The 101,146-nt window shown below is 48.8% G+C and overlaps 2 protein-coding genes across 9 annotated transcripts; one reads left to right on the top strand and one right to left on the bottom strand.

The window, feature by feature from the left end:
• Positions 1 to 4,970: 4,970 nt before the first annotated feature.
• On the top strand, positions 4,971 to 86,107 carry LOC140846470 (small G protein signaling modulator 1-like). 8 transcript variants are annotated; one of them, XR_012125594.1, is made up of 27 exons: positions 4,971 to 5,072; positions 5,167 to 5,210; positions 30,973 to 31,048; positions 34,853 to 35,015; positions 37,162 to 37,314; positions 40,670 to 40,737; positions 41,021 to 41,166; positions 41,304 to 41,435; positions 44,072 to 44,196; positions 49,018 to 49,085; positions 50,207 to 50,370; positions 50,555 to 50,687; positions 56,182 to 56,289; positions 56,614 to 56,752; positions 59,099 to 59,163; positions 61,024 to 61,169; positions 64,011 to 64,139; positions 68,227 to 68,409; positions 69,652 to 69,720; positions 71,326 to 71,916; positions 73,352 to 73,476; positions 75,462 to 75,544; positions 78,933 to 79,042; positions 80,243 to 80,339; positions 81,408 to 81,575; positions 83,682 to 83,855; positions 84,008 to 86,107. XR_012125594.1 is itself a non-coding variant. In XM_073222859.1 (27 exons), the coding sequence occupies exons 4-27, from the start codon at positions 30,985 to 30,987 to the stop codon at positions 84,094 to 84,096; spliced, it is 3,318 nt and encodes a 1,105-aa protein (XP_073078960.1). In that variant the 5' UTR covers positions 4,979 to 5,072; positions 5,167 to 5,210; positions 6,291 to 6,493; positions 30,973 to 30,984; the 3' UTR covers positions 84,097 to 86,107. The 8 variants fall into 8 exon arrangements, 5 of the variants coding, with proteins under 5 accessions (XP_073078959.1, XP_073078963.1, XP_073078960.1 ...); XR_012125593.1 differs by having other exon boundaries at positions 83,682 to 83,903; XM_073222859.1 differs by lacking the exon at positions 83,682 to 83,855 and adding an exon at positions 6,291 to 6,493 and having other exon boundaries at positions 4,979 to 5,072.
• A 5,201-nt stretch (positions 86,108 to 91,308) lies between these two features.
• Positions 91,309 to 100,706, bottom strand: LOC140846472 (2'-5'-oligoadenylate synthase 1-like). Its single transcript, XM_073222866.1, has 6 exons — positions 100,416 to 100,706; positions 98,900 to 99,188; positions 97,018 to 97,202; positions 93,836 to 94,068; positions 92,886 to 93,039; positions 91,309 to 91,767 (listed from the first exon to the last, which is right to left on the bottom strand). The coding sequence occupies exons 1-6, from the start codon at positions 100,596 to 100,598 to the stop codon at positions 91,738 to 91,740; spliced, it is 1,074 nt and encodes a 357-aa protein (XP_073078967.1). The 5' UTR covers positions 100,599 to 100,706; the 3' UTR covers positions 91,309 to 91,737.
• Positions 100,707 to 101,146: the final 440 nt, after the last annotated feature.

Genomic DNA, 101,146 nt, shown 5'->3' with positions numbered 1-101,146 from the left:
AGGGCTAGTTGTATTAACTATATTTTCACACTATATGTGGTTTTGGGAGGAATTCTTTGTCTCACCTCTCATGCTGCCTTCTTGAATCCTCCCAACAATCTCACTTTGAGGAACTTTGTTCCACACAGATGTGTCATTTCATGTGTGTGCAATGTAGGTATAATTTACAAGGCTCTTTATTACAGCATCATGTAGACAGAACTTTTAAAAACAACCAGTGTTCCATCTAAAAGAGATTTTTTTTAATCCTACCATTTGCGCATGGATGAAGCTAGAGGGTATTGTGCTCAGTGAAATAAACCAGGCAGAGAAAGACAAGTATCAAATGATTTCACACATCTGTGCAGTATAAGAACAACGAAAAAACTGAAGGAACAAAACAGCAGCAGACTCACAGAACCCAAGAATGGACTAATAGTTGACAAAGGGAAAGGGACTGGGGAGGATTGCTTGGGAGGGATAAGGAGGAAAAAGGGGCATCATGATTAACACACATAATGTTGGGGGGGGCACGGGGAAGGCAGTATAACACAGAGAAAACAAGTAGTGATTCTATAGTATCTTAGTACACTGATAGACAGTGACTGTAATGGGGTATGTGGTGGGGACCTGATAAGGGGGGGAAGTCTAGTAACTATAATTTTGGTCATGTAATTGTACGTTAATGATACCAAAATAAAAAAAAAGAATACATAGACACAAATTATTGAAGTTAATGTTATTTATATCTAGCATAGTTGCAGGATACAAGATGAGCACACAGAAATAGGTTTTTCTATATAACAACAGTAAACAATTTGAAAAAGAAATTAAGCAAACAATTCCATTTACAATAGCTTCAACAACAACAATTAGGAATAAATTTAACCGAGGAGATGTAAGACTCATACACTGAACACTACAAAATGTTGCTGAAAGAAGTTAAAGAAGATGCAAATCAATGGAAAGAGATCCTGTGTTCATAGATTGGAAGACAACATTAAGATGACAATATTCCTAAAACTATCTACAGATTTAATGCAATCCCCATAAAAAATCCAAAGGTATTTTTATAGAAATGGAAAAACTGATCCTAAAATTCATATGGAATATTTAAATTCCCCAATGAGTCATGAAAAAGATTAAAAAATTGGAAGATTTATGCTTCCCTACAGTAACTGTGGTACTGGAATATGGATAGCTATAGAGATCAACTGAATAAAGTTGAGTCTGTCCAGAAATAAACCCATGTATCTCTGACCAACTGTTCTTCAAGAGGCTGCCATGGCCATTCAGTGGGAAAACAGCAATCTCTCATATTGTTGAATCTCTCCACAACTGTCTCAACAAATGGTTCTGGGACAACTGGATATCCACACACAAAGAAAGCTGGACCCTTACCTTATATCATATACACAAATTAATTCAAAATGGATTAGAAACCTAAATATAAAAGCTGTAACTATAAAACCCTTAGAAGAAAATATAGGGGCAAATAGTCATGACCTTGTGTTTGCATGTGGTTTCTTAGATATGACATCAAAAGCACAAGCAATAAAAGAAAAAGTAGATAAATTGGACTTCATAGAATGCGAAAACTTTTATGCACTATCCCAATAGGTCCCTATCGAGAAAGAGAAAAGACAACCCACAGAATAGGAGAAAATAATTGCAAATCATATATGTAATAATAGTCTAGTATCCAGAATACATAAATAATTCAAATAATTCACCAAAAAAAGACAATCCAATTTAAAAATGAGCAAAGGACTTGAACAGATCTTCTCCAAAGAAGTTATACAAATGGCACACAAACATATGAAATAATGTTTAACATTTTTAGTCATTAAGGAAATGCAAATCAAAACCACAATGAGATACCTCTTCACACCCACTAGGATGACTAAAATGAAAAAAAAAGGAAAATAAGTTTTGGCAGGAATGTAGAGAAGTTGAAATCTTCATACATCGCTGAAAGGAAGGCAAAATGGTGCAGTCACTACAGAAAATAATTTGGAGGTTCCTCAAAACATTAAACAGAATTAACATATGACCCATGTCTTAGTCTGTTCAGGCTGCTATAACAAAGTACCATGGACTGGATGGCTTATAAACAATGGAAATTTATTCCTCACAGTTCTAGAGGCTGGGAAGTCCTCTTTCTGATCACAACAACTATCCTCTTTCTGTGTCCTCCTGGTGGAAGAGGCGAGAGAGCTGCCTGGGCCTCTTTTATAAGGACACTGATCCTATTCATGGGAGCTCCATCCTCCTGACCTAATCACCTCCTCCAAATACCATCACTCCCTCCCCCAAGTACCATTACATTGGGGATTAGATGTCAACATAGGAAATTTGGGGGGACATAAGCAGTCAATCTATATAGCACCAAGCAATTACATTCCTAGGCATATACCTAAGTTAAATAAAAATGTATGTCCATACAAAACTTGTGTGCAGTGTTCATATGTTGATAGCAGCACTGTTTGCAGCAGCCAAAAGATGGAAATAATCCAAATGTCCATCAACGGATGAACAGAAAAACAAAATGTGGTGTATCCATACAATGGGATATTATTCGGCCATGAAAAGAAGTGAAGTACTGATACACGCCACATGGATGACTCTCAGAAATATTATCCTATTTGAAAGAAGCCAGACACAAAAGCTACATATTGTGTAATTCCATTTCCATGAAATGTCCAGAAGAGGCAAATCCACAGAGACAGAAAACAGGTTAGTGGTTGCCAGGGGCTGGGGGATGGAGGAATGTGGGGTGAGAATTTAATGGGTACAGGGTTTCCTTTTGATGAAAGAAATGTTCTAGAACTAAATAGTGGTGATGGTTTCACAACACTGTGAATGCACCAAATGCCACTGAATTGTCCACTTTAAAGTGTTCAAAATGGCAAATGTTGTGTGAATGTTACGACAATAAACAAAAAAGACCTGCTGATAGATAGAACGGGGGATGAGAGTGTAAGAGGGAAATCAAGACTTAGTTTTTTAGGGAGTTTTGGACTGGAGGGGCCTTAACCACTCACTATGTTTCAGTTTCCACTGCATCCTTTCTCTTCCTTGAGTAGGCATACTCATTCCTACCCCAGGGGCTTTGCACCTGCTCTTTCATGTGCCTGAAATGATCTCCCAACTCCCAAACTCCTACTGTTTGTCCTATTCAGCAGGCACATTCTCACCTGAGGGCCTTTGCACTTGCCATTCCCCTTGCGTGGAATGCTCTTCCTCCAGAAATCCCCACAGCCTACACTTTTCCCTCTTTGCTCAAATATCACTTCCTCAGTGGGGCCTCCCTCAACCCCATCCTACTTCAAAACACAAACCCCACCTGTCTAGGCCTTCCCTTTCTCCTTGGCCAACTTAATTTTTCTCCACAAACTTCTACCATACTATGTCGCCTGATTATTTATTTTGTTGTCTACTTCCTAGGCCCCGTGGGCAGGCTTTTTGTCTGTCTTGTGCACTTCAGTCTTCCCAGCACAGTAACCTGGCACTTGGTAGGTGCTCAATAAATATTTGTAAACATGAGGTACATTTTGGGTGTGTTACAGAAAATAGTGGAAAACCTGGACTGGATGACTGACCGAAGAACCAAGTGGCACTCATAGGTCTTGGAGTGTTGAGGTTTTCTTTTACACTGGTGGGCTCAAAGGAGCCTAGAGAAGGAGGGGAGAGAGCTGGGGTGGGGGTGCTCTGCTGACTTTGCCAACTGGAGGAAAAAAGGGGTTTACTGACCTTGACGGCTGTGTTGAATATTTTCCTTATCAGGTGGACGCAGCCAGGAACCTGGTGGAATAAGCGTTGGTCCCCAAGAGCCCATTTGCTGCTGAGTCCTGGAGATTCTGGCTGACAGGTGCCCTTTTTGTGGGCACTTCCAGTGACCTGCATGGTGGGTAGGGAGCCCCTGAAGGCCTGGCTGCTCCTGGATGGACAGCCAGAATATCTTGGAAGACTCTGGGTAGTAATGACGATGATGATGAAGATGGCAATAGCAGCTGCAGCAACGAGTCTTTGTTTAGTCCTTTACATTCAATATCCACTTAAGTTGATGTCATTTCAATGAAATAATGCTATCACACCCATTTTAAAGATGAGAAAACTGAGGTTCTGAGAGGGTCAGTGATGCCAGGGTTCTTGTTCACTGAGTCAAAGAATGAACTTCGTAAACACTCGAGGAAGGAAAGCAAGGCAGAGGCTCTTATTGAGAGAGAAAGTGAAAAGACAGAGCTCCTGGCTTAAGCCAGGAGGGGACAAGAGAGCCCGGGGTGGTTCGTTGTCTAGGGGTTTTATAGGCAGTTGAGAGACGAAGGGCTACGGATGTACACCCGCTAAGTGGTTCCAAATACCTCAGTGTTTCTTATTAGTCTTCCTGGTTATTTGCAAGAATTTTACTGCTCTGATTTCCTCCCATAGCAGCTTCCTGGTCTGGGAGCATATCACTCAAGACTGCCTGCTTTGCTCCCACGGTGGGCTGAGTTATTGTCTGTTAAGAAACTTCTTTTAACTAATTAGGTTTTAAGATGGAATCCCTCCCGTTTTTACTATGTTGTTTGGGGCTTGCTTGCTACATTGCCTAAGTTGCAACAAACCATTCGTTTAGGGCTAGAGGAAGAAAAGCAGCACTTGGGTAAAGTTAGAAAAATAAGCTGGGCCCCCCAGCAGGCCAAAGCAAATCCCCCAAGGGGTGATCTTGCTTTGATTTTTCCAGAGGCCCTCACCCTGCTCTGTCTGGCCCACGGTCCCTGTCTCATCAGCAGGAGCCCCTCCCGCCTGCCGCTTCCCGAGCCCGGCATCCAGCAGACACCGAATGCCTGGGGCTGTCCTTCCCTGCGCAGCCAAAGGGGGTGGTACGTGCAGGGTGCGGGGCGGCCGGAGGCGGCGGAGCGTCCCGCGGCCCAGGAGGCCTCCTGGAGGAGGGGCGGGGCGGCGCGCGCGGGTCTGACGTCGGCGCCCGCGGCCGTCCTCGCTCTCGGCCCCGCCCCGCCGCGGCTGCAGCCGCCGAGCCGCGCCGCCAGGCACCGCCGCCGCTCGGGACTCGGCCCGCAGCCGCCCGGCCATGGCTTCGGGCCCCGCGGGTAAGCGGGCGCGGGCGCGGGGCGGCGGGAGAGCAGCCCCGGGCCCCCGCCCCAGCCCTCGGCTGACCGGCCGCCCTGGCATCTTGTCCCACAGAGGCGGAGACGCGACAGAGGCTGCTACGCACCGTCAAGAAGGAGGTGGGTGCCGGGGCAGGGGCGCGACCCCCAGGGGAGGCGGTGGCCGCAGCCACCCGGGCCAAGAGTCCCTAAGGGGGGCGTGGCCACTGGCGGCGCGGCCACCTCGGGTGCGGGGCTCACCTGGGTGGGTATTTCCCTCCCGCAGGGCTGGAGGAGGGTGAGTTTGGGAGGGGAAGCCTCAGGTATGGCGGGTGGGGCACACTTGGATGAGTCTCGGTAGGTACCCCTTTTGTGGGAGAGCCAGTGGTTGGGTGTCACTGAGGTGAGAAGCCCCTGAGGGGCTGACACAGCGTCCCGGGGCTGGGGTGGGGCTGGAGGGGGTGCAGAAGAAGGACCAGACTTCAGGAAAGGGGTAAGATTCACCTGGGAGGAAAAAAGCCCCTACCCCGACTCTGCCCCCACATTCTTGGTGCTCCGAGACACCCCCTAAAGCCAGGGGACTCCTTCCCTGAGAGGCCTGGGTCAGCGAGTTATCTTATTTGTGGGTATGTGCCTGCACTCTCCTGGGAGGCAAGGTCCTCTCACCCTACACCCCACCCCACACACGCAGGAGGGTGACTGTCAGACCCTCACCCTACACCCCACCCCCACTCACGCAGGAGGGTGACTGTCGGACAGGTTCAGCTGCCCCTCTCGCCCTTCCTTCACTCTCCCAGGGGCCAGCTGGGAGCCCAGTGTCGCCTTTAGAGATAATAGCCCGTGACTTACCGCAGAGGGGGACAATCTATAGTGATGGGTGTCTGGGAACACGAGATGTCTGAAATCCCTGTGTACGTGTGTGCACGCACCTCTGTGGGTGAGAACATGCGGCTGTGTGTGCATCTTCGAATATCTGTGCATTTGTCTGGAGAATCTCAGTGTATATGTGTTGTATGTGCATGGTTCTGTGTGTCAGTGTGTTTATCTGTTATTGTGAATATGATGTGTGTTTGTGTGATGCTGGAATCTGTGCAAATGAGTCTGTGTGTGTGCATGTCTGTGTATGTGTGTTTATGGCCCTTTTCATGTCACCCCACATCCATCAACCTGGGACCCCATTACTGCTGAGCCTGCATCACCTCTGTACTTCCTGTTCCTTAGCCCGAGACTGCAGTGGCCACAGGCCTTTGGGGCTGGCCCGATTCCTGTGCCTCTCTGTGTGTTGATGGTGTCAGCATCTGGTGTCAGCATCTGGCGTCAGAGCTGAGCACCAAGAAGCCCTTCCGCTCACGGTGGCAGAAAGCCACCGAGGGCAGCCTTGATGCCAGGACCTGTTGCTGCCCCTCCCTCCTTGGGGAGCAGTGGTATGTGTCCGTGTGTGCGGCATGTCCCATGTTGGTTAAACAGTCAGCTCCAGGGCTGGGTGCATGTTCTGGCATTTCTGAATAAGGAGACATGCAGGATACATGGAATCCCTCAGAAAGGCCCAGGACTTGTCAGCTCTGTCCTAGTAGAGACCCCTGTGGGGACCTGAAGGTAGCTCTGTGTAGACCCTCTTTCTAAGAAAACCTACAGACCCACAACATTCTGATGACTATTTTGACTGAGGGTGGATATAGACGCCCATCCCTAAAGCCTTCAGGTTAAGAGTCTTTTTGCTCTTGTTTAACCAAACCTAGATGGAATATGTGCTCTCCAGATGCTTTCACCTGGAATGGCTGTGTTTTTAAGGACATGGTTGGTTGGTTCAGCTGGAGGGGGACTTTAGGCAGAAGAGCATCTGAGCAACATCTGGGGAGGGCAGTGCTTCCTGCCTCTGGGCAGGGCTCCCGCTGGAACCCTGGTCCCAGCTCTGCCACCAGCTCCCTCAGTGTCCTGGACAAGTCCCTTCCCCTCTCAAGGACTCAGTTTCTACATCTAGAGAAGAAAGCATGGGTCCAGCGTCCTTGGAGGTTCCATTCATGTCAGCCAGGCTGTGGGGGAAACCTTGCCCCCAGTGGTCAACGGTCTGGGTGGTCTTGGCTGGGAGCAGCTGAGTTTGGGGCTTGGGATGAACCTTCTGCCTGGCTCGAGACTGAGGCCATCTCCAGATCAGAGGGACCTCTTGACATCCTGTATGGTGCCTGATTTGGAGGGAAGCCCTAGAACCTTGCAGGTGTGGGCAGAGAGCCTCAAGTGCTCACTGACCCCAGGTCTGCAATCAGAAGGCAGGTCTTACAGTCACAAGTTGGCAGCTGTTTCTAAATTCTGCATTTCTTGGGGCACATTATTTTAGTCATCAGAGCCTCCATTTACTGGGAGCTTCTCTGTGCCAGGTGTGCCCTGTATGCACAGTACCTTTATGAAGTGAGTAAGGTGGTCCCCATGTTATAGACAAGGAAACTGAGGCTAGGAGAGGAGGACCGAGTTGCTCAAGAGCACACAAGCAAGAAGGGGCAGAGCCAGGGACTTGCCCCAGGTCTGCCTGACATCAGGGCCAGGCTCATACCCCTTGGTAACATTCCCATCCCCGTCTTCTCAGCGCCGTAATCTCGGCATGTGTGGGTGGTAAAATTTCCATTGTACAAATGAGAAAACTGGCCCAGAGAGAGTAAGTGATGTCTCAGAGGCACAGAAGCATGGAAGGGAAAGAGGTTCAGCTCTTCTGTGAGGCTCCTGTTCAGCATGGGTGCCCCTAAGGGCCTCACAACAAGCTGTGCCCCTGTAGCACACCTTTCTTTCTTCTGCTCACCTCTTTGGGGAGCATCTCCTCCCCATATCAGAGAGCCAGACTCCAGTGGAATGGTGAAAGGAAGCTCTTTGCCTAGAAATCTGGGATTCGGGGCAGATCTTCCTTCTCTGCACCCTCTGTGTTCCAGGAACCAGGGCCCTACCTGTCACAGCCACACCCAGAGGCTCCTCCCATCTGTCTTTCTGGAAGGGGTGGCTTAACAATCTGTTTCTGTAGATAAGCCAGGCATGCGAGCAGGCTTTACCTGAGCCACTGCGCCCACAAAGGCCAGCAGAGGCTGTGGAGCGGGAAGCTCTGTCCAGTGCAACTCGGGAGCCAGTGTGACCAGCACTGTGGAGCAGGTCAGGGGGGAGCTCTGGGCTGGGTTCAGTCCCCGTGCATGTACTTACTGAAGGGCATCTGTGTGCCAGACACTGGGCTGGGCTCTGTGGCTATAGCCGTGAACAGGGTAGGCCCTACCTTCTTGGCGCTGACGTTCCACTATGGTAGATGGACCCTGACAGACATCTGAGTGTAATTAAAAGGGATAATTACAGGCTGTGCACTGAGGTCTGAAGGAGAGCCACCTGGCACCACAAGAACACATAACAGGGAAAAGTAAATGCATTTAGGTGGCCCAAGAAGGTTTCCTGGAGGAGGTGATGGTTAAGAAGATGAGTAAAGGATGAGTAGGTCATTTAGGTCAAAGTATATGGTAGAAGGAGACATGAACACCATTCCTGGCAGAGAAAATGCAAAGACTTGGTGACTAGATGGGGCACGTGAACTTGAGGAATGGGAGGACTCAAAAGTGCTTGGAGTACAGAGAGAAGGAGAGGGGTGCCCTGTGCAGGGGGCAGAGCATGTCGTCCTCTCCTAACAGCAGAGGGGAACAGAGTAGGGAGGACAGAGGAATATGGGAAAAAGAGGGTGGGGCTGGAATTGATTGCTTGTAGATTGTACAATTTTGGACAAGCATCTTCTTTACCTTGGGTCTCAGTTTATTCATAATGGGGATGAAAATTGCTCACCTGTCAGAAAAAAGCACATGAAAACACCCACCATGTTAGCTGAGCTTCCTCAGGGCAAGCAGCTTATTTTTTCTCTCTCCCCAGTCCCACCAAGGGAAAGCTGGAGACCGTGTCCTCATCATGACTTGCTCCGGTTTAACCCAACCAGCTTTACCCTGGCTTCTTCCTGGCTTGGCTCACCCTCCACCCCCGCAAGCCCTCCTTTTCCCTCCCTGCCTCCACCTCTTAGTTTTGTTTTGCTTCCTGAGCTAGCAGGGACGGGCTTCCTGTTCCCATGACAACTGCCATGAAATGAACTGCCATGTGACACGAGTGACTAGCCGCCTTGTTTTGCTGCCTCTGGCTAAGCCTGGGAGGCCTATTAATTGGAGGGGAGAAGGCGGGGGCTTCTGGGTGGGAGGAGAGACCCCAGGAAGGAGGCAGGGGGAGGAGGACGGTGCTGGAGAGGCGTCTGCGTTGGCTCTGCAAATGGAGCTGGTGTGAGGGCCCTGATGGAGAGAGCTGTCCTCACAGTGACTGTGGGCGTGCTTGGGGAGCTGAGCCTCCCAGGCCCTGGGTGGGAGGCAGTGGGACGGGAAAGGAGGGCAGGACTTGCTAGGAAGCTTATAAGCGGTGAAAGAAACAAGTGATGGCACCCCTGGGACCCCATGATGCTTCCACTCCAAACCCAGAGGTTTTTAACGAGGGAGAAGTTTTGCCCCCCAGGTAGGGTTGCCAGATAGCATACAGGTGGCACAAATTCAAGTTTCAGATAAACAGTGAATAGTATAGGCATGTTTTGCCAAATCAGGCTGCCCTACCCCAGGGGACATTTGGCAATGTCTGGAGACATTTTTAAGGTTGTCACAACTGGGGGGATGCTACTGACCTCTGGTGGGGAGAGGCCTGGGATGCTGCACAACCTGCAATGCACAGGACCTCCTCCCCTGCCTCCGGCAACCAAAAGAAGCATCCAGCCCGGAATGGCACTCCTGCTGAGGTGGAGAAACCTCTGTGCCAGGCACTGTACCAGTGTTCCCCAAGCACTACCTCCTCCATGGTTCATGGCCCTACTGCGGAGAGTAATTATCTTCACTTAAGAAGTGAACTGGAGGCACAGAAAATGTTAAGCAGCTCTCTTGAAGGTCACACAGCCAGTTCATGGAGGAGCCAGAATTCAAGTCCCGCTTTGCCAGGACCTGAAGGGTGGCCTCGTGAGCCTGATTCACAGAGTGGGTAGGGAGCCTTGAGCTTCAACTGTGTGTCTGGAAGCATGACTTGAGGGCAGGCGTGCACAGGGGAAGAGGATGACGCAGGCAAGGCCCCCTAGTTCCAGCTTGTGCAGGGCTGTGAATGCCATGTGGTGACATGTGCTCCATTAGATAGTGGGGAGCTGTAGATTTATGAGCAAGGGAGTTCTTGTTGTAGTTAGTTATCCTACAGGAAGTCTCAGCCAATAGCAGAGGCAGGATAGACCCTTTCTGCCAGTTCTTAGAAGAAAACGGCCTGCCTTCCTCCCTCCCCTTTTCCCCTCCCTCCCTCTCTGCCTCCCGCTATTTCTTCTTTCTTTCCTTCCACAAATGTTTATTGAGCATCTAACATGTGCCAGGCTCAGGGTTCTGTGCCCAGTTCCACTTTGGGTGTAGGGTTTCCCACACCAACAAGCAATGCTCCCACACCAGCTGGGTGTCCCACGAGTCAGCTGAATTCTGACACTGTCTACCTGGAGGTAGCATCAGATTCCACAGGTTAAGGGCTCAGTCCCACAGACTGCTTCTGTCCCCCCACCCCTTCCCCACGTCTCACGCACTTCCATCAGGCTCGATTAATTTTCTAGCGCAGCTCTCAGAAGTCTGAGAAACATTTTGCTTAGTAGTTCACTGGTTTATTATGAAAGCATACAACTCAGGAACAGCCGGATGGGAGAGATGTATAGAGCAAGGTATGGGGGAAGGGTGTGGAGATTCCACGCCCATTCTAAGCACAACTGTCCTTTTGAGTTTCTATGGAGGCTTCCTTACATAGCCATGACTGATGAAATCATTGGCCATCCATGATGATTAATTCAACCTCCAGGCTCTGTGACCTCCCAGGAGGTCAGCGTGTGGGAATGGAAGTTAACAACCCCCCCATCCAAGGTTAGTTCTCTTGGCAACCAGCCCTTATTCTTGGGTGGGATCCAAAAGTCATCTCCTTAACATAACAAAAGACACTTTAGGAAATCTCTCACCTTTTAGGAGATTCCAAGGGTTTTAGAAACTGTGTTACACGCAAGATGAAGACCAGATACATATTTGTCATGACTCACAATATCACACCGGCACTATACTAGGAGCTGAAGATTGAGAAGTAAGCAGAGCAATGTCCCTGCTCACATGCTCCCATGAACCGTGACGTCTGCTTGGGAGACGGACAGTAGATAATAAACATGTATTAGAGGTGACAAGTGCCCGAGGAGAATAAAACGGGAAAGAGTTGGGGGGAACGGTGGGAAGCGCGCTCCAGAGAAGGCCGTCTATGACGGCCTCTTTGCTGGGGGAACGTTTGAGCAGAAGCCCGAAGGAACGGAGGGAGCCGTGGAGACACCGCAAGAAGGGTGTTTCTGGCAGAGGGAACAGCACTCCGGAGACCTTGTGTCGGAACTGATGAAGCTGGAATAGAGACCAGGAACGGAGTCAGAGATGAGGTCAGAGAGGGAGCAGGAAAGCCGTCCTGCAGGGGAAGCTTTCGCTCCTACTCTGAGTGAGACGGGAGCTGTGGGAGGATTCTGAACAAGGTGGGGACGTGAACTTGCCTGTGCTCCGGATTGCTCAGGCTGCAGGGGGAGGAGTAAGTGCAGAGGACAAATGGTGGGGGGGTGGGGGGCCCAAAGTCATTAGGTAAGAGAGGAAACTTCTGTTTTTTCTTTTTGGTGCTTACCATTCTTGGGCAGGAAATCACAGCCCCTCACTCCCCGACTGGGCCAAGTGAGGGTTCTAAAAATGCTTGCCCAGTGGAGGAGTACTGGGTGGGATATTTTTGGGCTCTCTGATGCTTGCAGGGCTGACTCAAATCAGTCCGTGTGTGTGTGTGTGTGTTGTATTTTCGGGCTTAAGACAGCAGACATTCTCACGAGTAATGCAGCCATCTCCGCACAGCGCGGTCCTGATGCCGTCTTCAGGGCTCTGGCGAGGCGGCTTCCTGAAGCTCCTGATAGTGGGCTTGGGCCTCAGGGCCCTGGCTTGCTGTGACGAGGGTGGCAGCAGGGCCCTGGCTTTGCTGCTTCGTGACGTCTCCCATGCGGCCTGGCTGCGGCTCCCCTGCAGTAACCTCCTGAGGGGCGCGGGAGATGGTTGTAGCATTTGTTGCTGGCTGGCAGGTCGGAATTGGCTTTTTTGTCACCCAGTGGGCCTGCAGTTGCTGGCCGCAGACCCCAGAATGGGAATGATGACACCTGAGTCCTTGTCCTAACTGTTCCCCTAACTGTGGCCTCCTGCCAAGTCCCTTCTCCCTGCCTCATTCTGCTTTCTAAGTGGCCAGGATGACTCTAGTCTCCAGGATTCTAAGAACCTCAAGCCATCATCAAATTTGGCCAGCATCACTTTCCGAGCGCGGGGTCTCCTGTGTTTTCTCTGCCCTGAATTTGCCAAGCCTCTGTTTAAGACCTATTAAAGCTCAGGGGCTGATAAGACTGTTTTGGAGCCTTCATTCCACTTGAGGAAAACAAAGGCTCAACCAAAGGCGTTCTAATGGGGTAAAAAAAATTTTTTTAAAGAACATTTACTGAGCATTTTGTATGGGTGACCTCATTTAATTATCCCAATGCCCTGTGAAGTGGATAAAACATTCTCTTATAGATAAGGAAACTGAGGCACAGAGATGACAAGGAACTTGCCTAAGGTCAAAGAGATTGTCAGCGGTACGGTTGTCGCAGGTGTGGAGCTGGGGGAAGAGCCAAGCCTTGAGTTCCGGTTGTGCCCCTGCCATTTCGTAGCTGCAGGAACTCGCTGGCTTCAGGATCCTTGGGTGCCAAACAGCAAGGGCATCGCCTACCATGCGGTGCTGTGTGCTCTCACCGCCAGGCGGCCGACAGTGCTTATGGAGGGACCAGGCACAGTGCTTGGCTCTCCCAGTGAAGAGTGGGGTAGAACTCAGTCACAGGGCAGTTTGCTGCCCTGTGTGGTCACACCCGAGCTGGTAGCGCCCTCAGCTCAGGATCTCGCTCTCCCTGGGCAAGCCCTCTGCTGGGGAGGCCAGAGACAGTGCGGTGGACTGGAAAGGTGCGTTGCCTGGGGTCCAGAGGGATGAGCTCTTGAGTGGGAGTCGGGGAGGCTGGGTCGTGGCCGGCTGTTCCACCGTCCAGAGGTGAGCAGCCGGGTCTTGCCTCTGGGTCCAGTTGCCCACTGGCCCCATGGAGGTAAGGTCTTAGCCTGAGGAGGGCAGACACCCTCCCACTTGGCGGCTCTTGAGCCCTGGGCTGAGGTGGCAAAGCGCGCCGAACTCCATGGGAGGCGGTGGATTTTTCTTTAAGTAGTACCAGAAGGTGGGAGATAAATAGATTCTTGTGCTTTTTCTTTTCAAAATCTTGAAGCAACTCAGATCCCTAGTGTTTATAAAGGTAACTGGCCCTTTGGCAGTATATCAGAAGACAGAAGCCCTGTGAGTTTAAGAGACCAGGTGATACTTGGGACATTGAATGAATTCACCTTTAGTTAGTATTATTTAGTGAATTATGTTTAGTTAGTGAGTTAAAATTATAGCAATTACCATTTATTTATTTTTCTTTTTTCCTATTTTAAAACAAAAAGTAAAAGACGTCTCTACAGCTACCATTTGTTTATTAAATACTGCTCCAAATTGCTTTATCTCATTAAATCCACAAAGCAGTCTCCCTATACAGTAGGTACAGATAGCACCCCTTACTGATGAGGAAACTGAAGCTCTGAGAGGTTAAGAGACTGGACCAAGTTCGCACAGCTGAGAAGCAGCCTCGCAGGGTATGTGGACCGGCTCCATCCATTTCAAGTTGTATAATAACTTGCTAACAGAACTAGTTAGGACAATAAATAAATATGTAAATAGAGATTGAAAAGGGAAAGAGCGGCTAATAAACAGATTTCTTGGTCTAAGCGTTTGGGAAGTTTGGGTTGAGTACAGCTTCAGGTACAGCTATAGCCTGGGGTTCGGGGTTCTGGTGCCGTCAGATCCCGTCTCTCTCCATCCCTCTGTGCTGCTTTTCTGTGTTGACTTGATGCTCTGCCTCTTCTGTGGGGAGGTGGAGTGTTGCCCAGCCACTCTCCGGGCACACAATCTGCCACCTTGGCATCAACAGACAAAGAACTTCCCTGTGGTTCTAGCAGAAGTCTTAGGTTTAGGCCTCACAGGACCGGCCTGGGTCACATGCTCCTTTTGGGCCAATCCCTGTGGGATGGACGTTCCGATTGGTGAAGCCTTGGGGGTAAGGTAGGGAGTCAGCCTTGTGAGAGTAAGGCAGGGTTCCCAGAGGAGAGTCAAGGTGAAATGACCGGACAGGGAGATGGAAAGCAGGCAGACAAGCCACAGACGTCCACTCAGCACAGTGAGGGAGCTCAGCCCCTAGCAGTCGAAGTGTCCACTCTTTTGCTGCATGCCTGGCTGTGATCCCAAATGCTGCCTGGGAGCAGGTGTCTGCCGGATTAGGGATTTCTGCTCTGGAGGTGGGCAAGACCCTGATACTGTACAAATACTTTGTACTTGCTGTGTAAAGTATCCTCATCTATCCATGGTACCTCTTAGGGGTCCACAAGCCTAATACCCAAACATTTTCAGAACCACCCTGCAAGACTCTGGGATACAAAGTTGAAGATAGTCGGTGTCCCATCCTTGGTGTGCTCAGAATTGAAATGGGGCATCCTAATTTCTAACCCAGTGAACTCACTATTAATAATAATAATCACTAATAATAATCGTAATTGACATTTATTGGTCACCTACCACAACTTTGCCATTCAATGTGAGCCACTAGTCAGATGAGCTTATTATACATTTAAATTAAGTAAAATTAACTTAAATGAAAAATACTGCTCCTCAAGCACACTAGCCACATTTCAAGTGCTGAAATGTGGCTAGTGATACCACATTGGACAACACAGGGGTAGAGCATTTCCAGAAAGTTCTATTGTGTTCTAGACATTGTGCAACATGCTTTACATCCATTAACATATTTAATCTTAAGAAAACGACCCTCAGAGGGGTAGGTGCTATTTAATATCCCATTTTACAGGTGAGTAAATTGAATCACAGGGGAGGTGAAATGACTTGTGCAGGGTCACACAGCTGGTAAGGGGTAGAGCCAGGATTCTAACCCAGCCCTTAGGCACCATATTCAGCTGCTTTTCCTTCTAAGGTTGGCCAGAGATGGTTCGTCCATTTCCCTGGTTCACCCTTGTGTGTGTCTTTTTTAGCAACTGCCTGGGGATTCCTGTTTCCTGCAGCTGCCCATGCCCCCAAAGTTTGGGCAGCCTTCCAGAGGATCTAAGCATGCCCTAGAATCTGCATGTGCCTCCGTCATCCATGAGGCCTGGGATCTGTGGATACGGGGCATGTTGCCAGGGGAGCTGCCGCGTGCACTGGTCAAAGCGCCTGGGGGAAAGCTGGCCTGTCTCTAGGCTGCAGGCTGGGAATGTGAAACATGGAGACCCTGTGCTCTGGGAATGGAGGGCAACCCAGGGATCATCGTCACGGCTCCGTCGTCTCCAGCAGCAGCTGTGCATGGGAGTGTTGGCTGGAAGCACCTCTTTGCCAAGGTGCCCCCAGGTAGATGCTCAAGAATCTGGCACTGGGGGAACTTCCTTGCCAGGGGGTGTCAAAGGCACCTGTGCAGGACAGCTATGGGAAGCCTGTTTGTGGGGAACCTATCCTCAGCCCTGGAACACCCTTCCCCCCGGGTCATGACAGGTTGGACGGTCCTCAGACTGTTAGGGTGCAATGCCTGGCACCTATTTATAGCACGCCAGTAAACGATTAACTGGGGCCAGGCTAACAGCAGCTGAATTAGAGGCATTCGCTTCTCTCCTGCAAGCCCAACAGGCATGCTTTAAGGCAGGTTAGAAGGGAGGAGGCGGTGGGGTGGGTTTTTCGAAACACTGGGCAGGTCCACGTGCCGCTGCCTTACCGTCTAGGTCCCACCCCCCTTCCTGCTCGCTCCTGTCACATAGATGGGGCTGCAGGAGGACACTCCTGTGGCTTGGCTCCCTTGCTTTATCTGCATGGGTGTGGGGGCCAGGATGCAAGTGTGTGGGTGGGAGGGTGGGGCCAGTCTGTTCGGCAAACTGCGTGGGAGTCCAGAAGAGGAAGCCTTCATCCATTTACCAGTGGTGGCTGAGCTCCTACCGTGTCTGATACCTTCGGCCCTTCTCTGCGAAGTTCCCAAAGCCCTTTGCAGGCCACGACAGGCTGAGGGTGTGGAGGAACCCACCTGGAAGGAGGCCCTCAGGCTGTTTGCTGAAAGGTTGGGATCCCTGCAGACATCCTACGTTATCAGCAGCGTGAGGAAAGGATATTTCTCCTTTTCTTTTCTAATGGACCATTTTTTAGAACAATTTTTGTTTCATGGTAAAAAATGAGCAGAAAGTACAGATTTCCCATATGCCCCCGGCCCCCACACATGTATAGGGTCCCCCACTATGGATACCCCCCACCAGAGTGGGACATTTGTTGGGATTGATGAACCTACATTGGCCTGTCATTATCACCCAACGCCCATGGTTTACATTAGGGTTCACCCTTGCTGGTTTATGTCCAGTGGGTTTTGACAAACACATAATGTCACGTCCCCACTATCACAGTGTCGTGCAGAACACTTTCTCTGCCCTAAAAACCCCCTGTGCTCTGACTGTTCATTCCTCCCTCCTGGCCAGCCCCTGGCAGCCACTGATCTTTTCACCATCTCCATAATTTGGCCTTTTCTGGAACGTCATACAGTTGGAATCCTGCAGCATGTAGCCTTTTCAGGTTGGCCTCTTTGACTTTGTAATAAGCACTTCGGGTGGGCTGTTTCCTTTCGTTACCACGAATCTCCTTCAGTAACCAATGTGTGGCAGAGAGAGGACACTGTGAAGAGCTGGGCATGCTGGGAGAGGTGAAGAGGACCGATGATTGGCTGGGGCAGAGGTAGAGCTGGGAGGTGCTGCTGGACCCTGGCTCTGGGAGCAGGGGATGGCTGTGGCCCCCAGCTGCCCTGGGCTGAGGGACCGGGTGTGTTGGTCACATCGCTGATGGGGTCCCTACAGCCACCTGGCACTCCAGAGCAGGAGACCTTGCTTCAAATCCTGACCTCCTCACAGGCCAGATGATCTTCATCCTTTGTCCACTCCAGGTCAGGTGCCTCACTTGGGAAAATGGGAATTAGAGCAATGACACCTGTAATTACACGGTTGTTGTGAATCTTTAGGTTCATGTACATGAAGTGTCTCTGAGGCTTGTGGGAAGCACCTGTAGGTGTCTGTTGAATGCATGAATGAGCTACTGTGTGCCAGGCTTGGTTCAGGGCATGGCAGTCAAGGGTTTGAGCCCCCACTCTGCCATTCGAAAGCCATGTGCTCCTGGGCAAGTCATTCAACCTCACTGAGACTCAGTTTCCTTGCCTGTAAGATGGGGAAAGCAGTCTCACTTGAGCCTGAACATTAATGCCCTATGCAAGGGCCAAGCACACAGTAAATAAAAAATAGGTGCTGGTTGTTACTATGTAAAACAAATGTATAGGATACTTACTATGTGGCTGCTATTGTGTTAAATGCTTTGGATGTGTTAACTTACTCCTGTGAAGCCAATACTAATATCATCCACCCGTTTTACTGATGGGAATGCTGAGGCCGAGAGAAGGGATTGTGTGTGTAAGAGCTGAACTCTGGAAGTTTGATTCCAGAGCCCAGTGCTCATAGCTGTGCAGTGGGAATTTTTCTAGGAGCTTGGAGGAAGGGGGCCACGTCATCTCTGGGGGGGTTTCAGGTGGGGAGTGAGGAGAAAGGCATGTTAATGAGTCCCAGAGGATTGGGTGGTTGTTCCAGAGCTGGAGATGGAGGTAGGAATGGGTGGGAATTTTGGGTGCAGGGGACTCCACAAGCAAAGGCCCGGCCGTGGGAATCACGCGGACCCTCAGAAGGAATGGCGTGCGTGCTCAGAGCTTGGGGTGTGGGAAGGGGAAGGGACAGGATTTGGCAGGAAAGGAAGGTAGGGCCACAGCATGGAGACAGTCCCAGCTTGCAGGGTGGCACCCCCCACCATCTGTTTGTGTCTGTGCTCTGAAACTTGCACTAATTCCCCCCCCCCCCCCCAGGCCTGTTCCAGCCGCTCCGAGCTCTCACCTCACCGATAACAAAATAAAAAATAAAAAGCTGCTAGCTATTTCCATGTAGTGCTTTTCCCTGCCACGTTCTCCTACATCTGTTCCTTCCTTTGAACTCAAAGGCGGCTCAGTGGGGGCAGTTGCAGGGGGGAGTTTTTTTCCTCTGCTTTAGAGTTGGAGAAACTAAAGACTAGAGAGTTCATTTTCACTTGCACTTCAGATCTTGAGCATCAGCTTCTCCAGGAAGCCCTCCCTGACCTTCTCACGTACACCATCAGGTCCTATTTCTTTGTTATTTGTTCTTATAGAACCAAGTTCTTTTGCTGTGAAGACCTGACCCCACTTTGCCCTTACTTACCCATTTGTGAGATTTTAGTTAATGTCTTTCCAACTTGCTGGACTGTAACCTCCATGAGGACAGGACTCTGTTTACCACATGGTACCAGATACATGGAGGTGCTCAATTAATAAGTGACAGTTATAGTTTCCTTGATAAGTGCTGGAAAGGCAGGTGTCAGTGGGACATGGAAGAGGCCTCCTGCTTGGGGGATGGAGAGTCCAGGGAGGTTTCCAGGAGGAGGCAGCAGTTGGGCTGAAGCCTTAAGCCTGAGCGTGTGTCCAGCTGGAGCATGCTGGGAAGGCACCTGGCAGAAGGCACACGGGAGCAAACGCAGGAGGTGAGCCCATGGCACCGCCGCTGGGGACCTGCATCCAAGAGTGAGTGGTCCCAGGTGGGACTGGAGATGCTGGCCTGCCAGGGCATCCGCATCTTGTCCTCCACGTCTGGGGAGCCTGCAGAGGGGGCAGCATGGCACAGCCCATCCTCCCCTCACCTCCTCACCCCCGTGGCTGGCGAGAGGCCTTTGTGCTACCCCAAAGGCCCTCCGGGCATCCTAATTTAACCGTCCTCTCCACTGTGAGTTACTTGCTGACGTAAGAGTCAGGGTGCCTGGGCCTCATCTCATAAGGTGATGCTGGCTCAGCCTTACCCACCCACCTGCACTGCCAGGGGCCAAGCTCCTAAGACCCCAGGTGTGTGTGTGGGCGCTCTGAGTCAGTACTGCGACAGGCAGGTGGCAGCTTGGATGATTTTTATTTAGGCCTAATATTGCCCCTCAAGCACTATGCTGGGTGCTTTAAAACCAGGGGGTCCCTATGGGCCAATTCCAGCCTGTTTGTGTATGGTCCTTGGGCCAAGAATGGTTTTTACATTCTACAAGGATTGTAAAAGCAAAAGGGACTACATGATGGAGACTTTATGTGACCTGAAAATAGGTTTGACAGATTTAGCATATAAAATTCAGATTGCCCAGGTGAATTCGAATTTCAGGAAAACAAGAAATAATCTTTTAGGATAAGTACACTCCATGCAATATTTGGTACACACTTATCCTGAAAAAGATTCCATATTTATCTGAAATTTAGATTTCACCAGGGGTCCTATATTTTATTTGACAGTGCTACCCTGCCTCCCAAACGTGAATTATTTGCTGTCTGACTCCTTACAGAAAAGTTTGCCCACCCCAGCTGTAAACACATAGCAAGTGAGACCAGGTGTCAGAGGGACTTAAAGACAGTGCCTGGAACCAAGCTTCCGAGCGTTAGCTTCTCGTATGAGCATTATGTCTATCATCAGGGTGATCAGCAAACATAGATCGTACGCCTACTGCTTCTTGTCCAGGTTTTGTCTCAGGCATCAAGGTCTGTGTGGGAGAGAGACACCCTAAACAGATAAACCCACAGACGCATAAAGAAAGTCAGGCCGTGGTAAGTTCTAGGCATACGCATACAGCAGGGCAAAGGAGTAGAGAGTGACAGGCATGATGCTCTATTTTAGACAGGGTGTACTGAGCAGGGGCCCCATCCTGAATGCTGTGCATGGGTTGCTGATGGAATCCTCATATAGCAGCCCTGAGAGGTGGTGTATCACCCCCATTTCATGGATGAGGAAACTGAGGCCTGGGTCACCCAGCTGCTGGCAGGGTTGGAGTTTGACCTGGGCCTAGTGGCTCCCAAACTACTGTTTTGCTCACTTCACTAGAGTGCCTTCCTTTATATGGTACCAGCCGTGTGCCAGGTCCTCTGAGGCCCTCTGAGGCCCTCTGCCTGTATTTTCCATAATCCTTATGACAGCCTTGCACACTGGGCCGTGTGATTCCTATCCTGGGCCAAGAGGGGGTGAACACTCCATGGTGTGGAGAGGCACGGGGGAGTAGTGAGGTGATTTGGAACGTGGCAGGGTTCAAGGTGGACAGCAAGAGGGTACCAGGTTGTGGGGGGGGGGCAGGGGTCAGGTGAATAGAGCTGAAGGGACCTTAGCAATTGTCCATTCATCTAATGCTCTTTAACATCCACCGTGGGCCAGCAGTGAACTGGACAGTCACTGTCATCTCGAGAGTTGGTGCCACTTGTAGAATCCCAATTATGTGCCAGATACTGTCTCCATTGTCTCATTCAAGCCTCCCATGAATCCCCAGTGTGGCAGGGGTGCTGTTACCATCTACCCCATTTCACAGATGGGAAAACTTGTCCAGCATCATGCAGACAGTGAGAGGCCAAGGATTCGACTGCAAGTTACATTCCAGGCTCTTAGCTTCTCTCAACGACCACCTGACATCCTGTCCTTAGAGCTGATAAGCTGGGTGAAAAGAGTAAGCCTCCTGTCATTAGAGGAATATGAGAAGATGCTGGAGGATGCCTTAGAATGGATGCTGGAGAGGGATAAAAGCCTCCTGACCAGACTGACCTGCGTGGTCTCTACACCCCTGAAAGGCCCCTGTAGGATGTGTTTGGCAGAGTCACCTCCGGGCAGCCCAGGTCCCCTGACTCCTAGCTTGGGGCTGCTTTTGATCCTTAAGTGGGTGACACTGAGGAATCCCTTAGAGGTTTCTCAGCCCCTCGGGATTTCAGGAGGGCTGGGGCTGGAGGCAGAGCTGTAGGTTAGACTGTCAGACACCTGGTTCAAGTCCTGGATGACCTTTGGGCAGATAGGAGAAACTCTCTGAGCCTCAGTTTCACCATCTTTAAAATGGGGCTAATAATGCTCTTGCAAGGATTAAATAAGGTATTTTATTTACCAAGTGTACCAAGCATCTGGCACACAGTAGGTGCTGAGTAAGCATTCTCCCTTGCTCTAAACTGAGCAATAACAGAAGCATTTTGTTCCAAGTGACCTCCAGCTTATGCTGTAAGACAAAGTATTTGTTAGGACAAAGGCCCCAGGTCTGAATGCTGTGACCTCTGCATGACCTTGGTGGGTTATCTAATCTCTGTGTGCCTCAGTTTTCCCATCTGTACAATGGGAATAATTTGGTGACCTACCTCCTTAGAGTTGTCGTGCTTACAAACAGTACCTAGAGCACAGCGAGGGCTCAGAAAAATGAGCAGTGACTTCAGCATCCTAAAACTCTGCACTAGCCCAACCCACCTTTTCACAGATGACAGCACCTTTAATCGTCACCACAGGGTGTGAGGGGCTGCGATGGGACAGGAATAACAGGTCTGCGTGGCCCCAAAACTGCACCAGCCACTCTCTTGTGCTCCCTAAGTTGGGCATGATTCCTGGGCTGGAGCCTAGAAAATCACACAAACCGCAAGGAGCCAGGATGCCACACTGCCACGGTCCCCAGACCACCGCGAGGTCCCTCAAATCTGTTGGCGTCCAAAGTGGACCAAATCAAAGCCTGTGTCTGGGAACCAGAGAGGGGGTAAGGTGGCTGAGCTGAACTTCAGAGGCCTTCTGGGGCTGCCTGGCTGTCTGTCCCTGCCCACAGGCCTGGTCAGACCCTGGGAAGGGCCCCGCTCACGGGAGTGGGCAACAGCCTCTTTCAGGCCGTGCCCTCTTCTGCAAGGCTCTCGGTGACCTTTGGGGGAAGCTCCCACCCTGTAGGCTTTTTAATTTAAGCTTCTGGCCTTGGGCTGTCAGCTTGCTATTAAATTCTGGGAAAGTGGTCTAGTCCCCAGCTGGGAGCCAGTGGGGAGCACTCGCCCTGAGAGCTGGCCCAGACTAGAGAGCTGGCCCAGACTGAGATTAGTCTGGGCCGTGACTCCCCATGAGGGAGTCTGCCAGGCAGACCCGCCTGGTGGCGCCAGCCCTGCCAGAGCAGGCTTGGTGAGTTAGAAAACCACTCCTGTGTGTTTCTCCCTCTCTCACACTCTCACTGCATGATACTTCTGACACCAGAGGTGTGGGTTTTCTACACACCAAGCCATTCTGTGACACCAGCTGGGTATCCTACAATTTAACTCAGTTCTGACACTGTCTACCTGGAGGTAGCATCAGATCCCACAGGTTAAGGGCCTAGTCCCACAAGACTGCCCTCCACTTCAGATGCCAATTGCAATCCCAGGTTGTCACCTACACTTCTGATGACAGGTTATATATAGGTTTCCTGCAACCCCCTTCTTGGGTTCGATAATATGCTAGAATGGCTCACAGAATGCAGGGAGACACTTAGGTTTATCAGTTCATTATAAAAGGATATGGTAAAGCATACAGGTGAACATGCAGATGGAAGAGATGGGAAGGACAAGGGGCGTGGTGCTCCCGCGCCCTCTCCAGGTGTGACCCCTCCCAGCACCTCCATGGTCAGTGACATGGAACTCTCCAAACTCCATCCTTTTGGGGTTTTTATGGAGGCTTCATCATGTAGGCGTGCTGCATCGTCAGTTCAATCTCCAGCTCCTCTCCTCTTCCTTGACGTCATGGAAGGGGGTCGGCCTGACTGTTCCTAGCTTCTTAGTCATGGCTTGGTGTTTCTGGAGACCAGCCCCTATCCTTAAAATGCTATCTAGGAGCCCACCGTGAGTTTCCTCATGAGAACAAAAGATACTCCTATCACCCAGGAACTTACAAGGAAATTAGGAGCTCTGTCAAGGAACCCAGTTCAGAAACCAATATATGTGTTTTCTATTATTTCTCAGTTAAGTGAACTACTGCCCAAGGGCCAAATCTGACCCTCCATTTGTTTTTGTAAATAAAGCTTTATTGTAATACCCACACCCTTAGATATTGCACATGGCTGCTCTTGTGCATTACAAGGGTGGAGTGGAAGAGTTGAGACAGAGACTAAACGGCCAGTAAAGCCAACAATACTCTCTAGACCTTTACAGAAAAATTTTGCAGACCCCTGCCCTTGTACCTCAGGGTCTGAAGTCCTGCATGCCAGGTCTGCCCCTGAAACTTCCTCTGTTCTGACTTGGAGAAATGTCTTAGTCCATTGGGGGGCTGTAACAAAACTGTCATAGACTGAGTGGCTTAAACAAACATGTATTTCTCACAGTTCTGGAGGCTGGGAGGTCCAACATCAAGATGTTGGCAGGTTCAGTGTCTGCTAGGAACCTACTTCCTGGTTCATAGATGGCCGTCCTCTCCCTGTGTCCTGTGCGGCAGAAGGGAAAGGGACTCTCTGGTCTCCTTAATAAGGACATTAATCCCATTGATGATGGCTTCACCCTCATGACCTAATTTTCTCCCAAAGGCTCCACCTCCTCATACGCTGACATTGGATGTTAGGATTTCAACATCTGAATTTGTGGGGGAACATAAATATTCAGTCCATTGCAAGGGTTGTCCCCCTGAGTCTCAGTTTCCTCCTCTGTAAATGGGGAGAGTTGATCTCTGTGTATGGTGTAAAGTGCAGGTCCAACTTCATTCATTTGCGTGTGAACATCCAGTTTTCCCAGCACCATTTGTGAAGGGATGCCTTTCCATTTATTTCTGTTGTTTTAAATTTCTCTCAGCAATGTATTGAGTTTTCAGTATACAAGTCTTTCACTTCATTGGTAATGTTTATGACTAAGTGTTTTCAATATACAAGTCTTTCACCTCCTTGGTCAAGTTTATTCTGAAGTGTTTTATTCTTTTTGATGCTATTGCAAATGAATTTTTTTTTAAATTTCCTTTTTGGATTATTCATTTTTAGTGTTTATAAATACAACTGATTTTTCTGTGTTGATTTTGTGTTTTGCCATTTTGCTGAGTTTGTTTATTAGTACTGAGTTTTTTTTATGGAACCGTTAGGGTTTTCCATAGATGAGATCATGTCATCTTGAACAGAGATACTTTTACTTATTCCTTTCTGATTTGTTTTTCTTTTTATTTCCTTTTCTTGCCTAATTTATCTAATCCTTTATCTAACTAGAACTTGCTATGTTTATCTAACTAGAAGTGCTATGTTAAATAAAAGAGTGGGCATCTTTGTTTTGTTCCTGATCTGAGAAGAAAAGCTTTCAGTCTTTCACAGTTGAATAAGATGGTAACTTGGGGTTTTTCATATAATGGTCTTTATTATGGAGGTAATTTCCTTCTGTTCTTAATTTGGTGAGTGTTTTTATGATGAAAAGATGTTGAATTTTGTCATTAGTTTTCTGCCTCAACTAAGATGATTATGTGGTGTTACTTTCTTCATTATGTTTATGTGGTATATTACATGAGTTGACTTTTATCTGTTGAGCATCCTTGCATGTTAGCAATAAATCCCACTTGGTCATGGTTACAGTCTTTTGCTCTGCTGCTGAATTCTGCTTGCTGGTGTTCTGTTGAGATTTTTGCATCGGTATTCCTTCTGTATAGTTTTTGTGTAGTGTTTTGTCTGGCTTTGGTTTCACGGTGATGTTGGCCTCATAAAATGAGTTTGAAAGTATTCCCTTCTGTTCAATTTTTTTTTTTAAGAGTTTGAGAAGGGTTGGTTAATTCTTAGGTGTTTGACAGAGTTCTCCAGTGAAGCCATCTGTCTGGTCTTGAGCTTTTCTTTTTGGGGACATTTTAGATTACTGATTCAGTCCCCTTGTTACCTATAAGTCTGTTCAGATTTTGGTAGACTGCATGTTTTAGGAATTTATTTTATTCAGGATATCCAATTTATTGGCATGCAGCTGTTTATAGTATTCTCTTAAGAGCCTTTTTATTTCTATAGCATATGTTGGATTGTCTCCTGCAGTTCTGATTTTAGTTATTTGAGTCTTTAATTCTTAGTCAGTCTAGTTAAAAGTTTGTCAATTTTTCTGATCTTTTTTTTGGAGAACAACTCTTGGTTTTGTTGATTTTTTTCTATTGTATTTGTTTTGTTTATCTCTGCTCTGATGTTTCCTTCTTTGTGCTAGCTTTGGTTTGTTTTTAGTTCAAAAAGTTCCTTAAGGTTATAAAGTCAGATTATTGATTTGAGGTCTTTCTTCTTTTAACATAAGCATTTCCAGCTGCATGTTTCCCTCTTAGCACTGCTTTTGTTACATCCCATTGTTTTTACTACGTTGTGTTTTCATTTTCCTCAAGATATTTGCTAATTTTTCTTCTTATTTCTTCTTTGACCCATAGGTTGTTCAGAGAGTGTGTTAATTTCCACTATGCTGTTGATTTCTAGTTTTACTCCATTGTGATCAGAAAAGAAACTTTGTATGAATTTGGTCTTTTAAAATGTTATTAAGACTTGTTTTGTTTCCTAACATATGCTCTATCCTGAAGAATGTTCTGTGTGCACTTGAGAGAAATGTGTATTCCCCTGGTGTTGGGTGGAGGATTCTATGCAGTGTCTTGGGCCCAGGAGGTCTGTAATGCTGTAGTCCTCTGTTTCCTTGTTGAACTTCTGTCTGGTTGTTCTGTTGACTTAGCCTTTAACAAGATCCTTCTGGCCACGTTAAGATGAGCCTCTAGGAGACAAATGCAGGGAGACAAGTGAGAGGTTACAGTGTCAATCCAAAACAGATGTGGCTCAGACCAGGGTCACTTGGACCAGAGAGGTACTGTTGGGGGGATGTCCGTTCGTTCGGAGACGCAGGGAAGTCAGAGTGCAAGGTGAGAAAGGAATGCATTAAAGTGAGAGTGTTAGGGAATGACAGCATAGAATAGTAAAGGAAGGTCATGAACAGCTGCTCAGCATAGGGCTCCACCCCTGCTAACTCCTCAAGCCAGTGTTACCCGGCATCCAGTGTCTGCTTGGATCTGCATGGTGTGAGAACTGAGTCCCTACCACCTCAGAGTTTTGGGAGCTGCAGAGCACTGGATGGAGTGAGATCATGTTCTGCAAACTTCCTAGTGGTAAAGAAAGAAGACTTTCAGGCAGGCTACTGAAGAGCATGACTGTAAGCTGCAGTTCCCGGCCACCTAGGCGAAGGTAATTTGCAAGCCCAGATCTGAGCTCTCAGTAGCGCCTCCCTAGTTGGGATGGGGAGAGTGAAGGTTTGAGCTGAAATCTAAAATGAAAAAGCAAAGTAACAAAGACACCTTCACTGGAAAAGTGCAGAGACAAAACGTTGAAGTTGAACAGTGAGAAGTTTATTTAAAGCAAAAAGGAGGTCACCCGGATAAGGGGTGTATGTGGGCTGCTCCAGAGAAGAGGCACTCATGAAAGATTGGTAAAAAGTTAAAGGTACGCACTTAGACAGTGCAGGCGACCTCAGAGAGAGGAACGCCCTGTAAGGTTGAGGGTTCCCTCTTTTAAGGATTTTTCAGGAATGTGACAAAGGGCTGGGGTTGCAGACTTGTTAAGTGGTCCCAGAATGTTAAAGTGAACTTAACACAAGAAATTTACTGCTCTGATTTCTCCCTGAAATATGGAAGTCTTGGTCTGGGAGCTTTCAAACAGGACTGCCTGCCCTGCCCCTGAGGTGGGCTGAGTTATTGTCTGTTAGCTAAAGAGTATGTTAAGAATCTTACTTCTTAACTTCCTGGGTTTTAAAAGGCAATCTTATCTTTAAGATGGAATCTTTTTTGCTTTTACTGTTGTTTATGGCTGGGCTTGCTTGCCATGTATTGCCCAGGTTGTAAATTACATGATTAGGGGCTGGAGGAGAAAAAAACAGCATATAGGTTAAGTTAAAGAAGAAGCTGGGCTTTTTTTTTTTTTTTTTTTTGAGAGGGCATCTCTCATATTTATTGATCAAATGGTTGTTAACAACAATAAAATTCTGTATAGGGGGCTCAATGCTCAGTGCACAATCATTATCCATCTCAAGCCTAATTCTCGTCAGTCTCCAATCTTCTGAAGCACAACGAACAAGTTCTTACATGGTGAACGAATTCTTACATAGTGAATAAGTTCTTACATAGTGAATAAGTTCTTACATGGTGAACAGTGCAAGGGCAGTCATCACAGAAACTTTTGGTTTTGATCACGCATTATGAACTATAAACAATCAGGTCAAATACGAATATTCGTTTGATTTTTATACTTGATTTATATGTGGATCCCACATTTCTCCCTTTATTATTATTGTTATTTTTATTTTTAATAAAATGCTGAAGTGGTAGGTAGATGCAAGATAAAGGTAGAAAACATAGTTTAGTGCTGTAAGAGAGCAATTGTAGATGATCACGTGTGTGCCTGTAGACTATGTGTTAATCCAGGCTAGACAAGGGCATTAAAACATCCACGGATGCAGAAGATTTCTCTCAAAACAGGGGGGTGTGAGGTTCTGAGCCTCACCACTGTTGATCCCCAATTTCTCACCTGATGGCCCCCCTGCGACTGTGCCTGTCTTAGGTTGTTCCTCCCTTGAGGAATCTTACCCGTCTCTGGCTAACCAGTCATAGAAGCTGGGCTTTTTAGGAGGCTAAAGTGAATCTTAAAATGTCATGATCGAAGTGACACAGTAAAGACACGGACTATGCCTAGGTACCCTCCTTTATCTGGGGAATATTCAGACATTCCAGGCCTAGGTACTCCTGGCTTTTTGAGCTTTAACTGATTAATTCATTAACTCTGTGAGTCTTCCCTGCTTTTTTTTAACTGGTTAACTTTTTGAGTGTCTTTTAGTGGGCTTTCCTGGCCTTATTCTCTTTCCATCCTGCTCATATCTATTTTCCTGCCCAGCAGTATTGGTGAAGGGGATGAGAAATGGACTTAGGATATTTTGACGGCAGACCCAGTGTACTTGGCTCACTCTTTACAAGTTGGTATTTACTAGGTAAAGGAATTTTTCCAAGGTCCTACAGCTTGTAAGTGGCTGAGCTAGGATTTGAACCAAGGCCTGTCTGGCCACAAATTCTTAGCTCTTAGTTAACCACTGTGCTGCTCTGAAAACACTCCTGACCAGGGTGTTTGGAAACCCATGCCCCCACCCTGCCACTGCCTTCCCGATAGTTCACTATCACCCACTCCTTAGCCTGAACTCATGCCCCACTGCCCCTCTTTTCCCCAGCGACATCCAGGTCTGGGTGTCCTCCTCCTGTCAGGTTCTCTGACACTGGATTATAAACTAGCATCACTGTGTCCTGCCTCAGGGGAGCAAAGAGGAGGGAGGCAGGTGTCTAGGAAGGGGGAGGGGTGGACAAACACTCTGAGACCGTGTGGTCTTAATGATATGTCACAGAGGAGCTCAGCCCCTGGAGTTCGACAGAACTGAGTCTAAGCTTTGACTCTGCTGCCTACCAGCTGTGTGACTCTGGACAGGTTATACCACCTCTCTGTGCCTCTGTCTGCTCCCTTCACAAATAGGGGTGGTAATGCTGCTGCTCTGTTTGCCCATTGTTATGGTGGCAAAACATTTTTCAGCTAGAATATTCTACCAAAGCAGAAGTTGATTCTGATCCTTCAAGCCATTCATTCCTCAAGCAGAACGTTATTGAGCACCTCTGATGTGCCCGAACCATCGCTGCAAAGCAAGGAGACACAGTGCTTATTACCCTCATGTGGTCCACAGCCCAGCAGGGAGGACAGTGTGTGTGATGGATTCAGTATAAATCTGATGGGTGTTATAAAAGCTGCTGCTGTGTAAACCCAAGCAAGGGAATTTAACCTCCAGAGCAGGTGATGGTTCAGCCAGGACCAGAATACTGAGGTTTTAGGCATATTGATGCATGCATGCAGCTGACACTTATTGCAGGCACATTGTGTGCCAGGCTCTGTGCTCAGTACATGGTGTGTGTTAACTTGTTTGGTTCACCTTGAGGCAGGTGCTGTTCCTATACACCCTTTATTCAATGAGAGAGCTAAGGTTCAGAGAGGTGATGTAACTTGCCTGAGAAAACACAGCTAGTAGCTAGAAGGGCCACCGTATGGCAGCTGGAGCCAGGCTGGAAAAAACCGTATGGGGGTAAAATTATAATATTCCAGAATCTCTTGCCTGGCTTTAGTGCATCTCCATATCAACATGGGTTCCTCAGGGGTGGAGAAGAGTAGTTCATCTCCATATCAAGGGGTAATCACCTGGGCAGGAAGGCTTATTTGAAGGTTGGAGGGATGTCTCCCTTGCTTTTGCCAGAGCAGGAAAGAGACAGCCCCAGGCTGCAGTTTGTAAGCAATAAATGGGTTTTAAACTTTACTTCTCCATTTGACTGATTTTGGTTTTAGAGGTATTTTGCCCCAGGATTTCCTCTCCCTGGAGTTACACTGTAATAGCTGGAAGTCCAGCTCTGCTTATTCCCAGTGGTATGGCCTTGGGTGGGCCAGGTTGCCTTCCTGAGCCTCAGTTTCCAATTCCATAAATGGGGCCAATTCCATGGACTTGACTAGGTAGTTTTCAGACTTAGAAATGTTGTCAAAGTCCAGGTTGGAGATCTCTGAGCTCAGAGGTCAGCTGCTGTTCACAGGAAGGGTGCTGACTTGGGTGTGCGGGACATGGGTGGTGTGCCAGCTCCGGGGTGGGCAGTGCCATGTGGTTTTCCAGAGAATGTGGCCAGGGATGCTCTGAGTTGAGTCTTCCTCTCCAGGAGGCAACCAGAAGGAAGGGGAAGAGGGACATCAAGAGCCTGAGACCGTCCTCGGGTGGGGGCATTGATATGCTGGCCTGGCTGAATCCGCAGGGGCCGCACGGCGCCCAGGAAGGGAGCAGAGGCCCACTGAGAGGGGTGGGCTCAGGACTGTGCCCCATCGTCCCATCACAGGCCTGGTGTTGTAGACCTGGGACCTGCCTCTGAGTTGATCTCTTCTGGCCTCCTCAACTTCAAGGTGGGGAAACTGAGGCCCTAGAGAGGAGAAACTCTTTGTGAAAAGCTGTACAGTGACTCTGGGTGGAGTGAGGCCCAGAATCTAGCAAAGCAGCAGGGTGTTCAGGGCCCCAGAGGTTCAGCCATGAGCAGAGGCATGGCTGCCCTTTCAGCGTTGTGTCCCTGTGCCTGGCACATCAGAGGTGCTCAAGAAAGCAGAAGTGCACGCCCAGCCTGGGGACCCACACTCAGGCTGGGACTTTGTCTGCTCTGGGCCAGCTCTACTTCGTGGGGGAAGTTGCTTCACTCACTGAGCCTCTGTTTGCCAAAATAAGATCACAAGCCCAGCTGGTAGGTGTCTGAGCAGAGATGTGGACTCAGATCCACCAGATTCCAGTGCTGACTTATCTCTCTACATCCTCCTGATTCTTTTATATGTCTGTTTCATGCATTCATTCATTCAGAAAATATTAATTGAGCCCCTACTGTGCACCAGGCACCATTCTAGTTCCCATGGATAAAGCAGTGGACAAGGAAAACAAGGTCCTGCCCCCTGAGAACTTATGTTCTAGAAGAGGGAAACAGACAGGAGCAGATAAACAGATGGGGTGGGACTAATGTAAATACACTCAAGGAACTATAATAGGGTGGACGGAGCAGAGGGAGAGGGCTGCCTTAGGTGTAATGTGTCAGGGCAAGAGCTGACATTTCATGTGACACCTGAGAAGACACCTGCCATGCGAAAAGCCTGAAAAGTGAATCCTTTAAAATGTGAAGCGTGGTACCGTCACAGGCCTCGGGCTTCCAGAAGACGCTGCGAGGAGGGTGTGGAAGGAGAGCAGTTACCCAAATCTCGCCAGCAGCCCGAGAAGGCTGTGAAGGGGGACGCAGGTCTTTGGGACGTCTGCACCCTGGTCGTGTTTCCCTGTCCCTCTCCCGCTGTCTTTGCCGTCCAGGTGAAGCAGATCATGGAGGAGGCTGTCACGCGGAAGTTTGTCCACGAAGACAGCAGCCACATCATCTCCTTCTGTGGTGAGTCTGTGGCCCGTGGCTGTGAAAAGTGGCTTCTCTCTCTGTGGGCTGCCCTGGGGAAGTGGCATCTTTTTTTTTTAATTAAGGTATCATTGATAGACAATGTTATGAAGGTTTCACTTGAGCAGCATTGTGGTTTCAACATTCGCCCGTATTATCAGGTCCTCCTCCCCACCCCACTGCAGTCCCTGTCCACCAGCGTAGTAAGATGCTATAGAGTCACTACGTGTGGGAAGTGGCATTTTGAACAAGGGTGCTTATGTCAGTTTTTTGCTTTGTAACTCCAAAGTTATTTTCAGATTCCAAAGGGACTCCCTTAGGGAATTTGGAAATACAGAAAAGTCGAGAGAAGTAATTAGGAACGACGTCTGCCCCCATGAAGAGGTAACCATGCTTAACTCTGGAGGGACTGCCTTCCCTTCCCGTGGCCTCAGTTCACACTGACCACATCCAAGAGGCAAGTGGTCTTGCATCCAAGAAATGGGCTCCATGTCCTCTCTTTGCTCTACCTGTGGCTGCCCAGGTAAAGGGAGAGGATGGATAGGGATCCTCCTCTTAAAAAATGTATGGGATTAAGAGCCACTGACACATCCCGAGGGATCATGTCCAGCTCGCTCAGCGAAGGAGGCAGGCCTGGGCTCCGAGTGTGACTCGGGCTTCTCTTCTTGCACTAGCTATGCTCACGAGGTTCCAGAAATGACCATGCTGCCCGGTTCATACTGTACTTTGACAAGGGCTAGAGATGTGTTTTGTGTGTCCCCGAAGTCAGGATCCAGCATCTAAGTTTCTTTCTCCTTGAAATACTTTATTTCATCACTGGAGTGTCTGATCATGGAGGCCATGCTGTAATTCCCCCCTCGTGTCTTGACCCCACGGAGAGGCCAGAGCGAGGAGACCTGGCAGGGCAGTGAGCTTCCGTCCAGATGGCTGGGGGCACCATCCATGGTCCTGCAACATGCTGAGCACACGTTGTGACCTGGGAGCCCCCTGACATCAGTTCAGCCTCTTTGCAGCCAGGCAGACTGGGGTCAAATCCCAGCTCTGCCACTTTTTTATTGAGTGACCTTGGCAAGATTTTATTTTTTTAAGTGAGATATATGATACATGTATTTAAAAAAACTTTTTATATATACTTAAACATTTAAAAGATTTAAAATATTTTATATGTTTATAAATATGTATATTTAAATAAACACATATGCACATATACACACACAGGCAGACCTCATTTTATTGAGACATGCTTTACTGCACTTCACAGATTCTGTGTTTTTAAAAAATTGTTTCGTGGCAATGCTGCGTTGAGCAAGTCTGTCAGCACCATTTTTCCGACAGCATCTGTGCACTTCGTGTCTCTGTGTCACATTTCAGTAATTCTCACAATATGTCAGCCCTTTTCATTGTTATACTTGTTATGATGATCTGTGATCAGTGATTCAGATGACTCACTGAAAGCGCAGATGATGGTTAGCATTTTTTAGCAACAAAGTATTTTTAAATTAAGGTGTGTATACTGCTTTTTAAGATATAATGTTATTATACACTTAAAAGACTGCAGTATAACCCAAACATAACTTTTACATGCCCTGGGACACCAAAACCTTCACTGGACTCGCCTTATTGCAATATTCACTTTACTGTGGTGGTCTGGAACTGAACTTGCAGTATCTCCAAGGTCTGCCTATATATATACATTTGCACACACATATGTAGACACTTCAATGTGAGTATGAGAATATATGCCCAATTTTTTTCAACTGGACATTTTTATTTGCAAATAAAATGATATGCATGTCTCCTCCAGGACTTGCTAACATACCTCCTGATTAAAGATTTAAAGGACTAGGAAGTGATAAAAATCATAATAATTCTCTAACTCCGATCAAAGTCTTTCAGCAAGAGAAATTTGATGGCACTAAATGAGGCCTGAAGGCTCTCCCTGAGGTTTCTCTAATCCCTTGTTCCTTCTTAGCCATTGTCAGAAACAACTGGGTGATGTCTACAAAGCCTGGAGAGATAATTACTACAGTATGAACAGATGAAAAGTACTGTATGTGTAAGCAAGAACGAGGATCTTTGAGAGATCTGCACCCAGAATAATTTAAATCCACAGGCAGGTTAGGCAGCATGTGAACATTCATTCAAAGCCAAGTAGTTGCTAACAAAAGCAGTACCCCAAAACCTCTCAATATTCCTCTTTACACATTTCGTGACCTTGGCCAGGCTCTTAACCCTTGAAGTGCTGCTGTGCTCTTTTATGGAATGACGATAACTAATATACTCAATTCTGGGGTTTTGTCCTAGGTTTTTAGGTAAGGTAAACCTTAACACTAGTCTGACACCCAGCAGGTTTCCAATGAGTAATAGTTCTTTTTACATACAGTTAACTCTTGAACAACATGGATTTGAACTGCATGGGTCCACATACATATACCTCGATATTTTTTCAATAAATATATTGGAAACATTTTTGGAGATTTGCAGCAAGTTGAGAAAACATTTTCTTCTCTGTAGCTTACTTTATCATAAGAATACATTATATAATACATATACAAAATATGTGTTCATCAGTTGTTAACGTTACAAGTAAGGCTTCCAGTCAACAGGAGGCTATTAGTAGTAAAGGTTTCTGGGGAATCATAAATTATACATGGATTTTTGACTACAGGGGGCGGGGGCAGTGCTCCTAATGCCCACATTCTTCAAGGGGGGTCAGCTGTACTCACTTTTCCCATAAACATTGATTATGCTCCTTTTACATACCAGAGTGAGCTCCCAGTCTGGTGTATAAGCCAGATAAGATACAGATAAGAAGATTCTTAACAGAGGGCTGCCCAGAGTACCAGAAATAAGATAGGGGCTATCGGAGTTTCCCACATAGAGTCTTTTTCCCAGAGGGGAACAATGAGGGCCAGAGAGGGAAAGTGTTTTGCCTGTGGTCACACAGCAAGTTAGTCGTAGAGCCTAGGCTACAACCTTGGCATCCTGATTGGAGGATGGCTAGGCAGGGCCTCCAGGGAAAACACAGAAATGGGACGATTATTACTGAGTTCTCTCTTCAAATGTCCTTTGTGGAAGCACAGTGTTGTTAGCACACCTTGGGCTCAGAGACCTGGATTTGGAGCCCGGCTTCACCACTTACTTGCCAGGCAGCCCTGGACGATTCAGTTCACCTCTTAGAGCCTCAGTTTCCACATCTGAAAAAGGGGCATGGCTTTCCTTTCTTCCCTGGCTGTGGCAGAGATTGAATGAGACCCATAGTGCTAGCTGGCACTGGAATTACAATAGTAATGACAACGACGTGGTTCCTTAACCCGGGCAAAGCTCAACAGAGCTGGTATCCAGTCGCCTCTCCCTGGTGGACGGGAGGAATAGCTGACGTTGGCAAAGCACTCACTGTGTGGCAGGCTCTGTGCAAAGTGCTTTCCATGCTTTTTTCCTACCTCATCCTAACAGAAACCTTGTGAGATTAATGTTCTTACCACCCCTATTTTACAGTCAGGAAACTGAGGCACAGGGAGGGGCAGAAGTTGCCCATAGTTGCACAGCTGGTTAGCGGCTGGCAGAGGATGTGCACAGAGATGTTCTGGCCTCGGGCGGTGAGCTGGGTTAACCACTAAGCTCTCTTGCTGCCTTTTGAGGGGGTGGAAGGTAGAGAGGCATACATGCTCTTCCCTAGGATGCTGTCACCCGTTTTGCGATTGTGGGGCCCCCAGATCCCCAAGGCAGCCCTGTGTGACTGAGCTGGGCTGGTTGCTGGGAGCATCAGCAGAGCAGAGCCTGCTGACCACTGTGTCTGTGCAGCGGCTGTGGAGGCCTGTGTCCTGCATGGGCTGCGGCGGCGGGCGGCGGGTTTCCTGCGCAGCAACAAGGTCGCAGCTCTCTTCATGAAAGTGGGCAAGAGCTTCCCACCTGCTGAGGAGTTGAGCCACAAAGTCCAGGACCTGGAGCAGCTGATCGAGAGCATGTGAGTGTGGAGTTCAGGGTGTGGGCGGGGGCACTCCCGACCCCAGAGGACAGCCCATGCCTTCCCTGAGCTTGCAGAAGCCTGTGCCTCCTCATGCGCCACCACCCTCCGTCCTTTCTGCTCCTCAAAACTGCCGGACTCTTTCCTACCCCAGGGCCTTTGCACATGCTGTACCCACCACCAGGTTCACACCCTTCATCTTCCATGGCTGGTTCCTTGGTATCATTCAGGCCTTCCCCTAGCTAAGGGTAAATTCTAACCCTCACCCCATTTTTCTTCCATATTGATCTGTTTATTTTCTCCCCAGTTGTTAGCACCATCTGTAATTCATATTTTTGTTTAGTGTTTGTTTATGTAATTATGCATATCTTTGTTTACTGTTTATTTGATTGTTATCTGTTCTCCCCCCACCACCACCACTCTAAATGCTATGAGGACACGCAGCTACGTCTGTGTTACTCCCCATTATGTCCCCTGCATCTGGGACAGTGCCCAGCATGTGATAAATGGCCAGGAAACAACTGTTGAATGAGTAAGTGCCTACTGGGAGCCAAGCCCTGTTCTAAATGCAGGACAAATCAAAGTTTAATGAAATCAATATGGTTTCCGATTGCATGGAGCAGTAGCTCACATTGAGGCAACCACTGGAGGGGAGACGTAGCTTCACTCACTTTTCTTTGTGGCTGATTTTATGTATCGGGAGGCAGCTCCTGACCTGAGTGTGTGTGTACAGGAGTGTTTCCACCAGAGCCACCCCTGGAGTCCCAACTGCACGGCCAAAGGATGGCAGATAGGTTCCAATTCCAGTTGATTCTAGTGGCTGCCCAGGGGATTGTGTCATGAAAGATTCTAGAGCTTATTGGGCTTCAAATGGTTGGGATTCATGGGAAAGAGTGCATGGGTTGATTAGCTATGTCTGTTATGGGCAGGAGAATGGAGAGACAGGCATGCATGCCATGTGTTTGCTGTCTCTGCCGTGGGAGATCACTCCACTTCACAGCATGAGAAATGGCCCTTTCCTTGCGCTGCAGGCCCTGCCGGCCTAGGGCTGCTGGCCAGAACTGCACGATGGGCTGGCCTCTGGGTTTGGCATTGCAAACTCCCATTTGGAATCTGACCCCTCAGCCATCTGGTCTTCTGGTACCTTCCAATCCATCTGCTAAATTCCCAGGTGTTTGCTGATAGCTTCTTAAAGGGCTGGAATTCCATGGCCCTTCCATAATATTGGGAGTTCCTACTGCACGAACTAGAGGTGCCCATGCCAAGTGGTAAAAGAGAGCCACTCATTCATTCATGTAATCAGTCATTCAGGAACTACTTATGAGCCCCTCCTATATGCCAGACACTGTGGAGATACAGACATGAAAAAGGCCAATGCTTGCCACATGGTAGATTCTGAAGTATTTTATTTAAAAAGGTAGTGAATTGCTTAGTCCGTGCCCTCAAGGTCACATTGGGGAGGGGAAGACAGAAAAGGGATGAGGAAGTTACAGAGGAGGCTGAGGGAGCACAGGGGGGGCCCCTCCCCAGCTCTGAGTGGCCCAGGAGGGCTTCCTGAAGGGAGGGACGCCCTCACAGATCTGAAGAGTGAGGAGGGGCCAGCCTGGGAGTGGGCCGGGGAGGGAAACAGGGAAGAAGCAGCTCCTGGCAAGTGCTCAGGTGGGCGCCTGGCAGCCTCGGGGACCTGCAGATGTCTCTGGCTGCATCGCGGAGGGTCCGGGGAGGAGAGGAAGGGACAGCCGCAGAGGAGAACCGCGGCAAGGTCATGGCGCACTCTGCTTGTCATGTGGAAAAGCTTGCTCCTCCAGGGCAGTGGGGAGCCCCTGAAGGAGATGATGCAAGACTCTTCTTGGCCAGCACTCCTTTCCGGCAGAGAGAGAGAGAGAGAAATATGGAGAGCAATATCAGTATGAGAATCTGGGTTGCCCGTCAACAGTGTATGGAAGTGTCTTTAGCCACATCTTCACATCCACTGGGTATTACTATTTTCTCAACTCTTTACACAGAGCAATGTGGGCTCTCAATGTTGTCTCAGTTGCCATTCCTTCATTTTCTAGAGAAATTGAACATTTTTCCATTTGCATAGTGGTCCTGTGGGATCTCCTCTATAGTGAGTATCTATTCTCCTCCTTGACTGGCCTTGAAGGCGAAACCAGATCCAGGGCCTCCAGGAGAACGTGCGGAAGCTGCCGAAGCTGCCCAGTCTGTCCCCACTTGCCATCAAGCACCTTTGGATCCGTACTGCCCTGTTTGAGAAGGTCCTGGACAAAATTGTGCGTTACCTTGTGGAGAACAGCAGGTGAGTGGGACAGGCCAGACACCTATCTGGGCGTGCTCTACCTCCACCTGCTGACCCTCACGGGAATTACACCCTCTCACACAAAGCCACTTGATTTTGAAGTGATGAAATACAGGCCTTCTGGATGTTTGACTCTGACCTAGCTTAGCGTAGATTCTTGGGAAGATTCGGGTGCTTAATAGCAACACAAGGTCTTCATATTTGCATTGGGATATTCAGGATCTTGTAATCTTAGGGACTTTCCTTCTCCTGTGAATTAAACCCACAGTCTATTCACCAACTATGGCCCTAAAGGAATCACTTAGTTTCTCTATGCCTCTGTATTTTTTGGTAAATGGGATAGGGATTACTGCCACTTGGGAGAAGAGTCAAGAAGGGGCATTAGTGAGAACAACATTACAGAAATGAATAGTGATTTTTACATTTTCTTCCCTAGCTCAGATTAACCTGGTGTAAAGGTTTTATAGTATGAGTCTTCTTGGCAACCATTCATCCGTGCATGTATAAATTAATCCAATAAATACTTAATGAGCATCTACTATGTGATAGGCAGTAACTTAGATGTTGGGGATACATTGGTCTTACCTGTCAGGTTAAAGAACTTGCATATTATGCCAAGAGCAGTGGGGAGCCACTGACAAATCCACTATCTGAGACTCCTCATGGCTAGCCCTCCTTTCCAGCCTGAGAGAGAGAGAAATATCAGAATCTCCCTATCTTTTGGTATATGAAAGTACCTATTTAACCACATCTTCACACACAGTGGGTTTTATTGTTATGTTTTATTCTTTGCCCATTTGCTGGGAAAATATGTATGAAAGTACAGAACAGAGAAATTGGAGGTTCACCATTGGTATAATATAGTTAAGTAAATGACAGGCTTTATTTGGATTTCACCAATTTATATATATAATTTTATTCTATATGGTTCTATGAAAATTTTAATACATGTATTATTTCATAGGACCAACACCACATTCAGGATTTAGAACTGTTCCAAAGGAACCCATCACCCTGAAAAAACTCCCTGGCACTACCCTTTAGAGTCACATCTCACTCCCAACCCTTCCTGCTATTTTCAAAGGCAGCCTTTCTGAAGTTTGTGATCATGTTGCTGCTGATGTTAGGAATGGATGCTGAATGGCAGAGTGGAAAGAGCCTTGAAGTAGTATCTTCAGATCTGATCACAGATTGTGGAGACTTGATGTTAAGCATGTCTAGGTCATGTCAGTTCTGCTTCAGCCAATATTCTGGTTGATAGAAGATGGCTTTGGGGTAAAATGGCAATGATGTGGCCACTACTTGTAATAACTGCCTTGTGTCAGAGTCTGTGCTGTTGCTCTACACGCAGGTCAGCATTTAATTCTCCCAACAATCTGGTCAGGTGAGTTCTCGCATTCTCCTCATTTTACAACTGAGGACACCAAAGCTCAGACAGGGTAATCACCCAGCAACACACAGCGAGGGAAGGGGTTGCAGAACTGGGCTCCCACTCAGTCCCTCTGACTCTAGATCCCGTGTTCGTCACTCCCTGTTGTAGGATGGGAAGAGCCAAGCTGGCTGGGTATAGCTTGCATCCACCTGCTGTGTGGTCTGCAGCAGTCTCTGACCCTCTGTGGGCCTGAGATCCCTTAGCATCAGAACTAAGTAATTTCCAACTCCAAAATTCTGTTAGTATCTAGACTGGACAAGTTTTCAAAGAATTAGAAACTACACAACTCAAACAAACCAAAACCAAAATCACCCAGCACAAGCATTGTATTCATGGGATCACATGTGTGAAGAGTCAGAAGCTGGGGGCATTTCTGAGCATGTCAGGCCAGTGTCATCCACATTAGGTATCGGGACAGGAAGGCCTGTTAATGCAGCCTTTGGGGAGATACCACAGGCTAAAAATTAGCATTTTATTGGCTTCAGTAACTTTAGAAGAGCAGACATCATCTTGAGACAGGGACTGTGGGCTTAGAGTAGGGTGAGGGCGTCTGGGGGCGGCAGGAGGGAGAAAGCAGGTTAATCACAGTTAACAATGTAACAATGTGCAAAGAAACTCCCAGCAAAACTCTGTTAAACATTAAGGGAAGTCAGAGTCACATTAGTTCTCTAGGGTAAAAATATCAAACTAGGAATTCTTCAGTGAAATTAGTTAAAACTAAAAAGCCAGGAGTAACTTGGCCTGGAATGTTTGAATACCCCCCGGGGTAAGAAAATACCTCTGCATAGCCCATGTCTTCATTGTATCAATTCAATCATGCCTCTGTGGGATTTGCTTTGGCGGCTGAGGGGCCCAGCTTAGTATTTTTTTTTACTCTACCCAGGTGTTGCTTTTCCTCCTCCAACCCTGATCAAGTGAGTAGCAATCAGGGCAATTGATTTAGCAAGCAAGCTCAGTCATAAACAAGGTAGTAAAAACAGGAAGGATTCCATTTTAAGAATAAGATTGCATTTTTAAAGCCCAATTGGTTATGTGGGGGGAACTTGGTGATGGTTGGAATCTAATAATCACAATGTTCCTCATGTAATTATAGATTAATGATACCAAAATAAAAAAAAGTAAAAATAAAAAACCCAATTGGTTAAAAAGTAAATTTCTTAACACACTCTTTAACAAGCAGACAATAACTCAGCCCACCTTGGGAGCAGGGCAGGCAGTCTTGACTGATACGCTCCCAGACCAGGAAGCTGCTATCCTGGGAGGAAATCAGAGCAGTAAATTTCTTGTAAATAACCGGAGGACTAATAAGAAACTGAATGTCTCTTCAAAGATAAACCTTGTGGTTCCACTTAGCAGGTCTGCATCCCTAGCCCTTTGTTCTCAACCGGCGTAAATCTCCTAGACAACCCCCCCCCCCCTCTCTCGTCCCCTCCAGGCACCAGGAGCTCTGTCCTCTCACTTTATTTCTACATAAAAGCCTCTGCCTTGCTCTCCCACCTTGAGTGTTTGCAAAGTTCATTCTTTGAATCCACAAACAAGAACCCCGGCATCAATCTGAGCCTCTAAGTGACTTCCTGTCTGAAATGGAAGGTGCGGTAGAAGCAGATGGTTAGCCGGGCCTCAGCAGCCTTCTAATTGTTATTTCTGGTGCCCTCACCAAGGCTTGATCATAGGCCTGTATGAAGCTCGTGCCAAGCGCTGTGCTGTGCACCTTACATCTGCTCTCCCTCCCAATCCTTCCCATAGGCCTATGGGATAAATGTTTGTTATCCCTATTTACAGGTGGGGCCGCTGAGACTCCCAGAAGTAACTGGGAGGCAGGCAGGGGATTGAGCCCTCTCTGTTCTTAACCGCCACGCCGCTGTCTATTGTGCGCCCTCTGTGGGTCGCGTCCAAACCTACGTGTCCTTTCCTCTCTTGCAGTAAATACTATGAGAAGGAAGCGCTCCTGATGGACCCTGTGGATGGCCCCATCCTTGCGTCTTTGCTGGGTAAATGGTTTGGTGCTCTGAGCTTCACCTGGATCTCTGTTCTTGGCTCTGGGGGTGGGGGCACCTCCTAAGGGCCATTCTCACCTCCGTCTAGCCTCCTGCATCACACCTCACTGGTTCCCTGGCTCTTGCTCCCAGGATCTATGCTCGCCTCTCCTTAGTGGGATCCTGGAGCACCTTAGCTGGCAGGGGGCAGGGTTAGTGAAATAGGTGCCCCCTCTGGAGGTAGACGGGAGGCGGAATTGCTGTGGCCCTGGATTCCCAGCCCCCGTGTGCTCCGCAGTGGGGCCCTGCGCCCTGGAGTACACCAAGATGAAGACTGCGGATCACTTCTGGACCGACCCCTCGGCCGACGAGCTTGTCCAGAGGCACCGCATTCACAGCTCGCACCTGCGGCAGGACTCGCCCACCAAGCGTCCGGCCCTCTGTGTGAGTGCGGTGAACGGCGGGCTGACAGGGCGGGGGGTGCGGGTGACTAAGTTCCAGACTTAGTGTGGAGGTGAGAAAGGGTGGGGGCCTTGAAGGTCGCTCCGGGCCTCACCCTCCACCTCCCTTCACATGGCCAGATCCAGAAGAGGCATTCGAGTGGCAGCATGGATGACCGGCCATCCCTCTCTGCCCGTGACTATGTCGAGTCCCTGCACCAGAACTCCAGGGCCACCCTGCTCTATGGCAAGAACAACGTGCTGGTCCAGCCGGTGAGAGTTCTTCCTGGGCCCACCTTCCCCCGGGGGTCTGGCTCCAGGTTATGGAGGAGGGATTCCCTCTGGCTCCAGGTTGTCCATCCATCCATCCACCCACTCACCCATCTATTATTCATTCATCTACTGACATCTCCATCTCTCCATCCACCATATGACAGTATTTCCTTCTACCCATCCATCCATCCACATTTCCAGCCAATCAACCAGCAATTCTCTTCCAGTCTCTACACCCAACCACCCCTCCATCTATGCATCCACCCATCATTCCTTTATCCATCTGCCTATATTTATATCCATCCATCCATCCATCCATTTGTCCATTTATTTTCCAGTCCCATCTTTACCTGTCCACCCAGCCATCTGTCCATTCATTCTTTCTTGCTATCACTTACTCATCTAGCATACATTTATTCTGAACCCTCTAGATGCTAGATGCTTATAATATTAAGATAAAAATCTCCACAGCTGATATTTATGGAGAGCTGCCTATGCATCCAGCACCATGCTAAGTGCTTCTAACTGTGTTAACTCATTGAAACCTCACAATAAACATTTGTAGCAAATAGTAATATAGATGGTAACACTGAGGCTCATACAGGGGCCGTAAGGGGCAGAGTTATGATTTGAATCCGGGGTGGCCAGAGTCTGTGCCATTCACCAGTCACCCTCTATTCCCCAGCACTGAGCCAGGCCCCGGGCGGGCGTGGTGAGTGGGGCACATGAAATCCCTCTCCTCATGGGATGCCTCCTTTGCGGTCTCCTCCCTGAGACCATTTGGATCAGGGTGGGGTTTGGGGTCAGCGGGGAGGAAGCAGAGGGCGGACTGTCGGCCACCCCAGCTCTGCAGTCACAGCTGTGATCGCTGGGTGACCCTGAGCAAGTCGCTTTTCCCGCTGAGCCTTAGGACCCACATCACAGTGGGCACCAGACTGTGTCCTTAGACCTGAGACGCTGTAAATTAAGATGCTCCATTTTTAAACATAGCATCAGGAAATTAAACATTATATGCAATGTTTTCTCAATGCCTGGATATTTTATTTTACACTTTTGAAGGGGCTTTTTGAGACCATTTGGATATATATTTTTAAATTATACATTACTCTTATATGCACACACCAAGGAATATATATTTGAAATACATTAGTGAAGATAGTCCTAAAACGTCACATGTCAGGGTCCAATTTTCTGTATCACTTTTTGACTGAGAGTCATTGCTCTCCTTATTTTTCCACCAAATATCATTTTCCATTCCATCAGAAGAAAGGGTCAAGAAATTACAGCCTGTGAGCCAAATGTGGCCCTCTACCTGTTTTTCTAAGCAGTTTTATTGGAACACACCTCTGCCTGTTTGTTCACGCATCATGTATGGCTGCTTCCGTGCTGTGATGGCAGAGCTGAGTGGCAGCCAGTGAGCCTGTGTGGCGCACGAAACCAAAAGTGCTCCCTGTCTCTGACCCTTCACGGAAGAAGTTTGCTGACCTCCGATCAGGAGCATAGGAGGTGCAGCATTTCCTCCAAGCGTGTGCTCTTCGTTGTTGCTTTGCAGGAAAATCTGGAGTAGTGGCCCCCCTGCAGTGGTGACTGATGGGTCAGACATCACCGTGCACTCCGTTGCTCTATTCCCAGTCTCGCTCCCTACACAACAACTTTTCGATTCAAAGCTGAAGCACAGTCTCATTTTTTGAAGACATTTAAAATGGCACCTGTCCTCCACATGTGATGTAACAACGATGTATAAAACTTAAAGTAACAACAACCTGAACAGCTCTGACAGAGTTTGCATGAGGTCAGGCAATGACATACATCACAATTGTGAGATGCCACTGAGCATAAGATGCATCTCTGATTCAGGTACATTAAATTGTGGAAAGCAAACATGCCTCTTGGAATCGCTGAGATGTTGCCACACATCTGTTTACACATCATGTATGGCTGAGATACTGCACCTGCCTCATGGGGCTGCAGGCACGTGTGGCTCAACTGGGGCATGGGTGTGAAGCTGAGCCAAGCCTGGTACACACGAGCAGCTCAGTGTTAGTTGCTGTGTCTACACGTTGAGGTGAATTTGGTGGAGGGGCTGCCTCCTCTGTGTGTGAGGCTTGGACACAACCCCCTCCGGCCTGCCCCACTTGGGATAAAACAGTGGTGATAAGCTCTGCAGGCACAGTTGGGAGGTCAAAGGGTCAGGCTGCAGGGTGGGGGGTGAGGCATAGGCATTTGGGGAGGGGGCTACTGGGTAATGTCTTTGGATGAGCTCAGCTGCCATTTCTTTCTCCCTTACGACAAGCCAAAATGATGCCAGTTAAATGCTTTCTGTTAAGGAAAGGATTGTAAAGAACCGTCCAACTCTGCCCGTGCAGCAGGGCATCTGGAGGTGCAGGTGTGAAAGCATTGGGGGTGGGCAGCATTCACAGCTGGACCTATAGAACCCAACCTGGGTGGTTGGCTGCAAATGGCTTTGCCTAGCATGGCCCCCTGGAAGGCCTTGGGTTGTCCAAATGCACACGGCCTTGGAAGGAAAGCCCCAGCCTTCTGGCTCCAGGTGTGCATCCACGAGTCAGCTAGATGAGGGTCCATGCCCGTGGTGACTCCAGCACTATGACCAGGCCTGGGTCCTCCTCTCTCTGCAGAGGGATGACATGGAGGCTGTGCCAGGATACCTGTCCCTGCACCAGACGGCTGACGTCATGACCTTGAAGTGGACGCCCAACCAGCTGATGAATGGGTCTGTGGGGGACCTGGACTATGAGAAGAGGTAGGTCACCATGTCCCTCCTCTCCCCTTGGCACAAGGAAGTGTGTACCACCCACCTGGCCCAGCCTCCCTGCGTCTGTGTCCTCATGAGTAACTCAGTGCCCCAGGAGCCTCCGGGAACTAACCAGAAGAATCTTGAGGTATGCGAATTAGACAGAGCCCTGGTCAAAACACCACCCAGGGAAAGAAGTCTTAACCAAAATCTTGAAAGCCTGCAAATGGCAAGTATTCTCCCATCTGCTGCCACCTTTCCCGTCATTTAGTAAAAAGGGAGGCAGGAGGGACTGGTTGGTGGGCGTCTTGTTCAGGGCTTGTGTCCTGTGATATCCTGGGATTTGTAAGAAGCAGTAAAGGCTTTGGAGGCATGCTTCAGGGAAACACGGGGGTCGGGGATTCCCTGCTGCCCTCGCTGTGTTCTAGCACAATCAGAGAAGGCCTCAGGAAGAGCAGAGGGAAGCCACCGCGCGGAGGTGTGGCCAGCTTGGTCATTTCAGCTGGAGGAGTCATGGCAGCTCGTGGGGGGCAGAGGCAATGGTTTTGCTGCTCTCAGTCCACAGCTAAACCAATTTTTCTACATTTTCTTGATTTCTTAAAAAGTTTTGATTGTGTAGAACTTGTAACATACAAACATTCAGAACTTTGGTACCCGTCTCCCATCCCTAACAGCCATCCACCTACCCTTTCTCCCCTAGCTAATTATTCTGCAGCAGCACGGGGACATGATAGGATTTCATTTGTGAATATAGATGTGTGGACGTACATGTATGTACATCAAATAAGGGCCCTTTCCAAGGAGCATGACCAGAGCACCGTATTGTGTTCTGTTTAATGGTGCACTTCAGTGTGGGTAACACCGGGCCGTCATGTGGGTACTGCCACTCTCTAAGCTGGTCATTTTCTGTGCAGAGCTTGTCGTCTGTCCTCAGACGGGATCAGTGCGGGGCTCATAATTCGGCCCCAGCCAGACTTCAGAGTTTCTGATCAAGAAACCCTCACGGCGGAGCAGTGAGGTGCCCAGGAGATGCTCTTGGCCAGGAAGCTTATCTCAGCTTATTCATCCTAAACCTTGGCGTTGGGCCCCCCCTGGCCTCCTAGCGGAGTCTGGGTCAGACAGAGCCCTGAGTCTCCTTCGGAGCGTTTGTGAAACTGCAGTCTCACGATAAACCTGTACTTACTTGTGTACCTAGTGCCTTGCTCTCCACGCCTCAGTTCCGTACAGGCGAGGAGACTGTCTTGCCCATGTCTTCTCTTCAGCACCTGCCCCAGATCATAGCACATAGTAGGAGCTCAGACAGTCTTTGTGAAATAAAGCAGGGTAATCAGGGGACCTGGATTCATTCATTTATTACCCGAGTAGCTACGGTGTGCTAGGCGCTGTGCTAGTGACAAGAGCAGTAGCAGAGGCATGAAAGGAGAGACAGTCGTTACCTCCTTAGAGCTCACACTGTATTCACACTCACTGGAAGACACAGGAGAGGAGCAGACGGATAAACGGGTGTGTGGGGCCAGGTCCTTGCTCGGACCTCACTCACTCCCTGGGGGACCTGGGTGGGGTACGCCACTCTCCCTCTCCGGGCCTCAATTTCCCCTTCTGTCAAGTGAGGGGGATAGACAAGATGATCTCCTTAGAACTCAAGGGCTCCCAAAGGGTTTGTGGGGGCTCCCTAAACACTGATGAGCCTTCCACTACGCACCAAAGCCTGAGGACCTGTTTGTTGGTTGGACTTAAGCCCCGGGTTGTGTGTGCGGGAAACTTCTTGTGCTAATGTTTCGGGAGATGCATTGGGCAAAATGATTGCCAAGCACCCCACCGCCAGCCCAAATCACTAGGGACTCTGTGCTTGGGCGTCATCTTTTCTGCTAAGGGGAACAGAGGTGACCAACAGCTTCAGAGGCCACCCCAGTCAGTCCACCACCACACTTGTGCCAAGGCCAGGCTCCCCTTGGGCTACTTTTTGAGAACTGTAGCTCAGCCACTTCCCTACTGTTTGGACTATTTGTGAAAAGGGACATCACAGGCACTTCAATATTTACTTCCAGCTGAATCTGAATTTCCGGTCACTGCCGATGGGGCTGGAGACTTGCCCAGCCCTTGGCTCTGAACCCCCTTGCAGCCTTGTTACCCTCACCTGGAACCCAGGGCTCAGTGGAAGGGGAACAACCAGGGGTGAGAAATATGGGCGTTAGCATGTGGGAAAGGGGTGCAGCATCTCTCTAGGGACCAAAGGACAGTGAAGATAAGGGGTGTGGTTCTTGTCTGAGGAGGTTCCGGACCTCGTCTTTCCCAGCATGCCCTCCTCCTTGTACCACCAGGGCCATAGATCCTAACTCTGGAGAGGGAGTATCACCGGGGTGGCTGTTTGGGCTCTGCGGTCAGGCTGGACTTGGCTCAGATCCCGGGCTTGCCACGTGAAGCAGCTGGGCCCCTCATGCACTGCTGATGGCACAGCCACTTTATGAACCAGTTTGGAAGTTTCTTATAACAAACCCTTACCGTGCGACCCAGCAATTCCATTCCAGGCAGGAAGCTGCCAGACGTGTAAAATGAAAACAAAAGCAGCTCTTTCTCCTTCCCAGTTGAGTGACCTTGGACATTCAACTTCACTTCCCTGAGCCTCAGTTTGTTCAGCTGTGAAATGGAGATGGGGTCACAGAACCCCCAAAGAGGCGTGTGGGGAAGAGTCATGGGGAAAATGCGTGTGAGTCCTGAGCAGGGCGTCTGGCCCTGGAAAGACCACTCAGCCACGGGCTCTGCCGGTGTTAGTTTTTACGGGCCCAGAAGGACAATGGCCACGGTGCCTCTGCCCAGTGTCCAGGGGCAGCTCTCCCCGCTCCCAGTTTACTGCGTTGCCCGGCGTTCGCCATTCATTCTGCATATTCTTGAGCATCTAGCAGAAGTGAACAAAAAACATCTCCAGGAGTTCATCACCCCCTGGGGACACAGAGGAGAAAGCAGGCAGTCGCAGCTCTGTGTGATGGCAACGACGTGCGAGCTCAGGGAAGGACCTCCTGGCTGAGACTTGGCGTGTGAGGGGAGCAGCAGAAGCCGTACCTCGGAACATGCTTGTGTACTTGACTGTCCTCCAAGGACATTCACTCCATGCACCCTGGCGAGACTGAAGCAGGAAGGTCCCTTAGTGAGCATCTGGTCCAGCCTCCTCGTTTCACAGCTGGGGAAACTGAGGCCCAGAGACAGGCAGGGACTGACGCAGTGTAGGTGGTAGAAGAGGGATTTGAACCCTTCTGATCTTGAAGCCTGGGTTAGTGTGGATCCTCCAAGCAGCAGGCACCGAGACTGGCCTAGATGTGCAAGAGAGATCTAATGGGGGAGGCACCCGTGGAGGGTGGACGCGAGGAGGCAGGCAGAGCCTTCAGGTCCCAGAGCCAGGCTGCCCCTGGGAGCGGGAGGGGAAGGGAGGAAGTGGGTGGGAGGAGCCCCCAGGCTAAAGCTGACCGCCAGAGGGGTCCCCACGGGAATGGGTCCACACTGGCATCCATGTACCCCCGTATGCTCAGTCTCAGCTGCAAGTGGCCCAAGGGAAGCATGGCCTTGGCACAAATGTGGTGGCGGGTCCACAGGGTGGCCCCTGAAGCCACGGGTCAGCTCTGTGCCCTGGAGTGGGGAGAGCTGAGCAGTGCGGTCTCATGGCCACAAAGCCTGACCTCCGGTGAGCCTCACCTCCCACTGGCTTTGAGTGGAAAAGCAATGTTTTTATTTTATTTATTTATTTATTTTTAAAGTATTACTGATGCACAATCTTAGAATGTTTCACATGAACAATTGTGGTTCCAACATGCACCTATGTTATCGAGTCCTCACCCTTCCCTTGCAGCTGTCTTATCAGTGTAGTAAGATGCGGAAAGCAGTGTTTTTCAAGACAGCAGTAGGTTTTGAGCTGGAAATGGCAAACCTCAAGTAAATAATCACAAGGCCCATTACCAAGTAGTTTTTTTTTGTTATCTGTGCTGTGTTGAGCCCTTCAAAATATGTGATTTAATTCCCACAGCAACACTGTGTGGTGGGTATTATCATCCCCATTTTATGGAGGAGGAAACTGAGGCTCCCATCAGAGACTCTTTCAAGTCACTGTGCTGGGACCTGTGAAGTCAAGGCTGTTGAGAGGCTGTTTTGACCACATGGACACGTGGTGGCCTGGAATTAGAGTCTCAGTCAAGACTCTCAGAAACCCATGACGGGAAACGAGCTCAAGCCGACTTAAGCATTGGCTCACATGAACTGAAGAATCCTGGGGCGGTGGCTTCAGGCATGGCTGGATCCAGGGACTCAAATGTGAAGATCTGAACTCTTTCCATCTCTTGGCTGCCTTCCTGACTGTTGACTCCAGTCTCAGGAAGACTTTTATTTTTTTTGGCCCTGGCCCCCTAGATCTGCAGACTGATTTCATCCTTACCAGTACTCTCCTAGCAAACAGAGCATTTCTTTCTCAGTGATATAAATTCAGTAATTGAATCTCATTGGCTCTGCTTGGCTCATGGAGCCATCCCTCAACCAAACACTATGGCTGAAACAATAAAATATGCTGATTGGCCAGACCTGGGCCAGGTGACCACTCCTGGAGTCTTGGGGTGGAGGATGGGTGAGGTCAGCTCCAGCCAGGTGGACTAGGGGTAAGAGAGGGGAATCCTCAGAAAACTGGGGTGCTGAGACCAAAAGAAAGGGAGATAGAGCCTTGGAAGACTGGGCTACTAATGTTGGGAACAGGTGGGTCCCAGTGGGAAGGGTGGGCTTCCGTCCTCTGGGCCCTTCCCCGCAGTGAGGTGGGCAGGTACCCTGCAGGTCTGACCCTCCCGCCCCTTTCAGTGTCTACTGGGACTATGCCATGACCATCCACCTGGAGGAGATTGTCTACCTGCACTGCCACCAGCAAGGTAGGGACCGGCGGGGGCGTGGGGCTGAGGTGTTCCTCCTGGATCCCCTGCCTGCCCCCACCCCCTTACTGCGTGCACAGTCTCAAACTAATGACGTCACCTCTGTGAGCCCCATTTTCCCCATCTGTAAAGTGGGGATCCAGCAGTACCTGCTCGCGGGCTTGTGGGGCTCACATGATGTATGTTGAGGCCTCAGCCTGAAGCCCGTGGTGGACTTAGCTGCTGGTATTTAGTGAGTGCTTATCATGTGCCAGGCGTGGTTCCATATAGTTACATGCCCATTATTTAATCATCACAACAGCCCACAGGTAGAGGCGCCGTCGTTCCTGTTTTAGAGGTGAGGAAGCAGCTTAGCACAGGCACACAGCCTGTAAACCTTAGAGCCTGGATTCAAAGTCAGGTCTTTGTCACTCTAGAGTCAGCACCCTGAAGATCTGGGATTAATAACTCGGGTTCCCCTTTAAAGCTCAAAGAAGGTGTATTCAGAGCAAGCTGATGGCCATCCTGCTTTAGAAAGTAAGGGATCTGTGCCCTGCCAAGGCACAAAACATTAAGCTGACTGAATGTGACAGACCTGGGTTCACATCCAGGCCCTCCCACTTACCAGCTGTGTGACGTTGGCACGTTACACAACCTCTCTAGGCCTCAGTTTCATATTGATCAATAGGCAATACTAGATATGCCTCATAGGGTATTTCAAGTATTATAACAAGGCACCGCCACTAATGTGCTGTGCTTACATAAACTGAGTGCTCAATACATACTATCTAGAGTAGTAGGTCTAAAAGCCTCCATCCTAAAATAGGTCTGGTAGATTTGTAGAGGGTGCTTGAGGACTCCAGGGTGTTTGGAGGCATTATTTTCTTTGGTGGGTGACTTCAGGGAGGCCGACTACACTCTTCCTGACCATGTCCTACAGTCCCCAGTCAACGATGATAGGTGGGATGAAAGGGGCTCGGAAGTGGAAACTGCCCCTGACCCTCTGCCCAGGCCTTTCCCAGAGCCTCGGGCAGGTGTGTGGTCTGCCTCAGCATGCCTGGGGGGCTGTTTTTGGGAGGGCCCATCCATACACCTCCTAGTGACTTCCTGCTGGGTCTTCTCTGGCTGGCTCCCGGTGGCAGTGGACAGCGGCGGGACAGTGGTGTTGGTCAGCCAGGATGGGATCCAGAGGCCGCCCTTCCGCTTCCCCAAGGGAGGGCACCTCCTGCAGTTCCTCTCATGCCTGGAGAATGGGCTGCTCCCCCACGGGCAGCTGGACCCACCACTCTGGTCTCAGCGCGGGAAGGTGAGTGAGTGTGGGGTGGAATGGGGAGCCCGGGGTGAGGGGGGGTCTGCCGTGGGGCACGGTCGCCCCTGCCTGTGGGTCCTCATATGGCTGCTGGGCTCATGCATGCCTGCCAGGACCCTCAGGCTGTATAGGCTGGAAGGCAGGTGTGCCCAGGGGCCATGCGCCAGATGTGTTCTTTCAGGGCAAAGTATTTCCCAAACTGCGTAAGCGAAGCCCTCAGGGTTCCGCCGAGTCCACATCTTCAGACAAGGAAGATGACGAGGCCACGGATTACGTGTTCAGGATCATCTACCCTGGCATGCAGTCTGAATTCGGTAAGCTGCCCTGTTCCTGGGCCCTGTTCCTGGCAGCCTTAGTTTCCCTGCAAATGAGAAAACCACTGACTATTTAGCTAATAAAGATGCTGCTGGGTGGGAGGTGGTATAGAGTAGTGGCAGTGACATGGGCTCTGGAATCCTGGCTTCACCCCCTCTGTGCCTCAGTTTCCTTATCTGTAAAATGGGGATGTTCATAGAAAAATGAGATAAGGCACTTGGCATAGAACACTGAAATATTAGTTGCTATTATATTGTTGTTGTTATGACTTTTTTACTTCAATATATTGTTGTTAGGATTCATGAGATAATGAAGTGATCAATGTAAAGCCCATAGAAGAAGGCCTTGCACACAGTAGGTCCTCAATAAGTGATATTTAACAAGCAGAGGAGAAGCAAAGCACTAGACACTAGCCTGCAAGATGCTAACGTATGTCCAACAACAGGCATAGTCACTGCCATGAAATAGATGCTTAGTTAATTGAAACCATTGTTATTTAAGATTATCATCCCCATGGGATTATTAGAATTAAATGAGTCAATATTTGAAAAGTTCTCAGAAGGAGGCCTGGCATTGATGAAGTGCTGTATGGATTTCTGTTAAACAAATCAATAGCCAGTTATAGATTCTTTCTGTAAACTCCATTGTATTTAACCCTTGGTGGGTTCCATTTGATGGATAATGCCTCTGAGCCTCCCTTTGTGTAAGTGAGGTGGCCGGGCAGTGAGAGGCTCTTTTGCAAGCGGACCTGCTCCCTGGCAATTGGACTGATTGTGCCAGGTCGCTTAATACTCTGTTTCTCACTCATTGCTGAGTGGGATCTGAGGTGTGAGGCAGGCTTGGCTGTAAGGCCTTAGGTTCTGGGCTTAGCCTGTATTTCCACCCATATGTTCCTTCCTGGCCAGTTAGGAGCAAAGCCTTGTGTCCCTGTGTCACTGAGAGCCATAGAGTGTCCTGGAGTCCTCATTCCCACATCCACCCCACCTGGGATCAGGGCCTGGGGCCATTCCTGCCTATCCAGGGCCCCACGGCTCCCACAGGCCTGCCAGAGCTGGTTCATCAGAGGGCCACGTGCCCTGTGGCTGCCTTCCCAGGAAACTCTGTCCACAGGCCGTGTGTAGGCTGCTATAGGGGGTAGGCTGGGTGCTGGATGTCTTACTCATTTGAGGCCTCTCTACGTTCGCCTGTCGCAGCGCTGCATTTGCCAGTGGAACAGGCATGAGCTGTGCCCACACACACCCCTCTGCATGCCGCTCCACTGCCAGCTCCTAGCCTGAGTATCCCTTTGCCTAATGGTCCCTTCTGTCCCTGGGTGAGGTGGTTAGAGGTGTCAGGGAATCAGTGCCTCCCTGGAGCAGCCCTCAGCCAGAGACTGGCAGGAATTGGTGTGTAAATGGCCAGCTCCTCACCCCTTAGGTCAGACAACTCTGGAATGTGTTCTGTGTGTCTCCCAGAGGTCTCTGCAAGAGGTCAAGCACCAGCTGCCAGTAGTGGTGACTTGCATGGTAACTAACCCTTTACTCTATGCCTTCCTGTCTCATTCCACCCTGGCCATACGTCTTAGGATCACCTCCCAAATAAACTACTTGGACTGGAATATTTGCCTTTGAGGAAACCCCAGCTAAGTTGGTTTATTTAGAACAGGGCTTCTCAATCACAGCACTGCTGACACTGCAGATGGAATAATTCTTTTGGTTTGGAGGCTGTCCTGTGCATTCTAGGGTGTTGAACAACATCTCTGGTCTCCACTCACTAGATGCCAAGTAGCAAAGCAAGTCATGACAATCAGAAATGTCTCTAAACATTGCCAAGTGTCCTCTGGGGGCAAGGCTGCCCCCAGCTGAAACCTGCTAGTTTAGAGAAGAGCACACATCACTCACCGCATTTGATTCTGCCACTGCAACACAGCCCAGTGCCCTGCCTGATCCAGGCCTCATTCCCTTGCCTATAGAATGGGGATAACAGTACCCCCACCCAGGAGCATATTCGGAGGAGTCAGTGCGATGATACATCAAACGCTCAATGTGATTCGTGACTGATGCTCAGTGAGCAATAGTAGGTATCATGTGGTAAGCACCACTGTGTGCCAAGCCCACTTCTGTGCACTCTCCGGGTCTTAGTTCATTAAACCTCACCTCAGCCCTTCCAGGCCAGGTGCCATTGTTGTCACCATACCCCATTTTCCAGAGAGGAAACAGAGGCACAGAGAGGTTAAGAAATTGGTCCAGGGTCACACAGCTAAACCTCTGCGTGGCTGGAATTTGAATCCAGGTGGTCTGGCTTCAGAGCATGTGCTTCCTACATCCAATTCACGCAGATTGTTTTGACATGGGGTGGGGAGGGTACTGTAGTTTGACCTCTTTCATCCTAAAGGTCAGATTCAGTCCACATGCTTGGCTGATTTTCACAGGGGCCTGAGCCTCTGAGCCTCACAGAGTCAGCAAAAACAATCATGTTGAGATTTTCATCTGTGAGCTATGAAAAGTCCTTTCTGAAGAAGTGCCTAAATCAGAAATAGGTGAACCCCTTGCTGTGGGCCAAATTTGGCCCACTGCCTGTTCTTATAAATAAAGTTTTATTGGAACATGGCCACACCCATTCATTTACAACTCCACAGCAGTGGAGTTGTATAGCTGGGACAGAAACCACATAGTGCACCAAGCCAATTATATTTACTGCCTGGCCCTTCACAGAAAAAGTGGGCAGATGCCTGCCTTAAAGAATAAGAGAGAAGAGTCACCCTCTGGGGGGGATGATGTGGCCACAGATGGTTCTAACTCCCTTTCGGTGTCTTCTTGCCCCTGTATCTCCACCACCTGGTTCTTTGCCTGACTCTTGTGCATGGAGGAGGCGAAGACAAGTTCTAAAACACGAGGATGAGTTGACAGAGAAGGGCATTTCCAGGCTCCTCTGCTGCTGAGATCGTACTGTCTGGTCTGGCAGGAACGAGCCCCCTGTGGCCACCCAGCACTTGAAATGTGCCTAGTCCAAATCGTGATGCACTGTCAATGTGAAATACACACTGGGTTTTGAAGACTTGGAACAAATTAGAAAGTAAAATATCTCATCAATAATTTTATGTTGATTTTATGTTAAATATGTTATATGATAACATGATGGATACATTGGGTTAAATGGAATATGTTGTTGAGATTGATTTCCCCTGTTTCTTTCTGGTGTGGCCACCAGAACATTGTAAGCCATGCATGTGGCTCATGTTGTATTCCTGTTGGACAGCGCTGGTCTCGTGCGGGGTTTCTCAACCTCGGCACTGTTGACACTGTGGGCTGAATAATTGTGTGCTGGGGTAGGGGGTGTCGACGTTGAACAGCATTGCTGGCATCTACCCGCTCATTGCTAGTAGCATATCGTAATTCCCAGGTTGTGACAACCAAAAATGTCTCCAGATATCACCAAATGTCCTTTGGGGGGCCCAAATTGCCCCAAGAGAATATTAATAGGATCTCAGGGTCCAGTCCCCTGGGTGGAATCCCAGCTCTACCACTTATTAGGTGGGTGGTCTTGGGCATGCTGCTTAACCACTGTGTGCCTCAGTTTCCTTATCTGTAACAGATGATAATGATAGTACTCGCATTCAGTAACAGACAGTTGCTGCTAGTGGACAGAGAAAGGGAATCTCAGTCAAAAAGAGCAACTATGCCAGTTACTACCTGCTGGGGCTTTGGGTGAAGTTCTGAGCCTCAGTTTCCATTTCTGCAAAATGGGAAAGGACATGCTTCCCTTACAGGGGCATTACAGGTGATAAGGTAAGCCCTGCCTGGCACGGTCCCCAGTACATAGTAGGCACTTTATAAATATCAGCATTCTTTCTTCCTCTAGTCAGTCACAATACATGGGAGCTGCATGGAGCAGGGCAGGGGAGAGGGACAAATCCTAGGAATTGGTGCTTCTAGCCATTTCAGTGTTCTGCCCACGTCTGACCTTCCATTTGACCCATGCCTTTGTTTTGTGTCTCAAGCTGCTCCCGACCCCTTGGGCAGCACTCTCCCCATCTCTGTGGGCCCTGCCTGGATGGTGGCTCCTGCGGGCCAGTCCATGCTGGGGGTAGCCAGAGGCAGTCAGTGGGCACGAACCAGATGGGACCCCACCCTCCCCTGCCAAGCCCGAAGCAGTCACCTCCCAGTAATGTCTGAGCTACCCCACCCCTGGGGCTGGGTACTGGCCACCTCTGCCATGTTGTCATTTGAGTCTTGGTCCCCAGGGTGATGGAGGTGGAATCCATTGGTGATGTTTGCAGGGTGTGAGGGGCTGAAGGTGGAGGCATGCTTGCCAGACATGGGTGAAACTGATCAGTGCTTCACTGAGATTAGCAGAGAACTGGGGATATTTTTCTAGAATATTTTACAGAGGCTTACTGGTCTTTCTTGTCCAGCTCACTGGTGAGTCTGCCTGGGGAGGAGTACTGTAAAACGCCACTCTTGGTGGCCCTGAGAACCTCACTGTGTAGGCAGCTTTCTCCTCTGTCCGTGGGTAGGGGTGGGCCTGGTCAGCTGCTGAGCTCTGATGCTGTGTGGGGCCTGGACCACAGTGCCCATGTCCCTCAGGGCCTGAGGGGAGAGGCAGGTATTACCAATCACCCTTGGGGAGGCATGCCATATGGGGCAAATGTGCATTTCTCTTAATCTCCCAGAGCAAGGCTTGGCAAAACTAGGGCCCACAGCCAGATTTAGCCTCATTCTTTTCAGCCCACAAAGCTAAGAATGGTTTTTACCTTTTTAAATGATTGAAAAAAAAATTGAAAAGGAACAGTATTTGGTGACATGTGGAAATGATGGGAAATTCACATTTCGGTGTCCATAAATAAAGTTTTGCTAGAACATACCCATGTTCATTTCTTTGCATTTCGTGAAGGGCTGCTTTTGCATTAGGACATTGGAATTGAGCGGGCATGATAGTAACTAGATGGCTCATGAGCCCTAAAATATTTACTACCTGGCTCTTTACAGAAAACATTTACCCTGTCCTAAAGAAAATTAAATTTCTGCACCTGCTTAGAACTGCCAAGAGGCCGGTAGGTTAACTTACGGACATTGTGATGGGGGTGTCACAGTTACACTCCGCAGTAGTGCAGACACCGCTGCTTTCCAGGAGCTGGGGAAGAGGACTGGAGGAGAAACTCCAAGGGTTGTATCCTGAGGGCAGCTGATCGCAGTCACCAGTATCCAGGAGTTAGGAGATCAGTCATGTCCTCTTGGTTCTCCAACTGCTATTATCAAAATTGTTTTTGAAATACAGACCCAGAGACTATTTCTTCAGGAGATTTTAGTTCAGTAGGTCAGGGGGTGGGTACAGGCACACGGGTTTTTAACAAGTGGTTCTGGGGGTTTGCCAACCCGTTTGAGACCCGCCCGGTGGAACAGCTGTGTGTCTCAGCACCACGGACAGCACCGGTGCCCTCAGCTGGATCCGCTGGTCCCTTGCCCTTGTCCTGCCTCATCTGTTGAGTTGGTCTCCCTGCCATCTCACCACCAGAGACGCGCTCTCCCAGAAAGTCTACCTCTGGGGACTCAGGACCATCAGCCTTCCCCAGAAGCCCCCAGCAGGCCTCCCCTCCTTCCTGTCAGCCTCCTGTGAGGACAAGTGAGTGACAACATGGCGAGGCTTGGCCTCCTGCTCTGGGACTGGGTCTGCTTTCTTGGCTCTGGACTCTCTCTCTCTCTTCAGCTGCCATCAGCTCTGCCTGGCCCCTGGGGGCCCCAGATCTCGGTGGTGGCTTTCATTGTATCAGATGGGCTCAGAGGTCTGGGTCAGACAACTATTGGGGTTTCTGGTTCCTACTGTCACATTCAGGGTCCTTCCCTGCCCCTGTTCTGGCCCGGGAGTGAGCTGCTTGCCTTGGGATGAGGCTGCTGTGAACCCACAGGCTTAAGCAGGACTCTTCCTCTGCTCCTTCTGTCACCACAGTCCCCCAGGACCTTACGGATGTCTCTGTGAGCAGCCTGCCATCCCTATGGCACCCCAGCCCCCGGAAGTCCTCCTGCTCGTCCTGTTCACAGAGCGGCTCAGCTGACGGCGGATCAGCCAATGGCTGCAACCATGAGAGGTATGAGGGGCTTGAGCTGTGACCAGTTTGCAGATACCCATGTCTTCCCTGCACTGAATTCAGAGGAGTGAACATAGGCTATGGAGTCACCCAGGTCTGGGTTAAATCCAAGAGCTGTGAAGTCCCAGCTGTTGGAGCTTCTTTACATGTATTGGTCAGGATAAACAAGGTTATGTCGCAGTAACAAACAGTCCTAAAATCTCAGTGGCTTGTTACAACAAAGCAAAGGTTTATTTGTCATGCATGCTGTGTGTCCATCATGGGTCAGCTGGGGGTTCTGCTTCCTCTATTCAAGCCACCACCATCTTAAATATTTCCAATCAGTGACAGAGGGAAAAGTAGCTCTGGAGGGCTTGAGCTCTAGAAATGCTCTGGCCTGAATGCAGCACCTATCATTTCCTCTCACACCTCACTGGCCCCATCCACAAGGTGCCAGGAAGTGCAGTCCTACTATGCTCCTGGAAGGCAGAAACTAGAAATACTGCTTAATGACAATCACACATGCCTCAGTTGGCTTCTCCACCAGATGAGGATACTGTGCTTGCCTTATACAGCTATTGTATTGGCAAATCAAATGATGGTTTAAAATGGCCAGCATGTGATTCCTGGCACGTGGTAATGTTCAGGAAGTGACACTTCCTATTTTAATGTATGAAGTTAAATGCCCAGATCATCTCTTTCCTTGCCTATAGAGCTTTTGTCTCTTTGAACAACTACTTTGCCTGTTCATGAGTCTGATCTTACTTCCTACTGACCCAGCCTGGCTTGGCCTGGGAGAATGAAATCTTTTTTCCTTCCTGTGCCTCTGTCCCAGTGGGTGGTCCATTCTGCAGCCATGGGATTGTAAGGGTCAGGGGCTGACGTCAAATGTTTGAAGTCACCTGAGCCCTGGCTCTTACTGTGTGAGCTGTGGGCCAGCAGAATTGTCACCTGAGCAGATTCTCAGTCTCTCTTCCCGGACCCACTGAAGCAGAATCTGCATTTAACAGGATTCCAAGATCATGTGTGTACTTTTAAGTTTGAGAAGCACTCATATAACCAGAGGTTCTCACATTTTAATATGCAGCAGAATCACCCGGGGGAGGTAGCAAAACATCCTAGTTCCTAAACTACTTTCCTAGAGGTCCTGATTGAGTAGGGCTGTGTGGGGCCCAGGCATCCACATGTTGGAGGAATTCCAAGCGATTCTTGGGCTGATGGTCCATGGGCCACTGAACAATGCTGTTCTAACCTAGTACCCCCTCTCATCACATCTGCTTACATCAGGTAGTGATGGGCAGCTCATCACCTTCCAGAGAGCCCAGGTACTGTGGAATAGCTGTCAGTGTGATGCTGCTCTTAAATAAATTGAACAGGCTTGAGCCTTACCGACCTGAAGGCTCAAAGAGGGTGACGTTAATATTTAGTGCCTCCGTGTGCATCACTGGAGGACTGTAGCCTGCCTCCTCCCCTTTCTGCCTGGGTTTTCCTGGGTGTCCCCTGGGATATCCTGAGACTAAACATGCAGACGTTCCTCCATGCTATTCTCTGCAAGCATGCAGACACCCCCCTCAGCAGTTCTTTGTGTTCTCCAGCAGTGCTGGGGCCTTTCTTCTCTCTCCTCTTTCAGCCAAAACAGCCCCCCAAAATTCCCATGCAGGAAGCTCAGGTATCATCTACTTTGCAGTTAGCTAGACTCTAAATCCCAGTTTGGCTCAGTCTGGCTTAGGTGGGTGACTTTTGAAGTCAGAACTCTTTCTGAAAGTGGCAGAAACCCACTGCAATCTGGTTTGAGTAAAAAAGAAAATCTGTTGCCGGAACTGAGAAGTCCAGAGATGCAGTGACTTCAGGCATGGCTGGAACCAGGTGTCAAGACAGAAATCTGTTTCTTCAGCGCTTACCTCTACCTGCCTCTATGATAGTTTCATTCTCAGGCAGAGGCTTCCTATTCAGAGGCAAGAATGGATCCCAGCAGCTATTGCCTTATATCCACTGACTTAGGAACTCAGGCAGAGAAAAGAGTATCTTTCCTCGGACTTCCAACCAAAGTCCCAGGGCTGATTCTCATTGGCCCACATTGGATCATGTGACCACCTCTGATCCAAGCAGAGTGACTCCAGCCTGAGTCATTTACCTGGTAGAATCAGCCCCTTCCAAACCACAGGGACAGAAGGTTGGGGAGGGGCGACTTCCCATGCTGATAGCGGAAGGAGGAGGCAGTGACGCTCCTGGGTAGGAACAGTGGTCCCCCCAGCGGTCCCCTTGGCTGGCTGGCCGTAATGTGCTCCCTGGAGATACTGAGCTGTGCTCCTCCAGGAAACCTGGCCGCACGTTGATCTAAGTGTCTCCTTCTTTCTCTGTCCCCAGGGCTCCCTTGAAGCTTCTCTGTGACAATATGAAGTACCAGATCCTTTCCAGAGCCTTCTATGGATGTGCGTAGTAGCTGCATTTGCTGTTGTGGTCTCTAGGGAGCATTTCTTGAGTGCCTGCTGTATGCCAGGAATATCAGGGGAAGGAGCCTGGCTCTGGAGTGTGAAATTCTGCTCTGTTTCTTAGATGTCTAGTTTTGGGGCAGTTCCATGAACTTCTCTGACTCTCAGTTTTTTCATCTACAGATTGGGGATACATTTTATCCCTAGGTCCTAAGAGATGGCAGCAAACAGTGGGCTCCTTGGTGATGGGGATTTGGTTCAATCACCACTGCATCCCCAGTGCCCACCTAGAGGGTGTGTTTTCAGGTGGTTGAGAGGCACATACAAAGCCGGCAGCTAGCACTGCTTGTCATGAGGTGCTCCTGTCAGTTCCCATCTCCTGTGGGCAGAAGCAGAATAGTAGGTGGTCTCATCCCTTCCCAAGAACTTAAAAATTGAATTCATAATATGGGTACTCTGTTTATTTCCATTTAACAGATGAGGAAACTAAGGCACAGAGAGGTGAAGTGAATTGCCCAAGGTCACACAGCCAAGCAGCAACAGAGCTGGGACTTGAGCCTAGGCCTACCTGACTGCAAAGGCTCTGCTTTTTTCCACTCTGCTGTATTGATTTTTAGCCAGTTTTATTTCCCCAGCCTCTCGGCTGAGATGGGAGAAATAAAATGCATTAATATTTTCAGGGATTCCAGAAAAGCGTTAGTACATCCTGCGTGCGCCTGCAGAATAGTGGTGTAGATCCTACCCCTGAGTGCCTAGAGAGGCAGGGAGAGTGTGAGCTCCTCAAGGTCAAGGTTTTTGCCTGTTGTGTTAACCACCCATCCCCAGTGTCTAATGAAGGGCTTGGCGTGGAGCAGGCATTGAATGAGTATTTGTGGAACCCAAATGGAAGAGATTCCTGGAGAAAGGGATGGGTGTTGAGTGATGTCACTGCACGCCTTGGCTTATTCCTGATGGTGGTGAGAGTCCGGGTGCTGGAGCCAGGCAGCGTGGGCTCAAACCCCACCTCCATCCCCTCCTGGCCATGTGACCTGCGCAGGTGGTGCCAGCAGTCTGTGCCTCAGTTTCTTATAGATGGGGATAACTAGAGGATCTGCTTCATAGGGTTGTGACAGAATAAATGAGTTAAATTATGTAAGCTCTGGACAGCTCCCTGGCCCTTAGCATGTGCTGTGGCCGTTACATTGGCATAATCACATCCCACTGTTGGTAGGCGCCGGAAGGTCCACGGTCCTCCCTGGGAGTTGAGGATGAGATGATAGGAGAGAGCCAGAGGGAAGGGGCGCAGTCAGCAAACACTGGCTGGCGTTTGCTGAGTGCCTCCTGCATGCCTCGCACTGGGCCCTCTAGGTACCAGGGTGGAGCAGGTGGAGGGTGGCAGGTCGGTGGGCATTCGTCTGAGCGGCAGGGCCATCTTTGACAGCAAACTGGGTGTATCTCCCTGGCTACTGACTGGCCGGGACCTTCTTTATCCAGCGGCAAGGTGAACAAGAGCTGTTACCACTCCTGCTCTCGTCCTCTCTTGGTGTGGCTCGGAGCCACCCAGAGGCACAGTGAGCCCACAGTCACTGGCTCCTTTCTGCCTGAGGATTGAATGCCTTGGCTTCCATCAGAGGGGGTAGTGGCTCCCTGACTGAGGCTGAGAAATGCCATAGGGCTTCCTTAGCATCACAGAGCCATTAAGCCATCAAGGCAGCCAGTGACTTGACGCCTTTGAGCCTTCTCTGGAAAGGGGGATGATGAGGATTCGCTGAGTCATGAAGACTCACTGAGATTGCCAGCGGTCAGCTCTCTGGAGACCGCGTGCGGCAAGGCGAGGAGGGTTGGGTGGTAGATGACAGGATTTCCCTTCCCCCTCACCAGGGCTTGCCTACTGCAGACACCTGGCCACCGTGCGAACCCACCTGTCCGCCCTGGTCAATCACACGATCGTGTCTCCAGACTTGCCCTGTGATGCAGGACGAGGGCTGACAGCCAGGATCTGGGAGCAGTACCTGCAGGACAGCACGGTAAGGCTTGACCCGTCTTGGTCTGAAGTGGGGCAGAGACGGCAGGGAGTCTGTCTTGTCATCCCAGGAATACACGCACCTGGTGGGGACTCAGGGATATTGTGACGTCCTTGGGTTCTGCATACCCAAATTGAGGAGAGAGTTCCAAGACCTGTCGCCTGCATCTGCCCATTGATGTAGATCAAGGATGGAAAACACATATGCTCCCCGGGAAGGAGTAAAGAATCAGTGAGTCACTATGCATCTATTAAACATCAGTTCTATGCTCAATCCTGCATAAGGTGCTGTGAGTCCCCAGCCAGAAGGAATTGTTGAAAATCCTTAGAATAACAAGAGTAGCTAAGTTAGAAGGAGGGCAGCTGAGCCAAGAAAACCCCACCACTGTTCGAAACTCTTTCTCCTGTTTCTGTCTTAGGGCCTAAGAGTTGGACCATGAGATATTTTTACCTGGAGATGGATTTTTACAATTTTCTTATTAGAATACAAGGTCCCTGCAAGCAAAATGTTTATGTCTGAAGAAAGTTTCATGGTCATATAGTTTGGGAAACCAGATTAGGCAGCTTTCTCTATCCTGCCGGACTTCTCAGAACCTTGGCTATGCTGATACTTGTCACTCTCAAGGATTGGGGGAGTGTGGGAGAGCATATGAAGCATTCCCTCAAATGTATGTGGCCACAGGGACCTTTGCTGGAAAAGTACCTCCCATGGCAGGTGGAAGGCAGAATCCACTCAGAGAAATACTAGGATTCCTGCTGCCATTTGGAGGAGATCCCTGTGTCCTCCACGTTGGACGAATCCAGTAGCTCAGTCACTGGTTCTCAAACCTGGACAGTTAGAAGGGTTATTTTACTTTTTTTGCCAAAAATAGTTGTTTTCCTAAATTGCAGGAGGAGTGCCTACTTGCTGTAACAATTCGAAGAATGAGGAATGTGGGTGTATAGAACAAAAAATTTTAAGTAGCATCTTTCTGCTCTACTCTAGTTCTAATCCCTGAATTAATGAGTGGTATCAGTTTGGTGTAGACCCTGCCATACATTTCCTATCCTTATGCGTCCACAGATACATCTACACAGATATGTCTGTAATTCTTTTATTTGTTTCTTAAGTGAGGTGACATTATACTTGTATTTTAAGTGACCAATTTTTATATCAGGGATGCTATAATTTATTCAAGTCTTCCCCTAATAATAGACATCTGGGCTTTTCATTTTTTATTCTTTTTAATTATTTAAAAAATGCTTCAGTTGACATCCTTATAAACACATACCTTTCTGTACTAGTGCTTTTATTTTGAGGGTAGAGTCCTAGAAATGCAGTTGATTAATGTGCACTTGAAATTTAAATAGTTATGCCAGCTTACTTTCTCAAGAGGTCTTAGTGTTTATACTCCTCAGCGGGCTAGGACAGTGCACATTTCCTGAGGAATTCAAGAGATTTATATACTCTGGGCTCCGCTCCAGCCTTACTGATTTTGTAGCTCTGGGAGTGCAGCCCAAGAATTTATACTTCTGAAAGCTCCCCACATGCTTCTGGTGCTCTTTTGAGGCACTAGGCTAAGGACAAATTGGTTGCAACACAAATATTTTTCATCTAATTTTTTCATAACTGGTTTGGTCATATTCTCATTCTTCTTGGTTGGACTATTGTATTAGGGTAGACTGAGCTGCAGTAACAAAAGTCCCCACTATTTCAGCTGCTTGACACCATGAGGGTGCATTTCTTGCTCACTGAACAGTCCTAGGTGAGCCTTCCTAAGAAATAGGCATCTCTCCTCCCTCCAGATGTTCAGAGGTCTTTCAGTCTTGTGACCCCACCATCCTCCAAGGACTCATGGTCACCTGTCTCCCAACAGAGAGCATGAAGGAGCACACCTTCTTCAAAGCCCTGGCCTGGAAATGGCTCACATCACTTCCTCTCACATCCCACTGGCCAGAACCCAGTGATACGGTCACACCAAACTGCAAGGGGGGCTGGGAAATGGAGTCCAGCTGTGGGCTTCAGGAGAAGAGGATGTAGATTTTGAATAAAGAGTTCACAGCTTCAGCCACAAATAGTTCTCTGAATTTTAAATAACTTTGACAAAGGTTGTCTGCATAATGGAAACCAAAATTCCCAACAGGGACAAAAGAATGGCTGTTTTTGCCATTTTTGTTGGGTACATCTAAGACTAGCATTAAGGTATGAAAGATGCTTTTGATTTTGGATTGTGAAGTAAAGAGATAAGATAAGAGGAGACAGAACCCCAGTGCCTTTTAGAGTAGCCTTCCAGCAGTCATGGACACACACACACATGTGAACAGTTAGGACCTGCAGGTCCCCCAGCTTGACTTGAAACTGCAAAGCCTTTGCCTGAAAATGAATTTAAGAAAACAAAGAGGACAAATCTATTCCATGATACAGAAAACAATTGTTAAAATCATCCCAGTGTGCACAAAAACTATTAGTGTATGAGGAACCGGCTGGAAATGGTCATTTTCAACTCATCTGCCTTAAAATAATTATCTGAGAGCTGAGTCAAGATTAATAATTCCTATATTCCCAAATAAGCACAGTACACACAATTTACTGAAAATGAAGTAGAAATGTTAATATATTATGTATTAGCCTTTCTTTTTGTTTTGTTTTCACTCTGCACAGCCTTCCCTCGCAGAGATGTGCCATTCCCCCCATGGTGGGCAGCCGGGGGACTCCCCGGATCTTGCTCTTACATATCTGGGCACCTGTGGCTTTGCGCATCACACCATGATCTCTGAGGCTGGGCCTAAGGAGCAGGACTGCCGGGGCAAGAGCCCAGCCCGGGTTTCTGTTGACCAAGCCTTTGCTTCCTCCCCTCTGCTGCAGAGTTATGAGGACCAGGAGCTGCTGCGCCTCATCTACTACGGGGGCATCCAGCCAGAGATCCGCAAGGCCGTGTGGCCCTTCCTCCTGGGCCACTACCAGTTCGGGATGACGGAAACAGAAAGGAAGGAGGTTGGTAACCCCGATGGGGTCTTCGGTAGCAAGAGGAGCCAGATGCTATGAGGCTGGGGAGCTCTGGTCCCATTTTGGATCAAGGTGGGGCAGGGAGGTGCAGTGCAGGGGAGCCAAGAAGCTCCAGAGCAATACTTGTCCCAATGCAAGCCACAGATGTCATTTTTTTAGGTTAACTTTTTATTTTGAGATAATTATAGGTTCAGGTGCAGTTATAAGAACTAATGCAGATGGCTCTCATGTATCCTTATCCAATTTCCCGAGTGGTAACATTTTCCAAAACTATAACATCACAACCAGGGTATTGCCATTGGTGCAGTATACCACTCTGACTCCCACCTCCCAGTTTACTTGTATTTGTGTGTGAGCTTGAGTGTCAGTATGTAGGTATTTAGTTCTCCACAATTTTATCACATGTCACAGCCAACACACAGACTATTTCCAGCACTCACAAATCTCCTCAAATTGTCCTTTTATGGCCACAGCCACCTCTCTCCCACTCCCCGCCCCCTCTCCAGCCCCTGGCAACCACGAATCTAGTCTAAATTCCTATAATTTCCTCATTTCATGAATGTTGTATAAATGGAATCGTACAGCATGTAGCCTTTTGAGATTGACTTTTTTCACTCAGCATAATTGTCTGGCGATCCATCCAAGTTGTTGCCTGTATCAGTAGCTGGTTCTGTTATAGCCGAGGGATGCTCCATGGGGTGGACGCACCACAGTTTGCTTCGCTGTCCACCTGTTGATGGGTAGGCGGGATGTTTCCATTGCTTGGGCCATTACCAATAAAGCTGCAATGAACATTTTGTAGAGACTTTTGCGTGAGCGTAAGTTGTCATTTCTCTGGAATAAATGCTCAAGGGTGCAATTGCTGGATCATGAGATACTTGCATGCTTAGTTTTATAAGAAACTGCCAAACGTTTAGAGGGGCTGTACCATTTTATATTCCCACCAGCAGTCTAGGAGTTCCCCTGCTTGCACCCCCACCAGGATTTGGTGGTGTCATTCTTTTGTATGTTAGCCACTCAGGCAGGTACATTGGCCTGGGGATATCTAGTTACCTCAGCACCATTTGTTGATCGAGCTATTTTTCCTCCAATGAATTGCTTTTGCTTCCTTATTTCATCGTGGTTTTAATTTGAATTTCCCAAAGGCTGGTGATATTGAACATCTTTGCACATGCTTGCCATCTGTGTGTCGTCAGTGAAAAACCTGCTCGTGTCTTCTGTCCACTGCTGGGTTTGAGAGTTCTTTATATGTACTCTACATATTAACTCTTCTTGGAAATGTGGTTTTGCAAATATTTTCTCTACTTTGTCTTTTCATCTTAATGGGGTCTTTTTGCAAAACAAATTTTTTGACTTTTGATGAGGTTCAGTTTATCAATTTCTCATATGGAGTGTACTTTCATATGAGGTCTAGGAACTTTGTGCCTACACCTAAATCCCAAAGATTTTCCTCTGTTCCTTTTTCCTTTGAAATTGTATAACGTGTTTTACATTTGAGTCTGTGATCCATTTTGAGTTCATTTTTGTTTACACCATGTGGCTTAGGTCGGGGTTCATTTTTTGGCCTGGGGATGTCTAGTTACTTCAGCACCATTTGTTGATGGAGCTATTTTTCCTCCAATGAATTGCTTTTGCTTCCTTGTCAAAAATAAGTCAGGCATATTAATGGGGACCATCTTCTGGACTCTGTTTTTTCCATTGATCTAATACCACACTGTCATTAGTAATCACCAGCTAGTAAATACCATGCAGTCTTGATCCTAAATGTTTTAGTAGTCACATTCTAAAAAGTAAAAAGAAACAGATGTAATAAATATTTTAAAACTTTTTTGTTTAAAATAATTGTAAGTTCACAAGGAGTTGCAAAAATTATAATACCACAAGCCCTGTCTACCCATCACCTGGCTTCCCCCAGTGGAAACATCTTATAGAACCATAGGGCATTATTAAAACCAGGACATTGACACTGGCACAATACCACTGACTAGACTGCAGACCTTACTAGGATTTCATCAGTTTTTGCATCTGCTTGTGTGTGTGTGTGTGTGTGTGTGGTTCTGTCATTTCATCAACATGAAATTAATATTAATAATATATTTTATTTAACCCAATATATTACCATTTCAGTGTGTTAGGAATGTAAAACTCAGTAATGAGATACCTTACATTCTTTTATCCATATAACTTTTTAAAACCTGGTTCTATTTTACACTCCATGTACCACCTGTACTATTACTTACTAAATATTTGTCTTTAAATTGGCTCACTTAAAAATTCATGTGACTTTTAAAAAAAGATTTATATCCCTACCACCAGTAGAAAACCAATACATCTTCCCATAAATGGAAGGAAACTATAAAAAAAAATAATAGAATTATGACAAAATGATGTAATTCAGTTCTACCTACATTTGGTAGTTTTCCTGAGGCCTGTTCTCTCTTTCTTAAAAAGGGAGATTATAAAGTGGTACAGGAGGTGTTAGGCACACAGTAGCACCAGGCTGGCCTTCCTCGTTGTCAGAAAAGTTGCCGGAGAGTTGAAGTGGGAACTCTCACCCTGCGGTTCCATGTGATGAGGCCCCATGCCAGGGAACTGTCCAAAATCATTTTGGTACCAGGGTGAGGCCCCTCCATGCTTCATTCATGGCTGGTAGGCTTCTGGGCAGGTAAGAACTGGGAAGTGCAGTGTGCTGGGCCCTGTGCTTGGACTGGGGACCTAGAAGTGCACCAGATGAGGTCCTTGCCAGGTTCGTGGGGGTTGTGTAGAGTCAGATGGGTGGAGGCAAGCCCGGGGGCTGTTGTCAGAGCACATAGGAGGCTCTTCCAGGTGGAAGTCAGCGGGAAGGCTGCCTGGATTCTTTGGAGGAATTGCTTTACAGGCAAGGAGGATGAGGAAGGGCCTCTGGGAAGGGGACACTTGCGTGAAGCTGTGTGTCCTCATGTGGGAAGGGGCAGGACTGCAGGGTGGGTGCGGCTGGAATACAAAGGACCGGGGGAGTGGGGTAGCACTGAGAGGTGGAGCTGGAGAGGAAACGGGAGGGAGGCTGCTGAGTGGGACAGGGCTCAGAGGGGCCACGCAGGCCCCGGGAAGGAGGCTGCTGCGGTCGTCCAGGTGCAGGGTCGGGGAAGCCCAGCCGAGAATGGCAGTGGGAATGGGGAGTGGGCTTGGATGAGTCATTGGGAGGTCGGTCAGAGGGAGCCACTCAGGACAGTCACTGTGCAGGGTGGACCCTGAGCCTCTCTCCAGAAGCCCCGAATAGCTGCAGGATCCCCCCCACTCCTGGCATAGGACAGACTTCCTGCTCGTCATGCCCTTACTTAGATCGGCTTGTCTGCCAACACTTATGGCCAGAGATCTGGCAGATTCCGGTCCCCTGTTACCTGGGCTGGTAACATGGGAACAATACAAGCTCCCCACACTCTACTGAAATCCCACAAGGAAAATGCTTGAAATCTGTGTCCCTTCGGTAAGGCCATGTCTGCATGTAAAGGCAGGGGTCAGCTTTATTCACCTCTGGTTCCCCACCATCTGTCCCCAGGTTGGGCATGTGGGAGGCCCTCGGTAAATGTGTCGAATGAGTGGATGGATGAAGCATTTGCTCATCTTGTATACCATAAGCCCTTTTTATAGCCTAGCACATAGTAGGCACTTATCAAATTAACTGGATAAGTGAATGAATGAATGAATGAGGAAGGAGAGAAGAGAAGGAAGGAAATGGAGGACAGAAGCAGTTTTCTCATTTCAATATCTGCAAGGCTTAGAACTCTGCCTGGTGCAAAGTAGGGGCTCAAGAAATATTTGAATGTGTAAATGAATGAATAAAAGAAGACAGGAAGAGAGGTTAAAAATTGAAAGAAAATGGCCTTCCTCACTTTTGTGTCTTCCCAGGGCCTAGCCGGTAGTACCGAGCACATAGTAGGTGTTCAGTTAAGGTCTGTTGGATGTTAACTCCATGAATGTTGAATGGCTGGTTTCAGGGCTCAGGGTCCTGGGCCAGAGCCATCCTCTTCCCAGTTGGGCTGGCCCTCCCCAGGGGTCCCCAGTACTCTGGCTGACCTTGCATCTGCCCTGGCAGGTGGACGAGCAGATTCATGCCTGCTATGCACAGACCATGTCGGAGTGGCTGGGCTGTGAGGCAATCGTGCGGCAGAGGGAGCGGGAGTCCCATGCGGCTGCCTTGGCCAAATGTTCATCAGGGGCCAGCCTGGACAGCCACCTGCACCAGATGATGCACCGGGACTCTACCATCAGCAACGAGGTGATGGGTGCCTCCCCTCAGGGAGTAAAGTGGGCAGTGAAGGCAGGATCAGCTCCATCAGGCAGTCATAGGAGCAGTGAGGGCTGGAGCTTTGGGACAGTCTCACCCCTAGCTTTTGGGTGGAACATGTCTTTGGAGCCTGGGAGACCTGACTTTGAACTCCAGCACCATCATTTCCCAGCTCTGGGGCCTCAGGCAAGTACCTTTACCACTGGGACTCAGTTTCCTTGTCTATAAAATGGGAATAACCCTTTGTATAGGGGAGATTTGTGTGCAGCTCAAATGATACAGTGTGTAGAAAGCATCTAGCACAGTGCTAGGCTTTCCTTTATTCCATAAATACTTCTTGAGTACCTACCATGTGCCAGGCACTATCAGAAATGTTCTGGAAAGTCAGGAATGCTCCAGTGACCAAGTCAGACACATCTGTCTTCACAGAATGTCTAGGTTAACAGCAGGAGCTGACAAGAAAGCTAATTATCTTTACAGGGGGTGTATCTGTCATCGATTGCTGCAATAATGCTGCATAACAAACAACCACCAAAGGCAAATTGCCCATGAATCTATGGGTCAGCAGTGAAGTTTTGCTCTGAGCAGGGCTGGGTGGGCTCACTCTTGTGCCTGCTGTGAGCCCCTGGACAACAAAGAGATTTGTGGCTCTGGGCGGGCTCTCTGACTTGTCTGAGGTGACTGGCTCTGCCCCAGTGTCTTACCCTGCAGCCGGCTAGCCTGGGCAGGTTATCATAGTGCAGCTCGTGAAAGAGAAAGCAGAATGCACACGTGATTTTTAAGCCTCTCCCTGGTGGGGTGTGCTAACATCCCATTGGCCAAAGCAGGTCACATAGCCAAGCCTAGCTTCAGGGTAGGCAGGAACTAAACGTAACAGGGCAAACTACTGGGCCATTCATACAACCAGGTCCTCTAAGTTGAAACAAAATGAGCCAGAGGTCTCAAATACAGTGCAGTTAAGTGTGGGATTTTCCGGTTGCAGGGGCGGGAGTGGGGACCCTGCTGCCGGCATGGCCTCTGAGGAGGCTTGGGGAGCAGGGAGGGAGTCCCCCCAGCCCACTTTCATTTAACCCATGAATCTGAGGCCCTGAGAGGGGACTTGCCAAGTCAGGAGTAGAGGTAAGAACTACGCTTGCTGACTCTTGGCCCAGCGGTCCCTTCTGGGCTGCGTGCAGGGGGCCTGCGCCAGGATGCAGCCTCACCCGCACTCCCTCCTGCCCCCTTTTCCCTCAGTCCTCTCCCAGCTGCAGTTCAGGCCGCCAGAATATCCGCCTACAGAGCGACTCCAGCGGCAGCACACAGGTGAGCCTCGGCTGCCCTGCACCCCCTTCCCCCCTGCTCCCCTCCCTCCAGGTGGGATTGGGTGTCCATCATCCGGTAGTTTATGGTTTGTCAGGTTTAGCTTTCTGTGCTAGCATTAAATACTGAGTTTTATGAACAAAACAGCAGTAGGCTCATAGACACTGAGACGTGACCGGTGGTTACCATGGGGGAGGGATTGCAGTGGGTGGGAGAAATAGATGAGAGGGATACAGGGGCCCCAAATCTCAATTGTAATATAAATTAGTCATAGGGATTAAAGTGCAACATAGAGAATATTGTCAATAATTCTGTAACATCTTTCTGTGTTGACAGACAGTAACTACACTAGTTGGGAGGAGCATCTAATAATGTCGGAAACTGTCAACTGTGTTGTATACTTGAAACCAATTTTTAAAAACTGAGTTTTTAGTTACACAAGTAATATATGAATCTACTCTCCCTGTTAAAAAAAAAATTAAAATATTGCAGAGAAAGGTAAATTTGGCTTTGACCACCCCTAATACCCACTGGCCTTCCCTAGAGGTAACACCACTGTCATCAGTTTACAGTCTCTTTCCAGACTCTTCTGTGTGCCTTTGCAGACACAGAACTATGCAGACTATATGTAGAGGATGTATTTCGGTGACTGGTTGTCTTTAAAATTCCCACATAAATACCATAGTTTGTTTTGTTTAACAGCTCTCCGTTTCTTTCAGTGAAATGTTAACCAATCTGACTCAATATTAAAGAAAAAAGCAAAGTGCAGAAAACATGCATACTATGTCACTTCTTGTGTGAAAAGAGGAAATAATAATTTGTGTGTGCATTTGCATAATAATGGGAGAATAAACCATAAACCAATCAAAATGGTTCCCTAGAGTAGTGAGGGGAGGCAGCAAGCAAAGAAGCTACAGTTCCATGAATTCTAGTTTTGACTTTGGAATTAGGTAAATTTTTTTACATAATGTAAAGCAATTTAATCAACAAGAAAAGAAACAAACATTTGAAGCTAACAGTAAATCAAGTTGGTGGCATAACCATACAGAGAAGACATATTTCAGGTGACCTTGGAACTGCGCTGTTACCCGCCATGGGATATGGCTGACGGTCAGAAAGAAGCACAAATAAGTCATTGAGACGTGTCCTAGAGACTTGTCCATAGTATTTCATATATATGTACTTTTGAAAATTTATCCATAATTGTCCAACTGCATGGCTATAAGGTGCTGTTTTTAGCCTGTTGCCTATTTTATTAACTAATTTTTTACTTTAAAAAACTGCACATAATTCTGTATCATGAAAAGTATTGTGTCCTCTGCTTTAATTCCTTAGTACTCCCTCCTCAGAGTCAGTTGAAATAGTTCCTTATTTTTTCTGGATTATTCCTTGTATCTCTATGTATGCAGGTCCCTTTTTTATTTTTCACAAATGAGAGCATATGTTACACCTTGTCGTGCTTCACTCTTTTTACTGGCCGTGTAATATTCCTCGGCACGCGCAGCCTGTATCTGAAGCAGTCCCCTGGTGGTGGATATGTGGTTGCTGCTGGAAGCAGGGCCACAGTGGGTATCCCGGCCCATCCGTCTTTGTGTGCCTTGTCTCCAGGTATTTGAGTCTGTGGACGAGGTGGAGCAGGTAGAGGCAGAAGGCAGGTCAGAGGAGAAACAGCCCAAGATGCCTAATGGGAACCTGGTGAACGGCACCTGCTCCCCAGACTCTGGCCATCCTTCCTCCCACAACTTCTCTTCAGGCCTCTCAGAGCACTCGGAGCCCAGCCTGAGTACAGAAGACAGTGTCATGGAGGCCCAGTGGAAAACCTCCCTGGGGCTTCGGCCCGGGGACAGCAGTGTGGACGATGGGCAGAGCAGCGAGGCCACCACTTCCCGGGATGAGGCTCCCCGTGAGGAGCTGGCCGTGCAGGACAGCCTGGAGAGCGACCTCCTGGCCAATGAGAGCATGGACGAGTTCATGTCCGTCACCGGCAGCCTGGATGTGGCTCCGCCAGAAAAGGAGGTCGCCATGATGGGGGGCTGGGGGGGCGGCGAGGTGCAGAAACACGGCCGGGTGGACAGTGAGAACAACCTCTCGGAAGAGCCTGAGATGGAAAGTCTCTTCCCCACCCTGGCTGCTCTGGCTGTGACCACGTCTGCCAACAATGAGACATCCCCTGTGTCTTCCAGCGGTGTCACCTACTCCGTAAGTCACAAGGATTCTCCTCCTCTCAGTTTTCTCATCTAACAGCCATGGAGGGTGGGAGTGTCCAAACAAACCTCAGTTAGGCAGAACAGTCTTCGGTTCATTGCTTTTTCTCCATCAGGGAGGAGTCACAGCAGAAACCCTTTTGGGAGGGAGAACAATGTAGTACTTGAAGAACCCAGGCTTTGCAGTCCAACAGCCCTGGGTTCAGATCCCAGTTCAGGCATATGGATCCTCGGTTTCCTTATCTGTCTAGGGCCTTCCTCCCTGAGCTCGTCTCAGAATCAGCGAGTCACACCCTCTGTACCTGACACACAGTGAGCACCCGGTCAGTAGCAGCCTTGATGGGGAGCATCTCCATTCACACCCAGGTCCGATGTCTTTTAAATGTTCAAGTTGGCTTTCCTGCCAAAAAATCTGAGACAAAGGACATGTACTGAGAGAGGGGTTTTCTGAGCCAGGCACCACATATCCATTTTCCTGGAAAGAATTTATTTCTATCAGAATGCTCGTGGTTAAAGCGTCAAACACCCAGAGAAGCTGAGCGCGAACACCAGGAGCTGTCGCCCCTCCTGCCCGCCTTTCGCTTCTTCCTGGTAACCAGGGGCATAACCAGCCTTAGACAAAGTTGAATTCTCTGCTCTTTCAGACCACCCAGGTGGTGGGAATCTGGGTTGTCAGCCTGCATAAGTTACAAACCTGATCTGAGCCCATGAATTATGCAGGGAGATATGTTTTACACTTAATTTGGCACCTATGTTCAAGACAGGCAGTTGTCCTTGAGACCGCAGGGTGTTAGTAGCTTTTTCCTTTTCCCTTATGGGGGTGGGTGGGGGTGTGGCTCTGTGGAGTCCTGCCTTCATGCAGGAAAATCTCCCATTAGATTCTTTGCTTTGGGGAAGAGAGGACACAAAACCATTAAGTCCAAGCTGAAATTTTCCTGATGGCAGCTTTCCCTCAAGGCAAAAACTAGCTTTGGTATTTTCTTGCCTTTCTGGGTTAATTGTTGGCCTTGAAATGCTCCTTACGCTTCGCTGGGTCATTTCGTCAGGATTGTTGGGTGGAGGCATCCAGTCTAGCATGTTGCCAGGACTGGCCTCCTGTGCAGTTCTTCCATTCTTCTTGTGTGGTTTTTGGCAGAGCGGGGGGCACTTGCAGCCACAGTTATAACCCTTAGTTTCTTCAGCTATAAGGTGGGGATAAGAAGTCAACGCACTTCATAGGGCTGTTTTGTTTTATCAAAGGGAAAAAAAAGAATTTTCATCACATGAAGCAAAAGAGGCTTTCTCAGAAAACAACAAAAGTAAAGTCCATCCCCTGAGTGATCCAGGTAGAAAATGACAGGAGAGGGCTTGGGGGAGGGGCGGTCTCTGGAAGGCAGCGTCTCTGCGGAGCTGGGGTGTGATTTCTTTCCTTCCCTGCTGGGCGCCTGCAGCCTGAGCGGCTGGACCAGTACACGGTGAACCTGCACCGCATCGAGAAGGACGTGCAGAGGTGTGACCGCAACTACTGGTACTTCACTCCTGCCAACCTGGAGAAGCTGCGCAGCGTCATGTGCAGGTTGGGGGGCTGTGGGGAGAGTGGGGGGGCAGTGGTGGGGGTTATGGGGTGCCCAGCTGGCACTGCAGCCTCTGCAGCTGGCATCGTGCCCCCCGAGGATCTTCTTCCAGCCCACATTGGCAATAACCCAACAGTCATGGTACTGATGATAATAGAGAACATTAGTTAAGCATTTACTAGATACCTGGCCTTGGCCTGAGCCCTTTGCTAACATCATTTCTCTTAGATCACAAGTGTATGATGTAAGCATTATCCATTTTACAGGGAAGGAAATGGAGGCCCAGAAGGGTAGGCATTGCTCAGAGGCCCCCAGCGGGGCAGTGGCCGAACTGTGAGGAGGACACACATCCATTGTCTCCCAGGCTCTAGAATCTGGGCTTTATTTCTTTAAGCCAAAATCGGGGGCTGCTTATCACTTCCATTAAATATTAAATATTGTAGTTCTTAAAATATGAAAGCAACCCATGCTTATTAAAAATCTAAATCAACCGAGGTAATCAGAATTTCATAAGGCATAAGGAGAAACTTCCATATGCCATCATCAGTGCCGCTCATCTGTAAGAAAACACTACTACCAACAATTTAGTGAATATCCTCCCAAGCCATATTATATATGATATATAATAACATAAGAGATAGTATATTGTAAGACAATTATAACATTGTATAATATGGATGCATAAATGTTTTAATGTTTTTAAAAATGTTTTACCTATGAGGGATTATACTATAAACAATTTGCCTACAGCTTGCTTTTTACACTCAACAGTATATTCTGGACTTCTTTCCATGCGACTCTAACTCAGGAGTTCACACACTACTACTACAGCCACAGGCCAAATCTGGCCCTCCACTTGTTTTTATAAATAGTTTTATTAGAACTCAGCCATGCCCATTTGTTTGCATATTATCTATGATTGCTTCTACAGAGTTGAGTAGCTGAAACAGAGTATATGGCCTACAAATTTGAAAATAATTATTATCTGGACCTTTCAGAAAAGGTTTGCCGACCCCTACTCTAACTCATTCTCATTAATCAGCACCATCTCTTAACTATTCTGCCTTACAGTCTCCCAAGCAATTGCTACCTATTGAAATTTCATTCAGTAGATACAAATGTGATTAATTTTAACATAGTATGTTGCATTAAAATGGAAAAGTTTTAGGGGTGAAGGAAGGGTAGTCTGACTTCTGCTTGTTAGGGCATCAGGAGAAATCAGGGAAAGCCTCATAGAGGTGGTGACCTTTGAGACGTACTTGGGCAAAATTAGGAGAAACTGAAGACCATTTGACGTGTAAATTAGGAACACACACCCTGGGGTTATGTCACCTGAGTTCAAATCCAGCCTCTACCATTTATTATCAGATATATGGGTTTGTACATGTCACTTATCTCTGTGTGCCTCAGTCTCCTCATCTGTGAAATGGGATGATAATAGTACCTTTTCCATGTGATGATTTTGAGAATTTAATGATGCAACACATGTATAGTGGGCAGAGCATACAGTAAATGCTTAGGAAATATTAGTTGTTATCACTGAGGGGCAGATTGGAATTCCAGACAGAGGGAACTGCTAGGGCAAAAGCACAGGGCACGAATGTGGTGCTTCAGATGTACAAAGGTAAATACGTTAGTGTGGCCGGAGAGGAAGGAGTTCTGGGAACTGATGGTGAGGGTGGGACAAAGGATTGGGAGGAGACATGAGCGCCTTGCGCCCCCAGTCAGGGAGCTTGGACGCTGTCCTGTGGTGCAGCGGGAGCCCGTGAAGGCTTCTGAGCACGCAGTTGCCTCCTTGAACTGGGCTTTTCAAGGTCATTCTGGTGGCTGAGCACAGGATGTTTGAAGAGAGTGTGACTGGGGGTGGGGAAGCAGGCAGGAGTTGAGGGGGTGGTCCAGGTGAGGGATGGGGGCTGACCCAGGGAGGGGTGGATCGGAGAGGCAGATTGTGGGTGCCATTGCTGTGCCCCTTGTGTCTCTTTTGTAGCTACATCTGGCAGCACATTGAGGTCGGCTATGTCCAGGGCATGTGTGACCTCCTGGCTCCGCTGCTGGTCATTCTGGATGATGGTGAGTGTGTCCTTCCTGCCCCAGGGCAGGGTGTGCAGTTTCCTTCCCAGCGCAGAGGAGGGTGTTAGCTCCCTTGTGACTCCCTGGACTGGGTCAGTGCGGGTGCTCAGAAGACCTGTTGGTGAATCACCAAGGTCCTAGTGAAATAACAAGCCCTCTTACTCTAGGTTAGCCGACACTTCTTGCCGTGTGCCCAACACCCAGCCAGGCCTTGGCTAGCCATTGCTTATTGCCGGGTGCCCAACACCCAGCCAGGCCTTGGCTAGCCATTGCTTATTGCCGGGTGCCCAACACCCAGCCAGGCCTTGGCTAGCCATTGCTTATTGCCGGGTGCCCAACACCCAGCCAGGCCTTGGCTAGCCATTGCTTGTACAACCATGAATGAGAACAAAGAGCCAGTCTCAGAGGGCTTCACTCTTGAATTCTACCAAACAGCTAAAGAAAAATTAATACCAATTTTTCACAACTCTTCCAAAAAATAGAATAGGAGGGAACACTTTATCAACTCATTGTAGGAGGCCAGAGTTATCCCAGGAATGCAAGACTGTTTCGAAGCATGAAAATCAATTGATGTAATTCACCGTATTAGTAGAATAAAGGAGAAAACCCACATGATCATCTCAATTGACAAAGAAATGACCTTTGACTAATTCAACACCCTTTCATGATGGAAACACTCTATGAACTAAGAATAGAAGGAAATTTCCTCAACATGATAAAAGGCACCAATGAAAAACCTACAGCTAGTTCATATTCAGGGGTCACAGACTTTCCCCCTAAGATCAGGAGTAAGACAAGGATGTCCACTTTCGTCGCACAAGGTTCTAGCCAGGGCAGTTGAGGAGGAGAAAGAAAGAAAAAATATCTAGATTGGAAAAGAAGTAAAACTACCTTTATTTGTGGTTTTGTACATAGAAAATTTAGGAATAAAAAACTATAGCTGATAAACAAGTTCAAGGTTGCAAGATGTAAGATCTGTATTACAAAAGTCAACTGTGTTTCTGTATACTTGCACGAGCAATCCCAGAGCAAAATTAGGAAAGCAATTCTTTTTCAGTAGCATCTAAAAGAAGAATATACTTATGAATGAATTTTAACAGAAGTGCAAGAGATGTATACCCAAAACCACAAGACATTGTGGTAAAAAATTAAACATCGAAATAAGTGGAAAGACATCTCCTGTTGATGGATCAAAAGACCTAATATTGTTTAAATTGTAATACTCTTCAAATTCATCTAGATTTCATGCAACTCCTATCAAAATCCCAGCTGCATTTTTTTGGCAAAAATTGGCAAGGTGACCCTAAAGTTCACATGAAAGTTCAAGGGACCAAGAATAGCAAAATCAATTTTGAAAAAGAGGAAAATGTTAGAGGACACATATTTTTCAATTTCAAAACTTAACTACAAAGTTATAGTAATCAAGACAGTGTAGTCCTCCCATAAGGATGGATACCTATATCAATGCAGTAGAAGTGGAAGTCCAGAAATAAGCCCCTACATTTATGGTCACCTGATTTTGCAGATGTGCCGAGACATTTCAACTCCGTGAGGAACGAACAGTCTTTCCAATGTATGCTGAAGGACCAGATAACCACACGCAAAAGATTGACGCTGGAGTCCTTCCTCATACTCTATATAAAAATACCAACCCCAAATGGATCATAGACCCAAATGTGAGACCTAAAACTATAAAATTATTAGAACATAGTTGTAAATCTTTTTGACCTTGGGTTAGACAATGGTTTCTTAGATATGATACTAAAATCGTAAAATGACAAAGAAAGGTTCATAGGAGTTCATCAGAATTATAAACTTTGTGCCTCAAAGGACTCATGAACATGAAGAGAACCCAAAGAATGGAATAAAATATTTACAAATCACATACATAATAAGGGACCTGTATCCAAAATATATAAAGAGCTCTTACAACTCACCCATAAAAAGATAAATAACTCAATTAAAAATGGGCACAGGGTTTGGACAGACATTTCTCAATAGAATGGAAAATCTGTATCTGGCCAATAAGCATATTAGAAGATGCTCAACATCTTTAGTCATTAAGGAAATGCAAATCAAAACCACAATAAGATACCATTTCACACCCACTAAGTTGGCTAGAAATCGAAACCAGGGGAAATAACAAGTGTCAGTGAGGATATGGAGAAATCGGAGCGCTCACACACGGCGAAAATGGTGCAGACGTTTTGGGAGCCAGTTTGGAAATTCCTCATAATATTAAACAGTTACCATGACCCAGCAATTCCATCCATAAGTGTATCCCCAAGAGAAATACAAACACTCGTACATGAGCGTGCACAGCAGCGTTATTCATAATAGCCTAGAAGTGGAAACAACCCAGATGTCCCCCCACAGATGAATGCATGATCAAAATGTGGCGCGGCTGTGCAGTGGAATGTGACTTGGCAAAAAAGGAATGATCTGACCCGTGCCGCATGTGAATGACCTGTGAAATGAAGACCTGATGCTAAGTGAAAGAAGCCAGGCACAGAGGCCACCGACTGCGTGATTCCATCTCCATGAAACATCCAGAGGAGGAAAATCTATGGGGAAAGAGTAGACCAGTGGTTGACAGGGACTGGGGGCAGGAGAAATGGGTGGCGACTGCTGATGTATACGGGATGTCTTTCGGGAGTGATGAACATGTTCTTAAACTAGATGGAGGTGATGTTTGCACAGCTCCGTGAATGTACGAAAACTGTTGAACTGTACATTTTAAAAGGGTGAATTATATGGTGTGTGAATCTCAGTAGGACTCTTGAAAAATGGAACTCCTTACTCTTTAGATATGGTCTTCCTTCCCAAACCTCGGAATGGAAGGTGGTGGGGTGGGAGAAAGTACTCAGGGCAGAAACCTGACGAGCACTGCCTCAGCCAGGTGGCCAAATCAGTAGCAGCAGCCGTAAATCACAGGGTCAGAATATGCCCTCGGTGTGATAGGCTTAAAATAGCACATTACCTCCGTGGTCCTAAGACCCATAATCCCAATCTGATCATAAGAAAAGCATCAGACAAATTCCAACAGGCATCCCTTAGAATACCTGACAAGTACTCTTCATATCTGGCAAGGTCATCATCAACAAGGAAAGCGTGAGGAACTCTGATGGCCGAGAGGAGCCTGCGGAGACATGGCAGTTATATGTAACATGTCATCCTGGATGGGTTCCTGGAACAGAAAAAGGGACGTTAGGTTAAAACAAGAACACTATGGACTTTAGGTAATAATGTATGCCCAGTGGGTCACCAGTGGTGACAGGTGTGCCACACTAATGTAAGGTGGCCGTTGCATTAGTACATCAGTTAGTAGGTCACTCTGGGAGCTCAGGTTCTGTGACAGAGTTGACAGTCTCCCGTGCTCTTTCCCCAGAGGCCCTCGCTTTCAGCTGCTTCACGGAGCTCATGAAGAGGATGAACCAGAACTTTCCCCATGGGGGAGCCATGGACACGCACTTTGCCAACATGAGGTCGCTAATCCAGGTATGACCCAGTCCTGTTCTGTGACATGACTTACTCCAGCTCGGCCCGGCAGAGCTCAGATGAGCTGAATAGCCAAGCTTTGTTCAGCTCGACTCAGTAACTCAATCCTACTTCATGCAGATCAACCAACTCAGCAACTCAAATCAGCTCTGGCAACTTCAGGGCCGCTGAGCATTCCCTGGGTCCAGTGCTGTGGCCGCAACAATGACAGACACGGTTGTCACTCTTAAAAAGGTTGTTTGTTTGTATTGGACCTTTTCCTCAGAGTAATGTTCGGGTATATTTCATACATACACACACAGTTTCATTGAGATATAATTCATATGCCATAAAATTCACCTTTTTAAAAGTGTACAATAAAGTGGTTTTTAGAATATTCACAGTTGTAAAACTATCATCACTAATTTCAGAACGTTTTCATCACCCCCAAAAAAGCCCCATGCCCTGTAACATCACTTCTCCCCAGCTCCTGGTAACCACTGGTCCACTTTCTGACTGTAGATTTCCCTCTTCTGGACATTTCCTGTCAATATGTGGCCTTCTGTGACTGGCTTGTCTCACTCAGCATCATGCTCTCAGCCATGTTGGAGCGTGCGTCACTGTGTCCTTCCTTTTTATTGCCAGTGATACTCCATTGCGTGGACAGACCACCTGTCATTGATGATCCTTTTGTCCATTGACGGACATTTGGGCTGTTTCCACTTTTTGGCTACTGTGACTCGTGCTGCTGTGCACGTGATGCTCAGGCTTTTATGGGGCCCTGTCTCCTCACTGCTGTTGGGGCTCGCCCTAGGAGTGGGGTTGCAGCTGCACATTTCACCTTCCCACCAGAACACGGGAGGGTTCCGATTTCTCTGCATCCTCCCTGGCACCTTGTTGTCTGTCACTGTCCTTATAGCCGTCCTTGTGGATGTAAGCTGTACCTCTTTATGGTTTTGATTTGCATTCTCCTAATGAGTAAATGAGGCTGAGTATTTCTCATGTGCTTATTGGCCATGTGCATATTTTCTTTGGAGAAACATTGGGGTTAGGGTGACGTAGCTCATTTCCACTTCAAATCCTTGGTCTGTTTTTTAACTCCACCTGGTTGTCAGGGACTGTATTGTGCCCAGTTCAGGATGTACCGTCATTTAGTCAGCTGTCCCCTGTGGTCCAGCGTCTTCCCAGGAGGCTGATGATGGCCTTTCCCCCCACTGACAGATCCTGGACTCGGAGCTCTTTGAGCTGATGCATCAGAACGGGGACTACACTCACTTCTACTTCTGCTACCGCTGGTTCCTGCTGGATTTCAAGCGAGGTGCGGACTTCAGCCTGGGGCCTTGTTCACCTCACGGGAAAAGCTACTGTGCAGGGAGTGGCGAGTGCGGGGCAAAGCCAGAGGCAGAGAGTGCCACTCATTCACTGAGGTGTGATCACTGGCTCCCCTACTTTCTCGTGCGGCCACACTATGCAGGAGACGTTACAATCCCCATTTTACAGCTGAGGAAACTCAGGCTGAGAATAATTAAATCCAGAGCTAGGCGCAGTGGGGCCAGGATCTGAGCCCGCCTCTGTCTGCCCCTTGAGCCCAGTTCTCCCGTTCTGTTGGGCTGATCATCAGATACTGAGAACTCTGAAGCCCATGGGACATGTTCCACAAGTGGCTTAGAAATGACGTATAACATAGGACATGCTGTTGTGCAAATTTAGGATGGTGCTAATTTTAACATCTAACCTGTATGGAGGTGCTTACTAAGTCGCAGGCACTGTGCTGAGCCCTTTCTGTGTGCTCTCTCTCCAATCCTTTACCATTACTGGCATCACCCCATTTAAAGGTAAGGTAAGAGAGAGGCTTGCGGAGGGAACTAACTAGCCTGAGTCCCCCTTGCTGGCATGTGACGGAGCTGGGGTCAGGCCGAGTTCGTTGGACAGAGGAGGCCTTGCTCTTCATCGCTGCTCTCTTCTATCTCTTTTTTAAACCCAGAGGCAGCCGTCAGCTCTGCCTGTGTGCAGGGGGAGCAGACATAGCCCTGCGGAAGCTAGGGAAGAAGGAAGGGTGTAGGGAGAGAGAGAAGGGGACAGTGGTCAAGGGGCAGGGCAGGATGGGTCAGTGTAAACTGCACATGCTCAGTTCCTCCACTTCCAGAATGTCCCAGCCGGAAACTTACAACCCACCTCGTTGCGTAGCCTGTTCTACAGATGGGGAAAACAGAGGCTTCCGATGGCCAGATGGCAGAGTCCTGGTCTCCCGCCTCCTTGCTGTCTGCTGCCCCACGACAGAAGCGCAAGGCACAGCTGGCCTGGGATTTTCCCAGGGGGGCCGGGCTGCACCCGAGCTCTGTGGCTGACTACCTCCCCGTGCGTGTGCCTGTTGGTGTCTTGGCAGAACTCGTCTATGACGATGTCTTCTCCGTCTGGGAGACCATCTGGGCAGCCAAACACGTCTCGTCCGCTCACTACGTCCTGTTCTTCGCGCTGGCTCTGGTGGAGGTCTACCGTGACATCATCCTGGAGAACAACATGGATTTCACAGACATCATCAAATTCTTTAACGGTACCCTCATGACCAGGGTGTCATCTAGGGGTGCGGGCTTCCTGCGGCATCAGAGGAGGGGACTCGCTGAGATTGACGCACAGTGAAGGGGATGGAGGGCGTTCTGCCCGCCTCTTGTGTCCCTTTCCAGGTGGATGAGTTGCCATCTGTAATGCTGAGAAGGCACTGTTCTCAGGCATCTGGCTGAACGCAGGTCCTTGAGATCTGGGTGTTGAAATCAGGCTTGGGGCAAACCCTGGCTCTGCCACTAAGCAGCTGTGCCCGTGGACGGGTCACTTCCTTTCCTCTAAGCATTTGCTTCCTCCTCTGAGAAGTGGGGTGAGAGTGCCCCTGCTCCTGAGGGCTGATAAGAAAAGCGGGTACAGGGAGGTAGGGAACTGGAAACAGGCACAGGCTTTGAGATTAGACAGGTATGGATTCTGGCCCCAGCCTTGCTGCTCAGGAGCTGTGTGCCCTTGGGCAAGTGACTGCATGTCTCTGGGCTTCAGATTCCTTGAGGATAAAACGGTTCTAATCTCTCCCTCACCTAGATGTCAAGAAGATTAAATGAGGCAACATGGATAAAGCCCATCACATGGTACCTAGTTCGCATGAGGGGCCCCATAGCTGGAGGCTGTTACTACTATTGTGTCTACTCACTTTTTTTTTTTAACTAAAGAAGGTTTTTGAAAAGGCAAAAGCAGAAAAAGTCACCTGTCACCTCACTGCAGGAACATTATTATTCTCTTTTAAATAAGCTTTTTATTTTAGAATAAATGTATATTTACAGAAAAGTTGCAAAGTTAGTACAGAGAGTTCCTGATCCTTGCACACTTGTCACAACTAAGAAATTAACATTGGTGCATTACTATTAATGTAAAGCTACAGACATAATTTGATTTCACACAGTTTTTAACTAATGTCCTTTTTCTGTTCAAGCATTCCATACAGGAAACCACATTGTATTTAGTAGGTCCAGTTTAAAAAGTTTTGTTTTCATCCAGTCTTTTCCACATACAAATACAGTCTATTTGTTACGATCACAGAATCCAGTTCTATCTAATATTTTTCCACTTAATATTTGAATAACTGTCTTCCATGTAATCATTTTTTTAAATATACCCCAAGTGATTTTCCATGACACACTGAACCATCCCTATTGTTGGGGACCTGGGTTGTTGCAGTTTGAGGCTGTGACCGACATACCAAAGCAATTACTGAGTGTAGGGCTTCTCAAACTTTCTCAGTTCATGGTACCCCTCGTGTCTATAAAATTTTCTCAACAAACACAACCAAAAGTTCCACCCAGCCAGTAGTTAGGTCCAGACAGACCATTTAGTAACTATTTATATCCTAACAGCTTAGCGACCATTTGAGAAAATGATACACCTAACTCAACGAAACAATACTTTTCTAAATGAATTTTTTTGAGATACATACAATAAAATGCACAAATCTTAGCGTACAACTTGATGAATTCTGACATGAGCGTACACTCATAACCATCATCCAGATCAAAATATCAAACATTCTCACTCATTTTTTTCCCCTTCAACTCTTTTGCCCACCTCTCCACCCGCTTGCCTGTGGCAACCACCAGTCTGTTCTCTGTGCTTATGAGTGAAAGGAAAACAACACTTTTATTTCGTTGTTAAATAAGTACAGTTACTAACAGGACATGTGTACCTGCTGGGCTTTGCACAGCTTGTCAGACCCTAGAGTCAGGGCGGATCCTACCACCTTTCCCACAGCAATTGTTACAAAGTACTTGCTTTTTATCTGAGCAACCCTGGTGGAAAACCTAGCTTTGCAAAGATACAAAGTAGTGGATAGGAATGTAGTACAATTCGTCAACTCGTTCTACCAGCTTGTGTGGCGTTCAGCGGATGTGGAGGGTTGCTGTGTTTCCCTCAAAGTAGCCATCAGTTCACAGGGACCCAGTTTGGGGACCCTGGTCTTCGTCCTTTTCTCTCCTACTGAATGATTTCTTCATGATAAACGTCTACATCTAGGATTAATTCTGTTTTAACATATGATCATTTTGTGCAGCTGTTGATAAAGTTATTTTTGCTTTCTCCTCCTCCCCTCTCCTCTCCTTCCATTTTTCCCTTCCTTTCATATGTTTAGGCATCTCCTGTGTGCCCAGCATTGCTTTCTTAAAAAGTTCCCAGTCCTTGTGCTTTTAGGAGATGGGAAGACCAGGCGTGTTTTAGGCACATCGCGAACCAGCATCACCTTGTGAAGTGGGCACTGTTACAATCCCCACCGTGCAGATGAGGAGGCTGGGGTCCAGAGATACAGGTCTGCCCCAGGGCGCCTGCTCCCAGAGCCTCTCTGGGGAGATGCCAGGTGGTGATGATGGGGATGCCCCGAGGCCCTGCCAGGAGCCGGGTGTATGTCCCCAGGACGCATTCAGAAGGAGGCTCATGAGATCTTGCCTTCTGCTCTTTCAGAAATGGCCGAGCGACACAACACCAAGCAGGTCCTGAAGCTGGCCCGGGACCTCGTATACAAGGTGCAGACTCTGATCGAGAACCAATGAGGACCACCAAGCCCAGGCAGCGTCCGCCTCCCACCTGTCCTGCCCACCTTTCCTCCCGGCCGCCTCGGGAGCCAGGGCCTGGGGTCTGTTCGTGAGCGGGGGCTTCTGTGCAAAGAGAAACATCCCGACTTTGGCCGCGGGGCAGGTGGGATCGAGGGGTTGCCCCTTCAGTTCAGCCTTACATTCTCCGGTTGACCAAAGATCGCCCAAGCCTGGATTTCTCCCTTGCGGGATTTGGGGTTGGTTGTGACGGAGGGAACAGCTTTGTTTGTGGCCCCCAGATGGTCTCTCTCCTCCCCCACCCCTCCAGACGGTCTTGTCAGATGAGACTCGGTGAGGGGATTTTTTGGAAATCGGTGTAGGAGAGCCCTGTGGGGCTACCTCTATACGCTGAAAGGGGCCTTTGGAGGTATTCTAGAACATAATAGAAGATTGGCATGGAGAAGTTTCTGCCTTCAGCACTATTGCCGTTTGGGCTGAGCAGTTCCTTTTTGATGGGGGCTCCTCTGGGTGTTGTAGGGTGCCAAGCAGCATCTCTGGCCTCCCCCACCCCCAAGTACCAGGAGCACCCTCTCCCCACGCCAATTGTGACATCCCAGAATGTCTCTGGACATTGCCAAATGTCCCCATTTGAGAGCCACTGGCTTAGAGGAGGGGCTGCACGTGGATCTCCCTCCCCACTTACTTTATACCTCAGCCGCCTGTGTCTGAGGCTTCCTCCTATTTAGAAAAGGCACACGGGGCTCCCTGGATCTACTTGGGGTCCACGATCCCATTTGTTGTACTCTCTCATTTTTTTCCCGTCTGCCTGACCCCAGGAGAGACTTATTTCCTTCTTTTCGAGAAAGGCATCTTCCTGCAAGGGTGATGGGACCCGAGAAGCATCCCAAGGCTTCCCTGGGTCCTGCCCGAGCCCCTGGGTGAGGCAGAGTCCACATCCCTGTCTCTTTTCCTCGGGAAGACCCCTCTTCTCCTTCCGCACGTGGGTCTGGGGCTCCAGAAGCCCGGAAGATCTGTGTTGGCGAGGGCTGCTTTCAGGGAGGCTGGCTTCCCTAAGCGCCCTTGCTCACTCAGGACAGAGGAGAAAAGGGAAGGCAGAGGCCGGCCAGAGCAGAGTGAGGCGTGTGTTTTCCTTGAGAAACATCCGCTGACAGCGGGCGCCAGGGGCACGGCTAGGGCTGGGAGAGTTCCCCTCCACGTCCTCGCACAGAGGGTCGCCGGTCCACCCTGCCCACCTGTGCCCCGCGTAGGGCAGTGCTGCCAGCTTCGCTGTTCTGACAATGCACCGGGATCGGGAGAACCGGAGAATCCAGGAGGAATGCCCTTCCCGGGCAGGGCGGGTCGGGTTTTGGAGAGGGGAGGACACTCATAAGCACACTGATGCGCCCACAGAGAGGGCGTGTTAGGCCTCCTGCCCGGAACTGGGACGGAGACATCCCTCCCTGCGCGCTTGGGGAGGTGCTTCCTCTGGTCACGCGCCTCCATCTGAACCCCCAACTTCCAGGTGGGGCCTCCCAGGAGTGGCGGATGGAGCCCAGGCGGTCCTTGCTTCCCAAGCGCTTATGTGGGAAGTTGCACCCCCTTGCCCTGGCCCCCCAGCTTGCCAAGATGAGAGAAAAAAGTGCACAATTCCCTCCAAATACTTTATTTTGCCACTCAGCTGTTCATTACAGAGGATGTTGTTTTAGCAAGACCCAGGTCCTAGACCTTCTAATTCTTACTTATTTTTTTGACAGACTAGTCACAAAGTAGAGCACAAGCTCTCTCCTCCGCCCCCTTTGGTGGTGTTCCAGAGAGGCGTCTGTGGTTGTAATTTGGAGTAACTCATATTTGGCTCACTGCTTATCTGGGTGTCCGTGCGTTGTGTGTGTCCTTGTGTCCTGGAACCGCACGTGCGGGAGTCATTCTGCCTGTGGAGTGCCCTCCTTTTCTCAGTGTTGCCAACATATCTTGTAATTGTTTACTGAAGAGTTCGGTCTATATATAGAAAATATATATATATATGTATGAACCTGGGTTCTTTTTGGTATTTGTGTTTGGGTGATTTTTTGAATTGGAAAGAAAGAAATGTTTGCTTCTGCAGAGTGTGTCCTCCCAACCCCAACCCCACTCCAGTGGGGAGAGACACCCAGATGGGGACAGATTCTCATGACAGCCTCCTGTTCTTTCCCCCAGAAAGCCCAGGGCAGGTGAATCACTCCCTCTTCCTCCTCAAGCCTCCTTTCGTCTCCTCTTCCTTTGTGTCCCTTGCTTCTGCCCCCTGCTGGTGGTGCTGAGCAGGTACAGTAAGATACCTCGCCATTCTTGGAGGCTACACAGGCTTGGCGGGATGCAGGCCTGAGAGAGCAGAGAAAACCTGACCTGATAGAAAACCCTGCAGGATAACCGCCGTGAATGCTGGCATCGTTTCTCAGGGACACTCTTCCAACCTGCGTGTCTCGTAGGCCTGCTAATGAATCCGTGCTTTCCCTTGTGACAGAGAAAGATGAAGGCAAGTCATGGACCCGGTATCTGGGTCCTCTTCTTCTGGGTGGCATTGTCTCCTGCTTCCTGAGGGGTGGTGGCACTGGAGACCGTGGGGGACTGCTGGGTACCGCCCACCTCCCAAAAAGGTTCACATGAAGAATAATGAATCATGACCCCAGCAAAGTGAAGCCGGGTTGCTGGAATTCTGTTGGAGGGAAGCAGATGGAGAAAAGGAGGGGCTGGGTGGGAGGCACCTGGTTCTCTGGATCTGGGTCAGTGGGAAGTTCCTCATTGTCTCATCCTCCAAGTTGTCATTGACTGTCCAGAAGATGCAGAGCTGCTGGTATTTTGTGATCAACTCCAGGACCGTACGGAACCCTTCAGCGGTGTTAAAATTCACTGTGCCGCTGCTGTGCTCCCAGGCGTAGATGGTGACCAGCTCCAGGGTGTACTTTGGGGGTAGATTCCTCTTCTGCTTTAATTTCCTTTCACACTGAAGGGAGAGTGGGAACATCAGACGATACTGGTTAGAGGGGGAGGGCACCACCAACCCCATGAGAGCTGCAGAGACGGCGCATTCCTGACTGCGGGTGCTGCAGCAGGACCACTGGCCCACGAGGTGCCATGCTGGTGGGGCTGGTCGGCTGGTGGAGGTCTGAGCAGTGCACATCTGCAGGGACTCAATCAGCAGCTTGTACGCAGCACATGCAGGTTTCTAGGAAGCTATATATGACCTCCTAGAGTTGTACTATAGCCACCATTTAACAAAAATCCACCATGTGCTAATTGTGGGGCTATTTTACCTATGCCATTTCTAGTCCTCTGCAACCCTATAAGCTGGCATGGATGGCTGTCTTAGATGAAGATGGAGGCTTGGGGAGTGAAGTGGCTTGCTCAAGGTCACGTGGTAGCTCTGAGCCCTGCAGTGCTCAGGGGCTGGGTGTCAAGCTATTTCTCTGATTTTCTGGGATGGAAACCACAGGGCTCAGCCTCCAGTGCAGGCTTCAGGGAGTTGGACACAGAAAGGAGACCACTCGGGAAAGAACTGGTATTGTACCAAATGTTTGCTGCCATGAAAATATGCAGAAACTACCCTGTGTGTAAGACAGTTGATGGAAGCAGATATAGAAAATGCAGTCCCTGGTCTCACCTGTAGCTTTGACCTGCATTCCCAGAGATGCATCTGTGTCTGTTAATTAGGGACACTGAGATGCATCTGTGTTTGTTAAATAGGGACACTGAGCAGCAGGTGAGCCATGCTGGCAATTTACAGACATGCAAATCCCAGCTCTGTCTGTCCTTTGTAGCCAGGATAGTTTGGATTCCTGCAGATTCACCGGGTGTCAGAGCAAAGGCAAAATAAACCACATGCAGCAGCTTGGATGGTAGGAGGTGCTCTATGCCTGACCCAGCCTCATGGGGTTAGTGATGGGAAACCTACAGACACTCAGTGAGGATAAAATGAGAGTTCCTGTGGCCAGTATTCTCACCTGGCCCTGGTTGACTAGCCCACTGCACACCTGTGGGCAATTTGACTCTATAAAAAGACCTCCGCCCAGTACTCTGGGCACGACATGGTGGCAGGGCTGCAAGGCTGCAGGAGAGCAGAGCAGAGGCTGGAGTGGTGGCAGCACCTAGAGGACAGAGGCCCAGAGGATGGCTGTGTGAGACGACTGTAGGGACAGAGGGGCCCAGAGGCAGAGACTGGCTTGCTGCCTGCAGACTCGCTCTGAGTGAATGGGATTCTAGTGACTGACCTGCCACCTGGAAATAAACCTGGGTATATCCCTTTCACCCCAAGAACATTTTGCTGTCAATTTCTTTGGTCACACTGAATCCATAGCACACTTGCCCGGGGCTGAAACCCATTGGCAAGACAATTGGCGAAAGTCGGCAGGGTTCAGCGTTGACCAAGGAAAAAGACAGGCTGTCCTTATGGGAGGGGTGCTTCAGCGGGCTGCCCCTGTGAATGGGGAGACAGTGAATCATCCCCCAATGGGTATGTGGTCTAAGGTGGCTTGCCTCCTAGAGGACTGGGCCCCACCCCAGGACTGGAGGCAAGTGGAAGTGACACCTGAGGCTGTAGGGGTGGCTTTTGACATAGTAAGCAGATCCTTTGAGAAGCAGAGTGCCCGGGAGGCAGCGGGGACTGTGGGCTGGCTGCTTCTCACAGTCTTAAAAAGGTCTACAGAGGAGACCCGAGAAATGGTGGCAAGCTGCAAACTTCAGTAGATTCCCTGAGGAGGGAAGTGGCATTGTTGCAAGAGGTGGCACAAGAATGCGAGCTGCAGACTTCTGGGACTGCCCTGAGGAGGGAAACGGCATTGATGCCGGAGGAGGCGGCACGAGAGCGCCAGCAGCAAGGGGCCATTGGAGACGAGATGGCAGCGCTGCCAGGTGTTCTGAAGGAGAAAGAGGCCATCAAGAAAAAGGACGAACTCCTGAAGGAGGCACAGGTGGAGGTGGCATGAGAACCTCAGCTGCGAAGCATTGAGCTGAAAGGTAAGAGACCTTCTGAGGACTGAGCTAGCATTGCTGCGAGGCACAGTAGAAAAGGTAAAGGTTGTAGCAGAGGAGGCACTCGGGGGAGTGGAGAGAAAGGTGCCATCAGCCCCAGAAATGGAGGAGCTGGGGAAGGATGAAGGGGTGGTGCTGGAGGCACTGGCCCCTCCTGTATTGAAAGCACGCCCAGTGGTTGTAAAGAAAATAAAGACTCAGCAGCTGAAAGTTCCCCAAGGAGAGGAGCAGCCCCCTTCCCAGGTCGTGGAGCGCTCCATGGCACACCCCTGTACTCAGGCTGAGCCCGTGGATTTGGGCTCCCGGTTTAGGCAGAAGCCCTCGGAGTCAATATCAGCTTGGCCCCTGCGTCTGTGGGACTTAGGGGTGGATGGAATTGTTCTGTCTTAGAGATGGGAAAGCTGTCTTCCCTGACAGTGCAGCCCTGCCTTGAGGCAGCGATTAGAAAATGCACAACAGACCCCAGGGAGTCACTCCCTCCTCGATTGGCTTACGGCTGCACTTCATGCTGTGTGGCCCAATCCAGGTGATCTGCCATCCTCTCCTGTTAGATGGCAGACATATGCTGAGCTCCAACAGGTGCTACGAGAGCTAGGCATAAGAAATGCCATCTGTAGTCCAGACAGTTATGACCCAGATGAAGAGATTTTCACTACTGGGATGAGAAATACTGTACTTCAAACGGCTCCTACATCCCTCTGTAGGTCTCTAGTGGCCATTCTTTCCCCTCACTTAGGGTAGCCCGTAAGCGAGATGACATGTACAGTAGCAGACTTAGGAGAGGCAGAAGCAATGAGGATCCAGAAAGAAATAAGACCTGTTACTCACAGGAATTTACAGGGCCCCGTGAGGGTTACAAGGACCCAGCTGTGGGTTGATTTGATATGGGCAGTAGATGGGAGGAAATTAGACGGGAAGCCAAATAGGATCTTACTGGAGCTATGGCAACAGCCGAAACCAGAGCAGCAGTTGCAGCCATTAAGACCAAAGAGGCAGAGGTCAGAGACAGAGCCACGAGTCCAGCCTGTGTGTCTGCAGGACTTTTTGCTGGAGAGGCTGGAGAACAATGTTTGAGCTTCCCTGCACAGGGACCATTGCAGAGGACTCAGGGCACATAGATTGAGAGGAGAGAATCCTGGAGGTGTGGAGTGTGGATAAAATGAGAGTTCCTGTGGCCAGGATTCTCACCTGGCCCTGGCTGACTAGCCCACTGCACACCTGTGGGCAATTTGACTGTAAAAAGAGCTCCGCCCAGTGCTCTGGGCGTGACACAGTGGCAGGGCTGCAAGGCTGCAGGAGAGCAGAGCAGAGGCTGGAGTGGTGGCAGCGCCGAGGACCGAGGACAGAGCAGCCCAGAGGCAGAGACGGGCTTGCTGCCTGCAGACTCGCTCTGAGTGAATGGGATTCTAGTGACTGATCTGCCCCCTGGAAATAAACCTGGGTATAACCTTTTCACCCCAAGAACGTTTTGCTGTCAATTTCTTTGGTCACATTGAATCCATAGTGAACTGGCCTGGGGCTGAAACCCATTGGCAAGACACGGGATTAAGGAGTGGGCAGATGCCTAAAGTGGCTCAGCCCCCAGCCTGGGAGAACATGAGCACACGGAGTCCTTGACCTGCCAGTTTAATGGTGACAGTTAATGGTCACTGGTAACACAGTAACCAGAGGGCTGGAATAAGGCCTGTCATACCTGTCTGTACCAGTGCTTCACCAGGCGAATTAAATCCTTCAGTTTTGTGAGCCGGGAAAGAACAAAGTCGCGCTGCAGCTCCGTGAAGCAGGTAGAAAATTCTCCCCCCAGGGCATCTGAGGAGCTGTACAGATTGATGTGCTCAGAATAGACACTGGGGCTGGGGGCAGTGTGGGAATTCTTGTGGCCTAGCATGGGGGGATATTTACGTTACGCCTCAATATGTGTAGATGGTAAGGTTTTGAAACCTCTTTAACAGATATAACTAATCCTGGGAAATTAAACTCTATTAGTGTGATTCGATTACCAGTGTCTAAGATATTGCAAGCATCTCCAGAGTAATGAGATATATTTTTTTTAATTATATGGTCTAGATGAGTATAGGTGGTATTAGTTCAGTATTATCTAGATTTGCACTGTCCCATATGGTAGCCACCAGCCAAAGTGGCTTTTGGCGTTCAAATTAATAAAGGGAAATAAAATAAAACATTTAGTCACACTACCACATTTCAAGCTCTTAATAAACACCCGATGAGTGGTATATGCCACTGTTTTTATTGTTATTGATAGTACATTAAACCATAATCCTCCCCCTAGGAATACAGAAGAAGTCAGGGTTGCGATGCCATGCTCGCATCTAAATCTCCCCTGCTTTCTCCCAGAGATCAGTCAGAGACAGGCTGGGGTGGAGTCCGGGCTGCGGGGATAAGCCACCTATGATAGAGAGTGCGTGGAACACTGGGAAGGGGGGATCTAGGTCGGACACTAAGTCACTGCCAGCCTTGGGGCAGTCCTCTGCCCTCTCTGGATCAAGGCACCCCACCCCTGGAAATGAGGGGCTGGCTCTGGTTTCTCTGGAGGCCTTTCCCCCAGGATGCCGTGACATTCAGAGGATGGCACAAGTCCCGTTGTTTTCCTCCTGGGGAGTAGACGCTGAGGCCCTGGGAACAGGGTGCTGTCCATACTCAGGGTACGGAGCAGAGGTTGTCTCTGAGCTGAAAGGGTAAAGCACATGGTTACATTAGAGAGCTGATCTCCAACCTTGGCACTGAGTGGCAGCGAGCATTTATGGTGGACACTGTGACATGCCACCTGGATTTCTCTTGAGGAAGGACAAGCAAATCCCAGCAGCCAGCAGACAGACTTCAGGGTCAGCCCCTTTCGGGTTGCCTTGGCTGCAGAGAGTCCCCGATTCAAGGCCATGCCCCTTCCTGAGCTGCCCACCTTCAGTGACTGGTCCATGTGGGGGAATAAAGGCCTGAGCAGCTCAGACTCCTGCAGGACAACTCCACAGGCCCCTGAAGTGCCAGGCTACCCCAGGGAAGGGTTGGGGGAGACTGTCATCTGGCTGTAGCCCAGCCAGACTCCTCCCTGCACCCACCACTGCTTCCTTCTCCTGCCCCCCACGGTGGTGGTTCCATGGTTCTCCCTTGAAATATCCTGTGTACTGAACTCCATCTCAGTTTGCTTTCAGGACACCCCCCTGTGACATCATCCATCCGCTGGCATGAGGAAAGACCCCTACTCCAGGAGTGGAGAGATCCAGGGTCAGGTCCTTCCGCCCCTGCTGAGCTGTGTGACATGCTCACATCACTCAGCTGCTCTGAGCCTCTGTCTGTCAGATGGGAAGCGGAAGGATGCGAGGCAGGCTGGTGAGCATGGAATGAGTGGGGGTGCCGGACTCTGCGGAGCCTGAATCCCGGCTCTACCGCCCCCTGGCTGAATGTCCCTGAGGAGGCGACTTCCCCTCTCTGAGCTTCCTTTCCTCATCTGTGAGTCAGGAGTAGAAAACATCTGAGCAAATATTCAGTAAGCAGAGGCCGGTATTACTTATTATTATTCTTGGTGGAATGAGCCACTGGAAGTTGTTGAGTTGCCTCTGGCCAAGGCAACAGTAATTAAAGAGTGACTCTGGGCCAGGGAAGTGCCAATTCCAGAAACCCCCTGAACGGGGCCACAATGACTGTACAACATGGAGGATGGCTTGAAACTACACAGATATGAGTGACCTCTGGCAAGAGGCAATTTCTTTGGAAAGAATGGCTTCCAGCTCCACGCCCCGTGCTGTGGGGTGGGGGGCGGAGGAGGACACGGAGCAGGCAGAAGGTCTCACCTGCACGTCCCAGGAGCCCACTGAAGACCCATCCCATTTCTTAAAGCAGGGATAACTCAGCCAGGCTCTGGCCTTTTGTGCCAGCCGTGGCCAGCTGTTTGGTTCTCCACCAGCCACGTTTCCTGTAGGGTCAGCCGGGTCCAGAATTACAGGCCTAGAGAGTAATGTTTAGAAAGGTGAGGAATTAGGGTGTGTTTGGAGAGTCTAGAGAGAAAAACCCGCCTGGTACAGGCTGGGATTCAGGGCAGGAGGAAGAGCCCAGGAGGGTGCTGTTCTCTGGGGTGTGTCCTGAGAGCCCCCCACCCCATGGCACACAGTGCACACAAGGGAGAAGGGACTTGTGCTGGGACCTGATGGAACTGGGTTCGAATCTCACCTTCTGGCCTGTATTAGTGGTGTGCCCATGGGCAGGCGCTTGGCCTCTCTAAGCCTCAGTTTCCTCATTTATGAAATGGAGACAGAAGAACGTGCCTGTCTCAAGGCTATGGTATGAGGATCGAGACAAAGCATGTGATATGCTCAGCACAGTATGGAACATACTAAGGGATCCATGCATGTCAATTATAATGATAATACTTTTTACTATTATGTTAGGATGTGTCTCATAGCAGCTTTTAATCGCTGGGAGCAACTAGCAGTGCTGTAGCTGCTATTACTTTAGTTCACATGTCAGCTGGTCCGCTCATTCTGTTAAGGTGTGGACAAGCTTCTTACCTCTCTGGACCTCAGTTTACACATCTGTAAAGTGGTTAGCCTAGTGCCTGCCTCCCAGGGTTGGAGATTGTTGTTCAGGTGGGATGGCAGTAGTGAAGTGCTCAACACAATGATTGACGACTGAAGATGATCAATAATCAATGAGGAGCCCTCTCACTTCCTCCATCTCCAAGGTGCTGCAGCTGTATTCAGGGGCCCGTTTATGTGGGGAGCTCACCCATGCAGGTGAAGAGTACCTGGGTTTCCCAAGCTGTGCCATCACGTAGCGTTTAATAAAAGGGTCTTCCAAGGTGTAATACTTTGTCCAGTAGATGCAAAGCTGCTGGTAGTTCAGGACTAGTTTCAACACGGTCAGAAACCCCTGTGCGGTGATGAATTCTGTGTCCATGCTTCCTTTCTCCCAAGCATAGATTGTCAGGAGCTCCAGGGCATACTGAGGTGGCAGTGGCTTCCCAAGCTCCTTTTTACACTAAGAGGAAAAACAATCAGAAAAGTGGGCTTGTCTGGCTTTTGTGTAAAACATGTTTTCCACAGGCCAAATCCAGCCCACCACCTGTTTTTGTAAATAAAATTTTCTTGGAGCAAAGCCACACCCATTCATTTATGTACAGTCTGAGGCTGCTTCCAGGCTGTGAAGACAGAGTTGAATAGTTGTGACAGAGACCATGTGGGCCACAAAGACTAAAATATTCACTACCTATGCCTTCCTGGAAAAAGGTCCCTAACTCCTGGCTGAGAGCACGGTTTCTGGATTCTGATTCAGGTGGGTTTGAATCCTAGCTCCACCGCTGTCCAATTCTGGGGAGACTCTTGGAGCATCATTTTCTCATCTGGCAAGTGAGTGGTAAAAATAGCACCAACCTCATAAGAACACTTGAAAATTAACTGAGAGGAAGGACTTGCAGTGTTTCTAAGAGGCAGCCAAAATTTCACTGGAGTAAAATATATAATCCAAAGCCTCAAATTATTTCCCTAGTAATTTTCAGATACAATGACCAGCACATAGATAACCAGGCACACAAGGAAACAAGACACCAAGAGTATGACCAGCGAAAAAATGAGAAAATAGCAATAAATCCACAAAAACTTTAAATATCGAAGGATCAAATATAGACTTTAAAATAGCTAGGAGTATGATGTTCAAAGAAATAAAAGATGAGCTTGAAGTAGCAGGGAATTAGAAGCCATAGAAAGTAACACATCATATTTGAAAGGAATAAAATAGAAATAGCCAAAATAGACAAAAATGGCAGTAACTGTAATCAATAACCCAACAGCAAATTAGACATGGTTAGGGGAAATTTAATGAATTGGAGAACATATCAGAACGGACTATTCAGAATAAAGCATGGAGAGACAAAAAGATGGAAAATATAGAAGAGGGTATAAAGGATAAGGAGGGTGTAATATACATTTAATTGGAGTTCCAAAAGTTGAGGGGAGGGAGACAGATGATAGGAGAATATATTATACAATATTTAGGAGAAACAATATTTAGACAATGTTCTCTCTCTTTAGGGAGAAACAACTCTGAGAGTCTCCAAAACTGATGAAAGATACCCACTCGTAGGTTCAGGAATTCCAATAAAGAACCCAATGAACCCCAAGCAGGACAAATAAAAGGGAATCATCACTAAGACATGTCAGATTGAAACTAAACAAAATCAAAGACAAAGAGAAAAATGGAAATGCAGCCAGAGGAATAAGACACATTACCTACAAAGGAGCCACAGAGACTGTCAACTGACTTCTCACTAATGACACTGGACGATGGAATGCTATGTTTAATGTACTGATAAGATCACCTACCCGGCAAAAATACCCTTCAACAATGAGGGTAAAATCAAGACTTTCTCAGAGGAACAAAAACTAATAGTTCACTGTGAAAAGACCATCACCAAAAGGACATACTTCAGGAAGAAGAAAAGTGATACCAGACAGACAGAGATGCAGGAAAGAACTGAGAGTGACGAGAATGGTAAATATGTGGGTGGACTGAATGAACACTGGCTCTGTAAAACAATCATCGTGCTGTGAGGGACTTGAAAATGTAGAGACTTAAAATACACAACAGAAAGTAGCATGTAAGTTAGAGGCCCATGGTGGTGTGTGGAGTTAAAGTATGGTAAGGTGCCTGGGTTGTTTTAGAGGCTAGAGGGAAGAAAGAAAGGAAGGTGGGGAGGGAGGGAGGGAGGGAGAGAAGCGAGGGAGGAGGAAGGTGGGCAGGAAGGAAGGGAGGGAGGGAGGGACAATCCTTTGCTGTGCAGGACTGTCTCATTGTAAAACAGCCAGTATTCCTGGCTTCTTTCCACTAATTATCAGTAGCATCCTTGTCCCCCCATCACCATGGTTACCAAAAATGTTATGAATTTTCACTATGTCCTTAGGGGCAGGGTTGTGCTTGTCAAGAACCACATTTGTTAAGTTCAAAAATGCTCAGCCTCCTTGGTCAAAATCCCTGGAACAGCAAGTCCAACAAATAAATGGTCGTCTTGCTTTGCCTATGGGGTCGTTTCTAAAGTAGGCAGGTTATCCTTAATTATTTTCTTTTACTTATCCATTCATCCAAAAATATATAGAATGCTTATTGTATATTAGGCAAACTCCTGAGTCAGAAGACCCAAACCCACATTTTCATTCTGTCCTTATTAGCACCAAGAGCCATCTGACTCTTAGTTTCTCTTTCTGTAAAATGGCTTTAATAATAATGCCTACCCTTCCTCAGCTCACAGACGTGCCATGAAAGTAAAATATAAGACATTTAAAGGTGAACAGAAATGCAAATCACATTCGCAAAAGATTAAATACGATGAGCCTGGTACAAGCTAAGCACAGAGTACATGTTAGCCTATATTATGTGCCAGGCACTGTTCTTGGTTCTGGGGGTAGGGCAGTGAGTGAAACGTCCACGTTCCTCTTTCATATACATTTTTAGTGGGGACACAGACCTAAACAAACAAGCAAATGCACAGGCCAGGAGGCTGTGGCAGTTTCCCTCGTGGAGGAACAATGAGGAGGGCAGCATGGGCCTGGGGGAGGGGCAGGGGGCAGAGATGGGGGTGCAGAGAGGCAGGTCCAAGAGAGATCCCATGAGTCCCCGACACCGCGTGGACCAGGATGAGAGTGTGGGAGGTGGCGACAACTGATGAATCAGATACATTCTACATGCCGGGCCAGCGTCATGTGCTGACTGGGCGAGGGGGTGAAGGGTCTAAAAGAGTCAAGAAAGACCCATGGTTTGGGCCAGAGAACCTGGAAGGGTGGGGTTACCATTCCCGGAGCTGGGACAGACCAGGACGGGAGGTCTCTTGGGTCCACTGGCACCTGCCCCTCCCGCCTCCTGTCCTTCCTCCCCCCCTTCTCCTGCCCCTCCCCTCCCCACGCCTCTCTCTGCTCCGTCTGGCTGGGAGGGCCATACCTCTTGGTACCAGCGCTTGACCAGGCGGACGAGACTCTTCACCTTGGTGGGACGCTGCTTGAGGAAGGCTTGCTGCAGCTCCGTGAAGCAGGTGGAGAACTCACCTCCTCTCCCCAGGCGTTGGCTCTCTTGGATGAGCCGGACGTAGATTTGGGGGTCAGGTCTGTAGTCGCTGGTCAACTGACCTGTTCGGGAAGAATACATAGCTTGCAGATGTCAGCTCTTCTCTGAGGTTCTTCCAGCTGCTCTGGGGAGACAGCTCCCTGGCTGTGTGGGTTGCAGCCGAAGCGGCAGCAGCCTACAGCCAGGGGCCCTGCGGCCCGTCTCTGCTGCCATCACCCTGCCCACGCCATCACCACTCTCCTGGACCAAGGCAGCAGCCTCTTTGCTGGTTCCTCCACTGCCCATTCTCAACCCAGCACCCAGAGAGGCCTTTCAAAATCTGAACACACCACTTCTTGCTTCCCAGGACATCTAGAGTAAAGAGTGCCCACGGTGGCCTGTGTGGTCAGCGGCAGTCTGTCTCCTGCCTCCTCTCTCGCCTGCTGCCTCGCTGCCCTCTCCACCTACTCCCCTGGTCTTTTTTCTCTTCCTCACATATGCTAAGCTCATCCCTGTCTCAGGGCCTTTGCACTCTCTGTTTCCTTTTCCTGGAATCCCTGTATCTTCCCCTGGTTGGCTCCTTCTCATCCTAGGGCCTTAGATCAGTCACCTCCTCAGAGGGCTCTCCCTTGTCACCCTGTCTAAAAAAGCCCTCTACCCCCATGATACCCTGTTCAGCTTTTGTCTCAGCCAGTGTCATGTATCTTGTTTGTATGTTTACTGTCAGGCTCCTGGAGAAAGATTCCTTGTTTGGCTCATTTATGGGCACAGAGAAGTGCCTGGCACACAGTAGGTGCTCAGTAGATAATCTGTGCCTATGGTTTTGACTGGATGTCTCTGTCCAGTCTTGTCTCTTTTCCAATTTTTTCCCACACTAGTTGGGGCCACATTCTAATACACAAATCTGACCATGGTACTTTCCCTCCTGAAACCCTTCCAGGCTTCCCGTGTGTGCAGGAGAGATTCAGTACCAAGGCTACAAGTGTCTGCAGGACCAGCTCCTGGCTCCTGTCCCAGCATTTCCTCCTTGCCCTCTGCCCTCCACTCATCCTCAGCATTTCTTTCAATTTCCCAATCCACCCTGATCTCTTCTCACTTCTGGGCTTTGGCCTGTGCTGTTCCCTCTGCCTGGCATGCCCTTCCTCTCTCTCTCTTATTTTTTGGTAACCGTCATACCCCAGGACAAGGCAGGACGTGGCAACAAAGACACATTCTCAAACGTTCTCATTTCTGGTGCTTTCGGGGTTTCAGCATTTTCTTCACAGGACCCCTGGACCGAAAGAATTCCATAACAGCTCCATTTAAGTCCATACAACTTAATAGTAGTAGTTTCTGTGCTGTCTGACAGATGTCGCTGTTTCCCCGCAAAATTTAAAATCTGAGCTGTTCCCTGTGCCCCTGTGAATTGGTTCACTGTGTTTGTCCTGGGGTGTCCTGCTTCACAGTCGGGGAACTCACATTTTTAAACTCCTAGTATGTGCCAGGCTCTGGGTAAGTGTAATGTACATGATAAGTAGAATTAGCAAGCCTGGCAGGTGTTGTATAAGGAATGTCTTGCCCCCAAATTGTGCCAATATGCTGTTTAATGCCACTCCCGTGGCTGATTACGACCTTACTCGTCTTGCTTCGAGAGAGATGCTAAGATCTCCTCATTTTGAAGGGATGTCCTACTTTGGTAAGACTCTCAAACTGGGGGAAATTCGTGCTCAGAAATGTGGAGAGAGAAAGAAGCCCTGTCATAGGACAAAGGCAGGAACCCCATGTGTCTGTGAATACTCACCCAGGACATCAAAGGCAGGCAGGACGTCAAACTCCACCCCCTCTTGGATACGGGGGGACCTGAGCAAGAAGCTCAGTGCACGGGGCTTCTCCCATTGCGGATTCTGGACCTCAAACACCACATCAAACTTTTTCTCTCGTTGACAGGCTTCCAGCTGTCTCCTAATTTCCCTGACGAACTCTCCTCGTTGCTGAAGCTGCTCCTGAAAACTTGTAAGGGGGCTGAGAAAGACGACGAGGTCGGCATCAGATCGGCCTCTGAGGGACGTGCCTTTGCCTGAGGAGCCACCCTAAAATGTGAGGAGAGAACAAATTAACATTGATTGAGAAGAGCCTCCTAAGTAAAATGACAAGAGCAATCACTAACATTCTGGAGTGCCAGCCACTGTTCTGAGGGTGTGACCAGTCTTAACTCCTGTAATGTTCACAAGGACTGTATGACTTAGGTACTGTTATTATTAGTGTCCATTTTTTAGGTGGAGAAATAGATGCCCTGAGAGATTATATAACAGCCCAATCACACAGGCGGTAGGTGGCAGAATGCAGGTCAAACTCTGGCTGCCTTGTTCTAGAGTCTGTGTTCTTCCCTTCCTGTCCTTTACTATCTTATCTGATTATGTGCTGGTAGACTTAGTTTGCCCAGCCCTGTAAGTTATGGGGCGTCACGGATGCAGAAATTGAGGTACAGATAGGTTAGGTGATTTGTTCAAAGTTTCACAGCCATTAGATGCTCTCTGCTTTCAAAATTAATACTATTAACCAGCTCACAACACTACAGAAATGATGAGTCAGTCCCCAGGCTGGCCATGAATTAACAATCATGTACTAGAGTTGGGCCTCAGTGTCCCTATTTCTGAAATGGACACGGCCTAGGACAGTGGTTCACAAACTTTACCCAGGGCATTTATTTAAAAATTAAAGATGTAAGTGAAATAAGCCAGGTGGAGAAAGACAAATACCATATGATTTCACTTATTTGTGGAATCTAAAAACAAAACAAAACCACATGAACAAAATGGCAGTAGAGTCACAGACACTGAGAAGTGACTGGTGGTTACCATGAGGGAGGGGCTGGGGTAGGTGGATGGGGAGGTGGAGCCGGTTGTAGGGGCACAAAACTTCTCAATCATAATAGAAGTTGGTCGCAGGGATGGTAGTGCAGCATGGGGAATACAGCCAATGATTCTGTAACATCTTCCTATGTTGACAGATAGTAACTGCACTAGTGGGGGTGAGGATTAAATAATATGGGTAACTGTTGAACCGCTGTGTTGTGTACTTGACACCAATGTAAGACTGTATATCAATGATACTCTAATAAAAAGAAATTACAGGTGAAATTACAGATTATAGATTCTCACCCAAGAATCTATTCTCACAAGCTGCGATTATATTTTTGGTTTGGATACATCAGACACCAGCAGCCCCAGAGAGCTCACCTGTTTGTCCTCTGTCTGTCTCCGTGGGAGCTTGCCCGCCCAGCCACCCCTTCCCCAGGCAGGCAGGCCCGGACTCACCTTCACAACTTTCGACACCCGGACAGAGTGCGCAGCAGCTCTTTGGAAACACCTCTCCTTCAGGAAACTGGAGATGATGTCGATGGCTTGGTTCACCTGCACGCGGAAATGCGTGTCTGGCAGGAGCTGGTCTTCGATATATTTGTCCAGATGCGTGGCTGGGATGTCTCTGAGCTCCCCCATGATGCCCGGGGCAGGGACGGGAGAGCCAGTGGCTGTGAACGGGCTTCAGGAAGCGCTCAGCTTCTCTCCCTTCGGCTGCCTCAGCCTGGCTGCTCTCAGTTTCGTTTCCTGGGAAGGGAGGAGCTTAGCTAATGCACATTGATTCCTGAAGTGTATCTGCTCCCCCTGATCGCCCCTCCCTCCACTCCCTGGAAACTCCTCTGGTCCTTTAATGAGCTAGCACGTCAGGCCCTTCAGACTGCACTCTGGAATGGTGCTTTTAGTCCCTGTTAGCACCTCGCCCAAGAAAAATCGTCATTAAAAACAGATTTTTGGTGTCCTTCTTCATCTGCTGTTGTCACTGACAAATTGTTTCATAATGCCCTGTGATCCTCGCAGCAGTACAAGCACAGTGCAAAGAGAAAAGGGAGCCCGAGAAATCAGGAAGCATAAAGAGCACCATGATCCTGAAACTCAAAGACTACCCCTGTGCACATGTCGGTGTACATCTTCCCAGGTATTTCCACAAGCACACACACAAACACTGTTCTCTTTTCTTTTTTAAAAAA

The sequence above is a fragment of the Manis javanica genome, chromosome 15, assembly GCF_040802235.1.
Source record: "Manis javanica isolate MJ-LG chromosome 15, MJ_LKY, whole genome shotgun sequence".
Classification (NCBI taxonomy): domain Eukaryota; kingdom Metazoa; phylum Chordata; class Mammalia; order Pholidota; family Manidae; genus Manis; species Manis javanica.
Note: the sequence above shows the minus strand (reverse complement) of the source record. Positions and strands in the feature narration are given on the sequence as shown.

Coding starts and splice junctions, on each gene's coding strand:
- LOC140846470 (XM_073222858.1), top strand. Junction 64,140..68,226: donor CGGAAACAGAAAGGAAGGAG/GTTGGTAACCCC, acceptor CTGCCCTGGCAG/GTGGACGAGCAGATTCATGC. Junction 81,576..84,007: donor CATCATCAAATTCTTTAACG/GTACCCTCATGA, acceptor CTGCTCTTTCAG/AAATGGCCGAGCGACACAAC.
- LOC140846472 (XM_073222866.1), bottom strand. CDS start 100,598: ATGGGGGAGCTCAGAGACATCCCAGCCACGCATCTGGACAAATATATC. Junction 99,189..100,415: donor GGGTGTCGAAAGTTGTGAAG/GTGAGTCCGGGC, acceptor CTCACATTTTAG/GGTGGCTCCTCAGGCAAAGG. Junction 97,203..98,899: donor GCCTGCCTTTGATGTCCTGG/GTGAGTATTCAC, acceptor CTTCCCGAACAG/GTCAGTTGACCAGCGACTAC.